Source organism: Medicago truncatula, chromosome 6 (assembly GCF_003473485.1).
Source record: "Medicago truncatula cultivar Jemalong A17 chromosome 6, MtrunA17r5.0-ANR, whole genome shotgun sequence".
In the NCBI taxonomy this organism is placed as follows: domain Eukaryota; kingdom Viridiplantae; phylum Streptophyta; class Magnoliopsida; order Fabales; family Fabaceae; genus Medicago; species Medicago truncatula.
Genome location: NC_053047.1, coordinates 6,422,550 through 6,566,728, shown reverse-complemented (window position 1 = coordinate 6,566,728; position 144,179 = coordinate 6,422,550). Strand labels below are relative to the sequence as shown.

The window sequence follows — 144,179 nt, the reverse complement described above, 5'->3', positions numbered from 1 at the left end:
ACCACAAGAAGAAAGAAACGGAAGTGGGGATGGTGTCAGCTGGAGCCGGTCAATCCATGGCCACTGTTGCTCCTATCAATGCAGCTCAAATGCCTCCGTCATACCCATATATGCCGTATTCTCAGCATCCGTTCTTCCCACCGTTTTATCATCAGTACCCTTTGCCACCGGGCCAGCCTCAAGTGCCCGTCAATGCAATTGCCCAACAGATGAAACAACAGTTGCCGGTTCAACAACAACAACAACAACAACAGCAGCAGCAGTATACTAGACCAACTTTTCCTCCTATACCAATGTTGTATGCAGAACTTCTTCCAACTCTACTCCAGAGAGGGCATTGTACGACTAGGCAGGGCAAGCCACCACCTGATCCGTTGCCTCCAAGGTTCAGGTCTGATCTCAAATGTGACTTTCATCAAGGTGCTTTAGGCCATGATGTCGAGGGGTGTTATGCTTTGAAGTATATCGTGAAGAAGCTCATTGATCAAGGGAAGCTGACTTTTGAGAATAATGTTCCACATGTCCTTGACAATCCTCTTCCAAATCATGCCGCTGTGAATATGATCGAAGTATGTGAGGAAGTTCCTAGACTTGATGTCCGCAACGTCGCAACTCCTCTGGTGCCTCTACATATCAAGCTGTGTAAAGCTTCTCTGTTCAGCCATGATCATGCCAAGTGTCTAGGATGCCTCTGTGATCCTTTGGGCTGCTATACTGTTCAAGACGACATCCAAAGCTTGATGGATGATAATCTTCTGACTGTCAGTGATGTTTGCGTGGTCGTGCCGGTTTTTCACGATCCGCCTGTCAAGAGTGTACCTTTGAAGGAGAATGCTGAGCCTTTGGTGATAAGGTTGCCGGGACCAATTCCTTATGTTTCAGACAAGGCTGTTCCATACAAATACAATGCTACTATGATAGAAAATGGAGTAGAGGTGCCTCTAGCCTCCTTTGCCACAGTAAGCAATATTGCCGAAGGGACTTCTGCAGCGCTAAGAAGCGGGAAAGTCCGTCCGCCGTTATTTCAGAAGAAAGTAGCTACGCCGACCATTCCACCAGTTGAAGAAGCAACTCCAACCGTTGTTTCACCCATTGCTACAGATGTGAATCAGCCAGGCAAATCTATAGAGGATTCAAATTTAGATGAGATTCTGAGGATAATAAAGAGGAGCGACTACAAGATCGTTGATCAATTGCTGCAGACTCCTTCGAAGATATCTGTATTGTCATTACTCTTGAGCTCTGAGGCCCACAGGAATACCTTGTTGAAAGTGCTGGAGCAGGCATATGTCGACCACGAAGTTACGGTAGATCGGTTTGGTGGCATAGTGGGAAATATTACTGCTTGTAACAATCTCTGGTTTAGTGAAGAAGAGCTGCCGGAAGTGGGAAAGAGTCACAATTTGGCTTTGCACATCTCGGTGAATTGTAAATCAGACATGATATCAAATGTGTTGGTGGATACCGGTTCCTCTCTCAATGTAATGCCCAAGACAACTCTAGATCAGTTGAGCTACCGTGGGACCCCTTTGAGAAGAAGTACTTTCTTGGTCAAAGCTTTTGATGGATCTCGAAAGAATGTGCTGGGAGAGATAGACTTGCCGATGACCATTGGCCCTGAGAATTTCTTGGTTACCTTCCAAGTGATGGACATTAATGCATCCTACAGTTGCCTGCTGGGAAGACCGTGGATACACGATGCAGGTGCAGTTACTTCCACCTTACATCAGAAGTTGAAATTTGTGAAGAATGGAAAACTCGTTACAATCCATGGTGAAGAAGCATACTTAGTCAGCCAGTTGTCTTCTTTTTTTTGTATTGAAGCAGGGTCTGCTGAAGGGACTGCTTTCCAAGGTTTGACCATTGAAGGTGCAGAGTCTAAGGAAGCTGGGGCTGCTATGGCTTCATTGAAGGATGCTCAGAGAGCCATCCAAGAAGGTCAGACTGCCGGCTGGGGCAAGATGATACAGCTCTGTGAGAACAAGCATAAAGAAGGTCTCGGGTTCTCCCCGTCATCAAGGGTTTCCTCGGGAGTCTTCCACAGTGCAGGGTTTGTTAATGCTATCTCTGAAGAAGCCACTGGATCTGGTCTCAGGCCTGTATTTGTTACACCAGGAGGCATTGCGACAAATTGGGATGCCATTGACATTCCTTCAATCATGCATGTTTCTGAGTAATGTGTCTTGTTGCTTTAATGCTTTGTTTTCAAAATAACAATCCTCTCGCTCTGCCCAAAGCGAGAGTGATATTTTCTGTAAGGGCATGTTTGTTTCGGCATTGCCGTTGATTAATAAAATTTTGTCGTTTCTTCCACGACTACCTTTTTAGTGCTTTTTTCCTTGGAAACAATGGTAATGCCAGAAAAAACCAAAACGTCTGTATTTTCTTATTAATTTCAAAAATCTGCATGAAAAAAAAAAAAAAAAAAAAAAAAAAAAAAAAAAAACTCTTTCTAAAATCATCCAATCATTATATGCAGGTTGAACCATAATAAACCCGTTGAACACAGTAATCTTACGGTTCCTCCAAGTTTTGATCTCCCTGTGTATGAAGCCGAAGATGAGGAAGGTGATGACGTACCGTATGAGATTACTCGGTTACTTGAGCAAGAAAAGAAAGCCATTCAGCCTCACCAGGAAGAAATTGAGCTTATCAACATAGGTACCGAGGAAAACAAGCGAGAAATCAAGATTGGTGCTACCCTAGAGGAAGGGGTTAAACAGAAGATCATCCAACTCCTCCGGGAATATCCGGATATTTTTGCATGGTCCTATGAAGATATGCCAGGTCTAGACCCTATGATCGTGGAGCATCGGATCCCTACCAAGCCTGAATGTCCTCCCGTCAGGCAGAAATTGAGAAGGACTCATCCTGATATGGCTCTCAAGATCAAGAATGAAGTTCAAAAGCAGATTGATGCGGGTTTTCTCATGACAGTTGAGTATCCCGAATGGGTTGCCAATATTAAGCCTGTGCCAAAGAAGGATGGTAAAGTTCGGATGTGTGTTGACTTCAGGGACCTGAACAAGGCCAGTCCAAAAGACAACTTTCCATTACCTCATATTGATGTGCTTGTTGATAATACTGCTCAATCTAAGGTGTTCTCCTTCATGGACGGTTTTTCCGGTTATAATCAAATCAAGATGTCTCCTGAAGATAGAGAAAAGACATCTTTTATCACTCCATGGGGTACTTTCTGCTACAAAGTGATGCCGTTCGGCCTAATCAATGCTGGTGCTACCTACCAAAGGGGAATGACCACTCTGTTTCATGACATGATTCACAAAGAAGTTGAGGTATATGTGGATGACATGATTGTGAAGTCAGCAGATGAGGAGCAGCATGTTGAATATTTAACAAAGATGTTTGAAAGGTTGAGAAAATACAAGCTGCGATTGAATCCCAACAAATGTACATTTGGTGTCAGGTCCGGAAAGTTATTAGGCTTCATCGTCAGCCAAAAGGGCATTGAAGTCGATCCTGATAAAGTCCGGGCCATCCGAGAAATGCCAGCTCCACAGACAGAGAAGCAAGTCAGAGGTTTCCTCGGGCGTTTGAATTACATCTCCCGGTTCATATCTCACATGACCGCAACCTGTGGGCCGATCTTCAAGCTACTCAGGAAGAATCAGCCTATTATATGGAATGATGAATGCCAAGAAGCTTTTGATAGCATCAAGAATTACTTGTTGGAACCACCTATCCTTGTCCCACCCGTGGAAGGAAGGCCTTTGATCATGTATTTGGCAGTATTTGATGAATCCATGGGATGTGTACTTGGTCAACAAGATGAAGCTGGAAAGAAAGAGCATGCTATCTACTATTTAAGCAAGAAGTTCACCGATTGTGAAACTCGGTATACAATGCTTGAAAAGACTTGTTGTGCTCTAGCTTGGGCTGCCAAACGCCTGCGTCATTATTTGGTGAATCATACGACTTGGCTGATATCCAGAATGGATCCGATAAAGTATGTCTTTGAGAAAGCGGCCGTTACTGGGAAGATCGCACGCTGGCAGATGCTTTTGTCTGAATATGATATTGTGTTCAAAACTCAAAAGGCAATCAAAGGTAGCATTCTTGCCGATCATCTTGCTTACCAACCACTTGATGATTACCAACCAATTGAATTCGATTTCCCTGATGAAGAGATCATGTATTTGAAATCCAAAGACTGCGACGAACCGTTGATTAATGAAGGTCCAGATCCCAATAGCAAGTGGGGTTTAGTCTTTGATGGTGCTGTCAATGCTTATGGTAAAGGAATTGGGGCAGTCATTGTATCCCCGCAAGGGCATCACATTCCTTTTACCGCCAGAATTTTGTTCGAATGTACCAACAACATGGCTGAGTATGAAGCATGTATCTTCGGGATCGAGGAAGCAATTGACATGAGAATCAAACACCTCGACATCTATGGAGATTCTGCGCTCGTCATCAATCAGATAAAGGGTGAGTGGGAGACCCACCATGCTAAGTTGATTCCTTATCGTGATTATGCGAGACGTCTTCTGACATATTTTACAAAGATTGAGCTGCACCATATTCCTCGTGATGAGAACCAAATGGCTGATGCTCTTGCTACTCTATCCTCCATGTTTCGAGTAAACCATTGGAATGACGTGCCATTAATCAAAGTACAACGCCTTGAAAGACCTTCACATGTGTTTGCTATTGGGGATGTGACCGATCAGGCCGGCGAAAATATGGTTGACTATAGACCCTGGTACTACGACATCAAACAGTTCTTGCTGAGCCGTGAGTACCCGCCGGGTGCTTCCAAACAAGACAAGAAGACCTTGAGAAGATTGGCCGGTAGATTCCTGTTAGATGGAGATATTCTGTACAAGAGGAACTATGACATGGTATTGTTAAGGTGTGTTGATGAACATGAAGCAGAGCAGTTAATGCATGATGTACATGACGGTACCTTCGGGACCCATGCTACAGGGCATACTATGTCAAGAAAGTTGCTACGGGCAGGTTACTACTGGATGACTATGGAGCATGATTGCTACCAGTACGCCAGAAAATGTCACAAATGTCAAATCTATGCTGATAAGATTCATGTGCCTCCGCACGCTCTCAATGTTATGTCATCCCCATGGCCGTTCTCAATATGGGGCATCGACATGATTGGAAGGATTGAACCGAAGGCTTCAAATGGTCATCGTTTCATCTTAGTGGCAATTGACTACTTCACCAAGTGGGTTGAAGCAGCATCTTATACCAATGTGACCAAGCAAGTGGTAGCTAAGTTCATCAAGAACAACATCATCTGTCGATATGGTGTTCCCAGCAAGATTATTACCGACAATGGTACCAACCTGAACAACAATGTGGTGCAAGCTCTTTGTGAAGAATTCAAAATTGAGCATCATAACTCTTCTCCTTATAGACCTCAGATGAATGGTGCAGTTGAGGCCGCCAACAAGAATATCAAGAGAATTGTCCAGAAGATGGTAACCACTTACAAGGACTGGCATGAGATGTTACCTTATGCTCTGCATGGCTACCGTACTACTGTGCGCAGTTCAACCGGGGCAACCCCTTTCTCTCTTGTATATGGTATGGAAGCAGTTCTTCCTTTGGAAGTGGAGATCCCATCTCTCCGTGTGATCATGGAAGCAAAGTTATCCGAGGCTGAATGGTGCCAAAGCCGGTATGATCAGTTGAATTTGATTGAGGAAAAACGTATGGATGCCATGGCTCGTGGACAGTCATATCAAGCAAGAATGAAGACTGCTTTTGACAAGAAAGTCCATCCTCGAGAATTCAAGGTAGGGGAACTTGTATTGAAAAGGAGGGTAAGCCAGCAACCCGACCCAAGGGGCAAGTGGACGCCTAACTATGAAGGTCCTTATGTTGTCAAGAAGGCCTTCTCCGGTGGTGCTTTAATCCTTACACACATGGATGGTGTAGAGCTTCCGAATCCAGTGAATGCCGATATAGTCAAGAAATACTTTGCCTAAAAATGTGAAAAGAACAGCGTGGTAGGTCGAAAACCCGAAAGGGCGGCCTAGGCAAAAATGCGCTTCCCGGTGGATCGAAAACCCGAAAGGGCGGTCCAGGCAAAAATAAGGGACAAAAAACAAATATGAAAAAGCTCGCTGAGATTATACGCAACTCAGGCAAGAATGAGCGTCTCGATGAGCCGAAAACCCGGAAGGGCGGTTCATGCAAAAATGAGATTGAAACAAAAGGCAAGTAACTATATCTGGCCAACCACCGTCCCCCTTGGGGCATCTGCAGCTGTTAATGACTATCTTCATCAAAAGCTCCTACGCTTGCGAATTCAAAGTTTCCAGGAAATGTAATGATTGCTGTGTTCAATGTACCACCAACCAATAAAAATTACCATTTTCCAAGCTTTGTGAATCCGTGGGGTCATGCCTTTGGCTGACCACCACCCTTATACATCAAGTTGAGCCTTTGCTTTTGTTTGAAAACTCTATTTTCTTCTACTTTCAAAGCTATATACAAAACATTTTCCTTCTATTTTGATAATGACAATGCTTGAAACAAACATTTTTTTTGAAAATTGAAAACTTTTTGTCTATTTTGAAAAGCAAACCTGAGCAACAGGGTACATTCAAATGAAACATGCATGAGCGAGAGTATGTTGATGTCTATTTCAATATATGTTACAAGCAGGTTCTCCTCCAGGATAGTCTGTGGTCAATGGCAAGAATGAAAAAACAGAATGAAAATGCATGAAATTGAATAGGCTCGCTAAGTTGAAAACCCGAAAGGGCGGCTTAGGCAAAAATGAGCACCCCGCTGGATTGACAACCCGAAAGGGCAGTTCAGGCAAAAATGGGGCATTGAAAAGAATTTATTTCCCCGGTGGGTCGAAAACCCGAAAGGGCGATCCAGGCAAAAATGGGATGCAAAAAATGAATGAATGAAATTGAGAATATAACATGCAAAAAGCATTGACCACAGATGCGATATCCACAACGTACCCAGTACTGAAATGCCCAGCACAACGGCGTTTTCCCCAGTAAAGTCTTCCAAGATTCTATCTCCAGCAAGTTGCATAGCTACCTGCCCTCAGCCATGGTTCCGATACGTCTCCCAACGACGTCATCTCCAAAGAGGATTTCCAAGAATGTGTAATATAGCACGAGCCACTACGTGCCCAATACTCTGATGTCTTGTCTTCCCCGTGAAGTCGTGCCTACAAACTGCCAATAGTCATGCATTACAAGCATTCATACATGTATAATCATGCATATTACGTACCCATGCACTTAATGAATCTGTTATATCATCCATGCATATTGCATTTCCAATGTCAACATCAGTCTCAATTCAATACTCATGTCAGGTTCTCTGTCAAAACCTTGTGAGCCGATAATATCAGTCAATCTTTACCTTTCAATTCAAATTGACGTCAAGTCAATCTCAATCTATATTTTGTAAAACAAACCAATCCCCAGTGAATATGTTTCTGTTTGGTCAAGTGGCTAGTTCAAGTCCAAGAACAGCTTGTACCTATCAATTTGCTTATGTTATCGGTCGAGTGCCCAGCTCAATCCAAGAGCAGCTTGTACCTGTCAATATGTTTCCGTTTGGTCAAGTGGCTAGCTCAATCCAAGAGCAGCTTGTACCTGTCTATCTGTTTCTGTCGGTGGAGTAACCAGTTCGCATCCAAGAACAAGCTCGCACCTGTCTATTTGCCTTGCTTTCAGTCGAGTAACCAGTTCGAATCCTTAAGAACAACTCGTACCTGCCAATTTTACATGTTTTCAGTCGAGTCACCAGTTCGAATCCGTAAGAACAACTCGTACTTGCCAATTTTCCCTTTTTTCCAGTCGAGTCACCAGTTCGAATCCATAAGAACAACTCGCACTTTCCAATATCCCCAAGTGAGTCACCAGTTCGAATCCATAAGAACAACTCATGTTTGTCCAGTAACCTCTATCCCCTGTGAAGTGACCAGTTCGAATCCATAAGAACAACTCGCAGTTGTCTGTTTGTTTCATCCCCGGTCAAGTGGCTAGTTCGAATCCAAGAACAGCTTGTACCTGTCCAACTTATTTCTAGTTTCCCGTTACTCTGTTATTCACTATCTTCGTCAATGTCTACCAATCCCGCAATGGATACGACATATTTTGTTAATTCCAATCCCCATGAGGTCTTGCATTCATAATCCAAATGATGCATGGCATGCATATTATTTGAAAATGGGTAGGCGTATTTTTACGTCCAAACACAGTGCAAATGCTAATATTTAAGTATCTTCGTCCTGTCAAGCCAAAGACTCCGTCTCTTGACTCTCCAGACAAAGAAACTTAAATAGGGGCAGCTGTTATACCCTGTTTTTGGACCTAAAAATACTGGGCCCAATTTCATTTCAAACTTTGTCAATTATCAAATTTCAACTGCACAGTTCAAATTGTCTCTGCCTCGCAGTTTTTTTTCAATCACAATTTTACCTATGTTTTTCTTGCATAAAACCTTTTGAAATGTCTTTACTTGTCTTGTAAGTCATTTAAAAGTGTCTCTGAATCATTACATTGCTTTTTTCTACAGTTTATTTCAAAATTTGCAAAAAGTCGTACAGAAGGGTATTTTGGTCATTTCCTGCAGTGGGACCCATTTTTATCCTTGTGACTGTCTCTGAGTCTTTTCAAATTCATTTTTAACATTTCATCAGTAAAACCCTGTTTAAATTCATTTCGAACTTGCGTCTGAGTCAGTGTCAAGTCAATTCGATTCTGTTTAGGTCATTTTTAGCCCTAGGGGCATTTTGGTCATTTCACATAAAATTTTGGCATAGGGAGGTTACTTTGAAGTACCTCATTTAAGCCATTGGTTCGTTTTAGTCCTTTTGTCAATTTTACTTTGGGTTTCACTTTACGTTTTGTCAGTTTACGTTTTTATCCAATTTTATTTTGTTTTTACCTTTTTGCATTTTGGTCCCCAAAAGGGTCCAAAATTGCATTTCAGTCCAGATTTTTTTTATTTTACTTTTCAGTCCTTTCTTTGTAAATTTCATTTCAGTCCCTTAACTTTTTAATTTTGCAGAAAAGGCCCACTGTCAAATTTGCGTTTTTTAGTCAGAATCCAGGTGGCGCAATTCAATTGGGTCAGAGGCAATACATGTCAGCTATAAATAGGGCCAAGTGTAAGATTCAATGCCATTAACTACACGCCAACTCAACAAACACAATCAAGTTTCTCTCTCCTTTCTGTTAAAGATCAAAAATCAGAAATTCTCAAGAACATGAAGAACACAAAACCCTAACCGTTTCCAGAAAGTCACAAATTCATCAAGTTTCAGTGTTTTTCGTATCAATTCTCAGAGATTCGTATGAATCTTCATCACTGAATTGATCGATTCTCTGCAATTCCAAACGCGAGCTCGCATCAAGGCAAGCTCAAGCGTTGATCACAGAGAGCCTCTCGCAAAAAATCAAAGAAGCAAGTTCAAACGTATAATCAGAGAAAGAATCGGAGAAGATGAAGAAACCAAGCCAGTAAACCGATTTATTTTCGGTCCAGAGAAAATCAAAGAACGTTCAAGTTTTCCAAAGATTTTCTCCTTCAAGAATCTCAACCAAATTCAGGTAAAACTCATTTTTCTCTCTTTAAAAAGTATAATCACTGTTAAACCTGCAAACAAGATCCAAGAAATTTCCAGAATCATAAAGAAAAATCATAACCGTAAACACCAAAACACAAATCCATAAGGATCCAAGTTTTGTAAGCAAGAACAAGCATCAGAGAAGTAACAAATACGAAACGATGTAGATCCTTAAGAGTATTGAACGCACGCATTCAAAACCCTAAAAAATCATTTCAAAACCGTTTGGAAATTCTCCGATCTACGTCGTTTCAAGCTTTATTTGTGAAAATCAAGGTCAGATTCGTGTTTAGGGTTTAAAAGCGAACAAGAAAAGTGTAAAAAATTGGAATTCTGGGTGATTTGCTCGTCGGAACCCTAACTTCTCACCGGAGAAGATGAAGTTTCCGGTGGAACCTTCATCTTCTCCGGCCAACAACCACCGGAGAAGGGAGGAGAGAGGTGAGATGAGAGAGTTTAGAGAGAGAAGCTCTGAACTTAGAGAGAGAAAGAGAGTTTACAAATGAAAAAAACCGGTGCCATGCCTTATAAATAAGCTAGTGAACCAGACCGGTTCAAGACCGGTCCAATCCTGTTGATTCCAGGCCGTTTGATCTAGGGTTTCAGGATCCTGGATCAATCCTGTGGCTCCTGTGAATCCGGTTCTTTAGGGTTTTGGGTTGGGCCTTTGGTTTCTTTGGATCTTTACGGTTTGCTATTCCAGTGCTATTCACACCCCTTTTTTTTTGCTACCTGCACCTATGTCTTGATTAAAATTGTGATAAAATTCCTAGAAAAATTCATACATGTTTCTTGATATTTTCTTAGTGTTTTTATGACATTTTTGCACATTAAGGATCTATGAAATTTTTGTATAATTAATTCATAGCAATTTAATTCTCTTTGAATTATTTGTTATGGATTCTTCTTCACACATTTGTCCTTGATGTGAGAATATGTGATAAAAACTACTTGATGTGTTAATATGAGAGATTTGTGCCTATAATTTCATGTTGATTTGCTGTTTTGATTTGGTTCATAAGTTCTTAATTTTATGAACAATATATGCATATTTTGAAAGATATAAAATGCCAAGTTTATTCTAGAAAATATGACATGAGACCATGCTTGCATGCTTCCAATAATTCCATGCTATAACTCGAGATAAAGAAAACACTCTCAAAATTTGTTAAAGCATGAGAATTAGAGGCCAAGAATGCTTTAGGTTTCATACCTAAGTTTTTAGGGTTTAATGTCATTTTGTTAACTTTTTGTGCCATCTTGCATGCTTTTATTTCTTAGCACTTGTTATGTTTTTTCTTTTCACTAACAAGTTTATTTCCATGTTTCATGCATCTCATTTAGTATTCCCTCCACCTTCTTTAGCCTAGCATTTATTTTTGCAAGTTTTAATTCATTTGGTAATGTAATTTGTTATCATTGGTTTGTAGCTTGGCAAAGGGGCCATAGAATGTATTTAGGCAATTTTTGTAATATGGACTATGAACACTATGACGCACCGACACGCACACACTCACCTTAGATGCATGCATAGGATTGTATGGTTAAATAAGCGTTTAGGCTTTAAACACTTAGAGAAAATCCATCTTTTTCCAAAAAAAACAATTGAACTTCACTTCAAAAATTTTCATCATAAATATGAAGTCAACACTTCGTTCTTTTCCTTTCTTTTTTCTTAAGAAAAATTCAATTCACCTTAATCATTTAGACTTTCTTTTTTATCACTAATCAAACCTCACTCTTTTTGCTAAATCTGATGCTCATGAAGCCTCCCAATCTCCTTCTTCAAAACTTTTTTTCAAAACTTAAAATCAAACAATTAAAACAAAAACAAAAACCATTTTTAAGCAAGAACTACGAGCGGTTTTGATCCCTTAAAAGGGTACGTAGGCAATGAGTCAAAACTCATCCAAGCCGAAATAAAATCAAATCCTACTTCTTCTCACCCCCATTCTTAACTAAATAAACCTCCCACTTTCAAAAGTAAGTAAAAATAAGCGTGAATATAGACTTAGGAAAACGGCTCCTATAGAGGACTATAGTTACTCCGGGTGCCTAACACCTTCCCGTAGTAAAACCGACCCCCGAACTTAGAATCTAAGGGTTTTTTCTCAATTTTTCCCTTCCCAAGAAAAAAGAGAGATATCAACGGTCAAAAGGTTCAAGTCCAATTAATGGCTTGGCACCCAAAAACCATGATAACAAAAGTATTAATGGAGAAGTACTTAAAAAAGATAAAAATGAATTTATAAAATGGGGATAGATTGAAAGAAAGAAAAGAACTCACATTCGACTTTAGAACTTGCAATGATAAAGAGAGATGAGACAACCTTCAATTTTCTTGGTTTCAAAATGCGAATCTGATGAAGAGGTTTTGTATATAGTAGGTTATGGAGAGTTGTTTAACCGATTTAGATTTTTAAGAGGTTACTCACAGTGGCTAAAAAGTGGATGGTCAGGGTCTTAGGATTTTAAAGAGATATCAATGCGGAGAGAGAGAGAGAGAGAGAGAGAGAGAGAGAGAGACCAAATGTAAGAAGAAAGAAGTTTACTGATCTTAGTTTTCCTTCTAGTGCTTTTCAGTCTCAACTTTCTCATTGTAAGAAATCCATCAATAAAGTTTCTTGTATGAATTACTCTAATTCCTCTATTGCTTTGTCTGCTTTATGGCATTTTAAATTGGGACATTTGTCTCATCAGGGATTGTACCAAATGCACTCATTGTACCCTGATATTAGTATTGATAATAAAGCCACTTGTGATATTTTCTATTATGCAAAACACAAGAAATTACCTTTTTCTTCCGGTTTATCTCATGCTTTTGCAAATTTTGAATTGTTACATATGGATATTTGGGATCCTTTATCTACTCCATCTATTCGTAATCATAAATACTTTCTCACTATAGTTGATGATCATAATAGGTATGTCTGGATTATTTTACTTAAATCTAAAGCAGAAGTGTCCACTCATGTGCAAACCTTTATCACCATGATTGAAAATCAACATCATACCATATGTAAGATTATCAGGTCTGATAATGGACCTGAGTTTAATCTTCCTACATTTTATGCTTCCAAAAGCATAGAACACCAAAGATCTTATGTTGAAACCCCCCAACAAAATGGGAGAGTAGAGAGAAAACATCAATATATTCTCAATGTAGGAAGAGCTTTACTTTGTCAATCCAAACTTCCCAAAACATATTGGTCTTATGCAGTTTTACATGTTGTTTTCCTCATCAATAGAGTCACTACTCCCCTTCTAAAAAACCAATCACCTTATCAGTTGCTTTATCACTCTATTCCTGACCATAATGTCTTTAAAGTATTTGGTTGACTTTGCTTTGCTTCTACTTTGCAACCTCACAGAACTAAGCTTCATCCTAAAGCCAGAAAATTACTTTTCTTGGGAATACAAGTCTGGTTACAAAGGTTTTGTTTTACTTGATCTCCATAACAATACCATTTTTATCTCTAGAAATGTCATTTTTCATGAACATATTTTACCTTATACTCCATCCCAACCATCTTCCACTTCATCTTGGACATATTTTCCATCTTCTCCTTCTTCTGATATTCCTTCTCCTATTATCAGTCCACCTTTTATTGATGATGATATCCATTCATCTCTTCCTACTCCTTCACCACCCATTGTTCCTATTAGAACTTCATCCAGAAACAAACAAACCCCTACTTATCTTCAGGACTTTGTTTGTAATGTCTCCACTCCTTCTTTGCATTCTTATCCTATTTCCAATTATTTGTCCCACAATAATTTGTCTCAGTCACATTCTTCTTTTGCTTTGTCTATTTTACATCACATTGAGCCCAAAACATATGCTGAAGCAAGCAAACATGAATTTTGGAGACAGGCTATGCAAGATGAATTATCTGCACTTGAGAAAACTGGTACTTGGAAGATTGTTGAGCTTTCTGCTCAGGTCAAACCAATCGGTTGCAGATTGGTGGCATAGGGATACACTCAAATTGAAGGGCTTGATTATTTTGACACATACTCCCCAGTTGCTAAACTTACTACTGTCAGAGTTGTTATTACTTTAGCTTCCATCAACAACTGACATATTCACCAACTTGATGTCAACAATGCTTTTCTGCTTGGTGACCTTCAAGAAGATGTATACATGATCATTCCTCCAGGAGTTCCTCAATCTCATCCCAATCAAGTTTGTAAACTCCACAAGTCTTTATATGGATTAAAGCAGGCCAGTAGAAAATGGTATGAGAAATTGACTTCTATTCTTCTGCACCATCACTATGTTCAGGCTGCATCTGATCATTCTTTGTTCACTAAGAAAACAGACAAAAGCTTCACTGTCATTTTAGTATATGTTGATGATGTGATTCTTGCTGGCAATTCACTCACTGAATTTAACAATATCAAAACTATACTTCATGATCAGTTCAAAATCAAAGATTTAGGTCGCTCAAGTACTTTTTGGGGCTTGAAGTTACTCATTCCTCCAAAGGCATCTCTCTTTGTCAAAGGAAATATTGCCTTGACTTGTTGGATGATGCAGGTCTTCTAGGTGCCAAACCAGTTTCCACACCTTCTGACCCCACCATTAAATTACACCATGACCCCAGTCCTCCATACACTGATATACCTTCATACAGAAGACTTGCCGGAAGACTACTTTACTTGAACACAACAAGACCTGACATAACATACATTACACAACAACTAAGTTAATTTCTCTCTAACCCTTCTCAAACTCACTACAATGCTGGTATGAGAGTTCTCAAATATCTCAAAGGATGTCCAGGTTCTGGTATCTTCTTTCCTAGAGATTCAGAGCTTCAAATTCAAGGTTTTTCATATGCAGACTAGGCAGGATGTAAAGATACCAGAAGATCTATTTCAATACAATGCTTCTTCATAGGCAAATCACTAATTTCTTGGAGAACCAAGAAACAAATTACTGTTTCCAGATCATCTTCAGAAGCAGAATATAGGGCACTTGCATCAGCATCATGTGAAATGCAATGGTTGTTGTATTTGATGAAAGACCTTCAAGTTCAATGCAGCAAAACTCTTGTGATTTATTGTGACAACTTGAGTGCCATTCATATAGCTACTAATCATATGTTTCATGAAAGAACTAAGCATTTGGAGATAGATTGCCACATTGTTAGAGAAAAGGTACAGACAGGAATGATGAAACTTTTGTCAGTCTCTTCCAAGGAGCAAGTAGCAGATTTCTTCACTAAATCACTACTTCCTCAACCTTTCAATTGTTTGTTATCCAAGTTGGGGATGATGAATATATACCAACCTCAACACAATGCATCAAAAGAGAGTGAAACATAAGCTTAATTGGAGTACAAGTAACTAGTGATAGTACAATTAGCTTATGTGTCGTACAATTAGCTTAAGTGTAGTACAGTTACATCTTGTATATATATATATATATATATATATATATATATATATATATATATATATATATATATATGATTGTACTTACTTCATTCACAAGCAATAAGAATCATTTTCACATTTTCTCTAGTTTCATAATAGTAGTGTCAAAAATGTCTTAGGGATGATTGGAATATGAGAAAAATAAAATAAAAAACCTATCCTAAAAAAAAAAAAAAAACTTCTAACTCCATAAATATTGGTGATATATATGATGGAAGCATTATCTATCCCGACTCCCCCCACAGTATCATCCCATATATGGATAGAGCTGTAAAAATAGACCGGACTAATAGGCCGATCTATTAATCCATATTTTCAGTCAGGTGTTGCTTAAAAAATATGATAATTGCTCTTCTCCATATATTTTTGCTCGTTTCCATTAAAATAGTCGAATGTGAGTTAAGTCACGCTGATAAATTTTCAACGTAAATTAACTCATGTATGTATAGTTTTTTAGTGTGAGTTAACTCACGTTGGACGGGAATGAGCAAACACATATAGGAGAAGAGGAATTTTCTTAATATATTTGGTATTTTTTTTCTAACCAATTTGGCCCATATAAAAATTTAGTTGGAGCAGGTTAGCCCATCAGACTTTGGGCTGGTCCAGTATCAACATTTTCATATAATTTTTGTTAAAAATACTACATTTAAAAAAAAAATGTAAATTTAATAAAAATAGATAAATTTAGTTAAATTTTAAAGCTTATAAATTACTAATTTGATTCAATCGAATGAATAGATCTAGAGTTTAATGAATATTCAATGTTAATGTAAAAAATATTTACACTTCTATGTATATCCAATCATACTTTAGCAAATAGATAATTGTGAGGAACTAATATATAAAAAAACATAAAAAAAAAAAGGTGAATAAAAAAGGATGGGCTGGATCGGCCCATGGCCCACATAGATCGGGTCAGTTTCTAAAATATGTGGCCAATTATAAATGGGTTGGGTTGAACTGGTCCATTTATGCAGTCGAACATCTGGACTGGACCATCCCTTTTGACAACTTTATATACGAAGTCATGGAAGGATCCATAATCAGACGATGTAGCTCATGTAAGTCCAACTATAAAATTAAAAACTTTTGCGTTCAATAAATTTACATTAAATTTCATACAAAATAATTACATTTGTATGCTTCAAAATTTTAATTATATCATCAATCTATCAAAATATACCCCTCTCGTGCATGTAAAAAAAATGAAATCTTCACAAGAAAATCCATGAACCCAAAAATAAAGAGGAAAGAAAAGAAAGTATTAAAGGAAAACTACTTGAAAAAGATAAAAATGAATTTATAAAATGGGGATAGATTGAAAGAAAAAAAGAAAGAAAGAAAAGAACTCACATTCGACTTTAAAACTTGCAATGATAAAGAGAGATGAGACAACCTTCAATTTTCTTGGTTCCAAAATGTGAATCTAATGAAGAGGTTTTGTATATAGTAGGTTATGGAGAGTTGTTTAACCGATTTAGATTGTTAAAAGGTTACTCACTGTGGCTAAAACATGGATGGTCAGGGTCTTAGGATTTTAAAGAGATATCAATGCGCAGAGAGAGAGAGATCAAATGTAAGAAGAAAGAAGCTTAGAAGGGCGTCACCTCATTGATGGTAATGGGGAGAAAATAAGTAAATCCAAAGGTTCATTTTCAAGAGTCAATAGCTTACATTGATTCTTTTAATTCAATAATGCTTTTTTTTAAAAATAAAATAAGGAATTAGCGAGGAGTGGACACTTGTGTCTTTTTGGACATGAGCGAATTTATGAAATCAAAAATCAATTGAAACGCTTGTGAACGCTATAACACTTAAAAACATTTCGGTAGAGAGCCTGAATAGAAATAAAGTTTATCATTTAAATTGTATTCAATTCAAATCGTATACTCTCTTAGGTTTTATATACAAGAGAAATTTGAGTAAATAAAAGTTAATGTATCTGATACGATGAATTAAATAAATCAATTTTTGTTGATTCAACTTTCTCTTTTATATAATACCAGATGGAGTTGTTAACTAATGAAATTACCAACAAAGGTTCAATTTCTTAAATTCAATGTTTGAACTTTTGATGTCATAAAAAGTATTAATGTTCAAGTTAGCCAAGTACCAACTAATTTTGAACGATTTTTTTGAATATTCAAAGTGATTTTATCATATATTAGTTAGTCAAGCACAAACTTTGTTGATTCAACTTTCTCTTTTACATAATATCAGAAGGACTCGTTAATTAATGAAATTACCAACAAAGGTTCAATTTCTTAAATTCAAGGTTTAAACTTTTGATGTCATAAAAATTATTAATGTTAAAGTTAGCCACGCACCAACTAATTTTGAATGATTTTGGAATATTCAAAGTGATTTTATCATATATTTTAGGCTAAAATTGGTTTTGGTCCCTGCAAATATGTCTCGTTTTGGTTTTAGTCTCTGTAATTTTTTGTTTTGTTTTTGGTCCATGCAAATATGCCTCGTTTTGGTTTTGGTCCTTGACCCCACTTTTTTTATGATTTGCACACATGGAACATGATGACTGAACCCATTTATTAGAAAAATAGTCACTGCAAAATCTTTTGATTTTTAAAAAGGTCCCTACAAAATATTTTAGTTTTGAAAATAGTCCCTGAGAGACTATTTTCAAAACTAAAATATTCTGTAGGGACCAAAAACAACAAAAAAAATTATAGGGACTAAAACCAAAACGAGACATATTTGCAGGGACCAAAAACCATAATTTAGCCTATATTTTAAGTTAGTCAAGCACAAACTTATTTTGAACGAACCAACATGTCTTGTTCTGTTAGAGGCAATGTGTTTAAATTGGATCATCATTTTCTCCTTCTTCCTCCTTCCACAATTTATCTCTATCTCTCTCTTGATATTATTTTCTCTATCTTGATATCTCTCTAAAATTTAGAGAGAAATAAATATAACTTTTGAATGAGGGGGGAGTACATGATCCAAATCAGAATGTGTTTGATGAGTAATGTAAGTGTTTTAAATTGTAGTTCTACATGACCATTTTTGCCAAGTCCGCCTATTTCGTAATTAGAAAATTATATAGAGCTTTTTTCCAGCTTTGGGTGAACTCAAAACTACTTTGATACCTTATCTTATTTTCCTCTTTCCAAAATTAAATTTCAAAACACGGAGCTTCTCTTTAAATAAATAAGTACAATAGTAAAAAATAAATTTTCCTAAGAATAACCTTAGATCAGTCTTTGGTATTCTCTTAAAAAAAACAATCTTTGACTTAAATTCTTGGCATCCGATTGTTTTGTAAAAAATAATTTTTATTCCACGAAATTCAATTGTTTGGAATGAGATTTTAAAAGAAAAAATAACTTGACACTTAGTTACGACTAAATATATTGTGTATACAAATATTTATATTCTCTCAAGTTTTCTCCATTTTCAATCTGCACTATTACAAATTAAAATACAACAATTATTTTTCTTTATAATTTAATTTTCAATTTCTCTTTCATGTTTGTTTGATGGTTGTTATTCCACATAAAAAAAGTTGAGAAACTTTTCAATGGAAAGTGTATACAAATATTTATATTCTCTCAAGTTTTCTTCATTTTCAATCTGCACTATTACAAATTAAAATACAATTATTTTTATTTATAATTTAATTTTCAATTTCTCTTTCATGTTTGTTTGATGGTTGTTATTCCACATAAAAAAAGTTGAGAAACTTTTCAATGGATAAACTCAAAATCCAAAAATATCATATTCTAGACAATTAGATTTCCTAGAACCTAGGAAAACTCAACTATTTTGGAAAACTAAAATTTTCAGTTTTTTTTTGTAAAAATTCAATTTATCGATACTCCCTCCGTTTCAAAATATATGTCTAAGTCAACCACTTCACATATGCCAATGCATATTTTTGACTGTTAATATCTTTAATTTTCTAAAGTAAAAAATTATAAAAATTTAATATTTTGAAAATATTTGTCGAGACAAATCAAACAACATCTTACATGCTAATATTTGTATTTATATATTAGTTAAAAAGTATGGTCAAAGTAAGTCAAGTGAATAGTGCACATTGCAAAAATTGAACATGTATTTTGAAACGGAGGGAGTAGTATTCAATTCAATTTATTTTTAGTATTCAAATTTGCATTTGTCGTTATGAAGAGAAAATTTCATTTTTGTTTTAGAAAAATGAGAAATTAATTTTGTTTTGATTACTTTATAGGTTTAGGATATGTCTTTGAAAACTGCTCATTAGGCCCCTTCAGTGCCTCATAGGTCCCTTAACTTTTCAATAATACTCTCAGCAAATTGTAACTTTTCATCGTCTGTGTTAACGAGTTATGTACCAATCCAAGATCAGAAGTTAGGAAATGGTTTGTCATAAACACAGAAGCATAACACAACTGAAAGGGTATGTGATACATTGCTTTATCGTAACAAACTTAAACATACTTACACATTCAACACTCAAAATTTATTGAACATTTAAAATGATATAAAATTTGTGACATTCAACTAAATTCAAACATAAAGTATTCAGACACATTCAGTTTAAAAATCATCAACATTTGCCCAAATTCCAATATAAAATCATACGACATAAAAGTCATTAGAGTGTCTAGAGTCATTTAAGTCATTAGAGTCATAATTGTTGTTGTATTAAAATACCAATACACATCATTCATGAGAACTAGGTGGAAAAATCAAAATACATATAAACTCATCACAGTCATCGGAACATTCTCCTCCTAAGTACGATTTGATATTGAGTGGTCGGCTCTGTGTCATGGAAAATATGCTCCAGAGTACCATATATATATATATGTGTGTGTGTGTGTGTGTTTGTATCAATTGACATCATGATGTCAAATTAAATAATATGACAACTTCAATAATTTTTTACCACATAACCATATTACAAAATCAACCATTGGATTGAAAACTATTATCACATAGATCATGTCTACAAAATTTGACATTAATTGGATGTCATTTATGTATATGGGATACATAAAAATTGACATGTTTGATAAAAGTTCATAAGACATTAATTCTGATGCAACTCATTGACATACCAAATGATATTCGATTAATATTAAATTATGTAAACATTATCTTTGTCATATTAACTTCCAATCCAATAGTGGATCTTTAATATAGTTATGTGGTAAATAATTATAAGAGGTGTCATATATTAAGTTTGACACTATAGTGTCAATTAATCATAACCACACAAACAGACACACACACACACATCACCCTAAGTGGTACCATTTTCCACCCCCATCTAAGACCATATTTCCAACCAACTTGCATATCTACAATGTATCTAAAGTATCATTAACATTTTCCTCCTCGATTTAACCCTCCACATTTCATGGCCTAGGCGGATATTCCTTGACTGGAGTCGTTGATTTGAGATGAGATAGCTTATAGAATCAGACATTGTAACCTGATACTGATTAATAGGGCGCCTCCACAGATAAACCCTACATGTCTTAAAGTATAATGTGCAACAATTTTTTTTTGAATGCCTATATTCATCACACGTTTTGACAATTAACGATAAATCATTGGGATTCCCCTCCTAATAATGATATGAATATGTCTATATTCATCACACACTTTGAAAATTCACGATAAATCATCTTGCCACCTTACTTTTGGACATCCATCAGAAAAACACTATAGAAGGCCCAACTTTTCTATTTGGGTTGATGATATTATTGATTGTAACGCCAGCCATATCGATATAATGATATATCCTATGTGTGATTTCTCTATTACGCTTTTTAAAAACAAAATAAATAAGCTTATTGTTAGTAAGACTTAACTTAATTTTGATTCTAGAATATTGTAGTTGTTGATATTGTTACCAACTAAAGGAAAAAAAAAGACACTTATTGAATGAGACTTCTTACAATCTAACTTAATCAAATAAAAGATTGTTTGATTTTACACTTGATATACAATCAGAAGTGTAAATAAATACAAAACAGAGTAAGACTCTTAAGACTTAGAATTTCTAACATATAAACTTAGCAAGAAATTCTTAAGTGCCAACGTAAGGGCACAGGTTAATATTTTAGAGTCTTGTTATGTTCTTCACGCTTTCAACTCCTTATATAGGAAATGATTCGAGAGACATTGGAGAAATGTTAGCGCATTAAGAGTCTTTGAGAAGCTACCAAATCAAGACGTTGGAATGTTGCATGATATGGTTAATGTCGTTTGAAAAGACATTTTAAATTCAATGATGCAAATATAATTATCCGTTTTACTCCTTTTGTCCTTGAATTTTGACTTAGCACGTGATTCGGAAGAAGACAAATTGTACTTGGTCAGAGAATGAAAACAATCCTTCTCAGAAGAAGACAGAGTTGATGCGGCTTCTAAGTTCTCAAAGTATGGATGACTGAGGGTCTGGGTGACTCTAAGTCTGATGATCCAGGGTATGGTCTTCTAGGTGATTTCTTCACTTCTGATTACTAGTTGACTTCTGATTGACCTTTATTCAGATCTTCTATAAAGTACACCCTCCGGTCACTAATATAAGCAAAAAATTACATTTTAGATTCATTCATTTAATGATGCACATAGTCTTTATTATAGACCACATACATCATTAAATGAATGAACCTAAAATGTAGTTTTTTGCTTATATTAGTGACCGGAGGGTGTATTTACCTTCTCTTGTGCTTTTGATGCTCTTATATATGTTCAGACCTTGATAAATTGTAATTTATGGTTCTGCAAACTTAAACATATATTACCATATTCGATTTTTCTTCATCACTTTGTTATCATCAAAACTTTAGAGACATTGTATAATTCCAATTTTATTCGAATAGTTTTTTCCTTTTTTTCTTTTTTTAACAAAAAAAAAAGGGAATATATGATGAATATAGAATTAGATGCTCGCGTAAAATTATTTTTGATGAAATAAAATCATTCAATATTTACCATTTTAGATAGGAGTTTAATGATGGTAGATTGATAGTCTAAAATAATTTTACACACACAATCAATTAAAATATTTAGAATCGTCACATCAATTAATGATTTTAATTTACGTGGTAGTTTAAAATATTTTGATTGATTACATGTGCAAAGTTGTTTTATACTGTCAACCCACCACATTAAACTCTTATAATTTTAAGTATAATTGGCCTCTTTTTTGACAAATCCTAATTGCCTTCTTTTGATAATCGTTAAACAACATGCTCACTTTTGATAAAAATAAATAAATAAATAAAACATGCTCACAGCACATACATTTATACTGCTAAGACATCATTATCTGTATTAGATCGATTCCACACACTTTCTACTAGTAGCATTTTTCTAAAATCGATTCTTGAAAATTCACACAATCTTGTTGAGTTATGTCGGTTGGATCTATTCTCTAGTAAGAGACTCTTACTTTATTTTTTTTAGTTTATTGACTATATTACCTGTTAAAATGAATGAGTGAAAAGTCTAAGATTCAAACCCGATATATATGTATATTTTAATATTGCTATCAACTAAAATATGTTCATGAGGATTCTATTACTTATTATTATTTATAATTTATTGACATATAACAAGATGGATGATCAAATTACAATGGTGTACTCTTACACCAACGTCATATTGTTTAATATTATTTTACTCGATACGTATTTTATAAATTTGCTTGTTAGATTATAAATTTATATCACATATATTATTTATGTAATTTTTTACATAAATTTAAATTTATTTGATTTTTTTTTTTTTTTACAAGTTAAAATTATTTGATATGTCATTGAAAATCGATAAAATTAATGACATAGATTAGAAACACTTAAATTCTTGATCTTGATGGATCTAAATAACAACATATCAGATAGTTTTACATGAATGAGGAACTTAAACAATTTAATTTTTTTTAATTGAGACTGCATAAATTGCATGTGATCAACTTTCTTTTCCAATATCGTCTCGAAAAAAAACTTTATTTCCTAATATTTATTTTATTTTTATTTATGTGTCGTTCTAGAGAGTGTATGCGTTATTAGTATTTATCTTACTAAAAATAAAGTCATAAAGTACGTATTAATCTTTCAATAATATTTTTGGTCAAATTAAAAAATCTTTCAATAATATTTGACATTTTTTATGTTAATTTTTAATATTTAATATTACATTTTAAAATAAGTAAAATCTTATATTTTTCTATAAGTTTAATAAGTATACATGGACCATATAAATGTTTTATATAGACTTCAATCATATCATACTATTATCCTGTCAAAAAATAAAATAAAATGATAACATATTTTCGTAGTTGAAGGAGAAACTTGTTCAATTCTCTTTCAATTACTATGGATGATGGCTTAGTCCCCTTGATATGATAGACAATAGTTAATTGTTATTTCTTACATTGCTCTTTCTTTTTTTCTTTTACCGGTTTGTAAATATTGTACAGATTTTTAATTCTTCCTATGCACACCTTGTGCTTGGAAAGGCTTTTGGTGTTGATAATATATTTCATTTAGCTTCTTCAAAAAAAATATTATAATGCCAGATATTATTCTTTAAATACATGCATGACAATTTATATACAAAACCTATTTAGGTTGGTCTAGTGGTATTGACTTGAGACTTGGTACTGTGTTTCTCCTCATAGTTCGATTCTCTCTAGTGTCAAATAGTGTAGATTAATTTAGCTTTCTTAAAATAAAAATTATATACAACTTTTAAATTAATTTTTTCAAAGTCTACTTTGTTGCTTTATAAAAAAAAAAAAAAAAAAAAAAAAAAAAAAAAAAAAAACTGTGTCTAAAACAGAGAACATCACAAAGGGTAAGATATCATGAATCATGATACACAATATTTAAGTCTATTAATGGCTATGAAAACAACTTGAAGCATTGCTAATGGTTTATAGAAAGAAAAGAAAAAAAAAACCACTCAATTAAAATTCAAAGAAAAATCATAAACTTCACACACAATATATAGTCCAAAACTTCTTTCATTTCCCTTATCCTCCTATTTCCTTACACCTTTCTCTTGTTTTCTCTTTTTCTCCATAACCCTTCCAAAAATGAAGTTCCAAGAGAAAGAGCATCTCTATGGAAACAATAACAAAAAACAAATGTTACCAAAAATAATTTTATTAGCAATATTTGTCATAATCATAGTTCTTGTCACCCCTTTGTCTTATCCTTTGTTTGGTTCATCATTTCTCTTGATGATGAGCAAGTCTAAACAACCAAACTCTTCAAATGTTGATTCAATTGAGAAAGAAAATTTACCTTCAACATCTTTGAAAAATTGTGACATTTTTAGTGGTGAGTGGGTGCCAAATCCAAAAGGACCATATTATACAAACAAAACATGTTGGGCAATTCATGAGCATCAAAATTGCATGAAATATGGTAGGCCAGATTCTGAGTTTATGAAGTGGAGATGGAAGCCAAATGAGTGTGAACTACCAATTTTCAATCCTTTTCAATTTCTTGAAATTGTTAGAGGAAAATCTATGGCTTTTGTTGGAGATTCTGTTGGTAGAAATCACATGCAGTCATTGATTTGTCTTCTATCAAGGGTAAGTTTCACTTCTACACTTCTTCTATTTTGATGCAAATTTTATTTAAAAAAAATTAATCATCATTTTTTATCATTTGCTTTTGTCCCTTTTTTGATATCTATGTTAATTATAGTTGCTTTGGTGATAAGTGATTTGGCATGTGGTGTGTGATTGTATCATTTTTTTATTTACACAAACTTTTGAACCGAAAATACCATCAATCAATGATACACTATTTGCTTCAATGACAATTCATAGAGGCTTTAATTCACATTGATAAAAAAATCTATCATTGTGCTCCTTGATCAAGCTTATAGATTGATGAAGTAGTGTAGTCATCAATGATACCACAATTCATGAGACTAGTCATTTGTCAAAAGAAACGGAAGGTTTCATTTAGGAGAAACACATAAACAAGTGAGATTAATGATACCCTTTATTAAATCCACTTGGGTTACTCCGGTGATATTAACTGGAAGTATACTACTCTTCGAGTTATCATGTTCGATTCTCTTCCATGTTAATTTAGGTGGACTAATTTAATTTAATTTTTTTTTTTAAAAAAATGATACCCTTTATTAAAATACTTTTAATAATAAATTGCATAAAGTTGAGATCTCTTCATTTTGAGAGATACATACCACAAAAAGTAAAAATCCGGCTTCAACATCAAGTGAGTCCGACTATCATAAAAAAATGATTTTCTTTTGTTTTAAATGTAAACAAAAAATCAAATATATTTAATACTTTTGACTATTTAACTTTTTGAAACTTTTTTTTGCATGTATCTATCTCTAAATAAAGTTCTCAAATTTTATTGAAAAAATAGAGTGCCATAACTTGACTGCACCAATCTCTAATTTGTGCATAGTCAATTCCTTTTAAGAAATAGAGATGACATTGACCCAACTACCTCTCTACTTTAATTAAAAAGTAGAACTTAGTCAAATGAACTCCACAAAATAACAAATTATATAAAACAGTTTTCGGTCAGGTTTTACTTACCTCCATGTCGAACTTCGCAAATGTCTCTTACCCACTAAAACACGGAAGGTTAAATAATAGCACATTTATTATTTGACAAATAAACCTCAATCTCAGGACTCATTTAATACAGATAATAATTAGAATAGACCTTTTCCCTAAAATAAATATTGGAATAGAATCAACAAGTTCTAGCTCAATTGGTAAAATGCCGAAATTGTTAGGCCGGATTCTATGATCGGGGTTCGAACCCCGGTACCTCCAATTGTGTGTGTGAGTTTACAATGACTTTGCCATTTCGTCTATTCACAAAAAAAAAATACTGGCGTAGACTTTTACTCTAAATGTCGGTTTTCTCTCAGATGACAAGTCCATTTATGTGCTTCAGTCCATCTATAAAATAAATTTGACTTTAACCTATTTAGGGTTGATATAATGGTTGGTTTCGGATCTTGGAGTGTGTTTATTTCAAAGTTTCAGATTCCCTCTAATGTCAATTCTGACGGGCAAGTCCATATAGAGTTTTGCTAATGCTCTGACTTTAAACGAACCCTCCCAAAGTGGACGGTAGGACTTGTTCTCTCGAATTAGTAGATCCTTGCACCGAATATCGAGTTTTTTTAAAAAATAAATAAATAAATTTGACTTTAAAAAACCTGTTACTAGTAAATTTCTCAAATATAATAGCAAGATATAAAATAAAACGATATTAAAAAAAAAATCATTTTTTTGACTCAATCTTTTATTTAGACTTTACATGTTTAAAACTATAGTTTTCACAAACTTATTCATAAAATATTATATAAACATAAAACAAATATAACAAAATCTGTCCAACCACATAAATTATCTCAGTAATTAAGCAAAGCATGCCACAAGAAGTGGAATCTTAGCACGAGATGTAAACTCTGGCAATCACATTCCATGTCCCTAACCAGGCCACAAGAACACAGTCTCAAGTCACTTTTTATTTATTTTATTAATTAAATTCAGTTCTTGGTTTTCTTTATTTTCGAGTTACTTGTAAATATAGTGTTTATAATTAATTAGTGTATCCAAAGTTGAAGCCTCCAACTCATAAAATATACTCACTACTCACTAGTCAAACTTTAGTCAGAAAAACACAAGTCCATTTAGCCAATTAAATCAGTTTTTGATAAAACTATTTTATACTATAACAAAATGATTGCACTTAAGTTTTTAATCGGCTGTCACCGTGAACTTAGCTCAGTTGGTAGGGACAATGTATAATATATGCATAGGTCGGATTTTGAACTAGTTGTTGTAGGTTCGATTCTTGACATTCCGATCTCAAACCAAGACAAAATTTCCTTTTTTTTTTTTTTTTTACTAAATGCAAAAGGTTAAGTTGACAATGAAATAGTTTTCAATATCTAACCAATGACAAGGTACAATAACAGCATGATGCTAACATGTGGTGTGACAATCCAACTAATTTAATTATTTCCTCTGGGCTTAACTTCTTGTTTTCATGCGAATATTGAATAATTTCCACTAGAATACAATCCAAAGATGAAAGACCCATGACCCTCTGAATTATTTGAGACTTTATAGGCAAGAAAAACTCTTATTGCATAGTTTCATCTTTAACTTCATTTTATTAAAAGGGTAATGTATCTAGGACACTCTTTAAATATTCTAAATTTAGAAAGTATTCCTTAAAAAAGTCAAATGTTATAAATTTCAATGCATTAATTACACTGATTTTTATAAAAACTTACTACTACTATTAAAGATGTTTAAAGAGTGCCCCATAAGCACTCATTAACATTTCCCTTATTTAAAATTGTGCGTGCTTCTATGTTTTTATATTTTTTTATTGATAAATAATTTTCTAAATCTTAGACCATTTAACTTTTTCTAGGTGGAATGGCCTATAGATGTATCATACACAAAAGATGACTATTTCATGAGATGGAAATACCCAAGTTACAATTTCACCATGGCTGCTTATTGGACCCCCTTTCTTGTCAAAGCTCAAAGAGAAAATTCAGATGGTCCAACCCACACTGGTCTCTACAATCTTTACCTAGATGAATTTGATGAAAAATGGACATCACAAATTGAAGATTTTGACTATGTCATAATCAATGGAGGACATTGGTTCTACAAGCCAATGGTATTCTATGAGAAAGGAAAAATTGTTGGATGTCATTATTGTCTCTTAGAAAATGTCACTGATTTAACAATGTATTATGGCTATAGAAAAGCTTTTAGGACTGCATTTAGAGCCTTAAATAGCTTAGAAAATTTTAAGGGTGTGACATTTCTTAGGACATTTGCACCATCACATTTTGAGAATGGTATATGGAACCAAGGTGGGAATTGTTTAAGGACTAAGCCATTTAAGAGTAATGAGGCAAGGTTAGAAGGGACCAATATGGAGTTATATATGATCCAATTGGAAGAGTACAAAATTTCTCAAAAGAAGGCCAAGAGAAATGGTTTGAAATTTAGGTTGCTTGATACAACTCAAGCTATGTTATTGAGACCAGATGGTCATCCAAGTAGGTATGGACATTTACCTCAAGAAAATGTGACATTGTATAATGATTGTGTTCATTGGTGTTTGCCAGGGCCTATAGATACATGGAGTGATTTCTTGCTAGAAATGTTGAAGATGGAGAGAGCAAAGTCTAAGAGAGAGAGGCGTCAAATAGATTGATATAAACTATCATTGCCATATTTTTTGGATTTTGTAGAGATGAATTTTGTTGATTGGTAATAAAATTGAAGATTCTTAGTATCAACTTGATATTGTTCTTCTTGGAGCCTAAAGAAATTTCAACAATTAGTATCATAGTCTATGCCAATTATATTGTGTTTGTAGATAATTAAGTTTTATGTGTTTATATTCAACATGTTACAATTAAAATATTGTTGTATGACAACAAAACTTGACCAAAAAATAAAATAAAATTGTTGTATGACTTTATGAACCAAATAGTGAGAATTTGATGTATGTGTTTTGAGGCTTACCTTGGATAAAACCAAGTATTTATGCATTTTATTTCGACGTAAAGAGGAACATGAGCCCATTCAACATTTCTCTCATAATCCATCCTGAGGAAGATAAGTATCCCTCAAGTGTTGCCTTCAAACCTCACAATCTATGAGCGCCTGTCGAGGAGATAACACCACTCAGTTTGTGTGTAGTCGGGAGCATGGACGGAGCCAGGAATTTAAAGTTAGGGAGGTCGAATACAAGAGACATTCTTTTTAGCAAATAAGGAACATAATTTGATTTAAAATAATTTTTTAAATACAAAAGATGTATAAGAAACCCTAAAGGCATAAACTAATATTTTCTTGTTTTTTAAAGAAATTTATAACTATATTTAATTAGTATGAGAGACATTAATAGGTATGTACAGTTATCATACAAGTATTGACTTAATAATAGAGAAAAAAAACATTAAGTAGGAAAAGAAAACAAAAACACCCTTGTATAAAAAGAGAAAACTAATAATGTATATGTTCTAGGGTTAAATGTGTTTTTAGTAAATGTCAAATTATTCAGGATAACCCGAGTTTGATTCTTGAGCAGAACAATTTTTTGCCAAACTTTAGTTACCTCTCGGATGAACTCCGAATCACCATGACTGTTTTATCTTGAGAATCGAAGGGTTAATATAAAGGGAGAACGACGACTGACTATATAGAAGAACTTTTGTACGAGTGTGAAAGACATGAGTTTTTTGTCACAGGAGAATAGAATCCATTAAGGAGTAAATTATATTTTATCCCCCTATTTTTATTTTAGGTTTTAATTTGCTCATTTTTTGCTTTAAAATAGTATTTTATTTTGCAAAGCTATATCATTGTGTTTCATTCCATTTAAAATATGTTGTGGAAAGGACCATATGAGATAATTTAAAATAATATAATATATAAAACTAATGATATTAGTTGTCAAATAATCTAATATTATGGTGAACATTTGAATTAAATTAATTGAGGGGGCCATAACCTAATATATATTTTATGAAACATTCTAATATAGTCTCATTATAGTATATAAATTTTTTTATTAAAAATATAGGGGGGGGGGGGATCATGGCTTCCAAAGGCCCCCCCTCTCCATCCGCCACTAGTCGGCAGGGTTTGACTGCAATCAATGACATTCGATCAAGATGTACTGATTGCACTCAATCCAAATCCCTCCACATAGTCCCTTTCAAAGTTTTGGGAAGGGACAAAAATAGGAGAAAAGGTGGAGAAATGGCAAAGTCACCATCATCAAAGGTGGCACTAGTCGATCCTATGGAGACGCTGGAGGCAACACCTCTAAAACCACCGGGATATTCAGAGGAGCAAGAACCCCTAGAGTAAAAAACAACCCGAGAACATGGAGAATCCATAAAACAAATGGTAGCATAAAGAAAGAAAAAAAAATGTAGTATTTGGAATAAAGAACGATACCTATACATAAGTATGAAATCGAGACGTCGTGGGTTGGAAGGAAAAAGTAACCAACCATCATAAAATTTTCGACCAACAATAAACTCTCACGAAATTATCGGAAAGTCTCACAAGAAAACTTGAAAGAAGAGGAGTTTTGAAGAGTTTAAAATATTAAAAGCAAGTTTTTTCCACCTATTTATAGAAAACCAAAATCTATATTTATACCATCACGTTGGAAAATTCCTCAACAGACTCAACAAGGTTTTTCGTCCAATTTCCGTAAAACTTTCTATAAATAAACATTTGCATGAGGAGAAAGTTACACACACTATATTCTAAAAAACCTTTCAACTATCTCATTCATGAATTGACCAAAGCTTTGGAGTATTTGCAAACACTAAATTCTAAAAAACCTTTCAATTTTTTTTATTTCTTCATCCCTATAAAATTCTGGATATGCCACTAGCAACCACCACAACAAACCGTGAAACATCAACTTCATATAATAAAACTAAACGAATAATAGCCTCAAAATCAGACATAAGTGATTGATTCTTATGCCAAAGGAGTAATTTATCTATATGATATATCGATGGAATAGCACCACACACACTAATTATGATGTCGACCAAATGGAACTAGCAATGCACATATCACACCATATCTTTTTGAATGATATGATATTTTAATTTAATTCCTATTAGGGCATATATTAGGATTATTTTTTTTAAACGTTCCATTTACAAAAAAAACTATGGTAATTCGGAGTTTCTATCATAGAGTAAATAAAATTTGGGCAGAAATTAGTGTAGTCAAGATTCAAACTCTTTAGCGTAATTCAATTGAATAGCTAAAGTTTATGCAACACTTACGAACCACTTGGGTTTGTTAGGCCTAATTTTATCTAAGGTTGTTCTTATAAATATTTTAACTTTTTGTTTTAATCTTTAAAAAAAATCTTCGATTCTTAGTCTCAAAAGTTTTGAATCAACAATTTTAATCTCTGCTTTTATATCAATTTATGTGTACTCTTTCGATTTTTGAATAAGTTTTTTCAAAAGGTTTCGAGTATTATAAAATCTCTTCCAAAAAAATTAAAAAAATTAAATATTGTAAAAAAAATGACTCTAAATCACTCCTCTTTAGTGTAAGAAGGAGAAGAAAATAGAGTTGCGAAATGGGACGGCGGCTCACAAGAGAGAGACATTAATAAATTTATGAAAATCAAGAAATTTTGTTAAATTAATTAGTTATGCATCTAAAACAAGAAGTTTATTCAAAAAAGTGATGTAATAATTATTTATTCAAATCCAAGACAAAATTTATATTCATAGATTCCTTCACCAATAATGCTATGGGCACTGGTTAACAAGACATTTAAATTTATTACTAGTAATAAATTTTATTTTTTATTGGAATTATCTTTATAATTATTAGAACCAATCAAATCACTCTCACTAATTGACTATCCACCTAACTAATTAATTATTGTTGAAACCCAAAAATGTTAAAAAAGTTTTTTTTTTTTATACCATCATAAAAAAATATGATCAATAACTTTTTTTTTAAGAGTAACTCGGTTAGTAGCTCTATAAAAGTATAAATATTGACACGCAAACATTGGAATTTGAATCTTTGATTTCTCACTTCTTCAAATATTATTTAAATCTTTAGACTTTTCTCTGAATCTGATAGGTCCAACTCACGTCGATACATCTTTTTTGGTAAAGTGTTGATAAACATTTTTAATATATACAATATCCTAGTTTATTACTCTCTCTTTCTCCTAATAAAGTTGTTATTCTTTTTCTTTTATTCATTTATTCCTTCTCCTTAATTTGTGATAATTTTCATGTGAGGGAGAGTATTATCCTCTTATCCAAATGGAAAAAGGAGGAAAAGTTTCAATTAAGACAATTGAATCCACAACATCAAGTGATAGTAATAAGTAATAACTATGATAAAATTATGATTGGTGTTCGTGTATTGTCCATATTTGCTTTATTGAACACCTACGTGGCTAAGTTCATATTCTCCCAATCAAGTAAGTGCAAATTGTCTTGAGGACGACGTCTAGGTTGATGAAGTTATTCATAGGGTCTACAAATTCTAACATTATTGATGACTCATCTTGTATGTGCTAGATGTTTATGGTATTATTTGTTGTCACCATTGAGATGATTAATGACCAAACAAGAAAAAATAATAGCAAAATACTTCAAAGCCCTAGTTATGTTTTCTCTTGCTTCAGTCTAATCAATCTTGAGTTTCAATTGTAAAGAAAACTCTAAATCTCTACTTAAAATTGTTAAGTTTATCATCTTCAAAGTTTTAAACGATTTTCAAACATTAATCTACTCTTTTCGATTATATTTATAAGAGATATTTTGGTTAACAAAAGTTGATGTATCTAGTCCAAATTTTCATCAAATACATTAACTTTTGTTGACCTAAATTTCTCTTATATATATGTAGGATCGGAGGAGGTACATGGGTATCTCTAAGGGCGGTGGGCAGCCTAGGGCACCATTTTATAATGGGCACCAAGATTATTATTTTTATTTAATAGTTTGTATTAAATAGTTTAACTCCATTTGCTTAATTCTATTGAAAATATGTTTTTGCATAACCTTAATTTTTGAGGAATCTTTTTGCAACAAAAGATACAAGAAGAAATATTATATTTAAATAATTAAAAAGATATAACTTTATTGATTTGGCCAAGACACAAAAAATCTTAGAACCGACCTTAAAGATGTATTATAGATTATAGAGACAATTCTCTACTCTAACAATTATCTTGAGTCAAGATGATAGGTATTTGGATCAACATTTTTGGTATACTTAATTTGACCATTAAAGAGAAAGGTACTATATCGCATCAAGGAAAGGTACTTAAGTCAATAAATTGTGTTGTTACATTGTATAATGAGCCTCAAATTGCAATAGATATTTGACTACTTTTATAAAGTATTACTCCAACTTATTAATGTTATTATCTTAATACATACTCTTTCGATTAAAGCATTTAGGTGAATCTCTATGTAACTTTTGTGATAGAAAAGCCAAGAACATGGCAAAGGGTCCAAAGAAAAGAACATAAAGGTGTGTATTATAAGCTATGGATTAGAATGAAATGTGTCAATGTATATAAAACATAACGTGAAATGTAAAAATTGGAAAGATTTGTCAAAATATTGACTTCCCTCTGAAGTGAAGCCATACCTTAATTTGGACTTGAAGTAGTGTACTTTCTCAACCTTTTTATATTTCAAAGATGCGTGTTTGGTCACATTGGATTCGTAAGATTAGTTTAATTTTTTAATATAAAAATATTAATTTGATATTTTAAAAAATAATTAATTAGATACTTATTTTTTAAAAATATTAATTAAACACTTATTAATTAGATACTTATTTAGTGTCTAAGTTTGACGGTCAATACATATCATGACATTTTCGGTATTTTTAATTATTTTAATTTCATAAGAGAATAAACAATGGTGATCAATTATTTATGAGAACAAATGATGAGTTTAGACAACGATGTTGATTCTGTTCATTAGGAGTTAACTCACACTCCGCAAGAGCGTGGAATAAATTTTCACCGCCAACGTTAGAACTTTGTTCATGGACAATCTATAAGTAACTAATGAGTTTTGAAGTTTGCCTTGACATTGATTAGTTCTATTAACCTAAACATAAGAATGCTAATCTTTTGTTTAAGGTGTTTAAGTCCATTATGACCGATACCAACCACATGTTACAGGTACATACTAATTAAACTCTTATTTGAATAACTCATTTCAAAAAGTTTGATGCTTCATGTAATCAATAACTAATGAAAATATTAACACAATCAAATAATAGCATAAAAGAACTTTATTTCAAATTTTCAACAACATGCATGAAAGCTAAACCCAATTATATTTTTTGTGAAGCATATATTAACTGGTAGTAGTGTGGCCAACTGTACTCTATTAACGTTATCTGATTATTGTATTAATATTATTATTATTCAATTATTTGAAGCTTAAGTTCAAGCTTCCATTAGATTGCTCTTATGATCTTATCTTTAAAAAATTGTATTTATATAAAACCGATGTCTTACCCACCAAGCTTTGGACATTTCTGGCTGTCATCGAACACTTTGAGTGCCCCACCAGACAGACAAGTTAGTTTAAATGTTAATCACTGAATATGATTCTAATCCAAATATGAAACCTTCATCTAAAATGTGATTAAACTATTTAAACATACAATTAAGATCACATTTGACATAGGGAGATTACTAGATGAATTTTGTATCAATGTTTACTTGCTTTAAATGATTCCATCAAAGGTTTTTTCTTATTCTAATAGTCTAGTAACTAGATTCACATACTATAAGTGCTGAGAAGTAGAGAATCTGATGTTCGAACTCAAATCCTACATTTTAATGTCTATAGAGCTGCTAACTGAGCTGCATTTATAGGACTTTTCAAAGTTTTTTTAGTATTATGAAGACTATCATTGTTCTTTTTTTAGCATTATCAAGATTATCATTTAATGTCTAATTTGTTTTATTACACAAGTAGGTGTTATGGATGCTTCAATAATTAATTAATGAATGCCACCAACAGATTCCTACAATATATTGGAAAAGAAATTTTAACAACTAATTTGTTTGTGTTTAATTTTGGAAGTGTTATAATGCAATAGTCATACACAAACAAATTCAAATCAAATAACAATATTAAGTTGAACCTAGTGAAATTTAGTTCAAATATTTGAACAAGGTCTTGAGTTCTAAGTCTGTTTGATGAATAAACATGATTAAGATTAGAGATCATAGTTAAGGTGATAAGCTAGATTTTTTTACCAAGATTAATCATTAACAAATTGGTGGTTACTTCATATGATTAAAAGAGGCTCATTATTTTATACAAGAAAGTTTTCTAAAAATAATTATTTGTTGGCTTTTAGATGTTTCTCTCTCACCAACTAATATATTATTCCCTTGCCCTTCACTTCCTTCCAAATCTGCCAACTTCAGGTAACATTCTTTCATTGGGACCAACCATATGGTCCAAATTTCCAAAAAGAAATTTAACATCATTGGACCTACAAGTCTAGAGCTTATCTAATTTAAGCTTCATTTTTTGATTTGCTTTTAAGCATTAAAATATTGGATAAAGCACACATAGAAACTAAACTATGGGTCAGCAATATTCTCATGCCCATAACCACCACTTTCTTCCAAAATTTTACAAATATAAGTCTCATGTGCATTTGCTATGAACAATGATAATATCACAATGGTACAAATGAGCACAAATAATTCCTTCATCTAATTGATTTTCATAAGCAAAAAATTAAAATACTCAACATCAATCTTTTTTCCTAAAGGGCCATGTTATGTTACAAAATAATGTTCACATTGATTGGATTATATTTGATTCTTCTCATAATATGTTACACAATAATTAGTTGTTTTTTTGATGTAGCATTAATCATTTCAAGAAATAATAAGTCTCGTTAACTAAGTGTCCCCAGAGCACTTTATAAGAATTCCAAAATAAAAAATTATTTTATACAAAAGTTAAATTTTTCAATTTCTAATGCATTGATTGCACATATTTTCATAAAAAAAATTATCATTTAAAGATCTTAAAGAGTGCCCAGAGACACTAGTAAACATTTTCCATAAAAATATGCAAAACAAGGTACCAAAAGACAATACTATTTTGTTTACATTTCATTGTTGTAATACAATCATTGATATTTTACAGTTGTATACTATGTAACAATACATGTTCATCAAAATTAGACAATAATTGTGCAGGAATAAAAATAAAGGAGCAAAAAAACAGGAATATAGGAGACAAAACTTATATGTCACTGATTTTTGCTCTTGTCCTTAAATCCTCAACCTTAGCTCTTCATTGGCTTCATAGCATATTGCTTTTTCTTTGATCAACAACATATTGTAGCACAAACCAATTTAGGGTAAAGTTGGTTTATAACCTATTTTTAGCAAGTTTCAATCAACTTATTAGAATTAAGTGGTTGATTAGATTCGGTTAAGGACAAATCGGTCGGGAGAACTTGAATTAGGGACAACTTATATTAGAATCCTGACTATAACAATCATTGATCAGACTTTACTAACCTCTCGTCCGAACTTCAAATTACTAAACCTCTTCTCCATAAGTAAGCGTCGCGGCCAAGATCGCTCCTTGAGGAGGTGTAATAGCATTAGCTCAACCTGCATACATGATTTTTTACACAAAAAGTACACTGCATTAAAATATCTTTCTTACCAATCTTAGTTACTTCCTTTAATTATGTTTTTTTCTTTCTAAAAGGAACTGACAAATCCTACTAAACAAAGAGTGAAAAAGTGATTCATACAATTTGATTCCCTTTCTTAGATATTAAATAAATAGTGTCCCCTTTTGCATTTTTTAACATATTTAATTAATCAAATTTAGTTGGCTATGAATTGGCTTTGCAGCCATAAAGGGTCAATGAAAATTGTCTTAGTCAAATTAAAGTGAAAATAGGACTCTTCTTTTATTTATTTATTTTTTTGTTAGTTTTAAAATCATTATGAAATATGAAAAAAAATATATTTTATCAAAACTTTGTCATATCATGAATTAATGATAGTGATTTAGCTATAATATGGAACACTTTAAGAAAGTTTAGTTTGAAACTTGAATTAAAGAAAAAGTAGAAAGGTTTATCATAACCAAAAAAATCATAACAAAAGTTACCAACATTTATATAAACTGTTTCATCAAAGTTTTATATTCAAAATTTATCTCAACCATGAAGTTTCAAACCAATGAGATTCTCAATGGGAAGTACACAACAAGAAAAACAACCAAAAGTGTTTTTCTTGTACCATTCACTCTTCTTCTCATCATGTTTCCTCTTATTCTCATGAGAAACACAGATGAACCATCTCCAAACATGTCTTCTGTCCAACACATGAATAACAAAACACATACAAAAGGATGTGACATCTTTTCAGGTAGTTGGATTCCTCATTCTGAAGGACCTTATTACAACAATGAAACATGCAAATGGATGATAGATGAACAAAACTGCATGAAGTTTGGTAGGCCGGACGATGAGTATCTTCATTGGAGATGGAAACCAAACGAATGCGAGCTTCCGTTGTTTAATGCAACTCAATTCTTAGAGATTGTTAGAGGAAAGAAAATGGTTTTTGTTGGAGATTCTGTTGGGAGAAATCAGTTGCAATCTTTGTTGTGCCTCCTAAGTCAAGTAAGTAATGATCAACTCATACTTTTTTTTGTGTTTTTTTTTCAAAAGTGTAGGAGATAAATTTTTGTTTACATCAAACAATTTTCATAGTGTCTCTATAACAAGTGATTTAGATTTCTATCAAAGATTATGAAAAATGTCCGTGACCGCGACCTGAGCCGTGACATCAAGGTTTTTTCATGTTTTCATCATTAAATTGTGATGGTCGCGTCAATCGTATTTGATTGTGATTCTCCGCATTATCTTGGAATATAACCATGGCTGCGATTTAAAACCTTGTTTCTATCCTTGTTCCCTTCTCTTGAATGTATTCATCCTTCTTATTTAATTATTTAACAAATGTTTACACAACTTTTTGTTGATGATCTTGTCTGCATGGTTATATTTCAAATCAAACTTAGTGAATGTTTGGTTTCACATTTGGAGGAGGAAAAATTGATTCTATAGGTGTAAAATTTATTTTGACAAGCTTTAATGTTTTCAAGTAAAATTGATTTTGCCTTCAGAATTGATTCTAACTTGAAGCTAGAACTCGGAGCTTTTGACTCTACGATTAATTTAGTTTCAAATTTACTGTGGAACTCACTTTTACATTTATATATATATATCAAAACATAAATCAATTTATTCATAACCAATTTTTGACACCACATAACCAAACATGCTTATGTATTTTTTCTCTTTTTTCAGGTGTCTCAACCCGAGGACGTTTCTCATAAATACACAACAAATGTTATATATTTCAAACGGTATTTCTTCGCCGATTACAATTTCACCCTTGGAAATCTATGGTCACCATATTTTGTGAGATCAAAGGATGCAGACAAAAATGGTCATTCATACAACAGCATCATGGAATTATATGTAGATGAGGTAGATGAAGCATGGTCTAGTCAAGTTGAAAACTTTGACATAGTGATCATTTCAGCAGGACATTGGTTTTTTAGACCATTATTGTTCTATGAAAAGGGTAAACTTGTTGGATGCAACAAATGTGGAATGGAGAATGTGACAGATCTTGCTCACTATTATGGTTACAAAATGGCATTTAGGACTGCATTTAAGACCTTAACAAATCTTGAAAATTTTAAAGGTGTGACATTTTTTAGGACATTTTCTCCATCACATTTTGAGAATGGAGATTGGAACAAAGGAGGGAATTGTGTGAGGAAAAAACCATTTAGCAAGGAAGAAATGAACCTAAATGGTTACATTCTAGAGACATATTTAACACAAGTGAATGAATTTAAAGTAGCACAAGAGGAAGCATCAAAGAAAGGTTTGAAATTTTTGATGCTAAATACAACTGAAATTATGTTGTTGAGACCTGATGGACACCCTAATAACTATGGACATGCAATGGTAAAAAATGTGACATTTTACAATGATTGTGTTCATTGGTGTTTACCTGGACCTGTTGATACATGGAATGAGTTATTGCTATATATGTTGAAAGTACAAAGTCACACATCTTATGGTTCAAAGCTGGAGAGTGTTTTATGAAAATAAGATTTACATATGTTAACTATATTAAAGAGATTGTTTATTATTTACTTTTTGAGGGTTTGCTTACTCTATTGTAATTTTTTTTGTATTTACACAAAGGGTAGGGGAAATGATGAGAGAGATTGATGAATGTATTTATTTACTACATAGATAATAACATGGAGAATGTATATGCAAAGTGATTTGTAATTTTTGTATCATATTTGGTGGAATGTCTTGATTATCATATTGGTCAATAATCAGTCTCAATAAGCTCAATGGTATTAAGAAACACTGGCCAGTTCTGTTTTGCCTTAAAAACCAATTGTAGAAAGAAAAAAAAAAAAGTCTTGGAGATGAAGTCAAAGAGGAATTTGATCAAAGGCAAAGGCTTAATCAACATCAAGAAAATGCATACAAACAATTGAAAAGTCCTTCCATTTGCCATAAGTATCATTGCTAATTAATTCAAAAAATCAATTATATTTCTTCAAACAAATTTACTTGCTTTTTAATTTTGGTTTGTTTAATTTATTTATTGATCTACTGTTAAGAGTTCCACATCGGATAAGAGATGGTCTGACAATGTGTTTATAAGTGGGGGCAATCATCACCTCAGAAGCCGGTTTTGTGGGGTTGTGTTAGACCCAACCACGATTTCAAAGATGGTATCAGAGCCTCTTCAAGATCCATTGGGTCACTTGCTATCAGGTTTCCGTTATCGGGTCACCCACCATTTATGTCCACGAACCAAGTCCAATATCGTTGGTCGTGAGGGTGTGTGTTAAGAGTCTCACATCGGATAGGAGATGGTCTGACAATCTGTTTATAAATGGGGCAATCATCACCTCACAAACCGGTTTTGTAGGGTTGTGTTAAGTCCAACCACGATTTCTAAGATCTAGTTTGTTGTATTTTTCTATTAAATTGCTAGCGTAGACACTTATAAATTTAGAATGGTGATTAAGATGATATAGACATTAACCGGAGATGAAGATGATATATAGACAGGATATATCAAAACTTTCTTGATCTCACATTTATTTGGATGGTATAGACATTAACTAGAATTGATAAAGTTGATAATGCATGGATAAAAAAATAGTGAATCCTAGATCTCAATGCAATGCATTGACGTATGGTAGTAAGCAATTTCATGTGCCTGGATAATGATACTGACTTGAGCTTTGAGGCTAAGCATAGGTGTAGCTTTCTGTCCATTCTTGGGGCTGTCATACATATCATGAACAAAAAAAACCATGAAATATAGTTATATATTCTTTCTTTTTCCTTTCTATTTTTGGGTATAAATAAATATACTTTATATATTCTTTCCCCTATTAACATCAAACCTTGCTGTCAAATTATGAATATAAAAATTTAAACATTCAAGAGTTTCAGAATTATATGCTGAGTGTGTAAAACTATCTGTTAAGATAACTCTGCAATAAAAAGTTCGATAGTCGTTGCATAATCTTTAAATTCGATTCAACAAGTAAAGGCCATTACTTTTTCAACCGTATGAGTTTCTCGTGTGTCCTATTCAGATTCTAAAATTCAAAATATTTTAACGTGCTTTTGAAGATTTTATGGAGTATTTATGTTCGGATTTTATAATCCGAACTACATAAGGCGCGCGAGAAACTGATAGGGTGCAAGAAAAAAAACAGTCATAAGTAAATGCTCTCTCAACAATACTAGGAATTCAGGTATACAAGTTTCAAGAAATTTGCAACTTGAAGGAACCCAAATTACTTCATCCTATAGATTAGACTTCCATGGTGAAAATTACTTAACAGAAAGATAACAGAACACTAATAACTTGAACTAGTTGCTTCTTTATCAAGCACCATCTCTCACAATAGCAAACTCAAAGTAACTAAAGTTTACCATAACTATTTATTAGGATATTATAAAATATCTAATAATATCTTTTATATTATATTTGAGTATTATGAGTCATTTCCTATAATCAGTTTATGATTTCTATTTATCTAGGATTGAGTCTATGTGTCCCTATAAATAGGGTCTAGTGTTTAGTCTTTTATAACAAGTATCAATAATATTTTAGGTTCCTGTCATTTTCTCTTCCTTTTATCACAAAACCTTGCAACTTCAACTGCTATCACATCATCTGATCTTTTTTGTATTCGACGATTTTCCTCTCGTTCTTACCTTTTCTTCAGCTGTAAGTAACTCTACGCAGTATGAACGGATGTAATAAGAGTTTTGGTTAACGAGTTAACTTCTGCAGAAACTTCTTGTTATATATATATATATATGCACACGAGGTATTCAATAAGTACAAACAAAGGTCCAGTCATAAGTGTCTATCAACTAAGAAAAAGGTTCAGTCATAAGTAGTAAAATGTAATAAGATAATTTTAAATTTGGTCAAAATGATATCCTGATAAATACAATTATGTTTAAGGCTAAAATATAAAGCACAAATGCCGACCTAAGTAGCATAAGCCTTTGCTGGCTTTCGGTTCTGCCTGCCGAATGGTAAGGAAGCCTCTGATGACCATCATAATCTGACAAACCATGTAACTTATCAGAGGAGCCTCTAACAAAACGATTTCTAGCATTGTTCACGTCGGAGTTGTTGCTTTGCAGCTGTCGCCATTGTGCATTCAATCTTTCCAGCTCCATCTCTTTCGGATGAATTTCTTCAAGTAAGCCCTCAGCTTGTGTCTGAAAGCAAGAAAGAAAAACGGCTTATTAGACTCATCTCCAGAAGGCAACCCGATACACAGAAGTAACAACTCAAATGGTTGTTATTATTCAACTATCGCCTTTTTTTTGTCGCGCTAAAAAGATAAAATAAACTGTTTTTTAAATACAAACAATATCATGTATGTAGAAACATAAACAATGAAGTATGAAAAGCACCTGTTTAACTGCTAGTTGCTGAAGTAAACCATGAAGCTGTTTATCTAATGTCTTTTCTCTTTGTGCTGCAAAACAAGTTAAGAATGTTTTAAAGCTAAAATAATGCTTGCAAGATGAAGCTTAAGTATGCAAAATTAGTGACAGAATTTAAACAATAAAAACGGTAAGATTATGGAGATGGAACGGAATCAAAGTCACCCCCAACTGGATTCTTTCTTTTATTCCTTTTGATAGAATAATTCATTTAGAAAAGCACAAACAGGAGCATCAGGGGAAAAAACACCCAAAAAAGAAAATACATCCTAGAAAAGAAGCCTAGTCCCTCTACATGTCCAACCTAGAAATACTCCAAAACAAAACCCAACAAGAGTTTCTGTCAGCATTTTGAAATTATTATTACATGCAGAATAAAACCATTTGGTAACATATCACTTTAGTACTATAACTTCTCGAATTTAATGTTTAAACGAAAACATGCTTGATGATTTTCCAACATACAAGAAATCACATAATACAGTGCAATGTTGAATTTGTATTGCATCATTGAGTGACCTTAAACAAAACTATACTGAGTCAGGTATCGCATGGCATTTTGCATATATAATTATTAATTATGCTTTGCAACTTTCCCTACTATAAACAAGTTTGTGACATCTTTACTCAGTGTGATCAATCAAAGGTTTCAGAGGATCCATGACCGTTGTACACATCATCATGCACTCGGATAACAGAAGTAAGATATAATACCTGGGGAAGGCTGTTTTAGTGCATTTTCCTGCACTGCTGCCCATTTCTTCTCTAATGCTTTCACAGTATCCTCCATTGAACTCTGAAAAGAAAATAACAGTTAATAACGTGAAAACAATATTTCAACATAATTAAATTATTGTTTCAGTTCTGGTAGGTAACTAAATCAAGTGCACTTCCAACAATTAATGCAAGTGACACAAATCAGAATTGAAGACCACCAGGGAAAATGCAGAGCCTCAACAAATAGTCAAAGAAAAACACTGAATGTTAATGCTTTATTGCCACCATCACTTTAAATGTTTATTAACCATTAAGTATAATATTTTAACGCTAAATTACTGTATTTAATTTGCATTTAAAAGGAAATCTATGGTACCCAATGTAGTAAGGATCGAGTGCTGGATCGTAGGATCGTATGATCCTACACCCCACGTCATCTCAACCGTGCTTCAACTTTACTCAGGTTCATTTTTGCTCTGTTTTCCTCTGTTTGCTCTGTTTTTCCTATGTTTTTTTGCTTGTTTCCTCTGTTTTGCTTGGTTCCTCTATTTTCTGTTTTTTCTCTCGACCCTATCAACAACTTACCGATCCTACTTACGAACCATGTAATGTTCCTAATGTTTACGTTCCTTCACCAGCCTACCGATCCTACTTACGAACCGTGAAATTTTCCTCATGTTTACGATCCTGACTACATTGTACCTATTGAATTATCAATTTAGGTGAATGAAATGGGTAAGGATTCACGCCATTCTTCAAAAGAAACGGAGGTGTCCATAACTATAGTTTTGAATGAATAAAGGATATCAGCGCATGCATTTATAAAATTGGTGACATTAATCACACATTTATACACTAAAACTAAATTTATTGAGATGTTCATTTCTTTTAAGAAATGGATTAGATCTCTCCCTGAACAAAATATAGCATGTTAAATCTCTTCCTCCCCTTTCCATGATGTGAATGTATAACTAAAATATTATGAGAGATAGTGTCCAACTGCTATCAAGTTCTTTAGAACAATAATCAATTTAGTTCAGAAAGATTTACCATTGGTCGCATTAATCTCTAAACAATCAAATCATACCCAATGTCTCTAAATACATCTATTCAGCTAGATACGTCCTTGAATGTATCGAATTAGTCTCTAATTTCTCGAGGGACTAATCTGACTGAATCGATGCTTAACAGACGAAATGTACATTCACGAATCTCAACACCACTTCAATCATTTAGCAATTATTAATTATGGATTGGTTTTAAGATAAACTTATTTCAATAAGCTAGAGGAAATAGGGCCTGTTTGGATTGTCTTATTTGAGTTTATGTAGTGGCATAAGTTTGGTGAGACTGTTCGGGAGAATTGATGAAAACAGCTTATGGTGATTTTCATAAAAAATATATTCAACTTATTTTAATAAGTTCTCCAATATAGCCTATAAAAACAACTTATAGCATATACATAAACAATTTAACATTATCTTTTGCTAAAAAACTAACTTATGCAAGCTTATACATAAGCGCTTATCATTATAAGTGCTTGTGCTATAAGCTGCAAATAAGCTATTTATCCAAACAGGCCCATAGTATATGAACAAGCACTTAAAAAAAACTCCCTAGAATAGCTTACTGAATAAGTGCTTAATCAAGTTATATATTCAAAGTTCAAACGCACTCTTACTCGTTCAATATTGAGTAATATGTTATTTTTAAGAAGACAAAAGAGAATCGTGTGATTAAAGAAACAAGAACAAACCAGCTCTTTCTTCTTCTCATCCAATTTTTCTAGCATAGTTGTTTTTAACGCTTCTGCATCTGCATCAAAGCCAGCTTTATCATTTATTTTGTTTTCTTCCTCCCAACCCTCAGATATCCAAGATTGGCCGGCATTGACAGAAGCTCTCGACTGCATATCTTCCAACTCAGCCCTCAGCTTCTTTTCAGTTTCATCCATCTCCTGTAACCCAAAACATCAAAATCAACAACGACGATAATTAAAACATCAAGCAGTAAACCTCAATTCCCAAAATTCATAGCAAACCACCAAATATTAACTCTTTAGTCTATAGCGTGTCACACATACACATTCACCATCATACAATATTTTGATTCAGTACAAGATACAACACACATATCACTCCTCAGTCTCACCTCTAACTTGCTCCTTAGTAATTCAGCCTCCTGTATTTTTTCCTTGATTTTATTCTCGCAATTGGATATAGTATTCTCAAAAGCAGCATTTTCTTCCTTCAGCGTCTCTTCTCTAAGCTGGGCCTGTCGTCATACCAAAAAAGTAAAATCAGTCTCATATAACAATCGAAACCAAACAAATCTCCAATTAAATGCCTGAAACCGCAGTAGACAACTTGGTATCTCAAACCAAAAAAAATCACAAAACAATCCTTGAAATTGAAAAATTTCAATTACAACAGTTATTCCAAACAGTTTCATAACAAAATTGACCTACTAAAACATACCATTATAGTAGAGCATTTTCGATAATATTTTGAAATTTCAGTAATTTGACTACTAAATTGACAAACACCTATAATTTCAATAATCCAACAATTCCATGACTCAATTGACTATCTCGAAAAGACTAAACTGATCTGGTATTTTCATTTCAACCAGCATTTTGTAATTTCAGTAATTTGACTACTTAATTGGCAAACACCAAGAATTTTAAGATTTATGCAATTCCACAACAAAACTAATCAAGCATCATTTCGCGATTTTAGTAATTTCACGACTAAATTGACATACACCTAGAATTTCAGAAATAACATTAGCGATCATTCAAAGCACTTACATACACAGACACCAAATACAACAGTGACACAGACAACAATAATAATTTAAGAAAACGGAAGTGACTGAAGGCCTGCTTTGATTGACTAAGTTGAGCTTATCTTTGCATAAGCACTTGTGACACTGCATGGGAGAACTTATGACATGTTCATAAGTTGTTTTCAGCTTATTTCCATAAGCTCTTCAGAATTTTATGAAAACATAACGAAAGTAATTTGACTTTATTTTATTTTATTTTGTGTTATAGAAATAGGTTATTCACAAGCCCTTATATGATATGTGCAGTGCTTATAATATACTTATATGATAAGCCCTTGTGCTTGAGACCAAAAGATATGAGTACTTTTTTTACTTATATCCAAGACCAGGGAGAGTAAGCTTCCAAATAAGGGCATGTTTGGATTAAATTATTTGAGTTTACCTACTGACATAAGTTTTGTGACTGTTTGGGAGAATTTATCAAACAGCTTACAGCAATTTTCATAAGCTTTTTTCAACTTATTTTCATAAATTCTCCAATATAGCTTCTAAAAACAACTTATAGCATATACAAAAACAATTAATGTAATCAACCATTATGAAGTCAGGTCATTTTGCAACTTTGAAAATTCTCCATACTAAATTATCCAAAACCTAACAATTTCATTTCATGAATTAAATTTAAATTACTTATCCTCATCTCAATGAAATTACTCCAACACATTGCTTTCACTCAAGGGCATTGACGTAATTTCCCCACATACCTGATGTCTCGTGGAGGAATGAGAGTTCAACTGAAGAGCGAGAGCGTTATTAGAAGCAAGAGAATGAGCATGAAGATGAGGAAGACGTTGAGAGATATCAGGAGGAGGCAATCTAAGGCGTAGATCTTGAATCGAACGTTGAAGAGAGTTAGTTTTGGAATCGAGTTCACGAACGTAGGTTTTTTGAGAATCGGAGAAGAGAATTGGAATTGATGAATCTTCTGTTGCTGATTCTGTTCCTCCGTTTCCTCCTACTACATCTGCTGCCCATGCTAATAATCCTGCCATTTCTTTTCTGTTACACCCACCTCTCTCTTTCTGCTTTTGTTTCTCAGTTTTCTTCACTTCAATTTTGGTTCCATTTTGGTGTGGACGTGGACCATTAAAGAACAATTTTTTTTTATTTTTACCAAAAAAAAATAACAGTTAATTTAACCTTAAACTATTTGATATATGAACTATTAAAATCAATTAAAAAGATTTTTTAATCATGAGAAATATATGAATAATGTGAACTTAACTCGGTTGGTAGGGATGAGGTTCGAACTCCGCACAATCTACTTCTCCACATTTAAAATGTGCGAACTCTAATCACTAAGATATTTGATAAAAAAAAAAAAAATTTTAAATGTGTCATTGGTCCCTGCACTTTCATCAGATTTTGGCATTGGTCCCTGCATTTTTTTTTTGTTTGGCATTGGTCCCTGCACTTTGTAAAAATATTGGTATTGGTCCCTTTGTTAACTTTCTGTTAAAAAAAAAACACAAAACCAACGGAGTGCCACGTGGCCCAATCATTTCACACCACGTGGCACCAATATCAATATTTTTACAAAGTGCAGGGACCAATACCAATAGTTTTTTGTTTTTATTTTAACAGAAAGTTAACAGAGGGACCAATACCAATATTTTTACAAATTGCAGGGACCAATTCCAAACAAAAAAAAAAATGTAGGGACCAATGCCAAAATCTGATGAAAGTGCAAGGACTAAAGACATATTTAAACAAAAAAAAAAAATCAATCAAAAAGTTTTTTAATTATGAGAAATATATGAATGTGAGACGGCGTTTAGGGTGGGAGACCTTTATAGGTCTCCTACCGTGCATGACCTCTTTTTTTTTTTTTTTTGACCTTCGGACCTTTCCTAATCGTTAGATTGATTGAACACACCACAGATCAAATACATTTGATTATCTTTTCATTTGTCTTCTTCCCTCTCAACTCTCATGAGCTTTCACCTTTCTCTAATATCCCTCTCTGTTTATTTTCCCTTTGCCAATTACACAATTTCTTTGTTCCTTATAATACGAACACTAGGTTTGATCTAGATTTTCCAACCATCTAAATATCCATTTTTTCCTTCATTGTTCTACTCTTAATTGTTCAAAAAAGTAATACTCAGATCTGGAATAAATTTGGAAAAGAATGGTACTCAAATGCTAATCAATTTTCCTTCATTGATCTACTCTTAATATTTCAAACAAGTCCAATAAATAAAATGTTAAAACTTTCATATTCATCAAAGATAAAAAAAATATAAAAAAAAAAACTGCAGATTTAATCAATTTTTTGACAATTCCTTTTAAAATCCTAATCAAATTGGAATTCAAATTCATCTTTCAATAATACCGATTTGGCTTTGTTTTGTTTTGATCGTTCAATAATTCCCTTTGGGGACATCCGAAGTTGAAATTGAAGCATTTTTCCTGCAAATTGAAATTAAATATAGCAGCAGATCTGTGTTCATGAAGTTTGAGAAGCAATCTCAAGTTATTTAAGTGAAATATAATCATGAGGAGCAAGCAACATGCAAGCACAAAAGGAGCAATTTGATTTATATTGTGATGGGGAAGGAGATGAAGATTTGGGTGTTCTTGTGGTTGCTGGAGTTGTTGTTGTTGGGTAAGAGAAAGAATGATTCTGATAGAGAGGAGAGAGAATGAAAAAGTGAAAATAAGACGAAAAAAATATTCAATGCTGATGGTGTAAGCTAAGAATCATGGAACTTCATTATCCAATGGTTAACATCTATTTTGCCAAAATAAAAAATATTTAAGGATCAAATTGTTGCAAAAGTTTTTTTTTTTTTTAAATGCAACATTGACGGTATAAGGGAAGGGATAATTTGAATGTTTATTCTTACAAAAATAAAATCCATAGTAATAATTTACATTTTGATATGAAAGATGAATAAGTCTCTTTGCTACAATAAAAATTGATCATATGAAAATTGTGACCGAGTCAATGGATTTTCACTCTTTTTATGTATTCATTATCGTAGCATACTTTAATTTGTAATTTTTAGTAAAAAATTTACATCGATAGCGATGGCAATAATGATACATTTTCAATCAAATCATGTCATATATACTTTGTTTTTTTAGTAGCCGAAATTTAAACCTCGGATCATGGTAAACAAGTATGATCTCTACTTCACTTGATTATAAGAAACTATTTTGATAGCTCAGTAAGTTAGTTACAACTAGTAATCAACTCTAAACTAACTAAGTTCTAATAGCTTGTGTCACAAGTAACTAAGGCCTACGATGTTCCTCTTCTTCATTTTTGAGTAAGCTTGCTTCTATATCTTGTGCATTGTGTTTCAACAGTAATGATATGATATGCTTCGGTCCTGTTGGAATTGGAGTGGACATATTTCCGATAAATTATCTCGCTTGTCTTATGTTATTGTAGAGTGAAAGGATGTGTCTTTTGATAAAGTTCTTAATAAGAAAGGAGGGTTAATGGTGCATATTTAGAGCATTCAACAAATACTATACGAAGGAAAAATCAATAATTTTGTGGCTCACCATGAAAGATAGTTAGCACATATACACTAGCAAGAAGAATTAACGTGGTTTCAAAGATCCATAACGAAAATTACGGTATTAAAATTGTTCCTCGACAACGGTATGATAAAATCTTCATGTTGAGGGATGTCATTGGTGTGTGGGTGGAGGAGGATAGATAAGTGTTAAAAATCAATGGTAAACAATTTCTATATAGAGTTGTTCTCAACCAAGGATAACAATACACATTGGTCTCATACTCATATAACTTATTTTACTTACATATTTGCCAACGGAAGTTGTGTATGAGCTTGTGGTGGTATCCTTGGCACGGGAGCTAAGCATGACATTCTTGACCACGCCCATGCTTGTAAGAGAATTGTGCACCCAGGCATTTCGTTAGTGTCATATATTGCACTGTCACACAAGGATCTATATAGCGTGGCCAAACAAGCTGAACCCCAACTATACTGTCCAACCTCCTCAGGTGATTTATCCAACAATTGCAAAAACGACAAATGTATAAGATTACCACTATAATTAGGCATTATTCGAGAGCCTATCAAGTATAAGACATAGGCTCTAAACATATGTAGAGTCGTGGGGGGACCTGTCATACCAACACCATTGATACATTCTTGAAGCCATGATAATCTTATACTCTTCTCGTCATGTCGAACGTTCATTGGCTTACTTCCTAAAATAGGTTCAACAATCTCCCACCCAACTTATGTTTTACCGGTAATCGGTTCACCGTTAACCTTTAAACCAAGGAGTATATGAACGTCTTCCAACATTATTGTACACTCGCCCGATGGAAAAAGAAATGTGCGGGTCTCCGACCTCAATCTTTCACATAACGCGACTATTAAACGATTATCAACGTTATATTTGTTTAAATTAGTAAAGTCCCACAATCCGGCTGACCTTAAGCTATCTTCAATGGTTGGGGGTGCCGGGGAAATCTTACGATGACATCGAACTCGAAGGTAATGTTGGTCTTCGTTCTACAAAATATTAATATTGTTAATAATTGAGTCTTACTAATTATACATACATAATATTAATAGAATTGATATACATAAATAATTAAACATAAATAATATTAATATAATTAAGTTTCAATTAAAATAAAATAATATAGACTTACATTAATAGTTTATGAAATATGACGAGATCTATGTTTGTTGCCTAAATAAAGGATGTCTCCCATCTTTAAATTAGAAGGAAAGAAAAGCTTTACGTTATACTAATAAATAAAGTTAGAGGACCCACATAACACAAACCCTAACGTTTATTTGAATAAAACTAACAGAAATCACTAAATGTAGTAACGGTGAGAAATTTAGAGAACCGAAATAAATCAATTTTTAGTTAGAGGATCAATCCGATACAAATTAAATAGTTAGAGGACAAAAAAGGTAATTAAGCCAATAAAAAATGTTGTAGATATATATCCTTTTTTTTTTTTTTTTTTTTAATCCTAGAGAGCCAGATCTTTAAATTAGAGGCTATGTTTCTTGAGATGATTTTATTTATGGTGGACCGTCAATATATTCTTAAGGGTCTAAAAGTTCTCTAGAAAGGCTTATGCGTCTTCTAGAAGGGTTTCTGAAGCCTAGGCGCGCCCTTTTAGATGCGTCGCCTTAGTCAGCCTCTAGAAGCATCTAGAACCGGATAAAAAGACCTAAAGTCCATCTTGCTTGGAATTTAAGTCACGCTAAAACAAAGCCCATAAGGGGCTAGAAATAACATCATTGAGACCACGCTAAAGCCAAGTACAGTTAGCGCCGTCCGCGGGAACCTCGGTAAAACTAACCTAGGCCACACTCATAAACCTAAAACCTATCGGCTATCTAAAAAAGATGATAGCCGACAAATACCAAACCAGATTCGACTTCAATTTTTTCACGAAATAATCAAACATCAACATCAAGTACCTCACAACGATCAATTTTTCCAAATTATCAGGTGCTAGCGATTCCTCATCGCCCGTCATCACCATTGACGTATAAAAAGAATTCACCGTTGTTTTTCAAACTTGGGTTAAATCGCCTTCAAAGGGAAGAACCGTTCTTTTATTTATATCTTTCTTATATTGCCATAATTTGATGGCGTTATTCTTAATACCTTTAAACTTTAGAGGAATGCTAGCAACACTCTCTTTTGAGGACTCTCTCCAGCACTCACTCTTTTATTGGGTGAAATCAATGTATGTCCCACTACTTTATGTGAGTTCCATTTCCGAAGTGTAGGTCCTACATTAATTTCACCTAAAGAGTGAGTGCTAGAGAGAATACTTAAAAGAGAGTGTTGCTAGCACTCTTCCAAACTTTAAGCTGTTTCTACGAAATTATCCTTTTATTTTTGAGAAATGATATTTGAACATCCATTTTGTGACAACTTATGGGACAACTTTCTCTCTCATACTCACATTATTTTTTACTTTATCTCTCTATTATTGCTTTGATTTTCGTGCAAATACATACTTTTTCTTTGTAAATTATGGTTGTCCCATTAGTTATCAACCAAATGGTTGTTCAAATAACACTCCTCTTTATTTTTATCGTTTGATTTGAAAAGTTAATTTTGAATCTCTACATGTGTCACAGAATACAATCGTATTTTCAATTACTTTCTTTAAGCAACATGTATCGACAGAGTATTGTTCAACTACCATTATTAGATTAATTGTACTTGTTTGTTAATTAATGACCTTGTTTATCTCGTTCATTTCAATTTCAACTTGCTTCTGTGAAGATTTTATTTTGAAAAAGAACAATATCACACGAAAATGGAAAATGGAGTATATACACACTTTGGATCTACTTGAGAGCTATGGAAGATCCAACCAACAAGAGGAGCTCAATTCATCACCATCATTTTTTTAAATGTATTTTTTATTTTTTATTTATTCAAAAAATCATTTATTTTATTCTATAGGTTTTGTCATTTTTCACTTTGGTTTTCAGTGGGTTTTTAAAGAAAAATTGCAACTGCTGAAGGAATTATATAATCTACTAAATGAGAGTAAAATAATAGAATTAAAGGGAGCGCTAGAAACCGGTAAGATTGACAAATAAATTTTCTTATGTAAATCTGTTTAAGTTCGGGTTCAACCCGAATCATTTTGTTCAAATAAGGAGTAGTTTGGATTATATTCATTTCAGTTTATTTGACTAAAATTTAGAAAAGGTACTTCTTTCATCCCAAATTATATGTCACTAGCAATTTCAAATAAATTAAGAAATGTAGTTAAGGTTGTATATAAAATAGTAATTTTAGAAAAATATCCTTCGTTAAAGACATGAAGAATATGTCTTGTGAGCATAAATCAGTTGGTAGAACAATGCAATTATTATATGCAGGGGCCGGGGTTCAAACCTCGGACACCCCACTTATTCACCTTATAAGGTGAATTCTAGCCACTAGACTACTTGACAAAAAAAAGACATCAAAAATATAAATTACAAAAAAAATAAATGAAAAGAAACGGCATAATGGAACAATAAGTATTAATGATTTATTGATATTATAAAATGATATATAAATTGAGACAAATTTATTTTGCTAAAATGATGTGCATATTTATCATTTCATTTGAGTAAAAGTCTAAATGAATGGTCTTCGTGAACTTAACTCAGTTCGTAAAAGATAATGCATATATACAGAGATCGATGTTCGAACTAAGTAACTTAAACTAAGTAACTTAGAACAATAAGTTACTGACCACTAAGTTACATTATTACCAAAAATCTAAAGGAAAGTTCTTAATCACTAAAAAGACTTTTTTTTTAACAAAGCCAAAAAAACTTGTGAATTGAAATATTTGAAGCATGTAGTAACATTTCAAATAGACCAACTCAATCGTTAAGTATAAAAAATTCAGTTTTGAATTTGGTATAATAAATGGAGTATAAAAAATCGTTAAGTATAATCCCAATCTTTCTATCTTCCATTCAAATCAATTCAATTACTCTCCCACCAATAAACATCATAAAAAAGCCCAACCCTGCATCTTCCAAACCATAACAGATAAAACTATACTTCACTCATAACCATCCCTCGAAGCATTACAAAACCCTCCATCACCATAACCATTACCATCTTAAATAACACTTTTACCTAAACAAAATCATAACCATTACCATTTTAAACTATCACTCATTAGTTTTAACTTACTATAATGTCTACTAACAACAAAATTAACACTCATTTTCTATTCCCACAAGGTAACTCCACTGTCCTTCCTGACCCCTCCAAATTCTTCTCTCCAAATCTGCTATCCACACCCCTCCCTACAAACTCTTTCTTCCAAAACTTTGTTCTCAACAATGGTGACCAACCTGAATACATTCATCCATATCTCATCAAATCTTCAGACTCATCACTTTCTATTTCCTATCCAAATCGTTCTTCCAGCTCCAAAGCCATACACCAAGTATTCAAACCTGATCTTACTATAACTTCCTCATAAAAAGAAAAAAGTTGCAATGGAAAACATGTAATTTCTTCCTATAGTGATCTCAGTGTCACGTTAGACATTCCTTCAACCAACATGAGTTTCTTTCTTGTTAGAGGAAGTCCTTATTTGACTCTTTCTGTAACAAAACCAGCCCCTCTTTCCATTTCAACCGTCCATGATATCATTTACTTCTCATCAAATGATTCGTCTACAAAGTTTACTATTCGGTTTAACAATAATCAAGCATGGATATTGTATGCTTCAATAAAAATAAAGTTGACTCAAGGCCGTTCAGAGATAACTTCCGAGGCCTTTTCTGGCACAATTCGAATAGCTTTATTGCCGGATTCTGATTCAAAACATGAGGCTGTTCTTGACAGGTATTGTTTCTGTTATCCTGTGTCAGGTGATGCTATACTCAGAGAACCATTTTGTGTTGAGTATAAATGGGAGAAGAAGGGTTGGGGTGATTTGTTGATGTTAGCACACCCTCTTCATCTTCAGCTTTTATCTGAGAAAGATTGTAAGAATATTACTGTTTTGAGTGATTTCAAGTATAAAAGCATTGATGGCGATCTTGTTGGCATTGTTGCTGATTCGTGGATTTTGAAAACTGATCATGTTTCTATTACTTGGTATTCCACAAAGGGTGTGAAAGAAAAACACTATGATCAAATTGTTTCATCACTTTTTACGGATGTTGAAGGTTTGAATTCGTTGTCCATAAAAACTACTTCATGTCATGCTATTGGAAAATTGATTGCAAGAGCTGCAAGATTGGCTTTGATAGCTGAAGAGATTTTTTTCTATGATGTGATTCCAAAGGTTAAGGTTAAGAAGTATTTGAAGGAGATGATTGAGCCTTGGCTTGATGGAACTTTCAAAGGTAATGGATTTCTCTATGATAAAAAATGGGGAGGGATTATTACAAAACAAGGCTCTACTGATTCAAATGCTGAGTATGGTTTTGGAATTTATAATAATCATCATGGTACTTTGGGATATTTTGTTTATGCAATTGCTGTGCTTGCTAAGATTGATCCAGCTTGGGGTAGGAAGTATAAGGCTCAAGCATATTCATTATTGGAAGATTTTATGAATTTGAGCACGAGTTTGAACTCAAATTATGCGCGTTTTAGGTGTTTTGATCTTTTCAAGTTGCACTCATGGGCCGGAGGGGTAACCGAGTTTGCAGATGGAAGTAATCAAATGGCAAGTAGTGAAGCTGTAAATGCATACTATGCTTCAGCATTGATGGGAATGGCATATGGTGATCCTCAACTTGTGTCCATTGGATCAACACTTGCATCATTGGAAATTTGTGCAGAGAAAATGTGGTGGCATGTTAAAAAGGACGGTAAGCTCTATGAAAAAGATTTTACAAAGGAGAATAGGATCATGGGAGTTTTATGGTCTAACAAGAGAGACAGTGGATTGTCGTTTGCTCCGGCTGAATGGAGAGAAGCAAGGCTTGGTGTTCAAGTTTTACCCTTGTCGCCTATTTCTGAAGTTTTGTTTTCTGATGCAAAGTATGTGAAGGAACTAGTTGAATGGACATTACCTGCCTTAAAAAGGGAAGGTATTGGTCAGCAAATGAAGGGATTTGTGTTTGCCTTGCAGGGAATATATGACAATTAAGGTGCATTGAAGAATATAAAAAGCCTAAAGGGGTTTGAAGATGGAAATTTGATGACTAATCTTCTGTGGTGGATTTATAGTAGAGGTTGAAGTGTTAACATTGAAAGGTTTATGATATTTTGGAAGTGATTGAGAACCATCTTTCTATGACTTTAGTTTAATGTATTTTCTCTTGGAATTCCCTGTTTTATTCTTATTTGAGAGCTATGTATTCAACTACTAGTGTTTTTGTGTAGCAGGATTGTGATTTGGAACGAGTAATAGTGATACTATTTTGTAGGATTGGTGCACTTCATAAATTAATTTCTAAAGGGTTTAAATGAAGTGACTTTTTCTAAAATAAATAGAAAATGCTATTTATGTTCTCTGTTTCTATTCATTTGCGATTTGGGGAAATTTCAAAATGATCAAGTCCAGGTTCAAGAATTCTGAAGTGTAGTTAGTGACAGACAATGAACAAACAAAGCTTCATTTTTACTCCAAAAAAAGTTGAGTAACATAAAAATGTAATTTGAACACAACTCAAAAAAATAAAAATAAAATGCAGTTCAATGTAAACGCAAATATTATGTATGAATTACTAAGGTTAGGGTCGAGTTGGGATCCTCTCCAGCTACTAAAATTTTCTAGTCATTGGAGATGATCTCAAGCTCCAAGGGTCTAACATTGGAGGTCACCGGCAATCACCAAAACTTCCTAGTCATCCTCTCCATCTGCAGCTTTTGTCTAAGAAAGATTGTAATGTTACTGTTTTGAGTGATTTTAAGTATAAACGCATTGATGGAGAGATGGATTTTGAAAACAGATCTTGTTTCTGTAACTTGGCATTCAAGCAAAGGTGTGAGAGATGGATTGCGTGATGAAATTGTTTCAGCACTTTGTAAGGATGTTGAAGGACTGAATTCATCAACAATAAAAACAAAATCATCTTATTTTTATGGAAAATTGATTGCAAGAGCTGCAAGACTTGCATTGATAGCGGAAGAGGTTTGTTTCCTTGATGTGATTCCAAAAGTTAGAAAGTATTTGAAGGAAACCATTGAGCCTTGGCTTGATGGAACTTTTAATGGAAATGGATTTCTTTATGATAAAAAATGGGGAGATATTGTAACCAAACATGGTTCTACAAATGCCGGTGCTGATTTTGGGTTCGGAGTTTATAATGATCATCATTATCATTTAGGATACTTTCTCTATGGAATTGCAGTGCTTGCTAAGATTGATCCTATTTGGGGTAGAAAGTATAAGTCTCAAGCCTATTCTGTCATGGCTGATTTTATGAATCTGAGCAGAAATTCAAACCCTAGTTATTACACGCATCTAAGGTGTTTCGATCTGTATAAATTACACTCTTGGGCTGGAGGGCTAACAGAATTCACTGATGGAAGAAATCAAGAGAGTACCAGTGAAGCTGGAATGCTTATTATGCGCAGCCTTGATGGGAATGGCATACGACGATGCAGAACTCGCAGCGACTGCATCGACACTTGCATCATTTGAAATTCTTGCTGCTAAAATGTGGTGGCATGTAAAAGAAGGAGGGAATATGTATGAGAAAGTGTTTAGTAAAAACAATAAGATAATTGGTGTACTTTGGTCGAACAAAAGAGACAGTGGTTTATGGTTTGGTCCAGCTGAATGGAAAGAATGTAGGCTTGGGATTCAGCTCTTACCATTGCTTCCAATTTCTGAAGTCTTGTTCTCTGATGTTATGTATGTGAAGGGACTTGTGGAGTGGACATTACCTGCTTTAAAAAGGGATGGTGTTGAAGAGGGTTGGAAGGGGTTTGTTTATGCCTTGCAAGGGATTTATGATAATGAAAGTGCACAGCAGAAGATAAGAAAGTTGAAGGGTTTTGATGATGGAAACTCATTGACTAATCTATTATGGTGGATGATTTCACTAAGTGAGCAATGAATCAATGATGTCAAGCCTCTTGTGTTACGTTTCCTTATATGTTATTGGTCTATGTTATTGAACCTGAGAGCTATGTTCATATCAGACATAATGCTAGTGATCTATGTTCAAAGTGGGTCTTGAAATGTTTATCACCTTAGAGCACACGTTTTATGAGAAAATGGTGAAACCTTCAGATCCATTCCTTCAGGTTCATTCCTTTCCCTGTCCTTGTCCTTCTCATTCAATCATTTGTCAATCATATTCTTTTTTTTTATCACAAATTTCAACAAACCAATTAACAAAATTGAACTCTGATAGTGATAACAACCCTTTTTCTTCTTCTTAGTGATTTACATGTTTATTTTAGTCACAAAACTTTAACCCTATAAACACTATCACCTGCGATCTTTGTTAAACCCTAAAACCTTAAAAATCAACTTGAGTCCGACACCTTTGATCAAAGACGTGTCCGGTGTCGGACAGTGTATGTGTCTGAGTCAGGGGCAGATCTAGACATTTGATACATGTGGGACTAAAATAGTCCATCAATGTATCAAAATTTTAAATTGTCTTTGATTATACACTTCGTTTGTCAAAATAGTCCGTAACATTAAAATACTTCATTAATATTGTCATATTAGTCCTTCAATATATTTACTTATTCTCACTTTATGACTAACAAACAAAGTACAAAATCAGGGACTATTTTAGAATTTTAATACATTGAGAGACTATTATGACTACTTATTACACATTCATGGACCAAAATGGCTATTACCCTTTTTCCGATGTTGCATCTTTTAAGGGTAAATTTGAATCATCTCTTGCCCTTATTTGGCTACCTTCAACCCCCAATTGCTCATTGATTTTATGCTTTTTATTTCCTTTCATCATTTTCCTAACAGCATGATGCCACATATACTTTACTTGATTTTCAGCGAATGGCTTGACAAAACAGTCACAAGCTCCATTTTCAATGGCCTTGATTATTCCATAATTTGTTGATCCTTCAGAACACATCGTCACTGCACATATATGTAACATATATAAATTAATCATGTGATATGATAATATAATTAATTATATATTTACTTACTAATGACAGGAATATTGACTTGTTGTGTCAATTGTTGCAAGAAATCAAATGAATCCATGTCCGGCATTTGAGTTTCAAGTAGTACCAAATCAAAATGCACCTTTTGTGCTATCAAATTCGAGGCTGAAGAAACCGTCGAGCATGTTGTAACTGAAACAAAGATTGAGACTTTCATAGGTTAATATATAATTCAATTAAGAATCAAATAAGGTACCATATATTAATTTACAAACCTTGGTAATTGAATTGAGACAATGTTTTGTCAATAGCATTGAGAAGATCAATATCATGATCAATCACAAGAACTTTAACATTGGCTGGAAACTCATTTCCAAAGGAAAAAGTCATTGTAAAAGAAAAGAATAGTTGTTTGTGAAGTGAAAGAGTGAACAAGAAACCAAACACTATTACTCTTGAGTTGATGATTCAAGTAAGGTGGTTTTAGGGCATATATATAGTTGAAATCCAAAGACTGTAGCTGGATCCAATCGATTAGGCCAGCTGTATAGAGCCTGTATATTGTAAATTCAATGACATAGAGTTGAATGTTAATTTTTTTTATGGTAGAGATTTAATGTTTAAAATCTTATAAAATTAATTATTATTGTATTTTTCTAAATAAATAACGATTATAATAAGAAATAAGAATACCAATTTTACTTAATTGGTCAAAGCGAATTTTCACAAATGACATTCAAATAATTCATTTAATAAAGCTATTAAGGGTGTCGACGTGTCAGTGTCGTGTAAGATGTTTGTGTTAGTGCCTCATAGATTTGGATAAGTTTTGTTCACAGATTCTGATTCAAGAAAAATGAGACGAAGTCGTTGTTATTGCAGATGAATTTAGACCCTCAATAGATTTTGAGGGTCTTGATTGCAATGTTAATTCTGATTCAAGAAAAATAATACTTTGTTCACGAAGATGTTGAGGGTCTTGATTGCAAGGTTGGCTTCAATAGCTGAAGAGGTTTGTTTCCTTGATGTGATTTCAAAAGTTAAAAAGTATTTGAAAGAGATCATTGAGCCTTGGCTTGATGGAACTTTCAAATAAAATGGATTTCTATATGATCAGAAATGGGGAGATATTGTTACCAAACAAAGATGTTCTGCTGACTCTAGTTCTGATTTTGGTTGAGTCTTATTGTTCTCAGCTTCATCGCTAGGGATATTTCCTTTATGGTATTTCTGTTCTTGTAATGATTGATCCATATTGGGGTGAGAAGTATAAGCTTCAAGTTTATTCACTCATGGAAGATTTTATGAACTTGAGCACATGTTCGAACCCAAATCATATGCATCTAAGGTGTTTCGATTGTTATAAAATGCATTCTTGAGCTGTAGGGTTAAGGGTTACAAGAATTGAAAATGGCAGATACCAGAAGGGAGCTAGTGCATATTGTTCTTAATATGGTGATGTGAATGTTGTTGCTAATGGATCAACCCTTAATATTTTTGGAAATTAAAGTAGCTCAGATGTGTTACGAGAAGAAAGTAATATGTTTAGATCAGGGTTTGATAAGTATACACGTTTAAGGTGTTTCGATCAATATAAGTCTTACTCTTCGGCTGAAGGTTTAAAGATGGAAATTCAATGACTAATCTTCTGTGGTGGATACATAGTAGAGGTTGAAGTGTTTAGACATTGAATGGTTTATGATATTTTGAAAGTAATTGAGAAAAATGTTACAATGATTTTGTCCCTTGCAATTAATAACTTGACTTATTATTATTTAAGAGCTTTGCAGTCATTTTTAATTGGTACGACTAGTCCAGTGCTTGTGTCTGATGTCTTAGAATTTTGATGAAATAATGTTTTGAAGGATTAGTGCATTTAATATGGTAATGTTTTACAATAATTATCATCATGCTAATTTGTTTTTCGATTGCTTAGCAGCCATATGAAAATGGAAAGGATCCCAACTAAACAAAAAAATATTGAAAAATAATAAATAAAGGATGATGTATATATGAAGCAAAAAATGAACTTAAATAGTTTAGGAAAGAGGGTTATAATTACTAGTAAATCCCTTTACTTTAAGCCAACAAAGAAATGTTACTAACTACTCAACACAAAAATAGAACATTAAATAATCATCTAAGTGTTATGAATTAGTTTCTCTTGGAGAGACTAGTCTCAGATTGATGAGATGAAGTCATGACACAAATCCAAAATATCACAAAGGGGTTGAGCATTTGGATCAATTTGGAGGACTAATCTCTTTGAACATCGAGCAACAACTGTTTGGTTCGCAAATATTAAATAAACATCGAGCATTTGGTTTGTTTGATTAATAACTGGTAAAGTTTGGAAGTATCAGGTTGGTTTTGGTTGCAGGCTTGGTAGGGTATGAGACTGTGAGTAAATTGAACTAAATTTTGTTGCAAATGTAAATAATATGCAATTGCATTTGAAATCTATTTCTATCTGGAAGATTAGCTTTGTTAGTTTCAATTCAACAGAGGCAAGTAAATATAATTTTGAAGACAATTTCTCAACTGATGTTGGGCTGCAGATTAAGGCTTGTGTACTGTCATATTCTGTCTTGTGCATGGTTTCACAGGCTACGAAGATTTAAGTCGTAATCGGAATCGTTTTGAGTTGCAGCAGCGTAGCCGAATTGCTGCCGTAAGAGGTCATAGGTGTTTAGTTTAGTGATTTTTAGGCATGATTTGTTTTTTGCTTTAAACATTCAATCCAAAGCCTTAATTTGATCTTCCTTTTATGTACCACTAGTTTTTCTTGTGAGTAAAGCAGATTAGCAAGGTGGTGAATAATCAATGTGCCTAATTCAAGAACATTCAGTTATACAAATTGACTGAGAAATATAGCAGAAGTAGAAAGTAGTACTAAGATAAACTAGAAAAAAAAATCTAAATACTACAATTATAAAAATGAAACTTGTTGGAATATGAATTAAGCAATATAAAAGCCACTTAATTTATCATCAATATATTATATCCTTTTCTTTCTTACAAGTTTCTTCCAAAATATCATAACCATTCACACTTCAATCTCTGCTGTGAATCCACCACAACAGATTACTCAATGAATTCCCATCATCAAAACCACTTAACTTTCTAATCTTCTCCAAAGCATCACCCTTATCATAAATTCCCTTTAAAGCATACACAAATCCCTTCCATCCTTCACCAACACCATCACTTTCCAAATCAGGCAACACCCATTCCACAACATCCTTCACAAATTCAACATCAGAAAACAACATTTCTGAAATAGGAAGCAATGGTAAAACCTGAATGCCAAGCAAACATTGTTTAGCACCAAGATAACCAAACCAAAGTTCGATATCTCTCTTATTCGACCAAACAAGACCGACCATCCTGTTCTGTTTTGTAAATTCTTCCTCGTATAGCTTCCCTCCCACTTTCACATGATACCACATTTTAGATGCTTGAATTTCGAAAGCAGTTAGGGTTGACCAAATAGCAACAACATTGGCATCACCATATGCTAAGCCAAGCAAGGTAGCAGAATAATATGCATTAATAGCTTCACTACTACCCTTTTGATATCTTCCATTTTCATACTCAGCTAATCCTCCAGCCCAAGAATGGAGCTTGTAAAGATCAAAACATCTTAGGCGCGTGTAATTCGGATTCAAACAAGTGCTGGAGTTCATGAAATCTTCCATGAGTGCATAAGCTTGAGGCTTATACTTTCTTCCCCAATCGGGATCAAGTTTAGCAAGAACAGCAATACCATAAAGGAAATATCCTAAATGATTAAGCTGAGCATTATAAATTTCCGAACCTAAACAATCGTTAGATTCATCACATTCTTTTCTGGTAACAATTCCACCCCAACTTTTATCATATAGAAAACCATTTTCACTAAAAGTTCCATCAAGCCAAGGCTCAATAGTTTCCTTCAAGAACATCTTAATCTTAACCTTTGGAATCAAATCAAAGACGAAAACCTCTTCAGCTATTATTGCTAACCTTGCAGCTCTAGCAATCAACTTTCCATAAGAATAAGACGATGTTGTTGATATATCTGATGAATTTAGATCCTCAACATCTTTCAAAAGTGCTGAAACAATTTCTTTATGGTATTCTTTCTTAACACCATTTGAAGAATGCCAAGTTACAGAAACAGGATCAGTTTTCAAAAACCATGAATCACCAATGACACCAACAAGGTCTCCATCAATGCTTTTATACTTAAAATCACTCAAAATAGTAACATCACAATCAATAGTGTCACACAAAAGTTGAATATGTAAAGGGTGTGCTAACAGTAGCAAATCACCTGAACCCTTCTTCTGCCATTTATACTCAACACAGAATTGTGTTGTAAAAACAGCATTACCACTCACAGGGTAACAACAACTGAACCTATCAAGAGCAGCTTCAGTTTTTGAATCAGAATCCGGAAACAAAGCTATTCTAATAATGCCAGAAAACTCCTCAGAAGTAGCTATATACCTATGACCGTGACTCAAGTTTATCGGTGTAGAAGCATACAAAATCCAACTTTGACCATTGTTAAGGTAAAATGTAAACTTTGTAAGGGAATCGTTCGAATAAAAAGAAAGAATATCATGGCTTGTAGTGAAAGAAAGATGGGTTAGTTGTGTGACAGAAAATGTCAAAAAAGGACTTCCCCTAACAAGAAAAAAACGTAAATTTGAAGAAGGGATTTCCAAGGTAACACTGAGGTCATTGTAAGAAGAGATTATGTGTTTTTCGTTGGAAGTTTTTGTAGAAGAAGTTATGGTAAGATCAGCATTGAAAACTTGGGATATAACAGAAGAGTTTAAGAAACGTGATGGGTAAGAAACAGAAAGTGATGAGTTTGATGATTTAATGAGGTATGGATGAATATATTCAGGTTGGTCACCGTTTTTGAGAACAAAGTTTTGGAAGAAAGAGTTTGTAGGGAGGGGTTTGGATAGTAAATTTGGAGAGAAGAATTTGGAGGGGTCAGGGTGGACAGTGGAATCAAATTTGATGGGTAAGAAATATTTTGAAAATCGAATCAAATTTGAAACTTGATAATTATCTTGTTGAATTTGATTTATAAAATGAATGAGTTGAATTTGACTTAATAATTAAATGAGTTGAACTTCATCTATTGTATATATAGACACACTATATAATTTTCTCCCAAAATATGGTTAAGAGGGAAGAACTCACCTAAGTTTGCATGCAACTTACTCATTGATTTGCTAACTCATTTTCTTAATTACACATCATTACATCCTTTGATTTTCGGCAAATAACAAATTTAATTGACTGAGACATTTTCTTGATCAATTTTTGATAAAATCACTAATGATATTGACTTGGGACTTGAAAGTGTGCTTCTTCACAAGGTCTTAGGTTCGATTATCTCCGGCGCCAATTTAAGTGGGTTAATTTAGCTTGTTTAAAAAAAAAATCTTGATAAAATCTCTCTAAATAAATATGAATGCTCCTTCCTTAATATATCTTGAAATGTCCACGTAGCGTTTAAGTTCTTTTGTTTAGTCGGTTTGGCTATCAAGTACTTTACTTTCATATGACATTCGTTTGTTACTATTTTATTTTAAGTACACCTTGGATTATAATTGTTTAATTTTTTTTTTTCCCTTAAAAAAAAAAAAAGAAGGAGACTATTTTATAATTGATCGAAAAGCTAAGAAGATTGTACTAGCCTATTGAGTTAAATTTTTGGTTATGCTACGCTATGAATGATTCTATTGTTCTTTTTTGTTTCAATTCATATATTGAACTTGATATAACACCATGATTTTGTTGTTCTTTTTTGTTTCGATTTATATTATGTACTTATGCTTTAATCAATTTTAGACACACATTATGCTTATATGATTTGTTAATTTATAATTTATTTTTGGCTTCTTACAAAAAACAATAATCAAAATAAACTTAGCCTTTATGGAGACATCCTTCAATAAGGTATTGTCTTCTCTTCATGTTGCTGTTTTTTTTTTTTTTTATCTAAACATTTTGTAAGCTTTGACATTTATCTAATAGTTTTTTTTTTAAGGGTGTTTGAAATAGTTTTGATGGTCATTTCACATATTAATTGAAGCTTTTGTTGGAGGGGCGTTTCTTTGTTATGTTAATTATTGTCTTTACCTTTTTTTTTCCAACTATCTCAACAAAATTAGTCAAATCAAATTGTGCAAGTAATATATTGTGCTAACTTTGTTCAACTGTGCATTTTCTTTTACAATCATTGAGAACGAAAGATGAACTATATTTTGAATTTCCAATTTTTTATTTACAAGGGTTTAAAGTAGCTTTGCTTCAACTGGATCATTAATTTTTTTTATTGATACACGATATTTTTTCTTTAATAAGAAGATATATATGTGAACCTCTAAAGAAAAAAGAAGATACTACATGTGAAATATATGTATGATAGTGTAGTAATTACTCCATTTACTGCTAAAATAGTTGAATATTTTTTAAGAGAATATCTCATCATCGTTAATTTTCTTTTCATAGAATAATATTTTAAAGACTACCCCTATTTTCAGAAAATTGTCACTAAAACTTAGCATTTGTTGATTCTCTTCCCTTTTCTTTCTTATTTGTCCCATCCTTTTTTGCATTCCATTTTATTTTTGTTTTCAAATATTTTGGTTTTTTCATGTTGCCATGATGTGTATCAATCGAATAGATAGCCTTCTAAATTATTTAGACGCCAATGCAACATCTCCATGATTTCACCATACAATTCTTGGTGGAAGCAGACGTATCCAATGTGGGAGTGGGCGGCGTACTAATGCAGGATAGCCACCCATCGCGTTCTTTAGCAAGAAATTGACATTTTTACCCCTGTCTTCATCTTCATCTCATAATAAAGACGAGGCTATTTTTGTTCATTCCCATGCCATTTTGCTAATTTGATGACTTGGTAGTGATTAAGTTGGTCAAAGGACGAAATTTTAAATGATTAAACAATGCAAGGTAAATTGCCAGGATTAGCGATTACAAAGACTAATTTTTAAATGACGCCTAATTGCAAGGACGAAACACATCATTAAGCCAATTAATAACATAAATTGCACAATAGCATAAGCCAAATAAATTATTATCTAACACTAGCACTATTATAAAGTATGAATCCCCTTTCACAAACCTGATAAAATATACAAACAAATACTATATTATGGTCATCTTTTTATATATTAGTTTGACTCTAGGCATAGTTTTACAGATTGCATTAAATACAAATACTATATTATTTTGCAAGGTATACAAAATGGGAATAAAGCAAGACAATCTGGCAATGTGAATTGAATACAAAAGTCACAGCACACAACTATTTTTAATTCATACAAGGAATCTATGAAATGAAATTATGATACAATACATGAAATGAAAGCAATCATGATACAATACATGAAATGAAATTATGATAACAAATTTACTCTCATTTTAGCAGTAAAAACTAAAATGGTAGGTAACCAAATATTTCTTATTCATCGTCACCACCTTCACCTCTACTATGAATCCACCACAAAAGATTAGTCAAAGAGTTTCCACCATCAAAACCATTCAAGCTTCTTATCTTCTTCAATGCACTTTCATTATCATAAATTCCTTCCAATGCATACCGAAATCCCGTCCATCTGTTTTCAGCACCTAACGTTTTGAAAGGAGGCAATGCCCACTCAACAAGTTCTTTCACATAATCAACATCAGAAAATAAAACTTCAGAAATTGGACACAATGGTAAAACATGAACACCAAGCATACTTTCACACTCACGAAACGGACATGGTGCAGTCCAAACACTACTCTCTCTCTTATTAGACCTCAAAATTCCCACTATCCTATTCTCTTTTGTAAACTCTTCATCATACAATTTCCCATTCTTTTTAACATGCCACCACATTTTGGTTCCAAGAATTTCCAATGATGTTAGTGTTGATGCAATTGACACAAGTTGAGGATCACCATATGCCATTCCCATTAAGGCTGCAGCATAGTATGCATTCACAGCTTCACTAGTACTCTCTTGATACCTTCCATGTTCAGAGTTGGTTAGCCCTACGGCCCACGAATGTAACATGTAAAGATCGAAAAACCTTAAACGCGTATAATTTGAGTTCGATTTTAAACTTAAGTTCATAAAGTCTTCCATAAGTGAATAGGATTGTTTCTTATACTTCCTACCCCATGCTGGATCAATCTTAACAAGCACTGCAATTCCATAAAGAAAATATCCTAATTGATAATGATGATCATTATACGCTCCGTCTCCCAAATCACTACTAAAAACGAAAGCACCTTCCTCCTGTGTAATAATTCCTCCCCATTTTTTGTCATACAGAAATCCATTTCCGTTAAAAGTTCCATCAAGCCATGGTTCAATTGTTTCCTTCAAAAAGCTTCTGACTTTTTGAATAGCGTCAACGAAAAAAAATTCTTCAGCTATCAATGCTAACCTTGCTGCTCTTGCAATCAATTGTCCATAGAAGTAAGATGAAGTAATTGATGTTATTGCTGATGAATTTAAACCTTCAACATCTTTTAAAAGCGACGAAACAATTTCATCATGTGATTCTTCTTTTATACCTTTGCTTGAATGCCAAGTTACAGAAATCGGATCGGTTTTCAAAATCCATGAATCACCAACAACACCAACAAGGTCTCCATCAATGCTTTGATACTTGAAATCATCCAAAACAGTTACATCACTTTTACTTTTAGATAAAAGTTGAATATGAAGAGGGTGTGCTAACAATAACAAATCACCTGAACCTTTCTTCTCAAACTTATACTCAAGACAAAACGTTTCACTAAGTTTAGCATCACCTGATAAAGGGTAACAAGAACTAAACCTATCAAGAATAGCCTTGTATTTCGGATCGGAATTTGGCAACAAAGCGATCCGAATTATACCAGAAAAGGCCTTAGAAGTAATCTTAAAAGTTTCATGACTCAACTTGATTGGTGAGGAAGTGTATAAAACCCATGTTTGATTATTGCTATGCTGAATGGTGAACTTTGTACGGGACCAATTTGAAGTAACTGAACGAATGTCATAACTGGTGGAAATGAGAAGGTGACTTGGTTTTGTTACAGAGAAAGTCAAATATGGACTTCCTCTAACAAGAAAGAAACTGAGATTAGTAGCAGGATAATCTAAGGTAACACCAAGATCACTATAAGAAGTGATTACGTGTCTTCCATCATAAAGTGGACTCAAGTTCTTCTGTATAGTAGATACAGTGACACCAATATCGTCGTCTTTGACTTCCTGGTATAGGAATGAAGAATTGGAATAGCGAGATGGGTATGAAAAAGAAAGTGATGAGTTTGTTGATCTGATGAGGTAAGGATGGATGTATTCAGGTGTTTCACCCTCTCTGAGAGAAAAGTTTTGGAAGAAAGAGTTTGTGGGGAGGGGTGTAGATAGAAGATTTGGGGAGAAGAACTTGGAGGGATCAGGGATGCGAGATGAATTTGTCTCTGGGAAGATAAAAGAAGTGTTGTTTTGTATAGTAGAAGACATTGTGTATGATTATGATGGTGAATGGTTATTGTAGTAGAGATGAATGTTTTATTTAAGTCAATGGTTTTGTATGATTATGTGAACACATTGAACAACATCATGCAACATCAGGAACATAAACAAAAGAAGGAATGATGTTGACATTTATTTTTGGGAACAACGTTAACAACTTTTGGTTGTTACAATCCATGAACATGTAATCAACAAAAGTATTTGAACAAGTAACACTAACACAAAATTTGGAACACATTTAATATAAAAAAATATATAAAAACGTGCAAATCTGGGCGTGGTAGATGTGCAACGTAAACATGCATGGGTTGCGCAACACGGTTGGATATCGAGCAAACGACCAAAATCATCTCAAGGCGGTGTTTCTGTGCGGTAGCGCATGGGTAATCTTCCTTAAGTGGGAGGGTGGAAATAGGTCAGATAGCTCGTTAGGGCCCTATGGCTAAGTCTACTTAAAACATGACTCGGCCTAACTCGTTTATTAAAATAAGATAGGCTTAAGCTTTTTAAAAATCTCATTAATATAAACAGGTCAACTTTGAAGATTATGTGTTGAGTGTAGTTCTTTCTTACCTTGATATTTTAGTATTATTATCAATTTATCATCATTGACTACTATTATATCTACAACTTCTCATGTACATGTTAACATATTGAACATTGATAGACTTTTAGCAAGTGTACTAAAACTATCGAAGTAATAAAATTTATAAGTTCGTATCTACAAGGACTGTGTTAATCTCAATTTTATAATAAGGTAATATCTAGGATGTGTAAATTATTTTAAAATTAAATAAACAGAAAATAAAGATAGTTTTGGAAAAGATAGGGGGGGGGAGAGAGAGAGAGAGAGAGAGAGAGAGAGAGAGAGAGAGAGAGAGAGAGAGAGAGAGAGAGAGAGAGAGAGAGAGAGAGAGAGAGAGAGAGAGAGAGAGAGAGAGAGAGAGAGAGAGAGAGAGAGAGAGAGAGAGAGAGAGAGAGAGATGAGATCAGGTCTTTCGAATCATCTATATTCCCCTAATTGATATACTGCACCTATTCTTATGAATGATTCTCTAGTTCCACGATAGTTAACAAAATAGTCTTAATCAATCCCTTGAGTTAGGACTCTCTTCTCAAACTACATCCCCTAATTCCTTAGGTGGTCTAATAATCTTTGAAGGTTTTAAGTACGTTAACCTAATATCACTAATAAACGATTATTCATTCGTAGACTAACCATGTTTATTAGAACAATTCAATTAGGTCTAAGTCGAAAGCTATGGTCAGTAGTCATTCATTCTCATGAAATCATGTTTATATATATGGTGTCAATATATAAAAAGTATTAAGAACAATTGAATTGAGTAAAAACTAGATTGTCATTCACAATAAATAGAGGTCACAACAACATGGTTCAATTAGGGTTACAAAGAATCATTTCATACCTAATCTCTAAGAGATTTAGCTACTCATAATTGAGTTTACAAATAGCATAATCAATAATAGAATTAAAACATACATGAACTGATAGAAGGTTGAAGAAATCGCCTTCCTAGCCGTCTTTAGGTCTCAAAATCTCACTTTGCTCTCTCCAAATCGTAACCCTTGTCTTCAGAATAGACGTCAGCTTAAATAGGCTCAGAAATTCGCCCAAAATCGTGTCACGTTTTAAGTAAATCGTGACACGTTTTTACAAACAGCTGAAGAAATCGTGTCACGTTTTTGCAATCGTGACACGTTTTGCCCCAACGTCGAGAGCATGTTTTTCTGGTCTGGTAAAATCGTGTCACGTTTTGGCAAATCGTGACACATTTTTGGCGTTTTTTCAGCATCTTCAATTTTTCCTGTTTTTCGCACTTTATCATGCTCAAAATAACTCTGAACTCCAATATTCTTCAGAAAATTACTCTCTTCAAAATCTTCAACTTTTCATGTTTTCCTTGCTGTTTAAGCTTGCTTGTGAACTCAAAAGATCATGAATTTACAATAAAAATAACGAAATGACTGCTATCTCAAACATCATCATGCAACATCAATAACATAAATAAAAGAACGAATGATGTTGACATTTATTTCAGGGAACAACATTAACAACTTTTGGTTGTTACAATCCGTGAACATGTAAACAACAAAAATGTTTGGACAAATAACATTAACACAAAACCAGGAAGACATTTAACAACGACAAACTATACAAACGTACAAATCTACATATTGAAACATGCTCAACGGGAAAAAGGAGAAAGATTAAGAAAGTATTGAAAACTTACCGAGTAACGACAACGGCGACAAGAAGACACTACATAAAAAATTGGTAAATTAGGGCGGTTTTATTACGGCAGTTCCAAAAACCGCCACTTTAAACAGTACATTACGGTAGTTTTTGAAGACGCCGGTTTTACCCGGCCTTAGACAAAATTGTATCTAACAATTCAAAACGCACATTATGGCGATTTCAGTCCCTCGGTATTCTCAATATTTTTTCTCAAATTCAGGCTTTAACATTTTACTTTCTCTCTTCCCAGTAGTTAGTGAAATTATCCCTCCCTTTTCTTCCCTCGTTCTTACTTGAATTAATTCTTTACTAGATTGAGGCCCGCGCGTTGCACAGTTGTTGATTTTTTTTATTTTTTTATGGAAATACAAATTAGTTATATGTATTTTAAAATGTAACACGTAAAAAGATTTTATAAGGGACACATATGTATGTTTTGGTATAGATTTAAGGAAAATTATCATTTCAACTTACATTTCTTTTGCATCTAAAATATTATTTAACACAGTTTGGAAAAGGTGCTTTTTATTCAATCAATTATATATTGACAACTTATTAAATAATTTTATTTTGATGTGATGAAATTGTTGAGACATTTACATAAATATATTTGATATTTGTGTTAGGCTATGAAGGTGAATTGAACAATAGAGAATATAATCAATAATATGCAAGTGAGTTATTTGTTGACAGTCTCTTCTGATTGTCTGTCTTTTTCTTAAACATGGTAAAATGTGTTTTTGTTCAATATATAAAAGAGAAAGTAGTAAAGAATTTTTTATGAGCACAAAGTATTGGTTTTATTCAAAATAAATGAGATTATTATAGAAAAAAGATGCAACGAGATTATTACACATATTTATTCAATAGAAAAGATAATAGTGAAGTAGTTGCTAATAAATAAGAAAGGGGAAACATATGGAGATTGACGGAGATCAACAACTATAGACCAAGCAATTCGATTGAAGAGGTGCACAGAGGATATGAATGATTGGGGTCGTAAGCTTCAGAACAAATACAGAGTAGCCGTTGAGGAGTGCCGAGAGGAATTGGAAAGAATGAGGGGCAGCATGCATGATTTCCAAAGTGTGTGATATGCGGAGGTTAGTAATCGAATGGAAACTTTATTGGCGCAAGAAAAAGCATTATGGAAACATAGGACAAAGGTGTATTGGCTAAAAGATGGTGACACAAACTTGCGGTTTTTTCATGCTATGGCTACCACCAATAAGAGGCAAAACAATATCACAAATTTGAGTAGGGATGATGGGGAAATGGTTATGTCGCAGCAAGAGTGGTGCGGAGTAGCTAATAATTATTTTGTTGAATTATTTGACAAGGCGGAATGATGGCTGATACGGAGTTGGAATACATCAATCCGGTAATGACAGATGAAGATAATGGTATGCTTATATACCCATTCCAAATTGCAAAATTCAAAAAGGAATTTTTCTATATGAATTCCGATAAAGCACCAGGACCGGATGGGCTGAACCCGACTTTTTATTAGAGATTTTGGCATTTGTATGTGTGGAGTTGTATCATGTAGCTACCACTTGGTTGATTAATGGAGACTATGCGTGATCTTGTGCCCATTTCACTATGCAATGTCATCTACAAGGCATTTCCAAGGCACTTCTTCAAATAGGATCAAATCTTTACTACCTAAATGCATATAGAGCAATCTGCATTTGTTGAAAATCAGTCAATTATTGACAATGTCATGGTAGCCTATGAGATTGTCCATCATATGAAATGTAAAAAGAAAGGAAGGGTGGGAGAGGTTGTGAGGAAGATTGATATAAGTAACGCATATGATAGAGTTTAATGGGATTATCTGAAGGAAATTATGAGGAGAATGGGTCTCCATGATATTTTGGTGAAATGGATGAGTATGTGTATGAACAGTGTTAATTATCAAGTGATTGTTAATGGGGAGAGAGTGAGACCTATTATCCCAAAGAGAGGTCTTCGACAGGGTGACCCACTGTCACCTTATCTGTTCATAATTTGTGTGGAGGGTCTCTCTGCACAATTAAAGAAAGCTGAAGCGAGAGTGGATATTCATGGTGTGAAGTTGTGTCGAGGAGCACTAATCCTCACACACCTTTTATTTGCTGACGATTGTTTCATTTTTTGCAAGGCAAATATGCAAGAAAGTATAAAGTTGAAAGAAATATTACAATCTTATGAAGCTATGTCAGAACAAGCCATTAATTTCCGAAAGCCAGAAATCTTCAGCAAAAACACCTCAGAGGCGGATAGATCGCAGTCAAAAATGTCTTATAGGTATAAAAAAGTATTGGAACCATAAAGTATTTGGGCATGCCATCCATGATTGGGTGAAACAAGAGGGAAAATTTCGGGTATCTCAGAGACGGGGTATGGAGGAAAATTCAACAATGGTTCGGTAAGCATCTTTCAAAAGCAGGACGAGAGGTTTTGATCAAATTTGTGACACAAGCAATTCCCACATATTGTATGAGCACTTTCTTATTACCAACAACATTGGGGGAGGAGATTCAAATAATGATTAACTCTTTCTGGTGGGGATTGAATAGGAGGCAAGGCAAAGGCATTGATTGGCTTAGTTGGGATAAATTAACAACGCGCAAGGAGTATGGGTTTTCGACACTTGTTTGGCTTTAATTTGTCTACGCTAGGGAAGCAAGGGTGAAAATTGTTAACTCACCCAAATACTATCTTAACTCGGATTTACAAAGCTAGATTTTTTCCATGGACTAATTTTTTGGGGACTCGTCTAGGCCATAACCCAAGTTTTATTTGGTGTAGTATATTTGGTTCACAGGTGTTAGTTAGAGGAGATCAAAGGTGGAGGGTTGGTAACGGGAAGAGTATATCGATTTGGAAAGACCCTTGACTGCGTACGGATGGAAACTCATGCATCTCAACTTCGGTAGTACAGGGAGCCGAACATTGGAAGGTGGCAGATATGATAGTTACGCAAGGTCAAAGTTGGAATTGTGGGATTGTTAATGCGCTATTCAATGACAGAGACAAAGAGGAGATTCTAAAAGTGGTCATATCTAATCCGGAGGGGGAAGACAAAACTTATTTGGAAGTTTAATAAAAAAAAAGGTTTCTACACGGTAAAGTCGGCCTATAATATGCAATGGAAAGTCTAAATGATAATGAAGAGTAGCGGATGTCGGGAGATTGGATGAGAATGTGGAACTTACAGCTGCTTCGATGAGTCAAAGTGTTCCTATGGTGGGCTCGTAGGGGAGTTTTACCAACGCGTATGCGACTCCAAGATAGAGGAGTACCGTGTACAGATTGCTGCCCTCATTGCGAGAATAGTTGCGAAAATGATTGACACTGGGTTATAGGTTGCGAGGCTGCCAAACTAGTGTGGCAAGTTGCTGGCCTGCGGGAATTAGTATGAGACGCTGCTGCTGCTGTTTCTAACTTTGCAGAATGCATTTTTCGGTTATTGTGCAGGGTTCCGATCAAACATGTCAAGATATCGCGATGATGTTATGGTGTTTATGGCGTAGAAGGAATAATAAAGTGTAGGAAGGTGATATGAAAGAAGTGCGGCTGGTTGTGCATTTAGCTCGCGGCATGCTGAACCAATGGAAGGCTGTTTGCAATAGAAAATTACAGCAAGGGAAGACCGTGAGAGAAGCTGTACAACGATGGCAACCCAAGAGGAAGATTACGTCAAATGCAACATCGATGCAGCCCTTTTTGGTGAACAACTGTGTTTTGGTATCGGTATGTGCATTTGGAACTCTCGTGGTCATTTCATAAAAGCGTAATCCAAGTGGTATGAGGGTGTTCCATCTCCACCGAAAGCAGAGGTGTTGGGCTTATGAGATGCTATTTTATGGCTTGGTAATTTAGGCCTATCAAAAGTGCATATTGAGCTAGATTGTAAGCTAGTGGTTGGCAACATTGTTGATAGTTCTAAAAACGAGTCGGAATTTGGCAACATTATAACTATATATAGGATTATGCTACAACAATATCCAAATTTTAAGAAAATTTTTGTTATGAGACAAGCAAATTGTGTCGCCCATAGTCTAGCAAAGGCGTCAAAATTATATGCTCGTGAGAGGTCTTTCATTTGATTCCATCTTATATTTCTACCATTTTGATGAATGAAATAATATGATTTCTTGTTAAAAAAATGATTAAAAGTAGTTTCTTTTAATCCTTATTTTGCACTGGTGTTTATTAGCATGCATTTGGTCCTAACAATCTCTTAAATTGCTGTCACAAGCATGGACAGCTTAACTGAAACTTATCCAATACTTTATGCAGTTGGCATGATGTTGTGCTAATTATATCCATAATTATAGTATCTATTTTCAATTCAACAATGTCTACAATTATGTTTTGTCATGTGTCACGTTTTCTATTGTCTTAAATCAGCATAATACTCTCCAAGTATATACAATAATTAATTTCTACATGTAATACAAGAAAAGTTACTGAGTAGTAAATTCTGTTAAGGTTCATTTTCAACAAAATAATGAGATTTCCTTGTTTGTTACATTCACTTTCATTTTAACATAAAAAAAAATAAATAATCACTTTCATTTAGATTCATATATAAAGAATGGGTTTTGCTAACCGGTGCCCTCAGGACAATGGTTAAGGAAATCAAAAGTAGTATATATACATTGAATTCAACAATGTTTTGATTTTTAAAAAGTTAAATTTTTCACTTTTCAATATTTCCCAATGCAAAGTTTCTATTTTTATCATCTTAACCATTACCCCAAGGACACTATTTAGCATTTCCCATAAAGAATTAATGTCTCTATCATGTATTTTGTCTTCCTTAAAGAATTGGTCACATTCATGTACCTTACCTTAAACTTTAATCAACCTTTCAATCCTCTTTATTTTCACTCTTTACACACACTTTGTCCAAAAAAACCAATCAACTTCTGCTATAATTTAATTGACAATTCCAATATTATATAGTCAACTAGACTACCATATACAATCCTACATATATCACCTAAATTACTCAAATCCCACTATCTTAGACTAAAATTTCCTACAACAATAAAATCCTACAATCTTGCAGATTGAAGACCATTTGATCGAAATCGGACGATTCAGATTCAAAACTTGACAAATAAATCAAAAATATTATGAACAATTAATCAAAATTAAATGACTAAGATCTTTTTGCAGTTAATATTGGACTGGCTATATAAAGAAACCATTTCCCATTATCTTACAACTCATACCAATTTAATAATATATGAAGCAAGTTGTAGATAGAGTAGTTGCCAATGTTGATAATAATAATAATATTAAGAAACAAGGTAAGAAAGAAATTCACTCAACACACATAATCATCAAACACTATAAAACTCATGATCCATCACTACTACAATAACCATCAAGGCCATTACCATCATAAGCATACACCATGTCTTCTACTATCAACAAGAACAAACCTTTTCTATTCCCACAAGGTAATTCCACTGTCCTCCCTGACCCCTCCAAATTCTTCTCTCCAAATCTGCTATCCACACCCCTGCCTACAAACTCTTTCTTCCAAAACTTTGTTCTCAACAATGGTGATGCACCTGAATACTTTCATCCTTACCTCATCAAATCATCAAACTCATCACTTTCTGTCTCATACCCTACTCGCTCTTCGAATTCTGCTGTCATATCCCAAGTTTTCCACAATGATCTCACCATAACTTCTAATCAACAGAATACCAAACAAAGTTCTAATGGAAAACACATAATCTCTTCTTATAGTGATCTCGGTGTTACCTTAGATATCCCTTCTTCAAATCTCAGTTTCTTTCTTGTTAGAGGAAGTCCTTATTTGACTTTTTCTGTAACAAAACCAACCCCTCTTTCCATTTCCACCATTCATGCCATTACTTCTTTCTCTTCAAATAGCGCCCTTACCAGGATCAAGTTTCAACTTAACAATGGTCAAACATGGATACTATATGCTTCCTCGCCAATCAAGTTGAGTCATTTTACTTCTCAGATAACTTCTGACACCTTTTCCGGTATAATTCGGATTGCTTTGCTACCGGGTTCTGATTCGAAAAACGAAGCTGTTCTTGACAGATTTAGTTCTTGTCACCCTTTAGCAGGTAATGCTAAACTCAGAGAACCATTTTGTGTTGAGTATAAGTTTGAGAAGAATGTTTCAGGTGATTTGTTATTATTAGCACACCCTCTTCATCTTCAACTTCTGTCAAAAAGTGAGAGTGATGTAACTGTTCTTGATGATTTCAAGTATACAAGCATTGATGGTGACCTTGTTGGTGTTGTTGGTGATTCATGGATTTTGAAAACAGAACCTGTTTCCATGACTTGGCACTCAAGCAAAGGTGTAAAAGACGAATCACGCAATGAAATTGTTTCATCACTTTCTAAAGATGTTGAAGGTTTAAACTCATCTGCAACAAAACAAACAAAATCGTCTTATTTTTATGGAAAATTAATTGCAAGAGCAGCTAGGCTTGCATTGATAGCTGAAGAGGTTTTCTTCTTTGATGCTATTGAAAAAGTAAGAAACTTTTTGAAGGAAACCATTGAGCCTTGGCTTGATGGAACTTTTAATGGAAATGGATTTCTATATGATAAAAAATGGGGAGGACTTATTACTCAACAAGGGTCTAATGATGGTGGTGGTGATTTCGGTTTCGGAATTTACAATGATCATCACTTTCACTTAGGATATTTTCTTTACGCAATAGCAGTGCTTGTAAAGATCGATCCAACATGGGGTAGGAAATATAAGGCTCAAGCCTATTCACTTGTGGAAGATTTTATGAACTTAAGCATAGAATCGAACTCAAATTATACGCGTTTAAGGTGTTTCGATCTTTACAAGTTGCATTCGTGGGCCGGAGGGCTAACCGAGTTTTCAGATGGAAGGAATCAAGAGAGTACTAGTGAAGCTGTGAATGCATACTATGCTGCAGCATTGATGGGAATAGCATATGGTGATTCTCAACTTGTGTCCATTGGATCAACACTAACATCATTGGAAATTCTTGGAACCAAAATGTGGTGGCATGTTAAGAAGAATGGGAAATTGTATGAAGAAGAGTTTACAAAAGAGAATAGAATAGTGGGAGTTTTGTGGAATAATAAAAGAGATAGTGGACTTTGGTTTGCTCCACCTGAATGGAGAGAAGCTAGGACAGGAATTCAGCTTATACCATTGGCTCCTATTTCTGAAGATTTGTTTTCTGATGTTGATTATGTTAAAGATCTTGTTGAGTGGACATTGCCTGCTTTGAATAGGGAAGGTGGTGTTGGAGAAGGATGGAAGGGATTCTTATATTCATTGGAAGGAATTTATGATAATGAAAGTGCATTGAAGAAGATAAGAAGCTTGAATGGTTTTGATGGTGGAAACTCTTTGACTAATCTTTTGTGGTGGATTCATAGCAGAGGTTAAGGTGGTGATGATGAGTAGAAAAGATTTGGTTCTACTTACCATTTTGGTTATCATAATTTCATTTCATGTATTGTATCTTACTTTTTGTTGTTTCAATTGTTAAGTGCTTGTATGCAAGAATGTTTGGATGATATGGTTCTGGTTTGTACGGTCTATTTTATTTTTACGCGACTCGAAAAATTAATTTTTCGGTTGCGAGCGGAGGATACACGATTTCAAAACAAATAAATAAATTGTCTTTTTTTTTTAGGGGGAATAAATAAATTGGTGCCTACTTGTAATAATTCATGGTATGATTAAATAAAAGTTGTGTACCTTTCATTCATTTTTGGTACATGAACACATGATGGCTTTTGTATTCAATTCATTGCAAGTTGTTTTGTGACAGGACATGATGAGTTTGTTAGGATAACGTGGAAAATTAACAAGTAGTAGTCACCTTTGACTTTTTTGATGCTTTTTTTGGCAATATTCATTTTAAATTAAAGCATGATGCCACGTACTTATAAAGGTACTATTATTTAAAAATATTGACTCAAATAAAAGAAAAAGACAAGCACAAAAATATAGTATTTGCTATCTTTTATCATGTTTGTGAAGGAGATTCATATTTATAACTTTTGTTAGAACAACAAATTCGACTCTAAATAATTTTTTATATGAGATCATGTATTATCATTATTACTGAAATGACTTCTGAATCCTTTGTGGTGTGTAGAGTTAATCACTAGAGTGATTCACTATATTCATTCTTAACTTTTAGGTCAAATGCATTTAAAGGTCCTTCAAGTTTTTCATTTTTTCCAAAGTCGTCCTTTAAGTTTCAAAAGTCTCAAACAAGTCCTTTTAGTTTTTAAATCGTTTCAAACAAGTCCTATTGTAGATATCATAGTTGGTAATTGCTTCCTTGAACCCATCTTTGGTACCAAATCTGGCTCCTAACACCCACTTAAAATTAGTCATCTTTTTAGGCATGACAAATGGTGGATAATGCTCTTTGTTGCTATCATTTAAATCATCACCATCATCCTCTAAAAGGACTTGTTTGAAACGATTCAAAAACTAAAAGGACTTGTTTGAGACTTTTGAAACTTAAAGGACTTGTTTGGGACTTTTGAAACTTAAAGGACGACTTTGGGAAAAACGAAAAAACTATAAGGACCTTTAAATACATTTGACCTAACTTTTACTTTCTCCTTTGTTCGTACACTGATAAATGCAAATTGTGAATCACTATGAATAGGTCAATGTTATTTGCACATAAAAAATCAACAATTTATTTAGCAACCAAATAAAAATACACAATCTATGAATAGGTCAATGACTAAAAGAGAGAAAGAGGGAAAAAAAGTAAAAGGAATCAAATACTACTTATAATTTTTTTTTTTGTCTGGAGTTTGAACCCCAAACCTTACATATATTATACATTATCCTTAACAATTGAGTTAAGCTCATGCGGTCAATACTTATAAATATATAGTGATGGATAACCTTTAAATTGGCAAACTTATCATAACTATATATATATATCTTTATGTTGTACCCAAAAAAAATACATGACTTCTATAAAAGAAGCTATAAAAAAATATAGATAAATAAGTTTTTATTCTTATAAATATTCTAACTTTTCGTTTTAGTCCCCTAAAATTTTACTTCAACTTTTAGTTCCTAAAAGTTTTTTATCACCATTTTGGTGCTTGCTTTTAAATAATATTCATATTTTTAAATGTATTTTTGCCGAAATGTTTAAAATATCATAAGAATCTCTTCCAATAAACAATAAATCCTTTTAACAAAACATGAATTAAATATAAATTTTTATATTTTAGGCGCTTAAAAAGTCATTGAAAAAGTTGTGTGATTATTATATTGATAAAAATAACAACTTTTAATAGATTCCTTAACCAATATCTTATTACACGCAAGACACTTATTTAATATCCACTCTAACCAAAGTTGAACCGATTAAATCATGATCGTCTCTCAGTTTAAAACTTCGATCCAATTTTTAAAACGTTTTTAACCCACATGCACTCTTTTGTTTGAAAAATATCACCGATCGAAGAGATATTGGTGACAATCAACCATGCATGTCCCCATGATAAACAATCCACTTAAAACGTATCGATAGAAAACTATTCTAAAATTACACTCTCAATGACTATTAATATCACTTTTATATGGTACGAATACCACTCACAAAGGGGCAGAAGAAAGAAGATAGGTCTCCATAATTTTTTATGTTTGTTTCCAAAATTTTAAGTTGCAAAGTACCTATCTGGTTTTGAGCTGGTTGTGTCTCAACCACCACCATTTCACTCCATTGTATGAACGTGTTTTTGTTTTGAACTTCCGCAACCGTCGAAACGATTTCTTGTGCCGCACGGGTACAGCTGAGCGCCACATGAGCATAGAATCCACATCTATTACAGAGGAGATGCAAGCCCTAGCAAGCATTGACACGTTAGGTTTGTGTATTAATAACTCTTGTAAAATTATTTCATATTAACAACCAATCGTAATTTGCCACACTTTAGATAAAAACTATACTCCTTCCTTAAAAAAATAAAATATAAAAAACTATACTCCCGAATCAATCTATTACTACAATACAAACACACTTGATTTTTGATATTGGAGTGTGCTCTTCTCAAACTAAGCTTTTAGGTTTAATTTTTCTTGGTCAATTTTGGTGGATTATTACAGGTTTTAAGATGACTCTATTGAAATCTATAAGTGGATCTTAAGATTAGACCCTTCTCGGTCCTATTATTTTATCAATTTAAGAAAGAAAAAAAAAAACTAGTTTGAATTAAAAACTATAAAATAACTCTGCACTTACATTATATTTCCTTTAATATCTTAGTTTAATATATCAAGTTAAATTTGTAGTGTCAATATATAATATAGATCGCTTTAAGATAAAGAGTTTTGCTTTGCACCCCTGTCAAAGGAAATAAAAAATAGAGCTTAAAAAATGAAAGTACACAAAGCTCAACTATGTATGTCCAAACCTCTATGGAATATAACCTAAAACGAATTATGGGTGCCATAAGAGTCCTCTCGAGTGATATAATCAAAGCACCAACTTCAGCTGATCAAGAAATTGACTTGACTCCATGGGATCTCCAGTTCCTACTAATTGCACCCACCAAAATAGGTCTTTTCTATGACCATTCTTTAGTAGTCAACCAAATAGAACGCCTTAGACACTCTTTATCCTCTGTCCTTGCCTTTTTCCAACCACTTGCGGGCCGTCTCAAAATGACGGAAAACGAAGACAACAATGTTTCATGTTCCATCACATGCAACAATGCAGGTGTACTCTTTGTCCACGCTGCAATAGAGGACACACGTGATGTTGACATCGTTGGACCCACCTACCTTCCTCTTATCGTCCATTCATTTTTTCCTTTCAACGGGGCTAGAAACTACGAAGGCATATCAAAACCATTGCTTGCAGTGCAAGTGACAGAGTTAGTTGGCGGTGTCTTTATTGGGTTTAGATTCAACCATGTGGTCACTGGTGGAAAGTCCATGTGGCATTTTATCAGTTCCTGGGCTGAAATTTCACGTGGTTGTTGTAATCAAATATCCAAACTCCCATCACTAGAACGTTGTTTCCAAATGATATTCAGCGTTCCATACGATTTCCTTCCACAATGGAGCCTCAAAATAATCACTCTAATGGGTTAGACTTTTTATCATCGCAAAATCATATGTTGAATCACTGTGATGATGAGGAACTCAACCCTTCAACGAGGTTATTCCATTTTACAAAGGAAAAAATCTTGAAATTGAAATATAAAGCCAAGTTAGAGTTTGGTATGAACAAAATATCATCCTTACAAGCTCTTTTAACTCACATTTGGCGTTCTGTGATCCATTCCAAAAAACTTGACCCACCAAGAAGAAGTTTACAATATGTTCCTAATAGGCGTTAGACCAAGGCTTGTTCCACTATTACCACAAGATTATTTTGGAAATGCTGTGATAGATTGTAGGGTTAGCATGAAAGCTGGTGAGTTGTTGGAAGAAGGCGGGATTGGTAAAGGTGCTTGGGAGATGAACCTTTGCAGTCTGATGAGAAATTGAAGAATAAATACGAATCTTGGTTGAGAAATCCGAGCATTAGAATCTCTAGCACGATCAATAGTAATACATTTGCCGGTAACAGTTCCCCGTGGTTTGATATTTATGGTAATGATTTTGGATGGGGGAAACCCGTGGCATTTCGCAGTGTAAATAAAATAGATGGTATGGTTAGTGTATTTGCTGGAAAAGAATAAGGTAGTATAGACCTTCAAGTTTGTCTTCCTTACAAGACTTTGGAAGCAATGAGTTATGACCCTAATTTCATGGATGCTGTGTCCAACTAATAATAATGTATGTAGATTTAAGGTTTACAAAATGATGCCGTTTTAGTTTTAGTTTAGATTCTTGAATTTGTTGTTTGTGTGGTGACCCATGAATAATTAACGATGTTCGAATCTTTGTTTTTTAATGCCTACTGCTGATGGTATTTGAAGGTTTGATTTTCCGTCTGTGTTGATATGTATTGTATCAAGTTGAGGCATGTGGTGACATGTATCATGCATTCAGTTACAGTCTACGAAGTTTGATAGCTCAACTGATTTGAGCTTAAGATAAAATGTTGGAGATGTAGGTTCATAGCTGGATAAGGAGTGAATATTAATCTAATTGAGAAGTAAAATGTTCAAGATTTAAATCTTGTCAAAGAGAGAAAAATATTAGCCTAACATTTAACATATTAACTTTTGTCATTAATTTGGTCAAAATTGCACATGTGGCGCCACGTTGCATTGATTATTTGGTCAAAATTGATCTAGGGGGTCAAAAGTGCAAAGGAGGCAAAATATAGGGGATCAAAATCGAATTATTTTAGTTAGGGGACCAAAATCGCAACTTAGGGCCAAAACTGCTATTAAACCTAAATTTTATTTGGGTAAAAAAATAACAATAATAATAACGATAATTTTCTTCTTCTTAAATATGAAGTAAATAAAAAGGCTTAAATTTACGGATGGTTGGTGTATTCAAGTAAACAATTTTTAAACTTTTAAAAAGTGGAATATAATATTTTCCAACACAACATTGTAATTTTTGTTTCATTAACTAATATCTTAAGACAAGGTTTGGATGAGTAAGTGTTTTGAGCTAATATATTTTTTTTAAGAAACTCTTCTATGTAAATTTCATTTTGATGATTAATCCGGGGAATATTTAAAAGTATGATAATTTATAAAGTATTTTGTTCAAATTGATAATTTCTCAAAGGTGGAGTTTTTATTAAAATCAATAAAAGTAAAGTACGAAAATATGAAGCCTAATTATTTATTCTTTGAAGATGCAAAAATGAAATATATTAACACCTAACAAAGCGTATCAATAGCACAAGAAGTGTCAAAGAAGACGACAAAAGTTTAAATACTAATCTTGTTCAAGAAAAAACCAAAATGCAAGATCACCACCTCTGAAGGCAAAACAAACAAGCAGGCACGACCACCATCTCTAATGGCCAAAAACAAAGGTGACATTAGCTGCCTTTAACCACCAGAAGGAACGAAATTTTATGCTATCTAACAACTCTTCTAGAGATTTTTCTTTTTGGTTGAAGAGTCTATTATTTCTTTCACTCCAACACAAACACAAACAAGCCAAATAAGCTGCATAAACGAGCCAATAAACCACCAGCTGAAAAAGTGAATTGAACAAAATGGTGAGCAATAGAATTCGGCTCCGCCGTAGAGGCCTCAATCCAAGCTCAGGCTAGAGATCAAAGAGCCCTGAAATTATTGTAAGAAAGGAAGAAATGTCTAACTATTCGACATCACCACAACTGCAGATTGAGTAGTTTGATTTTTTTATAATCCCGCATCCTTTGAAACATAATTTACTTGTTGTATAGATTAAATGTTGAATCACAAGTGGAGCTCAGGGGATCACCCTCATTGGTCCAAGAGCAACCACATAAGTGAAAAAGACGTCATACCTTAAGCCAAAACCTTAAAGCATTGGGTTTATGTGTCTTCTCACATATAAAGTGTTCAATTTTCACTTATTCAAACAATATAGGACTTCTAAATCACCTCACACTTACCATTACACTAAAGTACCAAAATACACCTAAGTAAACAAGTATTTCTTCATGAGTATATTAAATACAAGAATAACATATATTAGTTACTTAAAGATAATACATTAACAACATAAAAAAATAATAACAGACTAGCTTCAACTAATAAACTGATTTCAAAGGAAGATTTGTTGGTAAGTTGCCAAGATTTCCTTTCACATATTATTCTGATTGGTATGTTTGCATTGTCATAGTAATTGATTCCATTTATTTTATATCGGGTACACATAAAGTTCCATGATATAGAGGTTTTGTTTAGTCATATCCTTCAAGTACATTTATAACCCATTGTAATAATATATTATTCACTTCCCTTAACTTTAATCAGTGGTTCCATTATCTTTACTCCCACACTTCCTTCTTTCTTTCCTCCTAATTGAATCCTATATATTTAATTGGCTATGAACAATCCTAAACATAATTTGAGCACAAATTCAGTTCATAAATCCATTAACATATAGCCAGCTACTCAAACTTTCAATAAAATATCACCTAAATTACAAGTTGTGGAGATTGAGTAGTTGCAATGCAAATATTGATGATAATCAAAGTTAAGATTAATTAGAACTTTACTCATTATATAAACCCTCTCATAGAACTATAAAACTAACAAATTCATCACCAACACAATCACCAAAAATAGAGATTTACTATCAACAACAAAATGAGCTCTCCTTTTCCAATGACAGATTCAAGTTCAACTATTATCCCAGACCCCTCCAAATTCTTCTCTAAAAATCTGCTATCTAAACCCCTCCCCACAAACTCTTTCTTCCAAAACTTTGTTCTCAACAACGGTGACCAACCTGAATATTTTCATCCTTACCTCATCAAATCATCAGACTCATCACTTTCTGTTTCATATCCATCTATTTCCATCAGCCCTTCTGCTATATCTCAAGTTTTCACTGCTGATCTTACCATCACTTCCGCTACGAAAACTTCCAATGAAAAACATGTAGTATCTTCTTTTAGTGATCTCGGTGTCACCTTAGATATCCCTTCTTCAAATCTCACCTTCTTCCTTGTAAGAGGAAGTCCCTTTTTAACTTTCTTTGTAGCAGATTCAACACCTCTTTCCATAACTACTATTCATTCCATTCGTTCTTTTTCGTCAAATGATTCCTTTACTAAGTACACATTTAAGTTAGACAATGATCAAACATGGATTTTATACTCTTCCTTGCCAATCAAGTTAAGTCATGGCCTTTCTAAGATCACTTCTGAGGCCTTTTCTGGTGTAATTCGAATTGCTTTGTTGACGAATTCCAATTCACAAAATGAAGAAGTTCTTGACATGTTTAGTACTTGTTACCCTGTGTCTGGCGACGCTTCATTCAATGAAGCATTTACTATGGAGTATAACTGGGAGAAGAAAGGTTCAAGTAGTGATTTGTTGATGTTAGCTCACCCTCTTCATATTCAGCTCCTTCAATCTAATAGTACTGACCATAACGTCTTGGTTTTTGATGATTTTAAGTATCAAAGCATTGATGGAGACCTTGTTGGTGTTGTTGGTGATTCATGGCTTTTGGAAACTGATCCTGTTTATGTTACATGGCTTTCAACCAATGGTGTGAAGAAAGAATCTCGTGATGAAATCGTTTCATCACTTGTAAAAGATGTTGGCAGTCTAGATTCATTGAAAATAACAACGAAGGATTCTTACTCTTATGGTAAATTGATTGGAAGGGCGGCGAGGTTTGCATTGATAGCCGAAGAGGTTTCATACTTAGATGTGATTCCAAAGGTTAAGAAGTTTTTGAAAGAAACCATTGAGCCTTGGTTAGATGGAACTTTAAATGGGAATGGATTTCTACAAGATGATAAATGGGGTGGCATTGTTACCATACAAGGGTCTGTTGATTCTAATGCTGATTCCGGTTTCGGAATCTATAATGATCATGCTGATCACTTAGGATACTTTCTTTATGGAATTGCTGTTCTTACTAAGATTGACACTGCATGGGGTGAGAAATATAAGTCTGCGGCCTATTCACTTATGAAAGATTTTATGAACTTGAACTCGGGACCAGACTCCGATGACACACGTTTAAGATATTATGATCTTTATCATGGCCACAATCATAGTCCAGGGTTAATTCAGTATAAAGATGGAAGAAACCATAAGAGCACAAGTCAAGCTGCAAATGCATATTATTCGGCAGCATTGATGGGTTTGGCGTACAACGACGCAGACCTTTTTATCCTTGGATCGACACTTTTAGCCTTTGGAATTAAAGCGGCTCAAATGTGGTGGCATATAAAAGAAGGAGGAAAACTATATGCCGAAGAATTTACAAAAGCGAATCGGATCATGGGATTTCTATGGTCCAACAAGAGAGAAAGTGGACTTTGGTTTGCTCCACCGGAATATAAAGAATGTAGGGTTGGAGTTCAGCTCTTACCATTGCTTCCTATTTCTGAAGTATTGTTCTCTGATGTCGAATATGTGAAGCAACTTGTTGAATGGGCATTGCCTGCTTTGAAAAGAGATGGTGTTGAAGAAGGATGGAAAGGGTTTGTATATGCCTTACAAGGAATTTATGATAAGGAAAATGCATTGAAGAATATAAGAAATTTAAAAGGATTTGATGATGGAAACTCATTGACTAATCTCTTGTGGTGGATTTATAGTAGAGAATGAAAAACACTGCTCGTCTGGTTTGATTATTACATCCTATCCTATATGTATAAAAATAAGTTCAATGTATAAGAACAAAACTATAATAAAGTTGCATACAAGATAATCATGCAATATTGTGTATCTTACATCAAACTCTATTACTTTTGTGCATTATATCTTAATGTTATTAAACTTGAATCAGTGATCACATCAATTGAGATACTTAAACAATAATTTCAGTATTTCACATAGCAAGGAAAATGCTAGCTCATGCTCTACATCTGGTAGGCTCTATAGTTCTGATAATAATTTGTGAAAGTTTATAGCTTAGCTAAACTTCCCTTAACCATTTTCTAAAATCATTATACGCTACAAAGAGAATTCAAATAGTCTTTTTCTTTTAACCTTCAAACTTTAGAGGTTAATTTTAAAAATGAAAATGTCAAAAACCATATAAAAGTGCAGAAATAGGTAGAACAATACATAATTCATCAGTTGTGCGTTGTTGTTTTTTAGTTCTTGCATTTTCACAATATACTGTTCTCCTTGACCCCTACAAAAATCAACGCACTACATTTTACAACAAAACAAAAAGGTTTATCGCATCACACAAAGTCATCAAAGTTTATAGAATAACGATAGCCAAGAAAACGCCAACATATGAATTATTTTGATCCCATCAAGAATCAAACTCGGGAGTTCATTAATGATTTGAGCACAATCACATGGTTTAACGAAAAATATATTGTTTTGATATTATATATCAATATGATGATAGTGTAGCTTATTTAAACTATTTCAACCATTTCTTTGCCAACCACATTGTCGCATCATGGTTCCTCTAGGGAATCTAGTGGAAGTTACAATGTGCAAAATTTAAGTTTGAATCTGCCAAAAAAAGCTATTCATTCAACATGTCTTGTTCATTTGAAGTCCAAGCTTTCAAGATTGAAGATGACACTGTGTCGTGTTCTCCACACTCTTGTCTCCCTTCTTTAGTGGATGTGACCCTAACATTTCTCTAATTCCTTATACAATTTGCGGCAGCTATATTGTATATATACTCCATATTCCTGTACGGCTCGAAATCTAACACTGCCGTGCCATTTTCATTCAATTTGCTGATTGTTTCCTTGTGGCCGATCAATTCATTCAATTTAAAATGAGATAACAATTTGCAAAAGTATGGTGCAATTTACATGAGAGACCTAGGTTGAGGATCACTCGTTTTGGCCTCTCGTTAGTCTTAGATAAACAAAGAAACGACAGATAACGTTATTTGTAAATTGGTCTATTTGGATTCGACAACCTTTTTTAATTTATATTAAAAAAGATATAGGCATACATTTGCATAGAGGGAAAAAGGAATTTGATGCTAGGCATTTATGGAGACACGTCCTATAAAAGAACCGAGTTGGATATTTTTTTTAACTTTAAATATTGTTTTCCTTTTTGTATTGTATTTTCTCAATCTACGGTGTAAAATGGCTTTCCTCGATCGTATAAGAGTGCGGATAATCCAATGACATGTTATGTTTATTAATATCTATATGAATTAAATTACAAACATGCTTAACACAATAAATGACTTGCTTTGTAACTATTTCCTAATTCCTATTAATACATTATACTAATCATCATCTATGTACGTGTACGGTAAATAACATAGGATCACTGTCCTCGGAAGACCATTGACAATGGAAACAATTTTATGTGATATATCCTAAAGTAAGATAGAAACATGTGCGTATTAGACAATATAGAATATAATGCTTCCATTGTATGAACCTGGACAATGAGTTTCATAAGCATCTTTAAAACCACATAATGGATTTCCATAAATATCAATCAATCGCAGTTATAAAATAAGGTAGAGTTAAACATCAAATACTAACTATTAATTGATTCATTGTGTATAATTTCGCAAGTTGAGTTCATCCAAACAAATCAGATATAAGATAAGGTAGAGTTAAACAACAAATACCAGCTATTAATTGATTCATTGTGTATGATTTCAGTTTGTTATAAACAAAAACAAACTTGATAAATAATAAGCATAACACTTAATAAATAGTGTAAAGAAACATAAATTTTGTTTTTAAAAGGTTTTTGATTCAATTAAACCACAGTTTAACAGTGATTAGTGTTTACATTTTTTGTAAATAGTCTTATCTTTTAACCAATAAAAATTTAACATTTAACTCAACAACATACTGAGCAAATCATCAGACAAAATCAACATTATCAAGAGATAAGAGTTTAAGAACAAAAATAAGAGTGCGAATAATCCAATGACATGTTATGTTTATTAATATCCATATGAGTTAAATTCCAAACATGTTTAACACAATAAATGACTTGCTTTGTAACTGTTTCTATTTCTTACAATAATTAAAAATATGTTTATCTACAATAACTTACTTGCTTTGTAACTATTTCCTATTTCTTACAAAAATTTCTACATAGTGCGCAATATGCACGTTGCAATCAATAAATTAATACATTATACTAATCCTCATCTATGTACGTGTACGGTAAATGACATAGGATCCATGTCCTCGAAAGACCATTGACAATGGAAACAATTTTATGTGATATATCCTAAAGTAAAATAGAAACATGTGCGTATTAGACAATATAGAATATAATGCTTCCATTGAATGAACCTGCTAACATGTAAACCTCTATGTAATATGTGTTTCACAATTTCAAAGGGTTATATGAATTAAAAGTATGTATTATAATAAATTTTGGGTTCTACATGTATACTTCAAATATAACATGTCGTATAATAAGCACAATATATTGGATATTAGATATAAAGAGTATAAGTCCTAAATATCTCACTTAAATTATACTATCCATACCTTTGCATGTTCATACATGGCTTCCATGCAACAACAAAAATTGTACAACTACTATCAGAATCCATTGATGTATTTAGTTGCTCAAAGTGAGATAGAGCATCCCTAATATCAGCAGCCCTATTTGCGCGCATGGTCATATAGATTGAAAATTATACAACTACTATCAGAATCCATTGATGTATTTAGTTGCTCAAAGTGAGATAGAGCATCTCTAATATCAGCAGCCCTATTTGCGCGCATGGTCATATAGATTGGTTTAGTTAGATGAAAAATTGAATGCATTAACAATGTTGATGTGCTCAAGGTGAAAAGTTAGTTTGATAGCATCATACTCTCACCTATATTCATAAATGCGCAGCCAAATTTTTTATCCTTTTTGTGTGCTCAATGTGATAGTGTACTAAGATGTCATATGTAGATTTAATGCATGTGTAGTTAGCACTCTAATAAGGAAAACAAAAAACAAAATCATACATTTGAAGGTGGGTAACCTTTCGGTAATCCAATGATCATACATGCAACCTTGTTTTTGACCACCTCCACACAAATCTACATGCATTAAATCTACATGAATGGATTCCCATCAATATCAAACAATCTCAATTTGCAAATTGATTTCAAAATCAGATATTAGATAGAGTTCAAACAAATATCAACTATTAATTGATAATTTTTATTCATTAGGTATAATACCGCATATTATACAATTAATTTTGGACTCGTAGTTATTTGAAAATTGTGCGTCATCTGGAGAAAACATTGGGTTTGATACTCCTATCCAATACTTCTCCACAAAATCCAATTCATGTTGCACTCGGAGTTATCTGGAAAGGATTTTTATACTCCTTTTCAATACTGTCCAGAAAATTTCTTAGAACCATATGCAAGCATATTTTCAAAAACCACTAAGTTTCAAATAAGGATTATACACTAACAGATTGAACAAACATATATTTACATACCAAACTTGAGTCTTAACAACAACAAAAAAAATCCTCCAACAATAAGTCTTCTAATCTATCGACTAAAAGTTAATACATCATACTAACTGGGCAATGAGTTTCATAAGCATCTTTAAATCCACATAATGGATTTCCATAAATATCAATTAATCGCAGTTATAAAATAAGGTAGAGTTAAACATCAAATACTAACTATTAATTGATTCATTGTGTATAATTTCAGTTTGTTCATAAACAAAAACAAACTTGATAAATAATAAGCATAACACTTAATAAATAGTGTAAAGAAACTTAAATTTTGTTTTTAAAAGGTTTTTGATTCAATTAAACCACAATTTAACAGTGATTAGTGTTTACATTTTTTTTAAATAGTCTTATCTTTTAAAACATTTAACTCAACAACATACTGAGCAATTCATCAGACAAAATCAGCATTATCAAGAGATAAGAGTTTAAGAACAAAAATAAAAGTGCGGATAATCCGATGACATGTTATGTTTATTAAAATTCATATGAATTAAATTACATACATGCTTAACACAATAAATGACTTGTTTTGTAATTGTTTCTATTTCTTACAATAATTAAAAATATGTTTACCTACAATAACTTACTTGATTTGTAACTATTTCCCATTTCTTACAATAATTTCTACATAGTGCGCAATATGCTGATGAGATAAAACCGCAAGTGTACGGTCTTACCGAAGTAGTATAAAAGAGTATCGTTCCGTCAGGGAGTAGTTCAATTTAATTAACCTTTAGAGATGATTAGAAGAGAGAAGAGAATTGTAAGTTGGGGGTTTTTAAACGGTTAAAAAGCAAATTAATAAAAGAGCCTTGGGATCGTTGGTTTCATCTAAATAACAAGTCCTTCTCAAACCAAAACCATAAGCTTATAATGTTATGTTAGACCTAATTTCTCAAGACAGTTTCTCTTAAGTTCCTCTAGCAACCAAGCCTATTTTGCTGACTTGATTACTATTGGATTTCGGTTCCTCTAACAACCAAGCCTATTTCGCTGACTTGATTGTTATTAGTTCCCTTGAAGATCGAAACTATATGTCTCAAAGATTGCAAAGCCTATTTCGCTGACTTTGCAATCCTTGTCTGAATTCACTTGTTCGAATATCAAAGCTCCACTTTCGTTTTATGAATTGATATTTGGAATAATGGACGAACAATTATCAAACCCTCCACTTTCGTTTCCACAGTTTGATAATGGTTAATCCATGTTAAGACGGTGAATTCAGATAAGAAATTAGGGTTACATAAGATTAAGGCTTAGGGCTTGGTTTGATTAGGATTATGTCATTTAGACTTATCCAAAAATCCCAAGACAAGAAGAAGTCTACTCACTCATGTTCATCGTAGACATGGGGGAGAAGAGAGAATGCATGAAAGTAAAAGACAGGAAAATAAAGGAAAGGAAAAGAACTTTATTTAGAAAAGCAATTGTCACTTATTGTATTCCAAGTAAAGATGAATATTTGTGATGGCTAGCTACTCTATTTATAGTACACAATTGACTTAAAATCTAAGCAAGTATATTCCAAGAATATTCCTCGGTAGATTGTGCGCCAAAATAGAATAGCTTGGAGTCCAAGCAAAAGCAGCAAAAGGTCTTCTGGAGGGTGGCACGGCCGTGCCAAGGCTAGCACGGGCCGTGCCAGGCTTCTGACTTGTGGGAGATATATTTTGTTTCCCAATCTTCGTATTTTCATGTCCAATTTGCTCCAAATCCCTTTCTTTTGCTCCAAGACTCAATCCATCCAACATTCTTCCTTGAAATATAATAAATTGCAATTTAAAGTAAACTATCCTAAAAAGGAAATAATACTAATATAAAATTATATAAATTCTAAATAAAACTAAACTAAAAAGCATATTAAAATAGCATATAAATGACTCATCATATGCACATTGCAATCAATAAATTAATACATTATACTAATCCTCATCTATGTACGTGTACGGTAAATGACATAGGATCCCTGTCCTCGGAAGACCATTGACAATGGAAACAATTTTATGTGATATATCCTAAAGTAAGATAGAAACATGTGTATTAGACAATATAGAATATAATGCTTCCATTGAATGAACCTGCTAACATGTAAACCTCTATGTAATATGTGTTTCACAATTTTAAAGGATTATATGAATTAAAAGTATGTATTATAATAAATTTTGGGTTCTACATGTATGCTTCAAATATAAAATGTTGTATAATAAGCACAGTATATTAGATATTAGATATAAAGAGTATAAGCCCTAAATAATCCTATCAGGATCCATTGATGTATTTAGTTACTCAAAGTGGGATAGTGCATCCCTAATATCAGCCCTATTTGCGCGCATGGTCATATAGATTGGTTTAGTTGGATGAAAAATTGAATGCATTAACAATGTTGATATGCTCAAGGTGATAAGTTGGTTTGATAGCATCATACTCTCACTTATATTCATAAATGTGCAGCCAAATTTTTAATCATTTTTGTGTGCTCAATGTGATAGTGTACTAATATGTCATATGTAGATTTAATGCATGTGTAGTTAGCACTCTAATCAGAAAAACAAAACACAAAATCATACATTTGAAGGGGGGTAACCATTCGGCAATCCAATGATCATACATGCAACATTGTTTTTGACCACCAGCAAACAAATCCACATGCAATCCCAATTTACAAATTGATTTCAAAATCAGATATTAGATAGAGTTCAAACAAATACCAACTATTAATTGATAATTTATATTCATTAGGTATAATGCCACATATTATACAATTAATTTTGGACTCGTAGTTATTTGAAAATTTGGAAATTGTGCGTCATCTGGAGAAAACATTGAGTTTGATACTCCTATGCAATACTTCTGCACAAAATCCAATTCATGTTGCACTCGGAGTCATTTGGAAAGGATTTTTATACTCCTTTCCAATACTGTCCAGAAAATTTCTTAGAACCATATGCAAGCATATTTTCAAAAATCACTAAGTTCCAAATAAGGACTATACACTAACAGATTGAACAAATACATATTTACATACTAAACTTGAGTCTTAACAACCAAAAAAAATCCTCCAACAATAAGTCTTCTAATCTATAGACTAAAAGTTAATACAGCATATTAACTGGGCAATGAGTTTCATAAGCATCTTTAAATCAACATAATGGATTTCCATAAATATCAATCAATCGCAGTTATAAAATAAGGTAGAGTTAAACATCAAATACTAACTATTAATTGATTCATTGTGTATAATTTCAGTTTGTTCATAAACAAAAACAAACTTGATAAATAATAAGCATAACACTTAATAAATAGTGTAAAGAAACTTAAATTTTGTTTTTAAAAGGTTTTTGATTCAATTAAACCACAGTTTAACAGTGATTAGTGTTTACACTTTTTTTAAATAGTCTTATCTTTTAACCAATAAAAATTTAACATTTAACTCAACAACATACTGAGCAATTCATCAGACAAAATCAGCATTATCCAGAGATAAGAGTTTAAGAACAAAAATAAGAATGATTTAACCAATAGGAACTTGTTATGTTTTTATAAATTTGTACAACATATGACACACATAATATTTCAGTTTGTTTGGAAACATGTAGTTAATAAACATGAGAGACATTAACTTCAAAAAGTTTAGAAAATTATTACCTAATTAATCAAGGAAATCACGGTCATAAGCAAGCACAAATATAAGTCATGGTGTTGAAGTTATGGCAACGAAGCAGAAGCTCTGGCCAAGGCAAAGCTGAAGAAGGTGCATGAGATCTGTATATTTGAGAGTAGAAAGAAGCTGACGGCAAGTAACAAACGAGAATTAGGGTTTAGTAAATGTGAAATGTGTGAACAAAGTTAATTTAAGGGGGTGTATTGGATTGAAATTTCAATGGATTTTAAAAGACTGTTTTGTTTTATAAAAGTCTTGCAGTATTCAATTAAGATTTTTAAGAAATGTAAAACATTTTTGTGGTATTCAATTAGGATTTTCAAGATTTTTTAATGAGTCCAATAAAATCCAGTGGTATTCAATTGAGATTTTGCATAACTTAAAAATTGTCTACTAGTATTCAAAACTCTACGGATTTTAATGGATTGTTGTGAGTAATGGATTTTGTGAGATTGTTTAGTGTAAAATGTATCTACTAACAATCTCACACCTAGCCTTGAGACTTTTCTGTCTCCCACACATAGCCTTGAGATTTTGTAATACTCTTTCAAATTCATATATATTTTTTTTTTACGTTTCTTCCAAATTCTTTTCTGTTCTACTGTAACAATGCCATGTTATATATTATTGTCGAAATCATCATGCCTATAACTTGCACTTTTCTTAACATAACTTTTACGTTATTAAAAAAAAGAACGTTATAATCTTGTGGTTAATTTACCATCTACCTATATATTAAATTATTATAAAAATCACAACTTTACGTTCATTGATATTATAATAATTTTTCTACTTGCATTTTTCAATCAAATTATTATAATCAATAAACTAACATAACTTATTTTTAGGTCTATTTATTTTGATATCATATGTCCAGAAATAGTAGTATATTATCTAATAGTCTTTTTTTTTTAAGAAATATTACACTCATTGGTTCAATGTTTTTTTTTTCAGTTGATTTATAACTGTACTTTTGTTTTTGAGATTTTTTGGTCTGTTCTGTATCTTTAAATTTATTGACCCTTTTAAAATCTTAAAAATCCATTAAAATCCTTTAAAATCTATATCATGAATCCATTAAAATTTTGCAAAGAATCTTGATTGTAAAAAGTCTTTCAAAAAAAGTCTTTTAAAATCCCACAAAATCAATACAATCCAACAAAGTCTTTTAAAATCTTCAAGATTTTTTCTATCAAAACAGTCTTTTAAAATCTCAATTCAATACACCCCAATTATATTCAGGCCAAATGTAAGTTTTTTTGGGCTTACAATTTAATGCACTGGCTCAAACAAAAAAGTTACTAATATCTTGAATAATTTTGTTGAACGTTTCTTATTCCACCCTACTTATTTTTCGCAAAAAATACGAATAAACTTTTTGAATTTTAGAATGGAAAACAAAGTATGTGAGAATGTAGGAGAGTGGAAAAAAGACATTTTCTTCTTTGTTTTTTTTAACTTGTTGAGATATGAGAGGGTTGAGGGATCATCACATGTCTTGAACAATCATATACAAGTGAGAGAGAGAAAGACACCACACTTTTACTTAAAACCTTAAAGCGTTAGGTTTATGTGTCCTCTCACAAAGTGTTCAACATTCACTTTTTCATCCGATATAAGACATATATTACCCACTTATAAAATTGGCAACATTGCTTCTTTTTTTTCATTGTTTTGGTCAATTTCAACATCAACTAATTTTGGAATGACTAAAACAAAATACCAAAGACTAAAATCAAAATATGGTATATTTGCAAAGACTAAAATTTTAAAAATAAATAAATAAATTATAAAGACTAAAAGTTAAAAAAAAAAAAAAAAAGATAAATTTGTGGGATTAAAATCATTGTCAAACCTTTGTTTTATATTGTGTACACATATTTTTTTTTACTCATAGCATTGTGTACACATAAAGTTTTATGATCTATGATTCAGAGGTTTTGTTTATTAATATGATATCCTTCAAGTACCTTAGCAATCTGGCCCATTGTATTATATTTTTCACTTCCCTTAAACTTTAATCTGTGTTCAATCCTCTTTACTCCCACACTTTCTTCTTTCATTAACATGTTTGAGAAAAATTCAGTTCACAAACCCATTAACATATAGACAGCTTCTCAAACATTCAATAATTTGTGAAAGTTTATAGCTTAGTTAAACTTCCCTTAACTAGTTTATAGGTCATGAATGTTTGATTGTTGTTAGTAGCATATGTTGAAGGGTCACAAATTTTGAACGATTATATATTTTCTATAGTTCTGTTTATTTGTTTCATTAAAATTCAAATGTAGTTCCTAAGAAAGATAATTATTATATTTGCTCCTAAAATGCTAGAAAAGCAGTGGTAAAATGTTACAGCCCTTGTATTTTTGGTTTGGTAGATGACTAGACCTTTATTTACTAATAATAGACAGTATCAAAAGGAACAAGCATAAGATCATGAGATCAAAGTAGACAATCTGATTAAGCTGTTTTCATACACTAATCTTCTTAGAACTTACTTATATTATTAAATTAGAAGTTGTTGGAGCTAAGTACATTAAGGAACTTTAAAGTAATGCTGTTTAATTTAGAGTGCCTTGTAAGATAGAAATTTGGAAAGTGAAAGCTAGAAAAATCATTATGCATTATTTACCTTAAAGTATTCGAATTCCCTCAAAACATTAATTACATTACCTCAAAGTATTTGAAAAAGTCTTTTTCTTTTAACCTTTGATAACACGCTTAAAGTTTTTCTAAGTCATAAACCTTCAAACTTTAGAGGTTAATTTTAAAAATGAAAATGTCAATAACATATAAAGCAAAAATGAAGTGCAGAAATAGGTAGAAAAACATATAATAAATTCATAAGTCTACACAACAGACTTTATTTACAGAGAAATTGTTAACAGAAATAGCTATAATGCAAGAATTATTACAAGTTCATAACTTATTTTATTTTTAATGTTTTATTTGAAATCATAAACAATAAAAAAAAATTCTACACTTTATCACTTCTGCTATGAATCCACCATAAGAGATTAGTCAATGAATTTCCATCATCAAATCTATTCAAACTTTTTATATTCTTCAATCCACTTTCATTATCATAAATTCCTTGCAATGCATAGACAAAACCTTTCCATCCTTCTTCAACACCTTCCCTATTTAAAGCAAGCAATGTCCACTCCACAAGTTCCTTCACATAATCAACATCTGAAAACAAAACTTCAGAAATAGGAATCAATGGTAGGAGCTGAATTCCAAGCCTACATTCTTTCCATGCAGCCGGAGCAAACCATAATCCACTGTCTCTCTTGTTAGACCATAGAACTCCCATCATCCTATTCTCTTTTGTAAAATCTTCCTCATAGAGATTCTCTCCTTCTTTTACATGCCACCACATTTTAGCAGCAAGAATTTCCAATGATGTAAGTGTCGATGCATTCGCTGTGAGTTCTGCATCGTTATATGCCATACCGATCAACGCTGCAGAATAGTATGCATTCACGGCTTCACTAGTACTCTCTTGGTTTCTTCCATCCGCAAACTCGGTTAACCCTCCGGCCCAAGAATGCAGTTTGTAAAGATCAAAACACCTTAAAGGAGTATAATTTGAATTCGAGTTTTTGCTCAAGGTCATAAAATCTTCCATGAGTGCATAGGCTTGAGGCTTATATTTCTTACCCCAAACTGGATCAATCTTAGCAAGCACTGCAATTCCATAGAGAAAGTAACCTAAATGATAATGATGATCATTATAAATTCCGAACCCGAAATCAGCACCGGTATCAGTAGAACCTTGTTTGGTTATAATACCTCCCCATTTTTTATCATAGAGAAATCCATTTCCATTAAATGTTCCATCGAGCCAAGGCTCGGTGGATTCCTTCAAATATTTCTTCACAATTGGAATTGCATCAAGGTAATTCACCTCTTCGGCTATCAATGCTAACCTCGCAGCCCTTGCTATCAATTTTCCATAAAAGTAAGATGATGCTGTTGTTATCGGTGATGACTTTAGACTCTCAACATCTTTTGAAAGAGCTGAAACAATTTCGTCATGTGATTCTTCTTTTACACCTTTGCTTGAATGCCAAGTAATAGAAACAGGATCTGTTTTCAAAAGCCATGAATCACCAACAACTCCAACAAGTTCACCATCAATGCTTTTATACTTAAAATCCCTCAAAAAGGTAGCATTGGAATCACTTTTAGACATAAGCTGGAGATGAAGAGGGTGTGCTAACATCAGTAAATCACCTGAACCTTTCTTCTCAAACTTATACTCAACACTAAACGGTTCTTTGAGCATAGCTTCACCTGACAAAGGGTAACAAGAACTGTACTTATCAAGGACATCTTCGTTTTTTGAATTGGAATCCGGCAACAAAGCTATCCGAATCATGCCGGAAAAGGCCTCAGAAGTGATCTCAGAAAGTTCATGACTTAGCTTGATCGGCGAGGAAGCGTATAGGATCCATGTTTGATCATTGTTAAGATGAAAGGTGAATTTGGTAAGGTTTTCATTTGAAGAGAAGGAAAGAATGGCATGAATGGTGGAAATGGAAAGAGGTGTTGGTTTTGTTACAGAAACAGTCAGAAAGGGACTTCCTCTAACAAGGAAGAAACTCATATTTGTAGAAGGCATGTCCAAGGTGACACTGAGATCACTATAGGAAGAGACTATGTGTTTTTCATTGGAAGTTTGATTGGTTTTCTGTTCTATAGAAGTTATGGTGAGATCAGCATTGAAAACTTGGTATATGAAAGCTGAATTGAAGTGGTGAAAAGGGTAAGAAACAGAAAGTGATGAGTTTGATGATTTGATGAGGTAAGGATGAATGTATTCAGGTTGGTCACCATTTTTTAGGACAATGTTTTGGAAGAAAGAGTTTGTAGGGAGGGGTGTGGATAGCAAATTTGGTGAGAAGAATTTGGAGGGGTCAGGGAGAACAGTGGATTGTATCTGTGGGAATAGAAAGGAACTATTCTCTTTGTTGTTAGGCATTGCAGCTGATAGGATAATGATGAATGTCTTAATTATGATTGTGGTTTTATAGTTTTTTAAGGTATGTGGTGAGTGCAATTTTTGTGTTAGATTCTTAGTATTTTCAGCATTAGATACTACTCAATCTTAGGCAAGTTTTAGGGTACACGATAGGCTAATACTTGAAAATTTCTCAAAACATCAATGACAATTAACCTACCCTTTAAAAGTAGGTCTCACAGTTTGTTGTTTTGGCAATTTAGCGACACGAGACACCGGTTTGGGGTTCTAACCTGGATGCTGCAATTTTATGATGTATGTGCGCATGATATTTATTCATCATTTCAATTTAAATGAAAAAAAAAAACACTTTAAAAGTAAAAATTTACGGTACTCTTTGCACTCACGATTGATAAGGGCATATGATCAATGTTAGATTAATATAAACAAGAAAAAAACAAATATGATTTGAGTTTTGAGGCACGTACATATATATGTATATTTTTTTTTTGCCTGATATCGATCAAATAACTATCTTAGATGTTATAACAAGGAGGTTTGTGAACTTCTACTTTGGAGAACCAATTATTATCGTTGAAATTTCAGTCGATTTTTAAGTATTGATCAATGTAGTTCATTGTAGAACTTGACTTCTCGATAGATAATCGTGTTAAGTATAATATTGTTGTCAATAGGATTGAGATCAAATGCTCCCCGACCCCGTTGTTAAGATACTATAAATTCACGCCGTTAACACATCGGTGAAACGGAAATTCAAATTTTATACTGTGTATTAAGTTTTTAAGAAAAATAATCAAAATTTGTAGTTTTATGAATTGTTGGACTTAAATTCAACGGTCACCAATGAAGAGGGACTACATGAATGTAAATTTTCCAAATGTAGGGAATCCATTTTGATAGGATTATGAGGTTTGAGTTTTGTTTATTGGAATGATGTTTTATTGGATGGTTGTTGAGGTGGCAACATACTACTGGTTTTTTGGATACAAAATTTTAGCACAAGTTATGTGGGGAATGATTTGATTTTGGTTTATTGATGGAAAATAGAATATGATTATTAGGAGGAATTTATGGAGCATGACATGAAGGAAGTGTGAGAGTAAAGAGAATTGAATGGATTAGTTGAAGTTTAAGGGAAAGGAACTTTGGGCAATGAAGTTACGTAAATGTGACCATGTCTAGAAACCGTTTTCTCAATGGAACCAAAATAACATAATTCATTATCCTAACATAAAAGGCCAGGCTGGTTTGATTTAACAATTAATATTATGATTTCCCAAAAAAAAAAAACAAAATATTGTCTCCGTGAGCTTAACTCAGTTGATAAAGACAATGCATAATATATGTAAGTTTCGGGGTTTGAATCCTGGCCACCACCCAAAAAAAAAAAAATACTATACTTTTGAAAGTTTATTTTAGATTAGATACAACCTCGTTAAGATATTTTTTTTTTTAATGAACATGTTTATTTATTGGTAAACAATAAGACTAGTTTTAAATTGTTACTTGCAGGATCAAGCTATAAATCTAAGAATATGTTGTGCAATGATTTTCTAGGAATGTATAAATGTTTATCATATTCATGAGTTTGCTTATGAACAAGATGAAGATAATTGTTGTATGATAAAGAGAATTGTCTTTCGATAGGAATGAAACAATGCGTCTGAAGATTAAAAACTAAAAAACTTAGAATTTTAAAGACAAAGAAACTTAAAGAAAGATAAATTGCATTGCATCAAGTAAAGATGGTTCATCAAATTACTATACATACATTTTGTTACTCATTTCGCTCTACGTTTGGGTACTTTGAGTTTTGAAAAAAAAAATTAGAATGATTTGTGACCCTTTTTTCCTATGAAAAACTACTATATATACACCAAAGAAATAACTGATAAGTCAACGGCTAAAAACTAAATCTTTTCGACAACTTTGACTTGCTTTCCACGTGCCTAGACCTTTGATCTTCCCTTCATAGAGAGACTTGAACTTTTTGTTGTCGAAATTATCAGGCTTCTATCTTAGGAGTTAGAAAATTTTGCAATCGTGACTTCCACCTAGTCGAAATGAAACACCTCTTAGACTATTTATGTATGTTTATTCTTCAACTGTCATTTCTCATGTCGAAATAAACACTTCAAAAATCTAGTCGAAATAAACAATGTCCAACTGATAAGCGGTCAAAGCTTCGATCTCTAACACTTGTATATGAAGAAAATCTAATTGAAAGAGAATAACTAACCTCAGTCACATAAGATAATTTATTCTCGTTAAATGCTAACTTGTACCCTCAATGGCATATGTTAAGGAATTCATTATAGAAATATATTTATTAAAAGTCGTGCAGTCAACTTCTTAAAAATTAAATTATCATGTTTTTCAATGCAAAGTTGCTCATTTTCGGTTCTTTAACATATGCCCTTAAGGCATAAGTTAACATGACGTTTTATTCTCATTTTACTCGACAAATGAAAACTGTGTATACGCTTTGATTGGTTAAGAGGATAAGTTAAAAGAAAAAAAAAAACTTAATTATAACTTTGGTCTCCTTACTTTCTCTTACTCTTGATATTGGTCATCTTATTTTAAAATCACTTAGTTTTTGTCTCTATTTCATATTTTTTTTAACTTGAAAATAGCGATATAGCATATTTAATTTGAAGTTTTTAGGAGATTTTAAAATTATTTCTTGGACATTGATCATTCTACTTCTTGAGATCATATGACATTTCATTTAAAAATGCTGTTAATGCAAATAAAATAAAGTAAAAAGGAAAGAGAAATGGTAGTAAATGAAACAACATTTTAGGTGGGTTTATTTTTTGAAACTATTTTATGTTTTTATTGATTTGTTTTAGTTTGACTTTTTTTTCTAAAGAGTGTTAATTTTACTAACATGTAACAGAAGATACTTTATTCTAATATAATAACATTTTAGATTAATTTGAAACTTGTGACCAACTTAAAACATAAGATAAACACAAAATACCAAATATACAATTATGCTGAAAAAAAAAAAAGCAAATTTGAGAAAAAAAAATTGTGTTAATAAAGGTAGAAATAACCCAAATTCTCAATTGAGTAAATGGTCACTTTGTTCTTTGACTCTGCATATCGCTGTCACAAAGGTCCCTGACTCATGATTAAATACAAAATAGTCTCTGAATGTGCACTTATGTTGTGCATGAGGTGCACATGGATTAAAGTGAAAGTAGAAAATGATCAATTTGGTTCTTGAACCAAAAATCAATATAATCTCAAATCCCTAAATCCCGAATTTAATCTTCGAATCCCTAAATCTCATCTAATTCCTTCTTTTGTTCAAAATATCAATTTTTTTTAGGCTAAAATATGGTTTTAGTCCCTGTAAAAAAAAAAAAATTGTTTTTGGTCCCTGCAAAATTTTTTGTTTTTTAAAATAGTCCCTGACCCCATTTTTGTGATGATTTGCATACGTGACACATGATGACTGAACCAATTTTGTAGTTTTTGGTCCCTGCAAAATATTTTGTTTTTTAAAAAGGTCCCTGCAAAATATTTTGTTTTTTAAAATAGTCCCTGGAGGGACTATTTTAAAAAACAAAAAATTTTGCAGGGACCAAAAACAATTTTTTTTTTCACAGGGACTAAAACCAAAACAAAGCATATTTGCAGGGACTAAAACCATATTTTAGCCTTTTTTTTTTATTGTTGTTGTTGTTAATTCTTTGTATTGTAATGAATTGTAATGTTTATAAGAAATCACCATATTTTACTCCTCATTTTCAAAAAGTATAATTTTTCTCTCGTTCTATAGTGTAAGTACAGTGAAGCTGATTAGTATGTTTCTACATGCATGTTTGATAAATGAGTTTTAGTAGAAAGTAAGTTATGGTTGAAGCTATTTTCTATTATGTTTAGTTAAACCAAAGTATGGAGGCATTTGACATGAGACATACTATTAATTATAATAGTCCACACCATATAAATTAAACCTATTTGATTGGCAACACAAAAGATTTGATGTTTAGTATGTTCCTTTCTTACCACAAATCTCCACTAATTAACAACAATAAAAAAGGGAATTGTTTTTGAACAATGAGGGAATTAGATGATAAACATGATAACGTCTGGGACTAAACTGATAATCAAAGTTCATATTCAAGGACAACTTTATATTTAATCATGAGTCAGTGACATTTATAACAACGAGGTGCAAAGTCAGGATCAAAGTGACTATTTACTCTTTTCAATTTTATATTTTCCCTTTTTGACCAAAACCAACTTTCATATTTCTATCCACACCCGTCCCCACCACACTCTCTATCACAAACCGTGTGTTGATCTATTTCCCTTTCCTTAGCTCTTAATTCCTTAACTGCAAAGAGTTCCAAGTATATTTTTATCCCTTCATGTTCTCACTTACTTGACAAGTCACATCTCAAAAAATTCTAACTACTCATCATCATGCCATCCCTTCCTTGAACGTTCTTGTACAAAGTTATCCTCAGGTGTCTTTCTTGATATGGTCACATTCACATACCTTTTTTTTTTTTTTTTTGAGGGGACACATTCACATACCTTGTTTGCCTATGATACCATATTCCTTCAACATCAATCATATTTTTTATCTTCCTTACTCTTACACGACATCCCCACCATAATTTAATTCATCAAATTCATTCAAGTCTCCACCCACAACCCAAAAATAAACACCCTCATCATCTTGTTGCTCTCCAACCCAATAAACTATTCTAAAATCCTTCATCAAACATCAATCAAGCATTATCTTATGGTTGATTATACAAATCAGACTTACAAATTGTCATGCTAATAAACTCTTAAGTATATTTTATTGTCTTTTTGATTATAGGTTTGAATCTTCAAACAAACATCTAATCAAATAAGTTTCAACAAGATGGTTCATCGTGATTTAGATGAATGTGCCACAATTTTAAAGAGACAATTACTCGTTTTATCTATATACATGTTTTAATCTTTTTTAACCTCTAACGGCTGAACCATCTTATAATTCATTTGATCAATTCTTCTTATTTACAATCATTCATCAAACCTAATCCAAAAATTCAACACCAAAACCCCACCACTATATTCAACTATCATAATCAAATTTTCATATTTGATTAGGTGATCTTAAAGTCATTAATTAAACATAAACTAACAATTTTTCTGTTGATTTAATATTTTTGTCATCTAGTGAAAATCTAGTGAAACATCTGGCAATAACAAACAATTTCGTGTCAACAAACTCACAAATGTTGAAAAAACTAAGACACAAATTAACCACAAAACTTAGCATTAGAACATTGAACAGAAAACCAAAACCCTCCAAACCCTATAAAACCTATGAAACATCACCACAACCACAACAACAACCTCAGTTAACACTGCCAGTGCAACCACCATCTCCAACAATGCATCATTTCACCAAAAAAACCAAACCTTTCCTATTCCCACAGACTCATTCCACGGTCCTCCCTGACCCCACAAACTTCTTCTCTCCAAATCTGCTATCCACACCCCTCCCCACAAACTCTTTCTTCCAAAACTTTGTTCTCAAAAATGGTGACCAACCTGAATACATTCATCCATATCTCATCAAATCTTCAAACTCATCACTTTCTCTTTCTTACCCATCTCGTTTCTTCAACTCTTCTTTCATATACCAAGTTTTCAACCCTGATCTCACCATATCCAGTCAAAAAATCGAACCTTTATCTCATTCCAATCACAAAATCTCTTCTTACAATGATCTCAGTGTTACATTGGATATACCTTCATCAAATCTGCGGTTTTTTCTTGTTAGAGGAAGTCCCTTTTTGACATTCTCTGTAACACAACCAACACCTCTTTCAATCACAACAATCCATGCAATTCTTAGTTTTAGTTCTAATGATTCTCTTACAAAGCATACTTTTCAGTTTAACAATGGTCAAACATGGATTTTGTATGCTTCTTCTGCTATAAGATTGAGTCATGGTGTTTCTGAGATTGTTTCTGAGGCTTTTTATGGTGTGGTTAGGATTGCTTTGTTGCCTGATTCTGATTTCAAGCATGAAGATGTTCTTGACAGGTTTAGTTCTTGTTACCCTTTATGTGGTGATGCTGTTTTTACAAAACCATTTTGTGTTGAGTATAAATGGGAGAAGAAAGGTTGGGGGGATTTATTATTGTTAGCACATCCTCTTCATGTTCAGCTTTTGTATGATAGTGATTGTGATAATGTTACTGTTTTGAATGATTTTAAGTATAGAAGTATTGATGGTGATCTTGTTGGTGTTGTTGGTGATTCATGGTTGTTGAAAACCGATCCGGTTTCTGTAACTTGGCATTCTACTAAGGGTGTTAAAGAAGAATCTCATGATGAGATTGTTTCCGTTCTTTTGAAAGATGTTGAAGGTTTGAATTCGTCTGCAATAGCGACGAATTCGTCTTACTTTTATGGCAAGTTGATTGCTAGGGCTGCTAGGTTGGCTTTGATTGCTGAAGAGGTTTGTTTCCTTGATGTGATTCCGAAAATTAGGAAGTTTTTGAAGGAAACTATTGAGCCTTGGCTTGATGGAACTTTTAATGGAAATGGATTTCTCTATGATGGAAAATGGGGAGGAATTGTTACCAAACAAGGGTCTAATGATACTGGTGCTGATTTTGGATTCGGAGTTTATAATGATCATCATTATCATTTAGGATACTTTCTCTATGGAATTGCTGTGCTTGCAAAGATTGATCCAATTTGGGGTAGGAAGTATAAGCCTCAAGCTTATTCACTCATGGCTGATTTTATGAACTTGAGCAGAAATCCGAACTCGAATTACACCCGTCTAAGGTGTTTCGATCTTTTTAAATTGCATTCGTGGGCCGGAGGGTTAACTGAGTTCGGAGATGGAAGAAATCAAGAGAGTACTAGTGAAGCTGTGAATGCATACTATTCAGCAGCTTTGATGGGTTTGGCATATGGCGACACTCATCTCGTTGCAGTTGGATCGACACTTACATCATTGGAAATTCATGCAGCTCAAATGTGGTGGCATGTAAAAGGTGGAGATAATGTTTACGACGAGGTTTTTGCGAAAGAGAATAAGGTGGTTGGTGTTCTTTGGGCTAACAAGAGAGACAGTGGATTATGGTTTGCTCCTCCTGAATGGAAAGAATGTAGGCTTGGGATTCAGCTCTTACCATTGCTTCCAATTTCTGAATTCTTATTTTCAAATGTTGATTTTGTGAAGGAACTTGTGGAGTGGACATTGCCTGCTTTGAATAGGGAAGGTGTTGGAGAAGGATGGAAAGGGTTTGTCTATGCCTTGGAAGGAGTTTATGATAATGAAAGTGGATTGAAGAAGATAAGAAGCTTGAATGGTTTTGATGATGGAAACTCATTGACTAATCTCTTATGGTGGATTCATAGTAGAGGTAATGAAGATGAGGAGTTTGGTCATGGAAAACACTGCTGGTTTGGTAATTACTGTCATTAGGAGTATTTGTTAATGATTTCAAATTCCTGCTTTGTACCAATTTATTGCTGTAGTTAACAGATGCTTGTTATAATTTGTTTGTGAATAAAGTATGTTGTGTTTGCTTATGAATTCATTCTGCACTTGCTTTATGCTTTTTGAAATTTTAATTTTGAAATAAAGGTAACCATTATTTGATGGATTCTGTTTGAAGTCATTGAAAACAATTATGTAGGATTTATATTATATAAGCAGGGACCAAAACTACACGAAAAATGGTTTAGTTTAAATCAAAATTATCACATTTTGTAATGTAGTACCATTTTATTTGTTGAAGAGATTTTCTCATGATGGAAGTTATATACCAAGTTCAACAATCAAGTTGACAAGAAAATGGCAATCAGTTTTTCAAACCGGATTTTCAGGGTTTTGGAGCTTTAATGCTTTCTTAGCGAGCTTGAAGGCTGGATTAGCGAGCCGCAATGTTTTTAAAAATCTGGGTTTAGGGAAGGAGGCTCTCTTAGCGAGGCCTCTGCTCGCCTAGCTAACCTGTCAGAAACAGCAACACACTGTCTTGCGTGTTGGGTGCAGGGGGGGTCGTGTCCTGGCGTTCCATAGTACCCTTTTGGCATCCAGTCACTTCTGTTAGTAGAGATTAATTTCCATCTAGTTCAGTACTGCTCTTTATATAATGTGTCACAAGCCATTCAATTCAATAAATTGTTTGAAACTTTGGCTCATGAATCATGATGGTCTATACTGTGATAAGGCATGTAAAGGATCACTATCTCAATAATTAGTCTATATTTCAGTCTCTACAGAATGCAGGATTATTTCAAAAACTTTAAATGCATAAGCTAATGTGCAGTATACATTTTGATCTAACAATAATTATTATCACTTATTTTCTAGCATTTAGGAGCAAGTATAATTATTATATTTCCTTGGAATCACATTTTAATTTTAATGAAACAAATAAACAAAACTATAGAAAATAATCATTCAAAATTTGTGACCCTTCAACATAAAAGCTACTAACAACAATCAAACATTCATGACCTATAAACTAGTTAAGGGAAGTTTAACTAAGCTATAAACTTTCACAAATTATTATCAGAACTATAGAAAGACAATCATTGTTTGAGTCAATAATTTAGTTACTCATACTGCCATGCTATGTGAAATACTGAAATTATATGAAAAAATATAAATGGCTGACTGCACAAAGTTGACAATAGAAGTGGTCGGATACACTAAGTATAGCTAATGATTTATCAGAATGAACCGGGATTCATCATAGTAAATCGGGATTCATGATGAGATTCGTGTGCTAAATAGAAACACACTAGGGGTTCGTAACGAGCTCATTTTTGTATTGAGTCGAGATATGACTCGTATGTATCGTAAGATACTGATAACTGATTCTCATCTAAATTAATAAGTAGCTTATTCTGCTAGGAATGTGTACATTTTGGAGATATGATAATTAAAGCCGAACCTCATGATTAGTTGAACTTTTATCATGTACTTTTTCAATTCAATTGCTTTGTAGTTAAATTTGCACCATGGTTGTCCAACACATTCATGTCTGTTTAGATCATGATTCACCACCATAGGATATAATGCACAAAATTAATAGAGTTTGATGTAAGATACACAATATTGCATGATTATATTGTATGCAACTTTAGTATAGTTTTGTTCTTATACATTGAACTTATTTTTATACATATAGGATAGGATGTAATAATCAAACCAGACATGCAGTGTTTTTCATTCTCTACTATAAATCCACCACAAAAGATTAGTCAATGAGTTTCCATCATCAAATCCTTTTAAATTTCTTATATTCTTCAATGCAGTTTCCTTATCATAAATTCCTTGTAAAGCATATACAAACCCTTTCCATCCTTCTTCAACACCATCTCTTTTCAAAGCAGGCAATGTCCATTCAACAAGTTGCTTCACATATTCAACATCAGAGAACAATACTTCAGAAATAGGAACCAATGGTAAGAGCTGAATTCCAAGTCTACATTCTCTATATTCAGGTGGAGCAAACCAAAGTCCACTTTCTCTCTTGTTAGACCATAGAAATCCCATGATCCTGTTCTCTTTTGTAAACTCTTCTGCATATAGTTTATCTCCTTCTTTTATATGCCACCACATTTGAGCTGCTTTAATTCCAAAAGCTAATAGTGTCGATCCATTGATAAAAAGGTCTGCGTCGTTATATGCCAAACCCATCAGTGCTGCTGAATAATATGCATTTGCAGCTTGGCTTGTGCTCTTATGGTTTCTTCCATCTTTATGTTGAATTAACCCTGGAGCATAATGGTGGCCTTGAACGTAATCATAATCTCTTTGACGTGGGTCATCGGAGTCTGGTCCTGAGTCCAAGTTCATAAAATCTTTCATAAGTGAATAGGCCTTCGACTTGTATTTCTCACCCCATGCAGTGTCAATCTTTGTAAGAACTGCAATTCCATAAAGAAAGTATCCCAAGTGATCAGGGTGATCACTATAAATTCCGAAACCGGAGTCAGCGTTAGAATCCATAGACCCTTGTTCGGTAACAATGCCACCCCATTTATCATCTTGTAGAAATCCATTCCCATTTAAAGTTCCATCTAACCAAGGCTCAATGGTTTCTTTTAAAAACTTCTTAACCTTTGGAATCACATCTAAGTAAGAAACCTCTTCAGCTATCAATGCAAACCTCGCCGCCCTTCCAATCAATTTACCATAAGAGTAAGAATCTTTTGTGGTTATTTTTGATGAATCTAGACCCTCAACATCTTTTAAAAGTGATGAAACGATTTCATCACGAGATTCTTTCTTCACACCATTCGTTGAAAGCCATGTAACATCAACAGGATCAGTTTCCAAAAGCCATGAATCACCAACAACACCAACAAGGTCTCCATCAATGCTTTGATACTTAAAATCATCGAAAACCATGACGTTATGGTCAGTACTATTAGATTGAAGGAGCTGAATATGAAGAGGGTGAGCTAACATCAACAAATCACTTCCTGAACCTTTCGTCTCCCACTTATACTCCATAGTAAATGCTTCATTGAATGAAGCATCACCAGACACAGGGTAACAAGTACTAACCATGTCAAGAACTTCTTCATTTTGTGAATTGGAATTCGTCAACAAAGCAATTCGAATTACACCAGAAAAGGCCTCAGATGTGATCTCAGAAAGGCCATGACTTAACTTGATTGGCAAGGAAGAGTATAAAATCCATGTTTGATCATTGTCAAACTTAAATGTGTACTTAGTTAAGGTATCATTTGAAGAAAAGGAATGAATGGAATGAATAGTAGTGATAGAAAGAGGTGTTGATTCTGTCACAGAGAAAGTTAAAAAAGGACTTCCTCTTACAAGGAAGAAGGTGAGGTTGGCAGAAGGGATATCTAAGGTGACACTGAGATCACTAAAGGAAGAGACTACATGTTTTTCATTGGAAGTTTTTGTAGAGGAAGTGATGGTAAGATCAGCAGTGAAAACTTGGGATATAGCAGAAGGGCTGATGGAAAGAGATGGATATGAGACAGAAAGAGATGAGTTGGAAGATCTGATGAGGTAAGGATGAAAGTATTCCGGTTGGTCACCATTGTCGAGAACAAAGTTTTGGAAGAAGGAGTTTGTAGGGAGTGGTTTGGATAGCAGATTTGAAGAGAAGAATTTGGAGGGGTCAGGGAGGACAGTGGAACTTGGATCTATCATTGGAAAAGGAGAGCTCATTTTGTTGTTGATAGTAAATCTCTATTTTTGGTGATTGTGTTGGTGATGAGTTTGTTAGTTTTATAGTTCTATGAGAGGGTTTATATAATGATTACAGTTCTAATTAACCTTAACTTTTAATATTATCAATATTTGCATTGCAGCTACTCAATCTCCACAACTTGTAATTTAGGTGATATTTTATTGAAAGTTTGAGTATCTGGCTATATGTTAATGGTTATGAACTGAATTTTTTGCTCAAATTTGTACCTTAGTGGCATTTATGTTAATGGATTAATCATAGCCAATTAAATATGATTCAATTAGAAGGAAAGAAAGATGGAAGTGTGGGAGTAAAGATAATGGAACCACTGATTAAAGTTAAGGGAAGTGAATAATATATTATTACAATGGGTTATAAATGTACTTGAAGGATCCCATATGACTAAACAAAACCTCTATATCATGGAACTTTATGTGTACACGATATAAAATAAATGGAATCAATCAGAATAAAATGTGAAAGGAAACCTTGGCAACTTACCAACCATCTTCCTTTGAAATATGTTGATTAGCTGAAGCTAGTTTGTTATTATTTATGCTATTAATGTGTTATCTTTAAGTAACTAATATGTGTTATTCTTGTAGTATTTCATATATTCATGAATAAATTCTTGTTCACTTTCGGAGTATTCTTGTTAACTAATCAGTTGATCACTAAAAGATGTGAATTAAAATTGTAAAGCTAAGAAGTTTCATGTTGAAATCTGAAGTTTCCCCCCTTGTTTTAGTGTTTTTAGATAAACAATAACATCTATGATTTTGTACTTCGCCAACATTACATTGGTCCGGTTGAATAGAACTCGAATCACTTAAACAGGTTATGGCTTCAAACTTTATTGATAGAAAAAATGTGGTTGGGAGGAGAAAATCACGAAAGGTGGCTATTGAAAATTTCCCAATAGAGAAAAGTTGTCTGTGAAATTGATGGATGTGTTGCGCCAACGATATTTTAACCAAAAAAAAAAAACAGTTATGTTTCATCATCCAAAATCCCAAAGTACAACTCTAGAAACCTATGTAGCACTAACACTTCATGTTGAAGATGTGGCTGGTATCCGACACTTGTTATGTCAGTGTTCGACACCGAAACATATTTAAATATATCACTTTCTCAAATTTTTATTAGTGTCAGTGTTGTGTGTCTGGTATCCGCATCCGGAAAATATTTTTCAGTGAAGCAAAGGTTGGCTTCCAGTGTTTCAGTAACAAGTTTATCTATCTCAGTATCTGAATAGAATACAGGGATTTCAGAAACTTCAAATTCCACTTCATCATTTGTAGCTTTCCTTTGTTCATGGTATATCTCATGTGCAATAAACTTTTTGATCTAATAATATTTTTCATTTTCATTGATAGCTTCTCTATAAAGGTGAGCATTTACTGAAATTTCAATAAGATTATCTTTTTCTCTGATCTGGTAAAGTGGCATTTCCTTTATGGAAGCACAGAAGTTGCAGACCATAAATAACTTGTATATAAAATAATCACAAACTTATATCTCAAATAATAACTTTTGGCTTCAATCTACTTTCTTACCAAAAGAATATTTGGCTGTGAAATTGTTTTGCAAAAGCAAACAAGGAATAAAAGATTGGGATATTTATAGAATACTTACATTACAAGTTACTTTCCCATATAAATGGAAGAATAAGAAAAGAACATTCTTAAAACTACAAAAAGATCTTTCTTCAAACAAGTTACCTTATAATATGCTAAACAATTTCATGTTTTTGTTGTGAAATGCATAACTCATAAAGATCCTTTCATTTTCCTCAAACAATTCCTTTCTTCACACAATTCCAAATTCTTTTCTTTTCTTTTATGCTTCACTTTTCTCTTCAATATAAAACCAGTAACCAACCTTTCTATTTCTATTCAACTAACTCAACTGTCACATCCAAATCAAAACTACTTTGTCATATCTAAAGCCACCATGCTGAAAAAAATCAGTAAAACTTTGAAAGGTAAACAAAGACAAAGACCAAGACCTACCCTTCTACCTGCACCTTCTCCTCCTCGTCCTCCACCACCACCTCCTCCACCACCACCACCACCACCACCTCCTCCTCCTCCACCAAAACAACCACCCCCAACACCACCTCCTCCTCCACCACCACCACCTCCTCCTCCAAAGCAACCGACAAATACTCCTTTTCTCTTCCCTCAAGTCCACTCCACTATTCTCCCAGACCCTTCAAACTTCTTCTCTCCGAATCTTCTCTCATCGCCACTCCCAACAAACTCTTTCTTCCAAAATTTTGTTCTACAAAATGGTGACACACCTGAGTACATTCACCCTTACCTCATCAAATCCTCAAACTTCTCCCTCTCCCTCTGCTACCCTACTTGCACCTCCAACGCTTCTTTCATAGCTCAAGTCTTCGACCCTGATATCACTATTTCTACCTCCATGAAAACAAACCAAGACTCACATGAAAAACATGTGATCTCTTCCTTCAGTGATCTCGGTGTCACTTTGGACATTCCCTTGTCTAACCTGCGGTTCTTCCTCGTAAGAGGAAGCCCTTTTGTGACAGTGTCAGTAACCAACCGTACGCCACTTTCCATCACCACCATACATTCCATCCTTTCATTCTCATCCAATAATTCCCTCACCAAGCACAATTTGCAGCTCAACAATGGCCAAACATGGCTCATTTACACATCGTCCCCGGTAAGTTTCAGTAATAGCCTTTCTGAGATTACCTCTGAAGGCTATTCTGGCATAATAAGGATGGCAGTATTACCTGATTCTGATCCCAAGTACGAGGTAATCCTTAACCGGTTCAGTTCTTGTTACCCTACTTCTGGTGATGCAGCATTCACAAATCCATTCAGCGTCGAATATAAATGGGAGAAGAAAGGGTGGGGAGAGTTGTTGATGCTTGCTCATCCAGTTCATCTTCAACTTTTGTCTGCAAGTGACTGTGATGTAACTGTGCTTCATGATTTGAAGTATCAAAGCATTGACGGCGAGCTTGTTGGTGTTGTTGGAGACTCATGGTTATTGAAAACTCATCCTGTTTCTGTTACATGGCATTCCACCAAAGGTATCAATGAAGAATTTCATGATGAAATTTGTTCAGCACTTTCTGGCGATGTGGATGCTCTAAGTTCCTTAGGAATAACGACAACAACATCTTGCTATTTTTATGGAAAATTGATAGCAAGGGCAGCAAGGTTGGGATTGATAGCTGAAGAAGTGAATGATCTCGATTCCATACCAGCGATCAAAAAGTTCTTGAAGGAAACGATCGAGCCATGGTTGAATGGAACTTTTAACGAAAATGGTTTTCTTTATGATGGAAAATGGGGAGGAATCATTACCAAACAAGGCTCTCAAGATTCAGGGGCAGATTTTGGGTTCGGTATTTATAATGATCATCATTATCATTTAGGATACTTTCTCTATGGAATTGCAGTGCTTGCAAAGATTGATCCAGCTTGGGGAAGAAAGTATAAACCTCAAGCTTATTCACTCATGGCAGATTTCCTGAACTTAGGAAGAAAATCAAACTCAAATTATACACGTTTAAGGTGTTTCGATCTTTATAAATTTCATTCTTGGGCTGGAGGACTAATCGAATTTGCAGATGGAAGAAATCAAGAGAGTACTAGTGAAGCTGTGAATGCATACTATGCTGCAGCATTGATGGGAATGGCGTACGGCGACACACAACTTATTGCGACCGGATCAACACTAGCAGCACTTGAAATTCATGCAGCTCAAATGTGGTGGCATATAAAAGGCGGAGATAAACTTTATGCTGAAGAATTTTCCAAAGAGAACAAAGTAGTGAGTGTTGTTTGGTCTAATAAGAGAGATAGTGGACTATGGTTTGCGCCTGCTCAATGGAGAGAGTGTAGGCTAGGTATTCAAGTTTTACCTTTGTTGCCTATCACCGAGGCATTGTTTTCGGATGTTGGTTATGTAAAGGAGCTTGTGGAATGGACATTACCTAATTTGAATAGGAAAGGTGTTGGTGAAGGGTGGAAAGGTTTTATATATGCTATGGAAGGTACTTATGATAAACAAAGTGCTTTGCAAAAGGTAAGAGGATTGAAGGGTTTTGATGATGGGAACTCGATGAGTAATCTTTTGTGGTGGATTCACAGTAGAGGTGATGGTGAGGAGGAGTTTGATCATGGAAAACACTGCTGGTTTGGTCATTACTGCCATTAAACTCTATCGGTAATTAACAGATGTTAACTACTAGGCATACCAATACACGTTAATGATGATAAATTGAGCGTTGAAAAGATAGTGTTATGCGAGATATTTGTCAGGGAGTTAACTCCGATGTTATAAAAATAAAACTGAACCGGACTGTTCAATTGGTTGAATTGTGAACCGACACTATCTACGGTTAAGTTGTTTGAGCAGTTTGAGTGCAGTTTGGATTTTAAAACATTGGTTAATTGTATAGCATTGAATTTGTATAAAATATGGTTTTGTGTGTTTAATGTTTTTGTTGTGTATTATTTAGTTGATATCAACATGTATAACCTGTGGTTGATTATTATGCTTCTGATGTGTTGTTGGAGAAGTTTTAAAGAATGTGAAAGGTTGTTATATTTGGGGTGCAAAGTTATTCATTTGAGAATATATGATGTTATATACATCAAAGAGCCAACTTCAATTACTTGTAACTAGTTTTCTTGCATTGCACTCTATTTCAATTTTTTAAAGATGATATACTTTTTTCATGGTTCCTTCTCACCATATTTACCAACAAGATTTGTTCTAGTGACTCAATTTTATTGATTTTAGTATTGATTTTCCAAAGTAATTAATAAGATTGACAATACACTAAAGATAAAGACGAATTATTCGTTCACATACCACTAAAAACACTATCGGGCATTATAATTATGGAAGACATTTTTATAACACTTTTGACTAAAATGTCACATTATTTTGCATACTTATGCATTGTTTGGATACGCGGCAAAAGCAAAATTCTCGCATCCCTAAGCAATTTTTCCGTGAAAATAACAAAGCTACAAAATGTAGCATCAGTGCAAACGTACATTTTTTCACTTCCACCGCTTCAGCGAACACATGCTTAGTACCAAAAACAAATATACGACTATTTATACACATTGTTATTATGAAAGACACGTTTTTGACACCTATGTCACTTTAGTAGTGACTTTTTTTTTTGTCAAGTAGCCTAGTGTCTAGAATTCATCTTTTTCAAGGTGAATAAGTAGGGTGTCCGGAGTTCGAACCCCAGCCCATACATATAATAATGTATGTCCCTACCAACTGAACTATGTTCACGGGGACCACTTTAGTAGTCACTTATTGGACTCTTATATGGAATACTATGATTTTTATTGTTACAGTAGAATAATATTGATTTTCCATGTTAATAATGAATTTATGAGTATTTTCCAATATTATTTTATTAATAGATTGATTATTGACCAACTCACACACATCAGAGGGGACCGAGGGATAAAAAGTGTGTTTTCGAATCTATAACTCAAAATGTCTCGCAACACTTGGGACAATTGGTATCCTTAAAGGTTGAAGATTATATTTAAAAAAAAAAAAAAAGAAACAATAAAAGTTACAATATTTATCAATTATTTAAAAAAAAGAAATTTGAAGTGAAAAATAACAAAATAGTAAATAAAATCATATAAATGAATTTATAATTGAAAGAAAATTGAATTAAAATAAAGGTAAAATTTTAGAAAATAACTAAAAAATATAGATATACAACTAAAATTTCAAAAATATAAATAAATTTTAAAATATATTAATTTATGTAAGAGTGTTTTTTTATTTTTTATTTTTTAAGTTAGAATGTTAAAACACACAGTCATGGCGCATACATAATTTAATTAATAAGAATAATGCATAGTAATATGCAAGGTCAATGTTCAATCTTCAAACTTTTCAATTTTTTTTGACAGAAAAAAATACGACATGATTTAACATGAAAAAAGTTTTAAAAGTTTTTTTTTAAAGGTAATACTCCATCCGGCCTTATATATAAGATTTTATTTTTTTTAAAATTTGGTCCTATTTATAAAAAAAGGTCTTGATAACCGATGCTTTAGGAACAATGGTTAAGAATTCCATTAGAAGAAACTCTCTAGAAAACACAAATCTTTACCTTTTTCTTAACAATAATTACACAACTTTCGATGCAAACTTACTTATTTTAGTATTTTAACCAATGCCCAAGGACAATGGCTAACATTCTCCATAAAAAATATCACAACTTTTTAGATGTAATTATTACTTAAAAGACTTTTTTACCCTTATTTAATGTTTGTATTTATAATATTAATGGATACGTTTAATACTTCACAATTTTTTTTTTATTTTTTATAAAGGTATATTTCTAAAAATATTCAAAAAAATTACACTAATTAATGACGGTATTGGTTTCTATATTTTTTTTGTTTTTTTTCCTTATAAAAATGATAGGAGAAGTTGACATTTATCGTTAGATATTTACATGAAAAAAAAGCATATACTCATAAAAAAAAAGTAAAAATTGATAAAAAATTCACAATATTCTTTTGAGTGTGTTGTGTGCTGTGTTGAAAATTAGGTAAACACAAAGAAGTAGAGAGAGTGAGAAAAACAAAAACAGCACCATCATCATTCATCAGAATCAGAATGGGTTCAGAGAAAGAAGATCCACAGAAACTGAAGCGATTAGCGGCGGATTCATACGACTATGATTCCGATTCACGATGGCCTGATTATTGGAACAACGTTCTCATCCCTCCTCACATGTCTTCTCGTCAAGATGTTGTTTCTCACTTCAAACGCAAATTCTATCAACGCTATCTTGTATGTCTCAAATGACCCTTTTCTTTATTTTCATTAATTTTGAATCAAGTTATGATTTTTATTGGTTTTAGCCAATTGGGTCATCGTAGATAGTGGTTTTTAGTTTTAGGGGTTTTGCACTGTCAGTGTTAAATAGTTTTACACTGTCATCCAATGAACATCCAGAAGTCCTAACTCAACTAACAAAATGCCGAAATTGTCAGGCCTGATGTCATGACTAGGGTCCGAACCCCGGTTCCTACACTTGTGTGTGTGTGAGTTTGTAATGGCTTTGCCATTTCGTCTATCTACCAAAAAAAAAAAAAGTTATTTTGAAATTAGTTGTGTAACACATTCATTGATGGGTTTTATTGGATGAACGTGTAAAACTATTTTACACCGACAGTTCAAATAACCCTTCTCTTTTTTTTTTTTCATCAATTTTGATTTCTTTTTAGCCAATTGGATCATCGTAGATAGTGGTTTTTAGTTTTAGGGGTTTTGTACTGTCAGTGTAAAACAGTTTTACACTGACAGCTCAAATGACACTTTTCTTTCTTTTCATCATTTTCGATTGAAGTTTCCATTTTTGTTCTTTTTAGTCAATTGGGTCATAGTAGATAGCACTTTTAAATTTATTGGGTTTGCAGTGTCAGTGTAAAATAGTTTTACACTAACATGCAATGAACATCTTGTATTACGCCAAATAGGAAAGATATTTTCAAATTAGTTGTATAACACATTTTTGATGGTTTTTTTGGATGTCAGTGTAAAACTGTTTTACACTAGTTTTAATTTGTTAGAGTTTAAATAGTATACTCTTGTTTGTACAATTATTTTACACATGCATCCAATTTTTTTTAGACATGCATCTAATGATGTGTTGTCACGTCAATTAATGAATATGATAATTGTGTTGTCATGTCAGTTAATGAATATGACTGTCATATTCACTGACTGACGTGACAACACATCATTGTTATGCATTTGTGAATAAATCGGATTCATGTGTAAAATAATTGTACAAACAAGAGTATATTAAACTCTATCAAATTATACTAGTTAAACTCCATCAGAGTTTAACTATCATTCACTATAGTGTCAACTAGTTTTACTATGTCATCCAATAAGAAACCATTAATTTGCTGTTATAGAACTAATTTTAAAATATCTTAGTGATTTGGCGGGATACAAGATACTCATTGGATGTCAGTTTAAAACACTGAATCTTCTATCAAGATTAATTAGTACATTAGCTTCAATTGTATTAGATGTGTTTGGGTTTTTTGGGTTTTGCTATTTTTGTTCAAGGCTTATTTGATCCATTGGTCCCCTAAATAATTTCAAGTTTTCATTTTGGTCCCATAATTAATAAAACGTACGTTTGAGTCCCTCATTTTTTCCTCCGTTTGCCAAATAAATCCTTGACCGTTAAAGTTTAACCCAAAATATCTATAGTGTATCAACTTTAAGAGTGGTCCACCATAAACCTCGTTAGTTTGTTATGTATTAACTATTCGATTTTTTGTTTTAAAATACGGTCAGGATTTATTTGGCAAACGGAGGAAAAAGTGAGGGACTAAAACGTACCTTTTATTAATTATAGGACCAAAACGAAAACTTGAAATTATTTAGGGGACCGATGGATTAAATAAGCCTTTGTTCAATTATTCATTGTTTATGGTTGATGAAATAGTAAAATGTTATAATAATTAACTGATGAGAATAGAGACACTATTTAGTATGTAAAGTTGATGAAGTTAAATGTACACATTGATTGATGAGAATAGAAACACTATTTAGTGGATGAAGTTGATGAAGCAGGAGAATCTATTGGCCATGCAGTTGGATCTCTTTGGAGTGTGGATGTGAATTTAGACATGATATTAGCGTGTTTGGTTTCAGTGTGAAATTAGAATTGGTTTTACCTCCTACTGTTAATAGATATTTAGTAAATTTCAAGTGTTTAGTTACTGTTTGGTGGAATTGATTATGACTACAAAACTCGGTTTCAGTAGAAGTAATAGGAAGCAGCTTTTGGGTTGAGTTGATTTTTGTTTACCAAGTTTTGCATCAAACTCGCTTTTTATAGTGAAAATTCTAGTCTAGACATAATTCACTTCTTACCAAAACTCAGTTATTAATACAACTCAAAAAACTGGGCAAAACCTTGTTTTCTTTATAAAAATTCTGTTGTTTTACTTTTTTTATTTGTGAACTATTTCAGAGGATTGTATCTATAGAGATTGTCACTTAAGAATAGAACATTATGATATCATTTGTATATAATATTTTTCTGTTGTTGTATACTAGACTTTATATTTTGATGCTGCATAGTGTATATTTTATATCAAGAGAATTTGTCGTAGTTTCACTAACTCAGTAAATTGGTTGTAACTATTGGATACTGAACAGGATAATGATCTTGTGGTAGAGCCAATGTCTCTTAGCAGTTCATCTCAGCCACCACGGCCTCCAGCTACCTCATCATCATCGTCACCACCACCCCGTTCAAATGATCAAGCTCGTGCAAGAAGCACTGGTGAATATTTTATCTAATGCTGGTTTCATAATTTTTTAGTAAGAGCTTACAGTGGAGCTATTCGTTTGTTCTTTGTTGCGTGGTGTGCTGACTCTTAACATATGTTTTGCATTGTTCTGTAGGATCAACTAATAGAACTTCTGGGACATCTGCAACCTCAGTGGGTCCTAATCCAGCTCCTTTGCGTTGGGATAGACAGACAATCCTATTTTCTGTTAATGCTTGGGTAAGGTCTTTTCACTGCTTATGGCATAAATTCCCACATAACATATTCTGGTTAAGATATGCTCTTTTTGCTTATTGACAGTTTTGAATTTTGACGACTCTGTTTCTTCGGTTCTCTTCTTACTTTTGTTTCTGATCACTTGACATAGTATTTATATTTGTATTCGAAAAGAGCTTTATTCATAAGGACTGTACATGTCAGCCATAGGACCCGAATTCCCTGTCGTTAAAGTACTACACAGTTTCATGCAGTAATCAATCTTGGGTATTAATTTGAGATCGGACAGTTCAGATTACTCTACCAATAAATCATTTTTAAACAATCCTGACCATTGATTTATACCAGACGGTCGAGATATGTAACTGTGTCATATGACACAGTTACTGCAGGGAATATGTTTTCGTCAATCCTATGCTTGTATGCAACTACTGATCAAATTTGTTTAGATCTCTACAAATTTCCATCTTGTGCACTTGTTTTGGGAGGAAAGTGAGATGGAAATTAGAATTAGGGAGGAATGCATTGAAATTATGAATTTGGCAAATATACGACAAGTGCACTTTCTGTTTATGCTTTGAGTCACTTCTATTGCTGATGCTTTTAATTAAATATTTTCTGCAGGTGCTTGTTGTGGCATTCCTTGCAGCTGTTCCAATAATACCTAAGCATCTTTCTCACAGGGCTTATCGTCTTTCTTTTATGGGTACTACATGTTCTTCTCTATACTCATTGTACTCACAATATGGGGTAAGCTTTTGTTTTAATTTTAAAGTTACCATTATCTTGATGTTACGATTCTTCAATCTTTAATACATTGTTATGTTGTCTTGTGTGGTTGCAGAAACCAAGAGCGTGGAATATGCAGGCCTTGCAAGTTTACTTTCAGTCAATAATTGCTACAAAGGATTTTATATACTTTGTGTACTGCTTAACATTTGTTACATCACATCTTTGCCTTAAATGTGAGTATTCCTTAGGTTATTTTATTACTAAAAGGTGTGGTAGTAATTAAGGGATGTAATACTGTCACTCTTTTTTCTCACCTCCCCATCGTGCCTTCTATAACATGTTTTGATCATGTTGCAGTTGCTTTGATCCCTATCTTATGTTGGTCATTTGAACATGTTGCCAAGTTCCTTAGACGTAACTTCAGTCGCTCTACTTTGTACAGGTGATTAACTGCTCAAAATAATGGATTGCATGCAACTTTGTTAGGGTACACTATATTTTGGTATTATCAATATCTTACGTTAATAGTTTTGGTTTTGCTTCTATAGGAAGTACTTGGAAGAGCCCTGTGTTTGGGTAGAGTCAAACAATACTACTCTTAATATACTGACATCACATGCTGAGATTGGACTTGGATTTCTGCTCGTCCTCTCGCTGTTCTCGTTAGTTTCTCAATCTTTTCCTTTGCTTTTTCCTTAATATTCCTGTGTTACATATCCCTTTTCTATTGAAGTTGTCCTTGGACTCGTGTAACCCTTATTTTCTAACAACACATGCAGGTGGCAACGCAACATAATACAAACGTTCATGTACTGGCAGGTTTGTTTCAATTCTATCTGTATATATATGTGCCAAGTTTTTGTTTTTTATTTTGTTTGAGTGATTTTAATTGAAGGTTTGAAGCTATTTAACCCCTTTATGCTCATGCACATATAAACCACTAACAAATAGATGACTGGAAGCAGTCTGGATTTATTTTTAGTGCTTGGCTGTGTAAAAAACCATATTGCTATGTTGGGATTAGCAGTGATTACAAAATCACGGTGGCACCGTAATTTTGTTGAAGCTTCAAAGTGTAGCTTCTGCGGAAATTGTGGTGGCTCACAGTGATTCCGTCAATTTCAACGCGAATCCAAACATGCACTTAATATGTTCATTTATCTAAGGCAAAAAATATTTGTAATACGTTTGAAGCCCTAAGTTACTAAAAGACTCGTGTTTTTTAAAGAGTGTTTGGAAGAACTTTGCGCTTATCTTATAACATATGCATTTATATAAATATTCCGTGGAGCTAACAGAAATTAGCTTATGATATTGCCATAAGATGTGTCCTCTTTCATCAATCGTCATAAACTCCGTAAGGTAGCTTATAAAAATAGCTTGTTCAGTTCAGAGCTTATACCACACTTGCCTTTACTCTGTTGTGTGTTTGGAAGAGCTTATACCAACTTTAACTCAGCCTAAACCAATGTTTAAATCAGCTTTCAACGATAAGTGTTAATTGAATAAGCGTTATTTAGTAAGTGTTGAATTTAGTTGTCTATCCAATATCTCCTCAATGTATAAGAAGAGAAAGAACAAAACTCAAGAGAAAAATCACCTTAATAGATATTTTTTTCCGCAGCTATACCTTCATGTAAAAGTCACAAATTGTTTTCTGTATCAATGAGGCATTATCCTTGCTATAAAGTATTTTTGAATGAAGGTCCTTGATTTAAATTATAAATATACCTTTATATAAAGTATTTTTAAAGACTTGTTTGTGCAGATAGAATTTACCTCCCAAGTAAAAAAGGATTGAAAAAAAAAGAAAAAGAATTCTTCTCTAATTTATACCAGAAAGTATTGCATAGAATCCAATCTTGTACAACCATTGCACAGTGCAACTAGTTGTAAAGCCATATGAGTAAGAGAGAGAAATTTTCTTTCTCTTGATCTAATGGTTCTACATTATGCTGCACCGTGCAACTGCCGCAGATACATTTCATTGGAAAAATATTACCTAATGGCATTTATTTACCTGTTTTATCTTTTAATCTTGCAGCTTTTGAAGCTCATGTATCATGTTCCTGTTACTGCTGCATACCATCAGAGTGTCTGGGCTAAAATTGGGAGGTCGATTAATCCGCTCATCCACCGCCATGCACCATTCTTGAAGACCCCTCTATCTGCAGTTCAAAGATGGTGGCTAAGATAGAAGTTTGGCTAAAGTTGTTACTTATTTCATTGGAACAGCACCAAGTAGACATTTTTGTGCTTTTTACTTCCAAATACAAATTGGTTACAGAGAGCTGAAGTAGATTTTTGGGTTGAATAATCATTTAAATGTTACTGGATTAAGTATTGTATGCTTAATTATACTTTAGGTTTATTCATGTATGTTTAATTATATACTTTAGGTTTATTCCTATTAACTGATCATACCTGAGAAACACTTGTTTTTTAAATAATTCTCTGAAAGCTGCAAGAAATAAAATGGTTATTTTTAAGCTTTGAAAAAAATTTGTTTTAAACACATGCATAAAAAAAAAATTAAACTCTTTGAATACATTTTTTTTCCCTACTGACTTAGTGGCCAATGCATACTAAAATAAATAGGGTAAATATGATGACCTAGGTTCTAATCTGGGATTTCATGTAAAATGTCTTTGAATACCAATTCTTTTACAGTGACATTAATTTATATTTATATATTAAATTATAACTATAAATTTGCTAGACACAGCCCCCCTTCAAAAAGATATTTGCTACACAAAATCTACCACAGTGCCAAAAGTTTCATCTTGTATATCTAGTTTTAAGTCACATTCTAACCATTCATTATATAACATTTATTAAAAACAATCTCAGTGACTATCATATTACAATCTCTTCAAGATTGAGAAATCATGAATGAAATTTAACAATCGTACCCCAAATTATTCAAAACTAAAATTAAATGAACCATCACTTCTTTTTTTCTTCATGTTGTTTCTTACCAAAAAAGAAATTTTAAAAATATAAAATTGATCTTTTTAATAGAAATAAAATTGATTTTCATCTTTCCTTTTCTTTTTCCTTATTAGTCTATTTTTAATATAACAAAATTAAAAGAAAAACTAATCTCAATAAATTAAAATAAAAAACTACAAAAAGTAAAACAAAATATTGTAATTAACTTTTAGTTGAAACCAGAGTTCACTTTCAACAGCAAGAGTTTGGTTCAACAAAATAGGTAAAGAGTGCAGTACTTCCAAACGGTTTTTGGTTTCATTTGCATCATGAGAGTAGATGTAACACAAGATAGGCATCCAATGCAAAAGTGGAGGATTTTGTCAATAAATAGGGTTTGAAATCACATAAACTTAGGGAGCAGCATGAGCAACCTTAAAGTAGGTTACCATGCTTTTTTTTTTCTTCTTCTTTCTTTCTAAACCATGTTTGTATTTTAGTTTATATTTTACTGTATGCTTTTTCTTACATAGTTTTTCATTTGGATGTTTCTTTTCTTCCAACATTGGGGACTTTGATGATATGTTCTTGACTAACTAATTTCTCCTAAAATTATCTTTCAATAGTTTTTGTTCATAGATAGATGATTATTTTGCCAAATTTTTGTTCATACATGATTCTTTTGTGCCAATTTTTTTTTTTTTTACTCTTTTTTATGTTTATTACGTGTTCATGTTACTTATTTAAGATCCTCTCCCTTTTATATGAGATACATTTTTAAAATGTGTCATCCACATGTGTTTCATCCAACAAGAGGATGAGTGTTAGATAGTGTTAAAAAGAGACTATCCATATCACTCATTCAGGTGATATTTGACTGTAGTTTGAAGTGTCTTGAGTTTTAACAAGTTAATATACAAAGTGGTTTCAAGTATATCTTGAAAAACAAAATTTCTTTGGATAAAGAATATCCACACATCGTTAAAACATTGCCATACTACGTTGTTAAAAAGGAAAATAAGAAGAAAGAAAATTCAAAACATATACCGAGGATCGAGATGGTCCTTTGCATTTGTTGTCATTGTGCGATACAAGTCCATTGATGACGATGAATGTTGGCTTATTGAGAATTTTCGCAATAAGCCAACATTCATATATCAATACAAACATCTTTTATGTTTATACATGTGACTATATTTTTACTCATATATTAATACATGAACCTATTTTTTTTAATATATACATGTGTGTATTTTTACTATTATATTAGTAAGGGGGCCTATTTTTTTTAATTCTTATATGTGTCTATACTTTAACTTATATATTAATACGGGGATCAATTTTATTTTTAATTTATACACATGTCTATATTTTTACTCGTATTTTATACATAAATAATGTTTTGTACAATTTGTTCATCTGTCTATATTTTATTCATATATCAATACAAAGATTTTTTTAATTTTTTTAATTTTTTTTTTATAATTTCTACACAATTGCAACTTGCTTCCGAAAAAAGAGCGCAACACGCTTAACTGTCCGTATATACGGGTATTTAACAAGAGCATTTGATTATTCAAAAATAAAAATAAAAATGCTAGAGCATTTGATTGATCTCTTGTAATGTCTTTATTAAATTTAGTATTATTTAATTATTTGATGGAATTTTGTTGCCTCACTGATATTGTGAGTCTAGATCCGCCCCTGTCTTCATCTTTCTTGTTCTTTTTCCTCATTAGTCTATCTTTAATAGGCCAAAACTAAAAAAAAAGAAAACTAATTTCAATAAATTAAAATCCAAAAGTACAAAAAGTAAAACAAAATCTTGTAATTAACTTTTAGGGAACATAAACTTAGGGAACAGCTCGAACAACTTTAAGGTATGCTACCATGTCTATAATATGTATACAGTTCAATAAAGGAAAAAAAAAAAAAATAGGTAAAAAACTATAGAGAGGGAGAACTCATATGTCTTCAAGATCTATTTAGCATGAGTAACCTTTAAGTATGTTACCATATGTTTTTTTCTTCTCCTAAACCATGTTTGGATCTTAGTTTATATTTTACGGTATGCTTTTTTCTTGAACGTTTTTTCTTTCATTTGAACACCAAGAGATCATATAAAAATAAATCTATAGATTAAAATTTTGAAAATTCATATGCAAATTGATCAAAGGACGAAAATAATGTAAAAAAGGGCAAAATCATTACTTGAAATTAAGTTAAAGGATGAAGAATTTTTTTTTTCTTTTTTCTTTATCAATTTTTTTAATAAGCTAAATTAGCCCATTGAAATTGGCACCGGAGATAATCGAGAATCAAACATGAGATCTTGAGAGGATCACACCACAAGGCCCCAAACCAATATTTTTTTTGTTAACTGGCCCCAAACCAATATCATTAGACCAACCCAATTGAGTTTTTCCGTTTTCAATTTTACTACAATCAAGTTATTTTTTTCTGCTTAAATAGTTAAATCATCTCTCGGAGTTCGGGTTTTTATGGTTTTTGTCTCTGTACCTATTTTTGTTGCAAAATAAACTATGTAAGTTCTAAATGTTTTACTTTTGGTCCTTGTCATCTTCATCCGTTACAAAAACAAATATGTGGCTAACAGGGTTGATGCGACAATGACCGACATGGCAGACGACACTGATTTCACATAGTGGATGATTATTCACAAAGTGAGAGGGACAAAAACCAGCAAACCAAATTCCTAATCATCCACTATATATGTCAAATCAGCTTCATGTGCCATGGTAGCCATTGTTTCCTCTAGTCATTTAGCCACATATGTGTTTTTTTGTAACAAATGAAGGCAACAATGAGTAAAAACAAATCGTTTAGAACTTATGTTCTACAACATAAAAAGATACATGAACAAAAAACAAAAAAACACGCGAACTTGGAAGAACGATTTAACTAATTAAACATTTTTTTTTACAAAGTAATAATCAAGATTTCTTTTTGGGTAAATACAAATCAAAGTATATATGGTTGCCACTACCGTGTCTTCATCATTTCTTCAATATAAATAATGTTCTGTACCAAAAAAAATAAAAAATTATTGTTTTTTGAGAGGAAAAATTGTATTTAAGTTGTTGATCTATCTTAATAATCTCCTTTTTTGTTGCTAAAAAAATAAGAAAAAACCAAACCAAACCTCCTAAATAAGTTGTACCCCTTTGATTAGTGTTGTCATGAAAATATTCCCGACGAAAAATAATGAAGAAAATGAGTAGTTAAATTTTGCAATTTAATTTTTTTATTACATCACCAAAATAAATTGATGTTTTTTTTTTTAACTAATAGTTTTTTTTTTTTTTTTAGTGTACAATTGACTATACCATTTTTTGAAATTTTTGAAGAAGACCATTTTTTTATTCTAATTTAGGATTTTTTTAATATTTAAATTAGTATGAACGTGCCCCGTCTTTCCAGATTTTGGTTATCACAAGCATAATATTTTCTTCTTATAAGTTCTCTCATTTTAATCATGGTTGAACAACGTGCAATTGTTGGTTATAAAGATTTACAGCAGCCAAGGAACTTTCATCAAATAACTGTCGGAAGCAAGTTGTCGTAGATGTAGATGGCGAATTGGTGACACATGTGATGTAAGGGCAACAATATGAAATATTAATTTAGCAAGTTGCTAATAAACTAGAAGATATGATCTTACATGACTTTCTTTTGTCTTTGGGTATGAAGGCAGTTATTGACTTTCAGTGTTACAGCTGCTTTAGAAGGTAAACCAAAGATATTCACAGGAATTGTTTGATTATAATTCGAAGTGTTCAGAATGCCAACAACGTAATATAGAAAATGGTTTCAAGTATATCATGAAAAAAAAAAAAATTCTTTAGGTAAAGAATATGCATGCATTTTTAAAACACAATCATATAACGTTGTTGAAAAGGAAATTGAGAACAAAATTTACATTGACGACAACAAAATATTGCTAAAGGTGTTTAAAGATGAGAGCCAGCTAATAAGTATGATTGCTCGTCAACCAGTCTCGATGTCTCTACGAAATGAAAGAAATGCTTAATTACAAAGCACACATTTAAAACCTAAACTGATGGATGAAATGTTCCTCTGCATGTGGTTGTCATTATCGAATATGAGTCCATTTGATAGATATTGGATAATGGAGTATTCGAATACTATATTATAGGGGAATTTTGGTTATATGTATTTACAAAGAATAAAGAAAGATCATATGAGATGCGACGTGAATTATTCATTTTCAATGTGAAGGTATTTCAGTCACTTATTATTTCAATAAGTTTTTTTATCTTGTACTTTTCATAATTAGTTTATATGAAAAAGCAGGAGACAGAAAACTGATTGAAGTAAGATTGGATATGAAAGAATCACAAAGGGTTCACATCTCCCAACTGATCTTCCATTGTTCCTATATAAATACAATATATCAAACCATTCAATGGTATATCGTGGGAATTCCTTACTATCCAATATTATTCGCCAACTCATAGCCCACAATGACAATGACGACAACAAGCAAAAGACCATGCCGCTCATCGGTATTGGTTTTGAATATTGCATTATTGGCTTTGTAATTGAGAATTCTTTTCCAATTGGTATGGATTTGGCGATTGACTAACGTGCAACAACCATGTATTAGGCGACTCTTGTCGATGGACGCCTTTAGTGAAATCATTTTGTAGCTGACAATGTAATTTTTTCTTCTTCTTCTTCTTCTCAGCAAAGCAACCTGTTTTGTTTTTAAATACATATATATATTCCTTATCCAAAGAAATTTCATTTTCATGATATACTCTAAATCTTTTTCTAAATTAACTTGCTCGCACCCCGAACTCTTTGAAACGCAATCCAACATTTCCTGAATGCTAAGTTTTTCCAAAACCACTGTCTATCTTCTAAAGCAGTTGCAACATTAAAAGTCTACATTTATACCTATTGGATTTTTATATTGTGTTGGCTGCATTTTGTTAAAATAAGATGTTCTAGCAAGATGTTGTGCCAGATGTCCAAGACATGTAAGTACGACATCTTAGTTTAAGGTGAAGTGTTTTATTTCGCATTCATGGAAGATTGTGTTTTAGCATGAGATCAAAGAAGATTTGATTCATGTAGCTTGTGCTCCAAGGGGCGTGTGTTTTTAGAAGCTGCTCATGCCGGTTTTCCTATGCCATATTGCCTAAGTTAAATGTCCTAAGTATTTTAGGAAACAATATATTTGTTCCTAGAAGATTGTGAAGACCAAATATACATTTTGGCCTACTGATTTTTTTAGCCCGATTGACGATCGAGCCCATGCATTTCTCTGGCTTTATAAAAGAAGACTCAAACCTAGTAAGATGACCGAAGCCATGATTTGAAGAAGAGTCATTCTAGGGTTTCATGTATGTCCTTGTTATTTGTGAGTTTCTCTTTGTATCACCTTGATGCATTGAGCTGGACTGTTTAGTTGAGTTATATTATTGTTATTTGTAAACCACTCTAGTGCATCTTGTAAGAGTAAGTTTTGTTTATAAGAGTGTTTCTCCTATTTGATTGTAATCATTGTTGAAATCACGGGTTATGTGATTGAGAGAAAGTGAGATGTGATCTCATATCTAGGGGGAGACTTAGATATAAATTCACGTGTAGTGTTTATGTGTTAAGACAGTGAACAAGATTTGTTCACATAAGACTCCGAACCAAAACAATTATAGTGGATTTCCTTTCTTGACAGATGCCCTTAGACATAGGTGACGTTGCATCGAACTAGATTATCAAATCTCATGTTCTTCCTTCCTGCACTTTATTTTATTACTGTTTATTGTACGACATTATTATAACTATAGTGTCCAGAACATCTCATAAGATATTTTTGATGTCCTGGACATCTTGGTGAATGGCTCAAATTTGCTCGCGCTTACATCCAAAATATTTATGAGGAATTTTTTTGTTAGCTTCTCATTAAGGAAAACCGACCATAATCAATTTCGTAGCGGTTGTTTTTATGTGACAGTTATGTTTTTTTAACTAATTAATTAACCATCTTTATCAAATGTGTGTTGTTGGTAAAAATAAATAGGGTTTATCAATTTGTTAGGCCTATAGTGTCATGAAGAGTTCAAAAGTAGCGTAGTTTCTAAGTCTGGATAGGTACGACCCTTGTCTGCTGAGTTTTTGGTGGTTAAACTCTAGGAATTGTAGTTGTTTCTAAGCATTTATCAACCAATGAAGTCTTAATGGTGGCTACTTAAGGCACAAACATAACGACCAATTTTCTACGCATTGTATGAATTTTACTTATTGTAACTTGAGAATTTTCATATTCTCTCATTGGAGCTTGCTTCTTTCTTTTGTATGCACTTTTTAATACTGTTAAGCATTTCTCTTCTTTGTTATTTTTTTCTCACGCTTTCATAAACGCATCACAAGTTTTGAACGCGTTGGAATGCGGTCAAGTAAGAGCAGCCCAGAAAATGCAATTATTTCTAACTTGTATGAAATTTACGGTGAAAGAAAAGTGTTGAGCTGGTCAAACAAACCGTTCACAATTAGTGGTTAATCACATTTAGATTCAGTTTGTTATGAATTTTGTTACAAGTTAGTTAGAGATTAGCTCATAAGGTTAGGGTTTGTTACTTAGCTTGTACTTCAAGCAACCTAACCAAACTTGTGTATATAAGCTAAAATCTAGTACAGACTTGTGTAATCAAAACATGAAATTAGAATAATTTATATAGTTGCATTTGATTCTTGACCACCATTTTGATTTTTGAGATAAGGCATGACAAGTTACAAGACCAAAATTTGAGATCAAAACATAAGCCAAGATAGAACAAAATTTGTAGTATAAAGATGTGTCAAGCCAAACAAATACAAACTATAGAAAATTAACCTACTTCTAAAACCCAATTCCAAACCAAAAATCAAATATCTTCGAAGGGCACATTACAATAGTGTTCAATACTTGCTACATTGAAGGAGTGAGACGACCAAATGTTGGAACGAGGAATGTGACAATGAACTCATTGTGGTTAACGATAATGAATTTCACATTGTATCAAAGCAGACATTGAATCTGGTATTTTACCTTCTATTTCCCAACTTCATAAGGAATTGTACCTGATAATTGATTCTTGTCAAGCTGAACAGTTTCCAGGCTTGTGCTGCTACTCAAACTACAAACAAACTATAAAATCAGTGCCTACATAAACCAGAAAGTATAAACATAGTATACAATCATTGCCTAGCTTAATCGTGGTGGAAAAGAAAAAATCTAGCAACATATGCTTCTATCTTATCACATCAGTGAAATATGAATTAGCAATAATATGAATTTGGATCTTTTTTAGAAAGTACATGTTCTGGCATATTTCGTTAGCCTGAAATCATCTGGAAGTGATCGTTCTAAATGAAGAATTAAAATTTATGTTATTTCCTTTTACACAGAACTTACAACCACTACTATCCTATATATTTTTGGTTCCAATTGCTCTTTCTATTATATTTTTGGGTGGTAGAATTGTTCTCTTAAATTCGATGTTGAATGCAGTCCCTATTTTCTACCTTTCTTATTTGAAAATGCCGCCAAAGGTAATTAAGTTAGTAGTGAGACTTCAAAGAAATTTTCTTTTGAGAGGAACCGTGGAGGGAGGAAGATTTGTTGGGTGAAGTGGAAAAGGGGTTGTCACTCATGAAATAAGGGAGATCTAGGTGTTAGGGATGTTAGGTTGGCAAATTTAGTCTTCTTGCTAAATGGGGATGGAAGCTACTTTGTGACGACCGGCCACTTTAGAAGAGGATTCTTATTGATAAGTCTGGGTCTAGGTTAGGTGGAGATGGGTGGAGAGGTTTGGCCTACATACACGTCTGTTTGGCATTTTCTTGGTTTCTTCTTTTAGATCAAATACCGTATCATTTGAATCTCACAAGGAGGAGGGTTTTAGAAACCGGAACAACTTCAAATTGTAATTTTTGTGGTACTTTGGAGGAGCTGCGACTCACCTTATTTTAAATTGTGAGGTGGCCTCTAATGTGCGGCGTAAGGTTTCTACTTGGTTGGTAATTGATTTTCTTACACCTCCAGATTTGTTTGTGCATCTTGATTGTTGGACTCATGAGGTCAATTCGGAGAAGTTGAGGAAAGGATTTTGGCATATTTGGCACGCCGCGATTTGAGTGATTTGGAAAGAGAGAAATTATAGACTCCCCGCTGTGTGCTCTGGCAGCAGTGTTTTGTAGTTCCTACTTGCCCATCTTAGCTCGTCTTGAGTAGATGTGGTGTTTTTCAATAATTTTTAGCTGTTAAAAAATATCCATTAAGTTTTTTCATCCATTTTGTTCATTACGTTACAAATATTTGTTTTCGAGATGTAGTAACAAACATTAAACACTTTAGTGCTTTTTATTTTTGTACAGAAAACACTTTAGGGCTTTAAGTTTGTTGAAATTGGCTTCAAATTTATGGTCTGGAAGAACATAGAAATCGTGACACGATTTTGGAATCGTGACACGATTGGAGGTGCCGTGAGCCAAGTTTGCTGGATGCATAATCGTGGCACGATCTTGGGAAATCGTGACACGATTCAGAAACTTGCTCGTTAAGTATCACTGATAAGGACTGGTCAACCTGGGAACCGTTGCAGATCGTGACACGATCTAGGGAAATCGTGACACGATTTCTTCAGGGGAGGACTAGTATATATTGTGTTCTTGTGCTTTTTTGAAGACAACCTTAAGAGAGCTTAAGAGAGAAATCTTGGAGATCAAAGAGGGGATCCTATGGGGTGTGTGCCTTTGATGAGAGAGTTTCTTAGGTTGGGAAAAACATTGTAATCACCTTGGGATTTTGGGTTCATAGTGTGAGAGTGGGAAAATACCAAAGGGTAGTTCTAGGGTTTGTTCATGTGTAAAGCTTGACAAGCTAGAGTCTTGTAACCTTTTGTAACACTTCACATATTGGATTGGAGAGCTGCTCTCTCCCCCAGATTAGGCCATATTGGCTGAACTGGGACAACAATCTTGCTCGGTGTTTTGTTCTTTCCTTTTACCGTTTATCTTGTTTATGCTTGTTAGCTCTTTGTGTGGTTTTGCTATACACTAGCTTAGGGCTGTTTGTTGTTGTTTGCTTGGAAGCCATTGGTTCTCATTGATTACCACTATCACTTGCTCCACACATCATTGTTTATTTCATTGGTGTGAAGGTTCGTTTGTAGAACCGGAATCACAACAAAGTTCATTTTATTTTGGTTCTTAAGTTATTATTAATGTAAGAAACTTTAACAACATAAATAATAAAGGTGTCTAAGGTTTATGACTTAATAGATCACGATGAAAAGAAAAAAGGAAGAGAAACAAAATAAAATGTAATAATAATGTCCAGTAAACTTAGCACAATTGTTAGGTACAATGTAATATATTTTACTAAGCATATATCCTTAAAAGAACTTATTCACCTTTAAAAGATTCGTATATGGGACAGTACCCCACTTATTTACCTCTAAAAGTAAAATATTTTACTAAGTATATATCCTTAATAAAAACTTTACGTTAGACACCTCAATATTTTTGGTTTTCCCTTTTGTTATCAAAAAAAGACACCTCACTTAATCATCTTTAAAAGATTAATTTTTAGCTACAAAACTACTTGAAAAAAAAAAAAAAAAACTTTAAATTAACATAACAAACCATAATTTTAGTTTTAAGTTAAATTAGTAGACAATGAGTTGAAATATGGAGGGCCGGCCAGTTTCGAACCCCACATTTTGAAATTAAAATTAAATTATTTTAAAATTTAAAAAAATATAATTTTTTTTTTTTGGTACACAATATAACATATTTTTTTTAAGAATGAAAAAAATGTTTTACTTGTTGAACATATGTATTGATCGAGTTGCAACAGTGCTTCACTCACAAGAGATTAAGTCCACAAACAAAGCCCATTGTCCAATGCCTATATATAAAGATGGAAAGAACCCTATTTTGGTTTACAACAAACAAACTACTCCTTCTGCTTCTGTTCTCATCTGAAACCCTAAAACCAGCGCCATGGTTTCTCATATCTTCTATTTCCTTTCCCACCGGCGTCGGCGGTGCTCAGACCATTCCCTGCCAATTAAACGGAAAAGAAAATCTTCGCCGGAAAATTTACCACCAGAGAAACTCTTCCAAAATCCAATGAAAAGGAAGAAAAGAACTTCTTTGAAATCTTCACACCAGTTAGTTAAGGAAGAAACATGTTCATATTTACCTGAGGAATGTTGGGAAATTGTCATCAGATTCCTCATCATCAATCACAACGACCGCCGCTGCTTGAATTATATATCCTTAGTCTCCAAACAGTTCCTCTCCATCACCAACCGTCTCCTGTTCTCACTTACAGTCTTCCATGAAACATGCCCTTTTCTTCGTCGTCGCCTCTTCGAAAGGTTCAAACACCTCAACTCCCTCAACTTTTCGCGCTGCAACTATGGCCTGAACAAGCTTCTCTGCGAAATCTCTCGTTTCCCATTAAATATCACATCACTCAATATCTCCAATAGTCCGACCTTTCCTGCTTATGGGCTGCGAGTTTTCTCCCAAAAGGTTTCTACTTTGACCTCTCTTAATGCTTCCGACATTCATTCTCTTAAAAGCTCTCACCTGTTACTCATTGCCGATTGTTTCCCTTTGCTCAAACAACTCAACCTCGGTAAAACTTTGAGCAACAATCACACTTATGCAATTCACTCTTTGTTATCCAAGTGTCAGTATACAACATTTGGATCTTGATCGTAGTTACTTTCTGAAGAATAAACATGTTGCCAAGTTGTCTTTCTTCCTTGCTGATTTGGTGTCTATAAAATAATAGGATCTTGAGAGTTCTCAGTTTTCACAAATAATAAAAGATATCAACACTTACCTGTTTAATTATTAAATTATCGCTAGGGAACTTTTTCTTGTGTTAGGTCTAATTAGATTTAGTGACTTTAAGATTAGGAGAATGATTACATTTTTTGTTCTTGGAAGGGGTATTAAGTTGGGTGTGTGAAGCTAATTTTATCAATTAAATTGTGATGTGTGTTGGTTTGTGTCATCAATAGTGCTCTGCTTAGAGTGCACCCACGTGCAGTGCCTATTCTCATTGTTGATTAAATTGAGTATGAGTGTTATCTTGTGCCTATGCAAGTGTTGAATTGATGTTTGAGAATTCAGAGGAAATTGACAGATAATTCTTCTTTTTATTAGATTTTTTCTGGTTATGGCGGCTTTTAGTATCTGCCTTCGTTTTTGGGTGTGTTCTTTCGCTGCTTTAGTGATCGCTCTGCAGTGCAGATGGAGAAAGTTTTCTGGTTTTGATTGGTCTGTTTTTTGTGTATCAGTTATTCTTAATGCTTATGGGTGGTACTGTTTTCTATTTTTGTGGTTCTGCAGTTTGATTTTGCTTCGGCTCTGCAGTTGTGGCTGTTGTCGTTTTTGATATCGTAACTGTAAGTGCAGGGTACATGGGTTTCCTTTGTTCTTTTATATGTATGCGGCTGATGTGAGTTTCTATCAGTTTTGGGGTCTAGTGTTCTGTTTTTAGGTTTGCTATTTCTGACATACTTTTCTGGTATTTCCAATCACTGCCTTTACAATTTTGTTTGTTCATTAATAAAACTGTGACGGATGGTTCATGAATTAATTTGAACTAAACTGAATTGGTTCAATTTATGAATTATAACTCAAAGTTCGATTTTTTTGTTTCGGATTTTTGGTATTTTTTAAACATTCGTATGTATAGATAGTCAATTGCTCAAACGTTACACTAGTGATTCCGACCACCGATTTTAACTTTGACATTATTTTGCGGAAAATGTTGTTATGCACAATTGAAATATATGTTTTTTTTATCATCAAAATTTATTAGAAAATGAAAAAAGTACAAAAAGTATTTAACCCACACTTTGGGAAAAGTACAAGGGGTACTCTCCCTTGTAAGGAAACAATAACCCTACTTCAAGAAGTTAAAGAAGAGGGTTTGAAAACCATTCAAAACACAAGCATTGATCTCATAACTTCTTAGCAATAAACAAAAACGACTTTGATGGCCTCTACAATCTCATCCCGCCTCGGAAATCTTAGAAGAAAAAAATTACCTCATTCGGAGCTTCCCAAATTTTTCAAATTGTTGCATTCTGATTAAGCGTTAAGCCCTTCCGATGCTTTTTTATGAAAGATAAGGATGAAAAGTAATCCAGTAGAGAAACAACATTGAAACATTCGGACTTTGATGCATTGATGGATATCACTATTTTCCATTCGGACTTTAGTTATAAATTTTGTTTGAGTAGTGGTATTTGTACATCCAATTGATGACAATTTTGGTGACAACCTTGTTTTTCTCTCTTCTTATTGGTTAAAAACAATGGATAGAGAAAAAGTAAGAGAGAAGATAAGAATGTCATGTGAGTATGAGAGATAAAGTTGTCTAAAAGTTGTCACAAAGTGGTTGTACAAATATCATTTCTAATTTTGTTTTTACTTCGTTAGTCATTGTTTACTGAACAATTTTGGAGGCAGATAAACCAGCATTTCTTATGGAGAATTTAAACACTATTTTTCCATTCATAAGAATTTAAACACTATTTTTCCAAAACAGACATATACGAGTGTTGTGCATTGTTACCCCTTTCTTCTTTTCATGCACCATTCAAATGACTACATGAAATGAAAATATATGATTAATCACATAACACTTAACATTCTGCACATTGTGTTACTACATAATTATATTTATTATATCATCATAGCAATGCTACGATTTTTTACAGCTTTATTATAAATATCCCTACTACTTTTGAAAACAAAGTTGATAGCTTATTTACAATTTTGAACGGTTTGTTTGACCAGCTCAACACTTTTCTTTCACCGTAAATTTCACACAAGTTAGAAATAATTGCATTTTCTGGGCTGCTCTTACTTGACCGCATTCCAACGCGTTCAAAACTTGTGATGCGTATAATGTGTTGGGTCTGGAAAATGTATCTACTTGTGTTTTGTATGGCTGTGGCGCCGAGACATCAAACCACCTTTTTCTTCATTGTGAGGTTGTTTCAACAGTGTGGTCGAAGATCATGTGGTGGTCGAAGATCATGTGGTGGCTCGGTGATTTAGAATGTTGGGGTACCGACGAGAAATCAAAGAAAACTTATTTTTAGTAAATGTAAATTAAATATATGGCTAGTTTTTTTATAAATAAAAAAAATGATTTTGATATTCAATAATTTATAGATTATGTTTTAGCGACTTTATGAAAAGGCATAATCAATTTTGTGTTTGTTTCTCGTAATAACAATCACTTCTTTAAAAAAAACAATTTAATTATTTGGTTACAACTATATAAAATGGATTTTTTTTTTACAAAATTACCTTTTTATTTTGATGCTTGGTTTCTCCTGCCTCCAAAAAAAATAATATTTTTTGAAAAGCTAGACTTAATATATTTTCATTGAAATTGTTTCTTTTTTTCGTAGATCTAGGTTTTTGAAAAGAAAAAAAAAGCTATAACAAACAAATACAATACTTTTAAAGTAATTTTTTTAAAACATATAACAAACGGATTCATAGAATCTGTTTGTTACGGATTAGAAAAAAATGATTTTGAAATTCAATAATTTAGAAATTCTTTTTTTTGAGATTTTTATAAGAAAATAAGAAGCTATTTTGAGTTTTTTTTTTTTTTTGAGAAAACTTAGGTCTTAGGTGCTTTTCGTATGGTTCTTAACTAAATTCACTATGATTTCCTCAAATCCACTATGAATTTAGTTAAGAACCATACGAAAAGCACCTAAGAAATTATACCTAAGTTTTCTCCTTTTTTTTTTTATCATAATAAAATATATATTTTTTAAAAATAATTTAGTTTAACAACTATATGACACGAATTTATTGTAACAATATCACTTGAATCTTTTGACAGAAATAGAGAATAAAAGACATTATTAGAAAATATTGAGTCCACACAAATATAAATAAGATTTGTTTGTTGACAGGAAATCGAGTCCACAAACAAAGCCCATTTACTGGTTTGTATATATATATATATGGAACGAACAAGACATTACTTTACAAACAAACTAACCCTACTTCTGTTCTGTTCTGTTCATAAACCCTAAAACCACCCAAAGCAACGACGCTCTTTCAATTCCCTACCAATGAAAAGGAAAATAACTTCTTCCCTAAAATCTTCACACCAAATTTTAGCACCATCAAAATTCACCGAAAAACCAATGAAAAAGAAGAAGATAACTTCTTCTTCACAACAATTGGTTGAGGAAGAAATATATTCAAATTTACCTGATGACTGTTGGGAATGCATCTTCAGATTCCTCTTGATCAACAAGTGTTGCTGCTTGAAAACTCTATCCCTCGTCTCCAAATAGTTCCTCTCCGTCACCAACCATCTCCTATTCTCACTCACTGTCAGTGACTCAACACGACCTTTCCTTCACCGCCTCTTTGAAAGATTCACCGACCTCAACTCCCTTGACCTTTCATACTACGGCTATAACCTCAACGAGCTTCTCCGGAAAATCTCTCATTTCCCATTAAACATCACATCACTCAATATCTCCAACCATCCTTCAAAATCAAGAAAGCATGCCTTTCCCACTAACGGGATGAAAGCTTTCTCCCGTAAGGTCACTACTTTGACCTCTCTCAATTGTTCCCACATTCATTCTCTTAATAGCTCTCACCTCTTACTCATTGCCGATTGTTTCCCTTTGCTCAAACAACTCAACCTTGGTCACACTTTTATCCACAATCACACTAATGCATTTCAATCTCTATTATCCAAGTGTAGATATATACAACATTTGGATCTTTGTGGACTTCATTTTCTAAATGATCAACATGTTGCCGGGTCGTCTTTGTTTCTTGCTGATTTGGTGTCTATAAACCTTAGTAATTGTCGATATCTCACAGAATCAGCCCTGTTTTCACTCGTTGGAAACTGTCCTTTGAGATCAAAATGGAACGCACCTCTATTGGGAAAGCGGGTGTAGAGAATTATGATTTGTTGGATATTGATGTATACCCTCAGTTAAAGTCTCTCTATTTGGGTCACAATTCATGGTTAAGGAATGAAAGGATCATAATGTTTGCTTCCATTTTCCCCAATTTGCAACATCTTGATTTGCGTTGGTGTCATCGTATAAATGAAGGTATTTGTCAAGTTTTAAGGAGATGTTGTAAACTTAAACATTTGAACTTAGCCTATTGTATAAAAGTGAAGCTACATGGAATGAACTTTGAAGTTCCCAAGCTGAAGGTGTTGAACTTGTCAAATACAAGCGTTGATGATGAAACACTTTATGTGATCTTAAAGAATTGTTGTGGGCTTCTGCAACTATTCCTGTACAATTGTGATAATGTCACACAGAAGGGAGTGAAACTTGTGGTAGAAAAATGCACACAATTGAGAAAGATTTATAAGTTTGAACACTGTAAGTTGTTTTCTTTTTTAAGACAGATGAATTTCCTTCATTGAAAACTTTAGTCTGAAATATATTTTGCATTTATGATATAATTTGTGGGTTTTAGATTCTAAACAAGACTTACTAAATAAATTACATAGAAATTATGGAAATAAATCTGAAAGAGGTCACAATCATGATAAATTTGCAATTACCTTACTTTTAAATGTAGTTTAATTATGTCGAGTTTTGGATTCCACGTAAACTAGTTAACTTTTATTTGTCTGCAACTGGAAATGGTCCAAAGGGCACTAAAAAGTGAATAAGTTGAGATATTGCTATGGGACAGTTTTAGCTTTATTTACTATGAACGTGAAACATACTAAAGTTGGAATCCATGTTCTGCGTGATGATTTTTGTTCTGATTGGTCTTTTTCTTGTGCAGCGGTTATTCATATTGCTTCTCGGTGAGAGTGTTTGCTACTGTTGTGGTTCTGCAGCTTTGTTTTGCTTCAGGTCTGGACTTTTGGTGATGATTCTTTTGCGGTTCGAGTGTTATGTTTTTGTTCTGATTGCAGTGAGTTTCTATGAGTTTTGGGGTCTAGTGTTCCGTTTTTGGGTTGCTACCGCTTTCCTACTTTTCTGGTTTTTCCATTCATATTTTGCGCATATCTGGGTACATCTTGTGCTCGGGTGCGTGATTTTAGTTGGTTTCATTAGCTTATTTCCAAGTCTAATGTCCTGTTTTTGGGTTGCTACTGATATCCTTCTTTTATGATTTTTCCAATCATTGCCTTTGCGATTTTGTTTGTTTAAGAATAAAACTGTGACGGATTGTTCTTGAATTAATCTGAATCAAACTGAATTGGTTCAATTTAGGAACTAGAAATCAAATTTCGGTTTTTTTGGTATTTTTTTAAACAACCCTACATAGTTAGCCAATTGCTCACATTTCATGCTAATGCTTCCAACAACCTAATTTAACCTTGACATTTGTTTTACGGCTCGTGCTATGATGCACAAGTGGAAAATGTGTTGTATCATTCACAAATTTGTTTGCAGTATTGGAAAAATAAGTCTCAGACTTAATGATTCGTTGGTGGATATCACTATTTCACTTAGCAACATAGAATTGGCCTAGATTTAGATATAAATTTTTTTTGCAGGTGTGTTTGTGTCTGAGGAGTAATACCTACATATAATCATAACATCAGACTGCATGTTTATTTTTCTATCAACATAACCAGCAGCTACTGCAAGCTGCCTTATGACTATTTGAGGAGTGAGTAAGATAAAAGAGAGTAAGTAAAACATGTTCTAGTTTGTACTACGACATCAAATGCAAGAGATTAACCTTCAAACAAGGCAAAACATTTCCATAATACATAAGTTTATGCATGCTACAGGTTACTAAGTTTTTCAGTATATGGTTAGCTCTATAAGGAAGTTATAAAGGCAATCCACATTTTATGGTTATTTTGTTCAATAGCAAAAGTATTCCCTGGTGGGGTGAAAACAGCAAAACTCTGCATATGTAGGTTTAGTTTTCCGATTTCACCATTATTTTAGAAAAGAAAAATAGAACACCTTGTTTGGTGCCATGTTGCATGTGAGATACAAACACTAGCATTATATTGCTTTCACTAAGGTAACTTGCAGGCAGAAAGTAGTGTCAATAGATTAGAGCATTGCGCAAATTTGAGTAACAAAAGCATCACAATAACAAGCTCAGTCTTCTCATATTGTTTTTGCAACTATTGTACAAACACTTGTAATGTAGCCATGATCCAATTTATAGAATATGTTGTATCAACCATGAGATAATTGGCATATTCTTTATTATGATCGCAGTACATGGCAAGCTTAAATGGATATATTGCAATTCTCCTTACAAAAAACAAAAAAAAAAACGAACCAGTCATATGAAATTCAATTCATTTTCGCGTTTGTGGAATTCTGCATAACTCGCCCTTAACATAAATGAAATCCAATCACCAGTCCCGCCACAATTGTTTTTCCTTTCCTGCGATTCAAACTTCTGATTGGAATTCATTCTCATCTGTGTGAAACAGCTAGCGTTGTCGTCTTCTCGGTTTCACGCTCTTGCCTTTGTGAATCAGGTTTCTGATTCATCCTCACATAACCCTATTTCTTCTTACCATCACACCTTTTTTTGATTCATAACTAATTAACAAACCACCCCAAAACTCCAATTAAAAAAACAGAGATGTGTAATGCTACAACAAGCAAACAGCGGCAATAAATAAGAAACAAACAAACTATCTCTACAATTTAACAGGAAAAAGAACCAACATGAAAATTAATTAACATAGAATGAATGAGATGCATGAGAATATGTAAATAAGGTAGGGAAATTTGTGTTTGAGGCGTTCATTGTTCCTCTACACAAATTTGTTTTAGGTTTCTGAGAGAAGGAACAGGTTTGTTTTGTTTGTGGGAGAACCAACCCAGGCTATTTTTACTTAATTAAAAAAAATCAGAAAGTGGAAAATAGATGTACTCACGCTTCCGTGAAATTTCGTTGTGTTAAAGGTTGCATTTTTTTTTTTTAAGTTTTATTACTTTTTTTTTGTTTTGTTTTATTACCAATTTAGTAGTGTATAGAAACTCATGTATGTTGGTGTTGCAAATTCTGAAATAATTCAATTTGATCAAAAAATATATTTGTTAGAAGCCGACAAGTTGGACTCAAATGTTTTTCAGATTTTTTGTGCTTTAATAATGGAACTACTGGAATTTCCCAATCAATATAACTTCATCAATTTCGGCAACAAATTTTGTGGACCTTTGGCATTGTCCTGATAATTACCTTCTTGGTTATATAAATATGAATTCAATATTTCATTGGAATTCTTTTATTTCCAAAATAATCATTTTCTAATTTTTCTCATTTTCTTTTCCTATTATCACAACAGATGTCGCCCATTAGGCGCATAATGCCGCAGTCAAACAAACGCCTTCGCGTACAACCCCAATCTGTGCGTAGTGATCATGAAGAGCATCATAGACCTCATGTTCCTACGGGTGATCGCCAAACGTCTTCTTCGGCGAGGTCCGCTTTCAATGCCGCTGATTTCAACATACCAGATGGTGAAATTTTTTTAAGAAACTATAGTAATTTAAATGCATCACAAGAAAATCTCCAAAACATGGGTAGAGGAGGAAGTGGATCATCAGGTGGGAGATCTAGATCAAATTTGCCCCAATACTATGATGATTAGTTTGGACTATTCTTTGTGATGTGGTGGTCTTGGGAAATAGGCGGTCTTGGAAAATAGGCATTGGTTTTTATTTTGCTAGTTTTTTGTCTCAGCAGTGCAGAAATAGGGTGCACCCAACAAATGTTTGTGTGTGCTTCCCTTCTTATTTTGCTTTAGTTTTTTTGGTGATGTAACTTGATGCTACTGTTAGAACTTTGTATGTATTTCTTTACTTTGCTAGAGTTGGTAGTTCTTGTACCTTCCTATGTTGATGAAGATTTGTTGATCCAACAAAAAAAATTATTTCTTTATTTTATTTGTCTAATTAGTTTTATTTCATTAGGAAGTGCTCTAAAAAAAACAGTGGAAATTTAATTTATCTTTTCAATTAATTAATTAAATCGTTTTTTTTTATTTTTAAAAAGAGAGTATTATTGGCGGATTTTAAATTTAATAATAATTGGAAGCAAAATTACTGGCGGATTTTATTGGATAGTATTATTGGTCGTAACATTACTGGCGGAATAAAACGGCCAATATTATTTTTTTACATTTTCCTATATTACGTTATTGGCGGATTTTTTCGTCAGTACTTACTGGCAGATTATTCCGCCAGTAATTACTGAAGGAAAAATCCTCAGTATTGCTTCCTCAAATCATCCCCAACACTACTGAGGGAATATTCCGCCGGTAACATTACTGAGGCCAGTATTACTGACAGATTTTGTGCATTACTGAGGGCTTATTTCCGCCAGTAATAAGCAAATTTCTTGTAGTGATATCATAATCGTTTTCTTTTTTCTTTTTCAATTTTCTTATGATTTTATTTTTACTCATTGATACAATTCTTCTCTAACAAAATACGTAAATTCTAGTATGTAAGTACAACTCATACTCTAAAAATATGCAGGGGCGCAGGTTCAAACGTACAACTCCACACTTCATGACATTTTTGAAGAAAAAAATTGATGTACATTATATGGATAGGGTGGGAAAAGTAATAGCCAAATTATTATTTTTTTGAAAAAACCAAAAAAATAATTTGTAAATAATAAATATATATATATAAATGAATGTCGAATAAAAAAAATAACTTCTAAGCACGTGGGAGTGGAAGAAATAAAAGCGTACCTCAATTATAGGAAACACAAGCATAAAATTTTCCCTAAACCACCATTTTCATCTTTCTCTTTTCATTTTTTACCACTGTCTGTCACTGATAACAATGAGGTTTCTACAATTTCTCCAAAAAACCCTAACTCATCACCGGGGCCGGAGGAACTCACAACAAATGGTTGACGAACAAACAAATACATATTTACCTGATGAGTGTTGGGAATGGGTCTTCGGATTCCTCATCAACAAGGCTGACGAAAACTTGAGTTCTCTCTCCCTCGTCTCCAAGCAGTTCCTCTCCATCACCAATCGTCTTCAAATTTCACTCACTCTCAAAGAGGAAGCACGCCCTTTCCTCCCTCTTCTCTTCAAAAGGTTCACACACCTCACCTCCCTCGACCTCTCGCTCATCCGCAACCACCTTTACCTCGACGATCTTCTCTGTGAAATCTCAAATTTCCCATTGAAACTCACATTGCTTAAACTCCCACATCGATGCCGTTTTCCTGTAAACGGGTTGCAAGTTTTCTCCCAAAATATTACAACTTTGACCTTTCTCACTTGTTACGGTACTTTTTTCTGTAACAACGATCTGTCACCCATTGTTGATTGTTTCCCTTTGCTCAAACAACTCAACCTCCATCACCCTTTGGTCATCAATAAGCCTAACTTCATTAATTCAATTCACTGTATGTTATCCAAGTGTCCATGTATACAACATTTGGAACTTCGTAGTACTTCTTTTCTAACCGATCAACTTGTTGATGAGATGTGTTTGTTTTTTGGTAAGTTGGTGTCTATAAACCTTAGTGGTTGTCATCATCTCACAGAAACAACATTGTTTTCACTTGTTAGAAACTGTCCTTCAATTAGTGAGATTAAAATGGAAGGCACATCAATTGGGATAAATACTTTAGAACATTCTGGTGTATACCCTCAATTGAAGTCTCTCTATCTGGGTAGAAATTCATGGTTAAGTGATGAAATCATCATAATGTATGCTTCCATTTTCCCCAATTTACAGCTACTTGATTTGAAGGTTTGCCGTGAAATATCTGAAGGTATTTGTGAAGTTTTAAGGAAATGTTGTAAGCTTAAACATTTGAACTTAGCTTTCTGTTCAAACGTGAAACTACATGGAATGAACTTTGCAGTTCCCGAGCTGGAGGTGTTGAATTTGTCAAACACAAGCATTGATGATGAAACTTTTTATGCGATCTCAAAGAATTGTTGTCGGATTTTGCAATTATTACTTGAAAATTGTAAAGGTGTCACAATGAAGGGTGTGAAACAAGTGGTAGAAAACTGCACACAACTAAGAAAGATCAAATTAGGAAGGTTTCGTTTAAGTGACGAAAATAGGAAACTCTTATCGCGTCATGGATGTTATCTTTGCTAGAAGTTTGAACATTGTAAGTTGTTTTTGTTTTATGATTTACTTCTCTGAGAAATAGCCTTTTTAAAATGTCATATTACAAATGTGCGTAATAATTCCATAACGTACAATGTAATACAAATAGTTGGCTTCAGTGTTGTTAAATTTCTATGCCATGGCAGAATGACGGAATGCCGATGCCTAATAGCGGCACCAAAAGTCGCAACTCAGAAGCCAAACTTAATTTATATTTATTTTGATTCC

At 33.2% G+C, this 144,179-nt stretch overlaps 15 protein-coding genes and 2 pseudogenes across 15 annotated transcripts; 11 read left to right on the top strand and 6 right to left on the bottom strand.

Annotated features, from left to right (window-relative positions):
• The first annotated feature begins 23,916 nt into the window (after positions 1–23,916).
• On the top strand, positions 23,917–28,399 carry LOC25495558 (protein trichome birefringence-like 19). Its single transcript, XM_013595781.3, has 2 exons — positions 23,917–24,599; positions 27,451–28,399. Exons 1-2 carry the CDS (start codon positions 24,096–24,098, stop codon positions 28,249–28,251), a joined length of 1,305 nt encoding a protein of 434 aa, XP_013451235.1. The 5' UTR covers positions 23,917–24,095; the 3' UTR covers positions 28,252–28,399.
• A 7,528-nt stretch (positions 28,400–35,927) lies between these two features.
• LOC25495557 (protein trichome birefringence-like 19) lies at positions 35,928–39,004 on the top strand. The gene is made up of 2 exons (XM_013595780.3): positions 35,928–37,265; positions 37,956–39,004. Exons 1-2 carry the CDS (start codon positions 36,804–36,806, stop codon positions 38,766–38,768), a joined length of 1,275 nt encoding a protein of 424 aa, XP_013451234.1. The 5' UTR covers positions 35,928–36,803; the 3' UTR covers positions 38,769–39,004.
• A 2,040-nt stretch (positions 39,005–41,044) lies between these two features.
• On the bottom strand, positions 41,045–46,303 carry LOC25495556 (rab GTPase-binding effector protein 1). Its single transcript, XM_013595779.3, has 6 exons — positions 45,944–46,303; positions 44,544–44,666; positions 44,149–44,349; positions 42,390–42,471; positions 41,643–41,707; positions 41,045–41,444 (listed from the first exon to the last, which is right to left on the bottom strand). The coding sequence occupies exons 1-6, from the start codon at positions 46,229–46,231 to the stop codon at positions 41,145–41,147; spliced, it is 1,059 nt and encodes a 352-aa protein (XP_013451233.1). The 5' UTR covers positions 46,232–46,303; the 3' UTR covers positions 41,045–41,144.
• Positions 46,304–52,920: 6,617 nt separating this feature from the next.
• Positions 52,921–55,073, top strand: LOC25495555 (probable endo-1,3(4)-beta-glucanase ARB_01444; annotated as a pseudogene).
• Positions 55,074–55,378: 305 nt separating this feature from the next.
• On the top strand, positions 55,379–56,755 carry LOC25495554 (probable endo-1,3(4)-beta-glucanase ARB_01444). The gene is given in 4 exon segments (XM_024786340.1): positions 55,379–55,390; positions 55,488–55,624; positions 55,626–56,252; positions 56,254–56,755. Coding segments are annotated over 4 exon segments (1,278 nt in total).
• A 756-nt stretch (positions 56,756–57,511) lies between these two features.
• On the bottom strand, positions 57,512–58,181 carry LOC25495553 (two-component response regulator ORR21). The gene is made up of 3 exons (XM_013595776.1): positions 58,067–58,181; positions 57,834–57,983; positions 57,512–57,762 (listed from the first exon to the last, which is right to left on the bottom strand). The coding sequence occupies exons 1-3, from the start codon at positions 58,179–58,181 to the stop codon at positions 57,512–57,514; spliced, it is 516 nt and encodes a 171-aa protein (XP_013451230.1).
• Positions 58,182–60,771: 2,590 nt separating this feature from the next.
• Positions 60,772–63,018, bottom strand: LOC25495552 (probable endo-1,3(4)-beta-glucanase ARB_01444). Its single transcript, XM_013595775.3, has 2 exons — positions 62,994–63,018; positions 60,772–62,859 (listed from the first exon to the last, which is right to left on the bottom strand). Exons 1-2 carry the CDS (start codon positions 63,016–63,018, stop codon positions 60,845–60,847), a joined length of 2,040 nt encoding a protein of 679 aa, XP_013451229.1. The 3' UTR covers positions 60,772–60,844.
• Positions 63,019–65,026: 2,008 nt separating this feature from the next.
• On the bottom strand, positions 65,027–67,382 carry LOC25495551 (probable endo-1,3(4)-beta-glucanase ARB_01444). The gene has a single exon (XM_013595774.3). The coding sequence runs from the start codon at positions 67,327–67,329 to the stop codon at positions 65,287–65,289; it is 2,043 nt and encodes a 680-aa protein (XP_013451228.1). The 5' UTR covers positions 67,330–67,382; the 3' UTR covers positions 65,027–65,286.
• A 7,568-nt stretch (positions 67,383–74,950) lies between these two features.
• On the top strand, positions 74,951–77,363 carry LOC25495550 (probable endo-1,3(4)-beta-glucanase ARB_01444). Its single transcript, XM_013595773.3, has one exon. The coding sequence runs from the start codon at positions 75,012–75,014 to the stop codon at positions 77,019–77,021; it is 2,010 nt and encodes a 669-aa protein (XP_013451227.1). The 5' UTR covers positions 74,951–75,011; the 3' UTR covers positions 77,022–77,363.
• A 2,700-nt stretch (positions 77,364–80,063) lies between these two features.
• On the top strand, positions 80,064–81,310 carry LOC25495549 (protein ENHANCED PSEUDOMONAS SUSCEPTIBILITY 1-like; annotated as a pseudogene).
• Positions 81,311–83,803: 2,493 nt separating this feature from the next.
• On the top strand, positions 83,804–85,998 carry LOC25495548 (probable endo-1,3(4)-beta-glucanase ARB_01444). The gene has a single exon (XM_013595771.3). It carries the CDS (start codon positions 83,843–83,845, stop codon positions 85,823–85,825), a length of 1,983 nt encoding a protein of 660 aa, XP_013451225.1. The 5' UTR covers positions 83,804–83,842; the 3' UTR covers positions 85,826–85,998.
• A 10,204-nt stretch (positions 85,999–96,202) lies between these two features.
• LOC25495546 (probable endo-1,3(4)-beta-glucanase ARB_01444) lies at positions 96,203–98,317 on the bottom strand. Its single transcript, XM_013595769.3, has one exon. It carries the CDS (start codon positions 98,309–98,311, stop codon positions 96,302–96,304), a length of 2,010 nt encoding a protein of 669 aa, XP_013451223.1. The 5' UTR covers positions 98,312–98,317; the 3' UTR covers positions 96,203–96,301.
• Positions 98,318–103,312: 4,995 nt separating this feature from the next.
• On the top strand, positions 103,313–105,891 carry LOC25495545 (probable endo-1,3(4)-beta-glucanase ARB_01444). The gene has a single exon (XM_013595768.3). It carries the CDS (start codon positions 103,564–103,566, stop codon positions 105,778–105,780), a length of 2,217 nt encoding a protein of 738 aa, XP_013451222.2. The 5' UTR covers positions 103,313–103,563; the 3' UTR covers positions 105,781–105,891.
• Positions 105,892–107,400: 1,509 nt separating this feature from the next.
• Positions 107,401–109,619, bottom strand: LOC25495544 (probable endo-1,3(4)-beta-glucanase ARB_01444). Its single transcript, XM_013595767.3, has one exon. The coding sequence runs from the start codon at positions 109,513–109,515 to the stop codon at positions 107,533–107,535; it is 1,983 nt and encodes a 660-aa protein (XP_013451221.1). The 5' UTR covers positions 109,516–109,619; the 3' UTR covers positions 107,401–107,532.
• A 1,805-nt stretch (positions 109,620–111,424) lies between these two features.
• LOC25495543 (probable endo-1,3(4)-beta-glucanase ARB_01444) lies at positions 111,425–114,021 on the top strand. The gene has a single exon (XM_013595766.3). It carries the CDS (start codon positions 111,491–111,493, stop codon positions 113,738–113,740), a length of 2,250 nt encoding a protein of 749 aa, XP_013451220.1. The 5' UTR covers positions 111,425–111,490; the 3' UTR covers positions 113,741–114,021.
• A 2,073-nt stretch (positions 114,022–116,094) lies between these two features.
• On the top strand, positions 116,095–122,352 carry LOC25495542 (uncharacterized). The gene is made up of 9 exons (XM_013595765.3): positions 116,095–116,374; positions 118,769–118,895; positions 119,018–119,121; positions 119,743–119,868; positions 119,963–120,083; positions 120,208–120,292; positions 120,399–120,512; positions 120,630–120,669; positions 121,895–122,352. Exons 1-9 carry the CDS (start codon positions 116,198–116,200, stop codon positions 122,045–122,047), a joined length of 1,047 nt encoding a protein of 348 aa, XP_013451219.1. The 5' UTR covers positions 116,095–116,197; the 3' UTR covers positions 122,048–122,352.
• A 20,363-nt stretch (positions 122,353–142,715) lies between these two features.
• Positions 142,716–143,939, top strand: LOC25495539 (F-box/LRR-repeat protein 2). The gene has a single exon (XM_013595762.2). It carries the CDS (start codon positions 142,716–142,718, stop codon positions 143,937–143,939), a length of 1,224 nt encoding a protein of 407 aa, XP_013451216.2.
• Positions 143,940–144,179: the final 240 nt, after the last annotated feature.

What these genes read in the sequence shown, in the direction of transcription:
- LOC25495558 (XM_013595781.3), top strand. Translation starts at nt 24,096, where the DNA reads ATGAAGTTCCAAGAGAAAGAGCATCTCTATGGAAACAATAACAAAAAA. An exon ending in TGATTTGTCTTCTATCAAGG is followed by an intron (nt 24,600 to 27,450) that starts GTAAGTTTCACT and finishes AACTTTTTCTAG; the next exon opens with GTGGAATGGCCTATAGATGT.
- LOC25495557 (XM_013595780.3), top strand. Translation starts at nt 36,804, where the DNA reads ATGAAGTTTCAAACCAATGAGATTCTCAATGGGAAGTACACAACAAGA. An exon ending in TGTTGTGCCTCCTAAGTCAA is followed by an intron (nt 37,266 to 37,955) that starts GTAAGTAATGAT and finishes CTCTTTTTTCAG; the next exon opens with GTGTCTCAACCCGAGGACGT.
- LOC25495556 (XM_013595779.3), bottom strand. Translation starts at nt 46,231, where the DNA reads ATGGCAGGATTATTAGCATGGGCAGCAGATGTAGTAGGAGGAAACGGA. An exon ending in TACTAAGGAGCAAGTTAGAG is followed by an intron (nt 44,350 to 44,543) that starts GTGAGACTGAGG and finishes TTTGGGTTACAG; the next exon opens with GAGATGGATGAAACTGAAAA. An exon ending in ACTAAAACAGCCTTCCCCAG is followed by an intron (nt 41,708 to 42,389) that starts GTATTATATCTT and finishes CTTGTTTTGCAG; the next exon opens with CACAAAGAGAAAAGACATTA.
- LOC25495553 (XM_013595776.1), bottom strand. Translation starts at nt 58,181, where the DNA reads ATGACTTTTTCCTTTGGAAATGAGTTTCCAGCCAATGTTAAAGTTCTT. An exon ending in GTCTCAATTCAATTACCAAG is followed by an intron (nt 57,984 to 58,066) that starts GTTTGTAAATTA and finishes TCTTTGTTTCAG; the next exon opens with TTACAACATGCTCGACGGTT. An exon ending in AGTCAATATTCCTGTCATTA is followed by an intron (nt 57,763 to 57,833) that starts GTAAGTAAATAT and finishes ATATATGTGCAG; the next exon opens with TGACGATGTGTTCTGAAGGA.
- LOC25495552 (XM_013595775.3), bottom strand. Translation starts at nt 63,018, where the DNA reads ATGAGTAAGTTGCATGCAAACTTAG. An exon ending in TAAGTTGCATGCAAACTTAG is followed by an intron (nt 62,860 to 62,993) that starts GTGAGTTCTTCC and finishes AAATTCAACAAG; the next exon opens with ATAATTATCAAGTTTCAAAT.
- LOC25495551 (XM_013595774.3), bottom strand. Translation starts at nt 67,329, where the DNA reads ATGTCTTCTACTATACAAAACAACACTTCTTTTATCTTCCCAGAGACA.
- LOC25495550 (XM_013595773.3), top strand. Translation starts at nt 75,012, where the DNA reads ATGTCTTCTACTATCAACAAGAACAAACCTTTTCTATTCCCACAAGGT.
- LOC25495548 (XM_013595771.3), top strand. Translation starts at nt 83,843, where the DNA reads ATGAGCTCTCCTTTTCCAATGACAGATTCAAGTTCAACTATTATCCCA.
- LOC25495546 (XM_013595769.3), bottom strand. Translation starts at nt 98,311, where the DNA reads ATGCCTAACAACAAAGAGAATAGTTCCTTTCTATTCCCACAGATACAA.
- LOC25495545 (XM_013595768.3), top strand. Translation starts at nt 103,564, where the DNA reads ATGTTGAAAAAACTAAGACACAAATTAACCACAAAACTTAGCATTAGA.
- LOC25495544 (XM_013595767.3), bottom strand. Translation starts at nt 109,515, where the DNA reads ATGAGCTCTCCTTTTCCAATGATAGATCCAAGTTCCACTGTCCTCCCT.
- LOC25495543 (XM_013595766.3), top strand. Translation starts at nt 111,491, where the DNA reads ATGCTGAAAAAAATCAGTAAAACTTTGAAAGGTAAACAAAGACAAAGA.
- LOC25495542 (XM_013595765.3), top strand. Translation starts at nt 116,198, where the DNA reads ATGGGTTCAGAGAAAGAAGATCCACAGAAACTGAAGCGATTAGCGGCG. An exon ending in CATTGTACTCACAATATGGG is followed by an intron (nt 119,869 to 119,962) that starts GTAAGCTTTTGT and finishes GTGTGGTTGCAG; the next exon opens with AAACCAAGAGCGTGGAATAT. An exon ending in ATCACATCTTTGCCTTAAAT is followed by an intron (nt 120,084 to 120,207) that starts GTGAGTATTCCT and finishes ATCATGTTGCAG; the next exon opens with TTGCTTTGATCCCTATCTTA.
- LOC25495539 (XM_013595762.2), top strand. Translation starts at nt 142,716, where the DNA reads ATGGTTGACGAACAAACAAATACATATTTACCTGATGAGTGTTGGGAA.